This window comes from Athene noctua, chromosome 15 (genome assembly GCF_965140245.1).
Source record: "Athene noctua chromosome 15, bAthNoc1.hap1.1, whole genome shotgun sequence".
NCBI classification, from domain to species: domain Eukaryota; kingdom Metazoa; phylum Chordata; class Aves; order Strigiformes; family Strigidae; genus Athene; species Athene noctua.
The window spans coordinates 14,430,670-14,574,848 of record NC_134051.1 but is presented as its reverse complement, the minus strand read 5'-3'; the positions used below and the strand labels follow the sequence as shown (position 1 = coordinate 14,574,848).

The 144,179-nt window shown below is 37.9% G+C and overlaps 2 protein-coding genes and 1 non-coding gene across 4 annotated transcripts in view; all 3 read right to left on the bottom strand.

The window, feature by feature from the left end:
* Positions 1-31,233: 31,233 nt before the first annotated feature.
* TRNAT-CGU (transfer RNA threonine (anticodon CGU)) lies at positions 31,234-31,305 on the bottom strand. Its single transcript has one exon. It is a non-coding gene; the product is annotated as a tRNA-Thr (tRNA).
* Positions 31,306-36,977: 5,672 nt separating this feature from the next.
* On the bottom strand, positions 36,978-124,677 carry MRTFB (myocardin related transcription factor B). Of its 2 annotated transcripts, XM_074919736.1 has the most exons (17): positions 124,581-124,677; positions 121,353-121,397; positions 102,516-102,682; positions 71,876-71,941; positions 69,438-69,493; positions 68,795-68,870; positions 67,566-67,727; positions 66,844-67,028; positions 59,607-59,747; positions 57,345-57,592; positions 55,642-55,795; positions 52,451-53,476; positions 50,904-51,059; positions 47,813-47,971; positions 47,374-47,511; positions 45,479-45,539; positions 36,978-42,418 (listed from the first exon to the last, which is right to left on the bottom strand). In XM_074919736.1, the coding sequence occupies exons 3-17, from the start codon at positions 102,667-102,669 to the stop codon at positions 41,880-41,882; spliced, it is 3,321 nt and encodes a 1,106-aa protein (XP_074775837.1). In that variant the 5' UTR covers positions 102,670-102,682; positions 121,353-121,397; positions 124,581-124,677; the 3' UTR covers positions 36,978-41,879. The 2 variants fall into 2 exon arrangements, with proteins under 2 accessions (XP_074775837.1, XP_074775838.1); XM_074919737.1 differs by lacking the exons at positions 121,353-121,397; positions 124,581-124,677 and adding an exon at positions 86,885-87,015 and having other exon boundaries at positions 102,516-102,565.
* Positions 124,678-144,158: 19,481 nt separating this feature from the next.
* ERCC4 (ERCC excision repair 4, endonuclease catalytic subunit) overlaps positions 144,159-144,179 on the bottom strand; it is a 16,800-nt gene continuing 16,779 nt past the window's right edge. The window contains 1 exon segment of the mRNA XM_074919559.1: positions 144,159-144,179. This exon segment is cut by the window's right edge and continues 3,165 nt beyond it. The gene's annotated coding sequence lies outside the window, so the exon portion shown is untranslated.

Here is a 144,179-nt window from a genome sequence, read left to right as displayed (position 1 = left end):
AGCTGAACTTGTAATTCTGACTTCCCTGATTCTCATTCTGAATTAACATTTAACATCAACTACTCTATAATTGTGCCTAAGCTGCTAGCTTTAAGTCCATATTTTATGATTTGCTGTTGTGATATTATATATGAAAATGCATTTAAAGCGTTACGCTAAAAAGACTTCTTTATTTGAAATTTCACTTCTAATTACTTTTACTTTGTTCTTGCGTATAACTCACTATTGTGTGTGGAATAGATGTAGTTTTCTCACATACTGAAATGAGAGCTGACATTCAAACATGTCTGAGAACATGAAGAGTTTAACTAAGTGCCAGCAGGAGCTGGGTAACTCCCTTGCCCAGCCCTGCCAGGGTTTGATGGTTCTGACTTGCAGAACCAGTCATGGAGACTCATTTAAGTAGGGAAGAAAAAGGACTCCTAAAGTGTTTGCAAGTGGGGACCGGTATCTTCAATTAGTAACCGTATTTTCTTTCTTTATACCATCCATTGTAAAAGATTTGACACCATACCCCAGCATCTATCAACTCACCTACCCCTTGAGAGTCTATTCTTTCTACTATTTTTTTGAAAAGCCTATGATGTGCTAGCAGAGTGAAATTGTGGTGAAAAAACCATAAAGAAAATGCATCTCTGCCAATATCTAACTCTCTTACAGTTTTCTGGAGGAAGTGAGAATTTAGCTACTGATCAGAAATATCTGTTGTAGGAAGAATGTATAAATGTAATATATTTTAAAGCTACAGTTGTAAGAAAACTAAAAGCATTTTTTGTTTCAAATGTATAATTGATGCAAATATTCTTATACTTGTAACTTGTATTTATATTCGGTCCATCTTTGATTTCTTTATGCTAAATGTAAGCAAAGTAGAGGGGTTCTTTTACAAAAAATGCAGTTGTATCTTTGTTATTATTAGCTAAAGGTGCCTCATTTATTAGCTTTTATTCCTGTGACCAGTATAAGTAAGAGAGAACATCTGCCCCAGAGAAAAGTGGGCCCTGTAAGTTTTATGAAGATTAGTCTTTCAGTCTTTTGTATTGGAAAAATATTTGAGACACGTTTTATTCTCATATCAAAGTTATACCCAGTGTGAATATCTAAAATTCATATACATAATCCTGACATTTGTATGGACATAAATTATCTCAGTTTTCAACAGAGCTTTGAATAACAGACTAGAATATTTTATCCATAAGAAAAGCAGTAAGAAAAACAGGGATTATGACAAAATTTAGACATTTTAGTTCCCATAAATATTGTAAAACATTAGCAAAATATATTAATATTTATTTTCTGTGGAGTGAAAAGAATCAAAAAATCCTCAGTTCTACATGTCATTGTATCCAGGTAGTCTGATTCCTGTGTGCAGTCTCATCAATTTAATTATGTTCAGTGCAGGCTACAGATCTACTTGCAAAAGCACAGTTTGCACATGGAAGAATAATACATTTATATACCATAAATAAAAACTACTTCTACAATGTTAGATTCTGGAGAGCAAGCCAAAGCCACCTCTAGACTTACAGCAAGATTTTGACTCTGTGTAGTGAATACTACCCATGGATATGGAAATCATTGAACATAGGATTTCAGATTAGAAATAATGCCAGATAAGATTAAACTGTTTTAAGTATTAGATGTAAAGAACAGAGTTATAAATTTATTCACAAAATTCTATCACCTAAAACAGGAAAACAGTTCACTTGGCTCTATTTAAAGTAAATAAAATTTAAATTTTTGCTGTGACGTTGATTGTCTGCATGCAAAATTTCTCACAGTAAAAGACTGACTGAAAGACACACTCAGGAAGATTGACAAGAAAGAGCTCTATAAAAATGCAATAAAAGCCAATTTTATAACCTTTTTATATCTCTTCAAAGAGAAATTAAGTTTATCAATGGTGAAGTTCCTCAAGCAAGGAAAATTGGTTTTCTTTCCAAAAAGAAAGTAAAATGAAGGCATAATATAATATTTAGAAATAACTACGTACCCACAAATACATAAATGTAATACCTCTCATTTATTTTTTAGCATTCAGGTTCAATACTCAAGATTTAATGTCTAAAGATGTGAGATTCAACACACGTTACTGTGATATATCCATGTGTGTTTTCAATTATCTACATACTGTCAGCACAAAACGTATTTTTAAATAGTTTTTTTACTTCCGATTTTTCATGCCTCCATTTTTGAAATGTATTTTCAAATATTTTGAACATTGACAACTCCCTACTGATGTGAGCTGCAATTGGAAACTGCCCCAGAAGCAGATTCTTTTTACACTTCAGAGCAAAAGAGAGTAAAGACTTCAGAGTGAGTGGGGAAGAGAGTTCAGTGGAAGATGCTTTCAGCCAAAAGATTCTTTTACAAACATAATCTTTTTCAAAATAGTTTGTAAGTAGAATATGAAATCTATTGGTATAAAAACCTAAAAGTTGTCTGTTGGAATAGTTATCTTGAGTCACTTTATTCCCCGCCTCTTTGTGTGTAATGCCATTATCCGTAACATAAAATCATAAAGGATTTCTTCATAATAGGAAATGGGCTGAACAACTCAGTTTTATAAATACCTGGAATATAGAGATTATTTTTAAAACAATGATGCATTTTGATGAGTTTAACTTACAGTGCTTATTTTTACAACCTTTAAAAATTTAATGTAAGTAACTGAAACTCAGTCTTTATCAACATTTGAGGAATGTGGCATATGGACCCTGTAAATTCCACCCATGCCCTTAAATTCCACAGAGTAGGGTTCCAGAGTGCTCTGCAGATATCTAGCAGCTAGCTTGTATCAGAGAATAACAATTTGCTAAATCTTTTCAAAATATAAGTAACTTGGGCAGCATAGGACTAGTTTATTTGAAAAAATCTCATTGTAATGTGTCTACCTTTTTTTCCCAACTATAAGTAATTTTTTAAGTTACTGATCTAATCCAGGTTTACACAACTCTGAAATTAATTTTTTGGAGCAAAATTCATTGCTAACTAAACCAAACCTTGCCACAAACAGAATAGATAGCAGAAACACTACTAACACATCCATAACTCTTTCACTAAAAACTGACATAGATGTAACAATTATACTTAAAATCATATCGTTATTCAAAAGACTATTATTTTCAGAGTATAAATATTTTTTGCAGTTAAATAAATGTCAAGTCTCCCCAGGAAATTCTTATAATGTTGATTTTCTTTAAAAATTGAGAGGTATTTCTGCAGTACTTGTATACTACTATACATGATTAATGATGTCAGTGCTGTCTTTTATTAGCATGTCTTTCCTATGGTATTTATGACATTAGTGGATTAATAGTACTGGCTGCAGTCAAATCTAGTGTAGAGAGGCACCACGCAGGCTTCTCCTACATATTTTAACTAGAGCATTGCATTTTTAGGACTGATTCTTAGCCTAAGGACAGAATTTGCTCAGATTAACACATATGAAGTGGCTAAGCAGGTTAAAAGTCTAATGCCAAATGGAGTGAAAACCTCATTTGACACTCATCTGCATTTTCTTCAGGCAAAAGCCTCTGTAAATGTCCATGGTTGCTAAATGACCGTATTTTGTCTGTTGTTGTTTATGGTGGTGGGGATAGAAAAGGTCCTGCTTCAGGCCTAAGCATGCTGCATTCCACACAGATCTTTGATTACACACAAAGAAGAAAGACTTCTCCAACAAATCCTTCAAAGATTTCATACTGTAAGTTCTTCATGCTGGTAAAGACTTGAGGAACTCTGATAGAATGGTGTACGTGTGTTTGTTTTGGTGAGTAAGTGGTTATCACCATTTAATCAAGCCAGTGAAGGTTTTGCCAGGTAACTTCAACCCAAGTATGAAATGACCTTTTTAATGCCAGTGGCAAACTGTAACCAAGTAGTTTTCTGTCACTATCCATTAGTGATTCATTTAGGTCATTATTTAAGGTAGCTGGACTGAAAAATACGCATTTACATTAGTCACTATAGTCAAGCAGTCACTTTAAGGATAAACCTTATGCTAGAGAGATAAATCAATGCTTGGGTTGGGGGTAAGAGTTACATTTTTAATGGGCATGTATGAAGAGTGTAAATATTAAGTAATAATATGTTTGTATAACAGAAACATAGTATTTATCATGCACAGTGTGAAAAAATGCCTACAAATAATACTCCTGAATGTAAGTATAGTTGTCCTAGATGATTTGGGGATTATGCTAGCCATTCCATCATGTGCTGCAGCTCAAAGCAAGTACGTGAAATGTGTGTCCTGGATAACAAGTCACAATATTTCTTTATTCGGTGCAGTTATCAGGCAATGTGCTATTTTATAACAAAGAAAGTTCCTAATTCCACATTAACAGTCTAATTTTTGCATAATGTCCCAGCGCCCGCCCCAGACAGTGATCAGTATGAAGGGATACACAGCTGTGCTACACTTTGCCCTCACACAAAACACATTCTGATTAGAGCAGCAACTCCTGATGCAGTAAAGAAACGTATTCAAGGTGCTGAATTAAATATACGACTTACAGTCAATTTGTTGTGCCCTCTCCTAAACCAACAGGAGTAGTCCAGAAGAATGAGTACAAAGAAACTGCCAATATCTAGGTCACTGTCTTCATTTACTCAGTGTGTTAATCCAGCTATCATAGTCTAACTAAAGTTCCAGAGAGAACCTCCTCTACAACAGGCACCAACCATTTTTATCCAACAGCATTTAGTCACCAATGTTTAATCACTGTGCGTTTAATGAGAGGGAAATTACTTGTTCAGCAGAGTTTTACGATTTGGGATTTTTATGAATATAGCAAAAACTTTTTGTTTTGGTAAATAATTTGGCATGAGAAGGTTAGCATGGATATTTCCTTCATTTCCATACTAGTTTCTTACACTTTAGAGTTACTGATACTCCAGATTCCACATGAATCTTGGCCAAAATGTCTAGAGTTCCACGTTATTTCCTGTCATTAGTACTAACTTTTTGCTGCGTTGGAATGAAAGCCTAAATCAGCTCAGGTATACTAAATGCGTTAAAGGGAATTTGGTCTGGGTTTCCAGTGGATTTAAAACCAAAACCTATTGAAATCAAGACTCTTTTTCATAGATTGAGGGGTTTTTTTTGGAGTATTTCATACCTGTCTATGTGACACTGATGATTTACCTAAGTGATTTTTAGGGTCAAATACAGAAATAGAGACTCAGAACAAAATTTTCCGTCAAAATAACATTTTGCTGTGTTCCATTATAAACAAAATGGTCTCTTATAAATGTAGTTGTTTGAAGATATGCTGAATTTATGGTTGTACATATCAGTTTCAGATTTCAAAACGGATCTATGCCTAGTCTTGATGTCAGGTTTTAGAGATACCTATTTCTGCATTCTTTGATTTTCAGTAGGGCTTCTCTAAATAAAGAAATTCAGTTTCATTATAACTTTATACTACAAGGGATTTTACAACACAATGTTTAATGCACACTCTTTTACTCTAGAAAGTTTAATCAATATGACTATAATGACATAAAAATATTACTGTCAGTAATTTTAAGCAGACAATTACTAAGTAATGCTGAGTTTGCCATTTAGACTTTATCTTCGATTGTGTTAGTTCTTTGTGAGTCAAACATCTAGTTGCTTTATTTTTTATGTGATATTAGCCTTTTCTAGTGCAATTTAGGATTTATAGGCTGAAATGATCTATGTATGATAAATGCATGATTTTTTTCTATATTCATGCTTCATTTTATTTTGTCATTTAGAGTATCTGTAGATTGCACAAATAGATTTGGGTGGTTTATAAAGTGGTGTCATAAATATAATAGGGAGCCACAAGACAGTATTAGAATAGCCCCTTTTTCAGTATTTCTTCTGATCTTGTAAGTAAGAAAAATAATGTGCTGGCTTTTAATTTCTTAATCCTCTAAGGAACATCGTGACTTTAAGGAGAATTAATCCCTCCTTACTTTGGGTATCTAAAATGTAGGCATCAGAATGAACAAGATTACTGAGGAGTACTCTGTTATCAGGGAAAAGAAATGGCTACTGCCAAAGAGTTATTCATCCTCTCATATGATAAACATCTAAGATAGGTAGGACTCAAAGAATTTGCTGAGTTTTGAAAGACTCTACCATGAATCTGGACATATTCTACAAAACCAGACTGCCATCTTTAGGGGGGTTATGCTGTTAAGCTACACTGTAATCATCAAAAGGTGGATTTTCTAGAAAGGGGTATTTCCTTTACATCAACTAAAGCCAACCTTATGTGTGTATATATAGTTTTTAATATATATATATACACATCTCGATTAGGTCTTGCTCCTTAAATAATCCTTCATTACAGTGAGGCAGAACCGGGCACATTACCTGTATTCTGTAATGTTTGTTCATTATTTTAATCACTTTTTAATTTGGTCCTTTGCTAAGATCAATCAGTATGGCTGTAAATCTGAAAATCAAGTAGAAACAGATATTGCAGCTCTAAGAGTACAGACAAGGTACTTCCCATATTATCAACAATTGTTTAATAAGGGTTTGTTAAATTTGTAAAATTTGTTACTTGAGTAAGGACTAAATTAGTCATGCTCTCTAGGAATCCTTTCTAATGTTCTTCTTAGTTTAGACTTTTCTGTAGAGAATTTATCATTCAGCACTATAGTACTTTTTTTTCCACAGAGGAGGAGGACTACATTATTTTAATTCCGTTCATCTTTACATTCCATTTGCTGCTTGGCTAGGATTAACAAAGCGTTCCAAGTATTTTAACAGGAAAGTAATACATTCACAAAAATTCTCATTAAAGTCTTTATCTTCAAGTTATAAAAGACTACACTTTTTAATGATTAAAACCTGCATACTGAAGCAGCCCATACTTAAAGAATGATTCTGACAGTACTTTTGTTGCATTGATTTGGGAAGGTCCCTTTCTTTACTACCACATTCTTATGTCTCATAGCTTTATTACTACAGTAATAAATACTGAATTCTAATTCCAGGATATAATATGTGGCTGTCAGTGCCTGACTGACTAACACAGATCTCTTTTATTATTAAAACAATCCCAATATGGAAAAGCTCAGTTTTAAATCTAGAGGATCAAATTATATTTGGGTTTGTACAAAGTACATAAGACTACAAGCACAACTAAACTAAATCCAACAAAGGTTTATTGCCTTGCAAGATTTATGTCTCTCAATTTCATGAAAATTTAGGATGATTCTTAATTCATACAATTTCTTTTTTTTTTTAAATTCAGAAGGGAACTCTATGTAATTACTATGGAAGACATTATGTAAAGAGTAGACTAGGTAATTACCTGTTTAAGCAGAGATAAACACTAGAGCTCATTAAGATGAATTCCTGGTGCAGTACTCCTGGTGCACTACCTCTGAGCCATCGGAACAGTTGCACTTGGCAACAGAAATCCAAATAAACAGAATTCCCTACAAAACATTCTGAAATGAGGCATTTCAGAATCAGGATGTGTTCCCCAGATGGGTCCTCCCAGAGAAATACTGCTGGCCCGTTGTTAAATGAAGGGCTCCACGAAGTGCCTCTGTAGATTACTTCTGCAGTAATGTGTGAGTAGAAGAGAGATGATTTCTCAAAGGTGGTATCTCCAGTGATATGTCACACACTCTCAGATCTTAATTTTGAGCTATTTTCAATTCTGAAACAAAGCTCTTAATAAATTAACAGTGCAGTTAGGCCTATGATGTTGCAGTTTCTAATAAATGTCAAGTTATTGTATTGACAAAATACAAATATGGCTGATTGCTTTGGGAGATACACACTGCAAATTAAATGAACTGTTAGAACAACATGAATATTCTTCATGCCTGAAAAACACTGGATATTCTCAGAGAACTTAGAAACGAAGAAATGCAGTTATTCTCCATGCACTGTAATTCTCTGTGAATTTGTGATGATTTATGAATGTACAACATTGTTTGCTTCTATATGCATATGCTTTCTTTTGCTTGCCTCCCTGACAAGTTGCCAAAGCTTTGTTTCTCAAAAACTAAGTTTTCAGAAAGTTTTGTAAAGTACTAGGATGGCAAGTGTGTGAAAATTGGCAAGAATTTGAAAATGGAATTTGAAATGTTTGTCCATTGTAGAAAAAATAATTTTAATGGTAATTTGTGCATACACATATATGGGTAATTAGGAATGTTTTGGACACTAAACACATCTTGCAATATTCAATACAATACCCTGTATTAAGAAATCTCACAAATTCTATTGTACATTCAGATGAGATGCAACTTGGCATTATGCAAATCCCTCCTGATATTTTGCTATTGTTTTATGTCTTTTATGCTAGTGTGAAAGAATCCAAAAAAACAAAAGAAGGAGCTGACTATAGAAGAATTATGCAGTTGATAAAATAAAATAAAGAATAAATAAAATAAATTGTGAAAGCAAATTTTTACATGTATTTATACATTTAAAGATAAAATAGTTCTGATTTTTCTTCATTCATGTATTTAAGTTTAGAAGATGCAGATAAAGTAGGAACAGTTACAGAATTTCCATTTTGCCAACAGGTTTCTTGTGCAAGAATGTTTTCCTGCAAAACATAGAGTCATTTCAGCCAATTAAGTCATTCTTCTTCCTTTCCCCGGGTTTCTGTGGTCCCTGTCACCAGTGGAAATCACAAACTCATTATTACTACTTGAACTGGTAGGTATTTAAAAAATACTACATCCAATGACAAAATTAAAAGGAGCCAACAGTGTGTTGTCTACAGTGCATTAAAATAATTGCTTATATAACTTTTCAGAATTATACCAAATATTAAAGGGGGGCAAATACAAGACTGCTTTGGCTTTTTTAAAAAAGTCCTATTTCTGAATATTTTGCTATTCATTCTGTATTAGTAGTGAATTCACATTCTTGTGTAAAAAGACTTGGATGTAACAGCACGTTTTAGATTTGGTAAGATCAGTGAACCTGTCTATAATATGCCTCAAATATTTTAAAAGACTGAACTTTGTTTTAAAATAAACAAGAATAACTACAAACCTTGTCAGCATTGGGAACAGGGTATATAAATTCTTAGGTAAAGATTTCAACAAACATTCACTAAGTATATTATTTTCAGAAAAAGTCAACTTAGTTTTAAATAAATCCTGCAGTCAAACATTACATATTTGGCTAAATCCAAGTATCTCTTAGTGAAAAACAATAAGATATAATCTAGTTACATTCCCTCTGCCTTATATTTCAATGTAAAGCTAATGTGCAGATATAACTCTGTGTGTCCATTTCTGGAAAAGGTCCTAACAGGTTTAGATTTATCTATTTTTCTACATCAGGTATTTCAGAATTGTCTTGATACATTTCTTTGGAAGAGGGATTTGTCTCTAAATTGTGCTAAGGTGTTTTCTACGTTCCAAGACAATCTGAGCAAAAATTTCTGTTGATATGAACTGGCATAATGCTACTTGACTCAATGCTGAACATATACCAGCTACCACGTGATTCTTGTTTTTTCTCTAGACTTAATAAATCAAGGTAACAAGTAAAAAGTTCCCTGTTAAGGTCTCATTTTATTACTCTAAAATTGAACAAGACATTTAAGATCATTCAGGTCAAATTTTGTGTCTAAATCAGTCTTCCTTCTTGAAAGATGATACTTGCTTTGGGAAACCTAACCTAACCTAATATAACCTGATGACAAAAAATAAAATTGAAATCTCCTTTAGGCAGGATAATGAGTCTAAAGTGCTAGATCAGCTGTCTTTTTTGATATATGAACTTTATTCTACCCTAAACATTAAATCCATCAGATCCAATACAAGACAAATGTTATCAAACAATATTCTCTTCCATTTTAACTTAGATTTATTAGCTCCTTATGGCCATTTGAGCTTTTGCACAAACTAAGGCAAAATATTCTTAGACCTCAGAAGAGAAGTGCTGTCTGTGTCTGGTGTGTCTGTGCTTGCCATGTATGATCTCTTTATCCTCTGAAATACTAGCAGCAAAATTGTTGGTGCAGAGTTGAAAGAGAATTTATTCGTTAAGCAGCATGTTGCTCCTATAGACATGTAGTTGGCTAAACTGGCACATTTTTTCTTTGCATTCTTGCAGGTTGTTATTATTTATGTTACAGGCCTACATGAGTTCCCTTGATCCAGAACTAAAAAGCGTGTGGAACGATGATTCATTAGTATCCTGCTTGCTTCATGCCACAGTCAAGGTAGAGTAGTTTCACAATGTGGGCTATCTGCTGATTATCACAATATAGATTATCACAAAACCGATTATCTGCTGATTATCACAGTATAGAGGTCTGCTGCCATGAAATACTAGACACTCTGGAGGAATTTCATTGCACTGCAAGAAGCTCTTGACCTCACAGAAGGCTTAAATTGAAATTTACACCTTATGGGCCATCTTACTAGACTGCTCCCATTCTGAATCTTTTAGAGCTACTTTCAGCTGCAGTTGCTTAATAGTGGAACTATCTCCTGTGTCAAGAGACATCTAATTTCAGTGTTCTGTTTTATGAAGGCCATATCCAGTACCTGAATTTACACATACATGTCAGTGTCTGGTCTTGCTTGAGTTTTAATATTCTAGATCTGAGAATCAGAAGAAACCAGGATAAGCAATTAAGTAAATGAACTTAAATAACTAATTTTAAATTACTAATTTATTAAATTATTGAACTTATTTACTTAATTAATTGAACATATCTAGCATGCCAATAGCAATAATTCTGTGCTAGTAGCCAGAGAGTAGTTCAATTTAAAAAATAATAACCCCTAGTTGACTAATATTAATATGTGAATAAATATGCTACCAAGAAAACTGTTTATGTTTTCAAGGAAGCCAAGCATCTGCACACAAACAATTTCTGTCTTGCAGCAGAATGTTAACCAGTGTCTGAGAATACAGAGGAAAAAAGCATTTGCTCTTTGTCCTTCAAGACAGGAGCGTGTTTACTTTCACCAGATACCCATATATGTGTGACTCTCTCTTAAGCATTCAGTTGCTGGAAAACGGTTTTATTCCTTTCAGTAAACATCCTGCACATGCATCTCCTGTGTGTGAGCACTAAATAAAGAAGGAAGGAAGTCCTGAAAGACTATGTATTCAGTTGTGAGCTCCCAGTGGGAAACCAAGGCAAAGGACACAATTCTCATACAAATGGGCAAAGGTATCTACATTCCACAGTGCCAAGCAACCATCAAATCCAGAAGAAATTCCTAGTCCTCATCCTTGCCCTACTTCAGGCATCTGGGAATCATTGAAGTCTTGCGAATAACTGAAAATATTAGCCCTCCGGTTACTGATCACATCTTGCTAAAGTATCCATTTCATCTACCCATCCTAATTTTCTTGTCCCTTTTACCCCATATTGTGAGACAGGATATTAAAATAAGTTCTTCATATTTCTTTGACAGAGTGTAACAACATTTTCCAGGCAAAATGTGTCACAGTTTCTCCACAGTGTATTATTGTTATTTCTCTAGAGCCATAAAAATTGACATACCACAAATGTCAGTGGTGCTTAAAAGCCTGTCTTGGTGGGGAAAGTGACTAAAAATAGTATGGATACGTTTGTAAGAAAAAAAAATAGAAAACTTTTCTAAAATAGATGTTGAACAAAATAAATGATACAGAAAAGTCATTAGAGTGTAGGATAAAAGTTTCTTACTGCAAACTAGGAAGAAGTCCTTTTTCTTTATGTTTTTATCATCTGTGATTAATACACACACCTACAGTTTTTGCCAGTAAACCCTGATACTACATCACTGTGCACTATCTCTTTGTTTCTCCTTCTTTATATTATGCTGCATACCATTACAAAAAGATAACAAAAAGAGACATTTAGGATATACAGCAGGATTTTTAATATTTACTTTGGCAGATCTTAGTTCAAATACAGATTTGGTGACAATACCAAGAGTCAAACACTATCAGTTTGTTCTAAGGCATATAGGCCTACATCAGAAAAACAATCAGGCAAGAATTTAAGTAGTACTACAATAGAGGTATACAGCAAAACCCTTCATAGCACCTATTTTGTACCATACCTAAATACACAATATTTAATTTTCAATAACTACAAAAGGCAAAAATATGGGAATAAGATCCCAATATCCACAGTTAATGTGAAAAGATACAGAGCAGAAAAATGCGTATTTTTAATCTAATGAAGTCACTAAGCCAAATTCTGCCTATTGTGCCATGACTTAAGTTTAGTTGCTTAAGTTTATCAGTGTAGAATTTAGACTCCTATATTTGTACCACCTGAAAATACAGAACCAGAATACCGTGGTGTAAGGGGGCAGATACACTGAGGAATTTACCACAAACAGAAAGAAAAGTTCTCTATAGCAGTGAAAGCTCCAGTTACTTAGAAAACATTTTTTCAGCAGAACAGTTTGGGCATTGACCAATTATTTTTCATTTTTCAGCTGCACATCAAAACTTTCCAGCACATTTCTATCTTTCAAATGAACTAATAAACTTCTGATACAACTCTTGATACTGCTTATCAACTTGTCACGCATGGTAGTGTTTGTTAACTTGCAACAAGAAAATGTTTATCTTTTTGCTACACTCAAAGCAAGCAGCAGAACTGAAAGTTCCTGTAAGAAGCTGCTGGCATGTGGCCGGCAGTCTAAAGACTTTGGTTTGTTCTGTTTTATTTTTCATTCCCATGCCTTTTCTCAGCACAACGTTTTCTATATTCCTTATGCTAAAGATTGGTAGTAATTACCTACAGCCTGAAGTACAAAAAACGTTCCAAAATAAGGTACAGAACCTTAGAATTATTATTTGTTCTTGCCAATCTTTTGACACCTGAATGTTAAACACATAGATCAGGACTGGGGGATGCAGAATTACAGAACAGAAAGTCCCTATCTCCCAAATATGTTTAAAACTCCATGTTACTGCTGTAACACTGCAGTATTCTGGTGTGTTAGTATAAAATACTGCAGTGGTTTTAAGTGTTCCAGAGGTAGAATGGGAAAATACATTTTCCTGTACTCTGTGATATATATAAAAGGTGAGAATATGTCCTTGGAATATATAATGTATATAACGTTAATGCCATGCAATATTATGCTTCATTAGAAACGTTAACTTTTTTTGTGCAGTAAGATAAACTTGCTATTGCAGGTATTGTTATAGACTCTGCAGAATTTGGTGTTCAAGTATACTGCTCTGCTCATATTAATTCCTAGTGAAATCAGTTCAAACTGTGGAGCTAAACAGTTTGTCTGTTATGCAGGATCAGGGCTGTAAGCTGGTTTTCAATCCTGTTATTAATATTAACAATGATAAAGGATGTTTTCTCAGGAGGTTAGGCGAGATGAAACTCAATGCAGCAGTTCACCATTTCTTGCTATCTTGAGGGTGACGTCTGAGAAAAAGTCAAGAAAACAAGACACATAAAATAGCAATAATAAGGTCAAGTGTGATCTGCTGGCTGACCAGTCCCAAGTAGAGTGTGCAGCACAAAGGATGGAGCCAGCGCTGCCCTGCTGGCAGAGGACTGGTGCCCTCCAGCCTCCCACCATGCTCACAGGGTCCTGCCAGAAGGCACTTCCCCCCAGGTCCAGCTTTGCACTGCAGTCTCCTCCTCTCGCGTGCACCAATGTGTTCTACAATGCCCTTTCTTTTATTATACAACCCGCCACACTAGATGCATGTCTGTGACAGGACATGATGCATGGGTGTCCTGCTTTATGAGAAAATCAAGAGGCTTGAATTGACTCATTGGTGTAGTTCTCCACTCACACACACCATATTGGGATGTTAGAAAGAGGTACGTTATCAGGAAATTGCAGCTGTGGCTCAGTCTTTACTTTCTGGCAGGAGTGTCTTGAAAAGGAGTTACCTCTGGTTCTGGGGGGTTTTTGACTTCTTGGAATTTTCTGTTTATTAACTGGATAATCTGCAAAGAACGAGATAGGAGTAGAGCTGGTACAGAAAGATACCATGGTTAAGGCCAGAGCTGACTTGCCCTGGCCTACTACTGCAGATTAAAATGCATTCTGAAAATAGCTGGTAGCTGTACTGCTCCCTCTGACAGGTGAAGTGCATGGAGTGCCTCACCTTGCTTACGTTCTAGTGAAGGCGTTTTACACCTTCCTGTGACTGGCAAGAGGGCAAATCAGGGCCCAGACCTTGAAGCCAGAACCTCTTGAATTTGCAACATTCACTTCCTAATACTCAGATGGGAACCAAAATGCCACAAATTTAATTTCAGATGCATTCCAAGAAGAGGGTTATTTTTCTTTTTTGTTTTAGATATACCCAGAGTTTTAAAAGAATGTTACTGTGAAATTCTGGTACAGGTTAGAATACATTTATAAGAAGATGATTTTCTATGGACACTGAATCTAGATCATTTGAATATGAGTCCAGATTATATCACAGAGTCTATGTTTGATTCAGACTACAATCTGAAGATCTTCTGGACACACTCAGTTCTCCTTACTGCCAACTCCAGTCATGGGAAAATTTTGTTATGGATTAGTTCAGAACTCCAGAAATGACTAGCACAGATTCCCTGGCTTTATATATGAATATCTTAGTGCCTCCTCTGATACAAAATTAACCTGCTGAAATCTAGTTAGATATTTATGCTGTTCTCACCACTGAGATCTCAGAAAGCCTCAGACAGCAGTCATAGCAAGGCTGGTAGATTTCTTCTTTTAAAATAATATAGAAAACATAATTTCTCATTGGAAAGATAAAGAAAAATTTTAAGTTGCGTTTTCTATTTAAAAAAAGTCAACAAAAAAGAATTTTAGTTAAGAATTCCAGTCACTCAGTAGATTATTTATCGGGTAATATCACCTGTCAAGTCTAACTACTGGATAAGTTAATTATCTCCAAATATTTCAGCTTCTATTTTAATAGCTTAAGTGTAAAATAGGTCATATTATCTTGATGAAAGCATGATTATGAAATGTGTGATTTCTTTTAATCATCTTTATTAACTTACGGTGATGCCTTGTATTTCTACTCTGTATACACAGTGGCAAATCTTCTTCCAGCTATAATTATGTCAGCGCTGTATTTCATAACTTACATTTGCACTTGTTTATAGTACAACCATAAAGATCCACTTCAGTCAGAATCTTGGCACTGGTTGATTTAAATTTGGGAATAAAAAATGCTTACACACATCTAAAATTTAAGGAAAATTAAAACAAAACCATTTACACATATTTAGTCAGCCATCAGTGGCAACAAATTAACAAAGTCTGAAACAGTTTAGTAAAACTGAGAAATGTAGGAGTGACCGTTTATTAATGGAGTTTATTTTTGTATGCATTTCTGCTCCCACAACTAACCATTTAAGGAGAAGATACGTCGTAGGCTCATCATGAACACCGGTCTGCTTCCTTTACCCTTACTTCTGGCCACATTCTGGTCCCCTGTTCAGAAAACTAGGTAGGTCTTCATTCTGTAGATTTACAGCATCTGAGTAGTGATTTATCTCTTACAGGTGACTTGCTACTCTGTTTGCTATAGCCCTTCCCTTCCCCGTGTCTTTCTCTAACACAGTGCAAAACCAGATGGCTTATCTGAGCTGTCTGAGCAGCTCCACTGTGGCACAGGTACAGTACTGCTTCCTGCATTCAGACTCTGATTCTGTTATTTCTGTAGCCACATGCCCTGCAGGTAACGGTACAGGGAGCTGCACTGGTATCCATCCCCTCAGGACTGACTGAAGCAGAACTGATACCGTCTTAATTCAGTAAGAAACTGGATCTAACATATCGGAAGTCAAAGAACATAGTAAATAAATAAATATTATTAAAATGGATGTGTCAAATTCTGTATTCTAAATAACATTTTAAATAGTCACTGTACATACAGTTGAGGTAATGTTCAAAACTGAAGATGAGCAGGGGCTTATTCAATACATAAACGAGAATGGTTTATTTTATTCAGCCTATTTAATAACGACATGCCGGTTTTGCTTTTTTTGTTTTTAAGACTGTTAGTAATCACAAAAAAATTTGTATATCGTAAAAACCTAAAATGCTGTTAATGCTCTTCTATTTTATAAAAGAATGAAATTATTTTTGTATTATTCGTTTCTTGGCACATAACAAACAATTGACATCTTTTCAACTGTGGAAATTCTGTTTGAAAAATATTACCTAGTCGCTGCTGTTCTAACTTTTAGAACAACACCATGAAATTTGTTGGTTCATGTTAATGACTCTTGGTCCTATAATTAAATCAAAATCCCTAAGAAGAGGTTAATAGAAATCTTTGCTTTCCTCGTATTTAAAAAACAACCAGACAGCAAAATAATCTTTAACAAAATATTTAATATTGAAACCTACTCACAGCCTGTTCACAAAGTGCTGTTAGTTTCAGTGGACAGTTTTACTGATGAATTTTGCAGTCCTTGCTTTGGAGCTGTATCAGATCCAGAGGTTTTTGTGACATAATATTTCAAAGCAGAATAATTTAAATACTTAAACAATTAGAAGCAAGTATTAGAATTCAAAGGTTTAAGTACACATCTCAAACCACATGCTTGGCTCTCATTTTCTAATGCTTATTATTCAGCTATAAAAATGTGTAAAAAATAACAATTGTATGTCAGGTGATTTCTATTAGATAGAAAAGGGACTGTAATATAGTGTTGCTGATTTTGATTCCCTTCATTGAATTTAATCTTGGGATTGCTAGGTCTAAGCAAATGTTTTTCTTGATAGCAGTGTCATATGATAAATGTATTTTTACATATTTACAGAGCACATGTTCAGAGGGTATCTGACTTTTGTTACAGCCTGTATGTATATAAGTAGGTATGTATGCAAGAATCAGCTGTTGAGATCTGTAAGTTACACCTGCAAGAAATTTTATGGAAGATTGCTTATGTTAGGGAAAAAAAATTTCTCATAGCCTTGAAAGATTCATATGTAAGATAAGATTGTAAGATGGGACAAACACAACATCAGATCAGTTTTAATGTTGAAATCTATCTCAGTATTCTTTATGTAGTATTGTGACTAGCATAGCCCCTAAAAGACTTTTTAAAAGTAATTAAAAATCCAGTCTGTTCATAATAGCAGTGTCTTCTATATAAAGGTGATATAATTTATGGCTCTGGGAGTACTCCCTTTGCTTATCCTTAATATTACAGAACTCCATAGAATATATGAAGTCTCACACCTTTTTTTTTTTTTAACATTTTCAATTAGATGCAGCATCTTTAGCTAGGAGTGTTACTTGGACATAAAAAGTTTGCTAAACATGCACACATGGCAAAAATCTTTACTAATAACATTAATAATTCAGTGAATCTAATACCTTGTAAGTAACTTTTTTAATTTTACAGGCTGGATAAGTGTTGAGCCAGTCTGTGTTACACCACCTTTCATTTATGTCAGAAGGGGCTAGGAATCATCTTGCGATCAGTAGTCCAAACAGAATATAGAATTAATATAATTCTTACGCTTTTCTCCTGCTTTCTGTCTATATATATACATTTGAAATGCTGTTGCATCTTGAAATGTTGTATGTTGAAATGCATATGCCAGCGTGTTTTGACCTGTGACTATTGTGCAACACAGCTCATTCTGTCCTTCTAGAAAGTAATTTTCTTGTTCTTGTGGTATTTATCTGGGCATCAAAAGTTCTGGGTTCCAGTCATAACAGCAAGCTTGCTTTGTGACCTATAGGATGTGACTTAACCTGTAAGATTTTCCTGCCTGAAAAATGAGAAACACTCCTTTTGCAGAATGAAGAAGAGCATTTCCTTGGGGATTAAACTTTAATATTAAAAGGGACAGGGAGAATATACCCAGCTAGTTTCTTTCCTGTGTCACCAAATATTTTGAAGGCTATTTAGAGATATTGGACACTGTCAGAGGGATGATGTGATGCCATATATCTATTATTTCTTTTAAGCTAGTCAGTGAAGTCAAGAGTACATTTAACACAAACCAGCCATAGTACTGTCACAAACACAGCTACTGAAATAAATGTTATTAGCACCGCACATGTCAAACTGATGATGTATTGCACTGCAATACCCAGACAAAACCAAACCATGTTTACATTTGTATGTTCTGCATTTTCCTTCAAGAACTGTGGAAATGTGCAGCCTTCAGGGGAACCTGCCACCTAGCAGGAATAAACTGCACCTGAGAGACTAAGTGTGGGCACTCCCGTCCTGGAGATCTCTCTCACTCAGCCGGAGGAGTAGAGAGAGGAGCCATACAGCACAACTGCATTCCCAGTGGACTATGCCATCCCTCCTTCCTCAAAAGCCCCAGCAAGAGGTATGCCCACACAAAGACCTTTCAAACTGAATAAACACAGAATAGCTGAGAACCCACGATGTCTTTTTTAGGTTTAATCGTAAATTTATTTTGGAACTGCATGAAAATTTGATTTGAATATTTTTGTGCATTTAATTTAAGTAGAAGTACTGGGCAGACCTATTAATTTGATAAATGTCCTGATGTATGTTCTTAAAAGCAGTTAATAGAAATTCTAAGTGAGGTCCACTGTAGCAGTCATTCAGATTAGCTTGCAAAATCTGTGTCAAGTTCTTGGAGACATACACACTAAATTCTTATATTAAAATCAAGTTAATCATACCAAAAGACTGAAGCTCTCACTCTTAAGCCAAAATATATTCTTCTTCATAATACCATGCAGTTATCAGCATGTCCCCTGGATTTATGACTTATGACATTTGTTTACCAACAGGTGGTTGCATATCTTGCCATTTATATTTTAAGCAACAGTAAACACAACTAAAAATAATGTAAGATAAACAAAATAAAACTCAGTGGGTTTTTTTAAAGTGTTTTTAGAGAAAAGCTGTACTTATAAGCTAGGTCTTCAAGTAGTTCACACCAGGCCCAGCAACACAGAAGAATACTGCAAGAGCAATAAGGATTTTTAGGGGCATTATGATAGTGTAATGGAAACACATCTGCCCCCAAAAGTCCCTCATTTTCCCTGCGGTAAAGAGCCATGCAGGAAGTGGTGAATGCTGTGGAACATCAAGAATGAAACTATAAAGAAAAATTTTTTAAGTTAGAACAATTGTCCAACAATACTTCAGGATTTCATAATTTCCTGTTAGTCCACTGCACAGGAAAATCGTCGTTTTTCAAATAGCCTCTAACTCATTTACGTTGGATATATAAAACGGTTCTGTCCATTCACCAAAGTGAATTCTGAAGCAGCTATCTTAGAAATACTATGGGGAAACTGAAAACTTTATGTGTAAAGCAGAGACAATGCAGGACAATTTTTGTTGTGTCAGCTCCCAAAAAGCAAAAACTAAAACAGAATAATCATCATTAACAGTTGACCTGCATCTCTCATCTTTAAGGATTTTCACTTCAGTGACAGAGCAAATGTTAGTTTATAGAAAAAAAATTATACATAATAACATCATGACACATTTTTCATTTTAAAGAATTTCAAACTATTTTCCAGCCAACCACATGGGCAGTTTTCCATACATACAGAAAGACCACTCAGTAAAAATGCCGAGAAATCCTAATTTAATAGAGCCCGAATACTCCATATTTATAAATCTCCTTAGTAAAACAGGTAGCACATTTGAACTTTTAGTTATGCCTATTCAATCGACATGCTTAATGAAAAGTTACTCTTTTAATATAATCCACACTAAATGGCATCTAACAGGCACATTCTTCAATGGATTCTTGTGGCATGACATAAAATAATAATATGGCTGAAAAAAACCAATGCTCATTTCATCATATATTATTCAATATGGTGTTCTGTGTAATACATTTGCTTTTTGTTTGTGTTATAACATAAAAAAATGAAGCCAGTTCTTTCCTCAGGTTCCAAAAATTTCACTGTGTGATCTCACTTGTATTTTTTGTTGATGTAGGTCCAATGATTTCAGTGAGATACTGCTGACTTACACCAGCATCCAGGCACCTACTGACAGAGGTATGTGCATTTTGTGTGATTTGAAATAGGCCTTTTATTACAAAAGAAAGCTTTTCTACAAACAGCAGCAGCACCAAAGCAAAAACCTAGATTATGCTAGGTCTATTTAACAGACATTTTTCAACAGGAGCAATATATAAAAAATAGACATATCCCTTCAGTAAAATTACTGCACTCAGTTATTTTTACTGACCCTTGCGGGCCAGTCCTGAAACATCTGAAATTATTTTTCTCACTCCTTCCTAAAACCATTTATACATGCCTTGTTGTAGATGACATTTTATCTTTTTTGTATGTGTGTGTGTTGTTTTAATTATTATCCTGACCTACAAAACCAAAGAAAAGCTCTTGCTTTAAAAAACTGGTGTCTAGCTACTATTTTATATACCAGTTCATATGGAAAGGCCATGATTCCAGTAAAAGGATTTGGACTGCCTGATTGAAGCCGGGATACTTAAAATAGCAAAAATACATCGATACTACATCACACTGATGAATTGTAGCCTCCCCCATTAACAGCTAAATTAAAATACTACAGCAGTGTTAACTGAAAAGATCAAAATAGTTTTGTTTAAAGTTATTAATGTGTATCAACTATGTAAGCATTCAGTATATTAGAAAATCAGACAGGACTGATGCATCATTTTTAAGACTTCTTCTGAGCTCAGCTAGGAGCAGGTATGCTCCAAACAGAAAAAGAAAAAAAAGTATTTTAAAACTCTAGAGTCTGTCTGCAGAGAATTATGATTCCAGTGTGGAAAATAAGATGTTGATAATTGAAGAGCCTTATACCCAACAGGGAGTCAGAAATTAGTGGTAGCCTTCTGAAGCCAACCGCTAACGTAGTCATATTTGGCTAGCTCACGAAGCAAGTTACCTCGGTAATAAATGTGGTTTTATTTCTATTCCTACTATCTTTATTTATTCTGTATGTGTTGTAGAAATGTCCTGAAAAAAATCCACAAGCTGAATAACACCTATCCATTCAAACATCCCCTATGTAAACACTGACCTTGCACTGAAACCTTGTAAACAGAAACTATTTGTGCATTTTGACAGGCAAAAAAGCTGATTCTTTGTTTCTTTTTTCCATGTTTGTACCTCTACCGAATTCCCTACACATTTCCATTGTTTGAGAAAAGTGTATGATGCTGCAACAAGAGATTTGCGTATTTATTAACTGATGTGTGCTGTGAACAGGGCAAATGATGCTTTAAATTCATTCGTTTCACCAGAAGCTTCATAGTCTCAAGCTGCATGGTCTGAAGTGGATTCAGCAGTTCATGTAATACAACCACTTTTCTAACACTTCTTCCACTACAGGTGCAGCTTCCAGGTGATAGCAATGTTTTTCCCCTACCATTTTTAAAGCCATCAAAAATCCAATTTCTTTTGCTTCATAACCTGCTAAATATGATTTTTAAGGCAAATAAAAAAGGATTTTTGAGCGATACTTTTGAAAAATGTGTTCTGAACATACTGGTGTATGTTCGCATAGATTTTCTTTGTGGCAAGAGGTCCAGGTCATACGCAGGCAAACAGTGCTGTTGTGTAACATTAAAACAGAGAGCAAAGAACAAAACACAATTTAAAAATCATACCTTGAGTGTCTGTGTTCTTGCCCTGGAAGAATTCTGGATAGCTTCATATGAAGGGACAACTGATTTTGTAGCCTTTACTAAGGCAAAATTTTTTGTTGTTCCAGGTCATGAGCTTCCAAACTCGGGGTCACTACCTCCCTCTCTTTTTTTCAATGGCTAGATCAGAGGGGAGTCACAAAACTTTTCTGTTGCAATATGAGGTCAGGAGATGTCAAAGGTTAAGGCCCTGCTTCAGAAAATGCAGGCTACAGACCAATCCCCAAACCATGCCACTGGATTCTGGTGGGGATCCTGATCTTTTCACTCCTTTCAATAAAATTTCAAAAGTAAACAGATTAGTCCATTTGATAATCCTCTGCTGATTCAGTGTTTGTAAGCTGGTTTTTTTTAAAGGTTTGCTTAAAAATGTAGAAAAGTAATTCTAAAATTGTAGTTTCAGATTTATTTTAAATAGAAACATAGCTAGTAGGGCTTTCAATTTTATAAATTATAAATGCAATAAATAATTGGAGTTGATTTTCCTAAATATTATTTTTTCAATAATTCATGACAGTTTTTATCTCAAGGAAAATTAATTTTGATTCCAAATATATAATCTACTTTTTATATTCTGTAAATCTCTTTTTTTCATTTCAAACAGCAAGATAGGCTGATCTCAGGTATTTAATTATTAATGCTCTGGATACACAGTACAGTACTTCAGGAGCCTCAGCTCTGAGGCCACCACCTCACGCTGCACGCAAACCTTGTGGGAGAACCAGCGTGAGAGAGAGAGATCAAATTTTTATAACATAGATGTTTAGGGAATCTATCATGTTTTGTCTAATCATCATTAATTTGGGTGACATATAAAATGAACATACATTTAAAGTTTAATATATATGCATGAAATCTATAGTAGTAGAAAATGGTCTGGTTTACTGCACACTAGGGACAACGAGGAGCTCTTTCTGTAAGCTTAATAATGGGAAAAAGTGTGAATAAAAATTTTGTATGAGGAAGGCCTACAGAAGTGTAACTGTGTTCTTTAACAATGCTCATTAATCATTTAAATAGTTTATTAATTCTATAGCTAGGTTACTGGTGCTAGAGAGAATGCATGTGAATTTTATGTATCTTCAATAGAAAATCAAATAGAACCTACTTGAAAAAAAAAATCTAAAAATGGTTAACAAAGTATGCTGCATAAAGCACATCTTACTGAAAGCAGCTATACAAAATGGCATGTTTTAATTTAAGAGCTTTAAAGTAATAGTTGGTGAGAAGCAACTGCTGTATTTCAGCAGAGCAGAGTTGATCTTTGCTGCTGTTTAGATATATAAGTTTGTTTTTCTTTTCCCTTAAAGCAAGATCCTCACATTGATCCACTTTCTGATCTCTGATTCTCTGCTCTTACGTCCTCAGAATGCTACTGAAGAGACCATAGGCATTAAACCAATCCAAATCTGACAACTTGTATTATTGGACAGGTCCAGAATGCATTCACGAGCTAAGTACTAGAATTCAAAGATAAAGATTTTTCTTCAGTTAAAGTTGTAGCTTAATTGGCTCATGAAAATTTAACCTTCTCATAAATGCTGCTTTTGAACAGCATTATTTAATGCAAAATAGTAGCTAAAAGGCATATTAGCAGCAGAATTCTGACTTAAGCTCTTCCACATCAGATTTCAGTCTTAAACAAGTGAGGAATTTGTTGCACTGAGGGTTGATTATGTCCTTATTTCACATGTGTAGCATTTATATTGCAATAAAATGTAAAATACCAGAATTCCATATCAAAATCTAGATAAATCAGCATGAATATACAGATAGTCATGCAATGTATCACATATCAACAACTTCACTTTAACAGTGCATCACTGTGTAACTTCGGCTGAATTTCCAGGCCCTTTTGAAATACTCAAATTGATTCAGTCTGGGTGGGTCAGCACTTAAAATTAATCTGACTGCAATGATAATGTGACCACAATGTGAATGTCTAGATGTTTATGTGTAACTTAAGCAGGTGATTAGCTGGCATAAAATGTCAAAACTATGACAGACACGTTTACACCAACTGAGAGGATGCTGCTGTATGTATTCTGTGTGTGTATGCCGTATACATGGGCCATTGTATAAATTATATGAGCGTAGTAACGTGTTTCATTCTGTCTTAAGACATATATGTACAGTATGTTCAGATACACAGGAAAGTCCATCTTACCTACTAACAAATTTTCAACACTTACTAGAATCCCATGAGGAAAGTACAACTACGTGATTTTTAAGTAAAAAATACGGTCGGATTCTTTAGGATATCGATCCAAAAATGTAAACAGTAACATGAATTTAAACAGCTCTACCAAGCTCAGGTTTACAGTGCCTTACTCATAAAAATATATTCTACAACTTTTATCTTTACAAAAATTAGTTATCTTTAAATTGATTCATCGATCAGACCGTACACAAGTAGACACACAAACACACATGCACGTTAAAAACCAGCTAGTTAAAGAGATACATTAAAACTGAACACTTGGTGAGCAAAAATAAAAGAGGGGATTGACACGTTACCGGCACTTACATGATGTTTTCAAGATTTAAGCTGCCTCTCTTTTCTAGGGACTTACTTCCTTTTCTCCCAGTTCACCTATACTGAATGACCACTCTTTGAAACTTTATTGTCAGCTTTCACTGGCTTTCTAAGAGACCACCAACCAACAATTAGAAACCTTCTCTTTTTATGTTCAGCTTCCAGAATGATAGTATTTTCTAGCCACTTTTTATTGCTGAAGACAATATTAACATTAGAATATTATGTAAAGTGTATAGTAGCCTTTTACTAAGTGCAGCGGTAGTTTACTACTAAGTTTAATGTCCACTGTAAGAGCCATAATGCACTGGTTTCTTTTGCAGAACAAAGTGACCACCAAAAGCGGGACTTTGTGGGCCAGTTGGATAAAACATAAGCTCATCTCGCCCCCAAAACCCCGACTCTGGAACCACAACCTTCAGAGATTCAATTTGTAAGTAAAATATCTTTGCAAGAAATGCCCAATCAGCTGAGAGAATCACTGCTTGTCAAGAGGGTATCTCTTAGACTAATAAAGGAGAATATTGTAGCCAAGTCACAATACACAGTCCTTCTCTTTCTGGACAGCAGGAATCGCTAACGGATGCTATTTTGTTTTACTCACATTTTATGATTTACTTATTAAGTAGGTAAGTAGCACCTTCTTTAAGCGTCTAGAAAATGACATGGAACGCCCCCAGAACAACACTTATTTATTAGACCCAGCACTCAAAATTTATCTATCTATTTAGATTTCTTCTCAAAGCGAGAAACAACTTATCTGTTCCACTGTATTTCAAGACTAGAGTTGCCACTTGACAGAGAGATGTCTGTCGTCGTTCTAACTTTGGTGTTTGTAGACTAGAAAATATTTTTGCTTTACTTGAAACAGTTAGGTCTCTTCCCACTAACAGGGGGAGTTTCAAGTATTCAGCTGTGTGCCTGACTCTTACTACCCTCACTCAGCATTATGTTTCTTAAGAACTTTCCAAAGGTGAGAGGAAAAGTAGGGATGTGTAGACAAAAGGAGCGTATTTTCTAAATCCTCGGTTGATAATTCCAACGGAACTTCTAAATAAGTCCAAGTTTAAAAGCATTATAGTTTACACTTGGATGACCGAAGTAGGCAAATGCTGTAAATTACTTTAAGAGGGACTAATTACTGCGCTTGAAGAGGCGCTGTCACATCTACTCTGCTTCCGACAGGCAGGGCGCAGAGCCGGGCAGGCTGCGCTGGCTCAGCCGCTCCGGAGCCACCAGCTGCATCTGGACAGGCAAACGCCGAGAAGTTGCGGGAGCTGCCGGCCGGGCGGCGAGGCCGAGGCAGAGCGACGGCCGGGGGCAGCGGGCTCAGGCGCCTCGCCGGTGGCCCTGCCGCTCCGGGCGGCTTCTCCCGCTGTTCCTTCCCGGGAGCTGCCAGCCCGGAGCTGCCGCGCCCCGCCGCGCCCCGCCAGCTCCGCTCGGCCGCCGAACGCCGCCCCGGCAGCCCCGCTCGGCCCCGGGACGGGGCCGCCGCTCGCCCGCCCGGGGGGGTGTGTGTGTGTGTGTGTGTGGCGGGGGGGGCGGACACCTGTCGCGCCCGGGGGCGCGCGCGGCGCGAGGCGGGCCCCGGCCTCCCCGCCCGCACGCGCCCCCGCCGCGGCCTGCGGCAGGTGGGCGCGGGGCCGCCGGCACGTGCCGCCGCGCCGCGCCGGGAGGCGCCCGGGGATGCGCGGCCTCGCGCCGGCCCCGCGCCCCCGCCCCACCGCCGGCCCCGGGAGCCCCTTCCGCGGCCGCGCCGGCTCCGCCGGTCCGCCTCGCCTCGCCCGCCTGGCGCGGAGCGGTGCGCGGAGCCGCCCCATCCCCGCGGCAGGGCGCGGCCCCGGCTGCCCGCGGCGGCGGAGCGGGGGGCGCGGGGCGGCGGCCCCACCTGCGGGCCTGGGAAGGCAGCGGGGACGTGCGCGGGGCCACGCTTCTCCCCGCGGGCGGGCAGCGCGGTGGCGGGGGGGCGCGGAGGGAGAGCGCAACTTACCACTTGTCAGCCCCCGCCGGCGGTGCCCCCGCCAGCCGCGAGCAGATACGCGGGCGACGCGAGCGGGGATCCCGGGGAGAGGGAGGGTGCCGCTCGCCCGGCAGGTTCCCGTGCTTGGAAGGAGGCAGCCTCTCCGTCCTCGCTCCGAGCCGGCTCCTTCCGTTGGCAAAATCCTGACTCATTACATAAAAAGATCACCCTGCCAGGCGCCCAGAAACATTTCTTCATCACGGTCACGCCACAAGCTAAACAAGAGGCCACATCAAGGGGAGGGGGAGAGGGGGAAGCGGAGGGATAAAAAAAAAAATCCAGAAGGTTTTTTTTCCTGAAGATCCTCTTCCTTTTAAAAAGAAGAAGAAGAAAAAAAAAAAAGTGCAGGAAAAAAAAAAAAATAAAAGAGCAGCCACCGGGAAGAAACTAGAGAAGATTCACTCATTGTTGCCACAAAGACACCTCTCCCCTTCCCACTCCCTCTCCATGCTCATTCCTCCAACAGTGCTACAAAGACGTGCAGTCTGCGCCGGGAGTTGCTGAGCCCGAGCCGTGGGCTCCGCAACTCCGCGGGGGCCGTGCCAGGAGACCCGGGGCTCGGAGCCCTCCGGCAGTAGGTGTGGTGAGTCCAAGACCGTCCGAAAATTATTTTTTTTCCTAGAAACTACCTCCAAATATAGTAACAGGGAAGGGGCATTCCTAGAAATTCGGGAGACGTCAGAAAGGGAAGATTTGTGAAATTCAGCTTCACTTCCTGCAGAGGGCTCCTAGCACAGGGAGGAAAAAAAAAAAAAAAAAAAATCAAGTGAGCAATAAAGTGCTTTTCATGCTTCTCTGATCAGATAATGGTTAAAAAAAGAAGAATGGTAAAACACTTAACTCACATTTCTCCGATACGATCTAGGAGTTTCATCTGGGAAGAAAGCTAATCAGTAACCCCCTCTCCTCATTTTCTACTAATGTTTATAGATGCCTATCTCCTGTATTTACTTTCCCCCATGTCCTCGTATCAGACCTACACACACAACAAATAACAGGAATACGCATATGACTGAAAAACGGGCCCAACGATAACCCTCCCGTGGATCGCAGGAACACTCATTAATGTTCGTGTGTTATTTTAAACAGGCTTTGCGGGCTGCATCTTCCATGCGCCACCGATGTGAATAATTCATGTTATTATTGTAGATGTGTGCAATATCATTACTTGTGTGGACGGGGATTTGTAGGTTGGTTTTTATTTAAGGGCCCCATTACTGAGAACTGCTGAACACTCTCAGTCCCCATCGACTTGATGGTATCTCAGGCTGTTAATTAATTCTGCTCAGCAATTCACAGGATCAGGCCCCGACTGACAAATGGAAATGGGGACTTGCAGCAGACCCGCACACTGTCATGAGCTGCAGTTACTCCTCATGTGTCTCCTAAATCTATTTGCTTTGTGCTTGCGTCTAACACCCTATCATTCTTTAGTCATATCTTTTTTTAAAAAAACCACTCTGATACATTTCATAGGAAGCAGAAATGAGTGTTTGCATTAAGATTAAGATGTTCTATACGCTATTAATTACATAAAGACACCAGAACATTTGTAATAAAGCATTATTTATTCAGGAATAGGAAAGATTGCTATAAAAAACACAATAGCCAGCTTTTGGGGAAAGACAATAGATTTCAATGTGTTCAACTCTTGCAGGTTAATTGAATTTCCCTAATGAAATTCCCCTCAGCCACATGAAATCCTTGGGTTTGTTCTTTGAATTTCATTATGACTTGCAGAGTCTTCTCTGCCCCCAAATCAAATGCAATAAAAGCACTGAAGTCTGGCTTCACTTCAGTGTTTTATAAATGCTCACATTTAATCAAAACTTAGTTACAGACACCTTCTTTGTCTGCAGTTTCAAAGGGGACTTAGCAGAATCCACCTGACAATCCTAAGTGTGCTTTGATTCCTAAGTGTGTTTTAACTATTACCGCAGTGCTCAATAAACAATTGCTTCGAAATACAGACCCAGCTTTCAGGGAGGTGCACCCGCAGTGCTTCGTTAGCAATAATGCCTGGTTAGAAGTAGATTTATTTTAAGTAATCTCTTGGAATTCAAACCAGCTCTAGTTAATTGCAAAAAGGCCTTTTTAAGCTTGCTCGTTTATATATGGCACACGGCTCTACTCTGCCTGTCACTCTCATTTCCTGAGTGAAAAAGTGAATGGCAGCTTCAAGTTCAGGATCTTCTGATCGTTAAAAGAAATGGATGTGCTGTCCTCTGTTGGTCATACTGGTTGTCACATGTAAAATTCAATTAACTCAGAAAGACAGCAAGAGGCTCTGTTAAAACGACAAAACCGACTAAATTAAATCTGCTCCACCTTCCACTTTCACCAGTAAGCCTGTACGTTGTGAGGGAGTTCTAAATCATTTCTATAAAATGATGCAAGGATGGAGACTAGAAGCTGGATTAAGGGCCGGACTCATTTCACATGACTCCCTACTACAGATTTGGCCCTGGCATTCAGCCCCATCAGACTCCAGGTGCTGTTTCAGCCCCTTGCTGTGGGCCACCCGCCCTGCTGTGCCCGGCACGCTGGGTGACACCGGGTGCTCCAGCCTCCCTCCGGCTCCAGGGCTGGTCCCCACTGGGGCCGGGGTGGCAGGGGGGCCGCAGTGCTGCCAAGCACGTGGGGAGAGAGGAAGTTTCGAGCTTAAATTTCACATCACACGGTTCAGTCTGTGGACGGGGCCACGTGTGCCAGTTTGGATAGTTTGCGCTCACGTGTCATGTCTCGCGTCGTGTGGTGTGATGGCAGCTGTGCAGCTTCTCGGAGCGCTCGAACTATGGCAACTCAGGCTTTGCTGGGTACGAGTAGTGCAAATTCCCATTTGCTGCTCGTGGTGTCCTTCTGTCAGTGGGGAAGTTTAGAAACGCTCTGCTCTGCTCAGCGTTGGTAAGCATCAGAGGTGTGTCCACTTCGGGTCCTCATTTCAAGGAGAACATGCAGCAGCTGGAGAGGATCTGGGGGACTGTAGCAAGGATGAGCAGAGGTGTGATTAGAGGCGTAGAAACCCTGACCTAGGAGGAGAGATTTTAAAATTTGGAGATTGTGTTGTCTAGAAAGGAGAAAGCTGAGGGCAAATACAGTAACAAAAACATGTGATGTGATGTAAATGAACCTATGTCGTGGCAGTAAACCGGTGCGGTATGTTAATTATTGCTGCATCTTATCTGTTGGAGTTACCAATTTCTGGTCTGCACTAGCTTCTCTTCTGCTGTGATTTCATAGATAGTTTTCTAATTACAAAATTAATTTCTAGTAAATAACCATGAGACATGTTTTAAAATGTTATTTAGCAAAATCATTATCATGCTCATCATTTAGCAATGTTATTAGCAAAATGTAAGTTCTGTCTGCAAACTGTGGAAAAACAGGCTCTGTACTATCTAATTTCTCTGAGTGTCATGTAACAGACTCACAGGCCTCAAACTGTTGTTACGTGGGTGAGACACCGCTGTAGCCCTCGTGCATACCTGGCTTGGGTCTTACAAACATTTCTACAAAACAAGGAAGAATTTATGAAAGCGTTACTCATCACAGGCAGGGTGGCTCCTCTCCAGGTTTATCCCTGAGGTTGTAGTAACAGAAAGCAGTTATTTACCAGATACGTGTTTCGTCCTTGAGTTTGATTTTCGTTTTTGAAAACTCTTAGGAAAGCAGCTTCAGGGACATGGCTGTTCCTCACTGTCCTTCGTATCCATCAGTAAAAATATCTAAGGAGACAGAAACCGGTTTAGAAAATTTTGGGTTGTAGTTTTGCGTGTGCTCTGTGTTGAAGCTGTCACTGCTCAAAATCAGTAATTTACAATTCTCTCTAGGGATTTACACTTTTCTTCTCTCTAGGGAGACTGGGCAGTGTTGTCATGGATTTCATACGAGGAAGTTCAAGTTCAAAAATGAGCTGCAAGGTGTGCAGTATGATTTCCTCTCTGCTGACACTTCATCAGAGTTATGCCAGATTTGCTAAAGAGCAGGTTCTGTATATTGTGAATATTGACAGTAAACTAAATGCAAAAATTATACATTTTAATTACTTGTAATTAATACAGACAGATAGGAAGCTTTATATAAATGGTTGGTTATCGCCCTTCTTTAAATCAAAATACAGTTTGAATCGTTTTGACCTACCAACAGAATTTACATATTTTTAATAGTTAACGACAGTTATTTCTGTTCGTACAACAACTGTACGATCTCGATTCCAGACAGAAGTTCTGCAGAACACGAGAGGAAGATTTGTCAGGAAGAAAACCAAACTGACTGCGTGGACTAATCAAAGGCCAGTGGAATTTCAAATGGTCAGCAGTATCGAACTAATCACTGACCATTTCCTTCCATTTGTAGTGCTGTTACTGTTTCCATCGTTAGGATGGTTTTAAGCGCTGTCAGACCTTAACTGCGTGCGCGGGTTTGGTGGCTGGTGCCACCAGCATCCCGGCGGCTCCCCATCCCGCTGGCCCGGCTGTGTCTGACCCGCCCGGGGTCTGCTCGCGTGTGCGAGCAGCGAACGTCTGCCGGTAACGGAGCCCACCCGCCCTTTCCTCACCCCCTTTCAATGTCCCAGGGAGTTTTTCTATTAAAAAAAAAAAAAAATAGCAAATGTAAAGTGAACGCTAACCAGGTTGCAAATAACCCTTCTAAGTGGTTAGTGATAGGGGTGAAGGAGCCTCATGCTTCACTAACGAGCAGACAGAACTAAATTACTAATTAAACGAACGGTGCGGGGGGGAACAATGGAAAGAACCCGGAGTTACGGGGTTCTCCGGGTAGCTGCGGCGAACAGCCCGTCCTGCGGGACCGGCGGGGCTCCACCGGTTCCCCCAGGCCGCTCCGTGGGGAGCGCGTGTGGCGGCCGCGCTCAGCCCCCGCGCGGGGAGCGGTGCGGGCTCAGGCCGCGGGGCAAAACGCTTCAGCTCCTGCGGGGAGAGGCTCCGGCGTCGGCGGAGCCGCTTGGTTCAGGCCGGGGGCTGAGACCTCGCTCTCCGCCGTGACACCCGGGCCCCGCGCCCTCCGTGCGGCCGCCCCGGGCGATTCCGCGGCCCCGCCCTCGCCGCCTTCCCCTAAAAATGAGGGGGAAGCTCCCGCCGGCGCGGAGCCGCCGAGGCACGGACGGGGTTCGAACCCGTGATCTTCGGTTTACGAGACCGACGCCTTACCACTTGGCCACCGCGCCTGCGTTACCGCGCCCTCCCGACGCCCTGGTAGCGCTGGCGCCTCTCCCGCGCGGCCCCGCCCCCCGCGTGGCCCCGCCCCCCGCGCGCGCCTGCGGGAGGGGGCGCGGGAGGGGGCGCGGGAGCCGCTCCCTCAGGCGCGGGCCGGCGCGGGGTGGGGGGGCGGCAGGGGTCTGCCGGGGCGGCACCGGCGGGAGGGCGCGGGCAGGGCCGGGCAGGGCCGGGCAGGGCAGGGCAGGGCAGGGCAGGACCGGGCCGAGCAGGGCAGGGCAGGGCAGGGCAGGGCAGGACCGGGCAGGGCAGGGCAGGGCAGGACCGGGCCGAGCAGGGCAGGGCAGGACCGGGCAGGGCAGGGCAGGACCGGGCAGGGCAGGGCAGGGCAGGGCAGGGCAGGGCAGGGCAGGGCAGGACCGGGCCGAGCAGGGCAGGGCAGGACCGGGCAGGGCAGGGCAGGACCGGGCAGGGCAGGGCAGGGCAGGGCAGGGCAGGGCAGGGCAGGACCGGGCAGGGCAGGGCAGGGCAGGGCAGGACCGGGCAGGGCAGGGCAGGGCAGGGCAGGGCAGGGCAGGGCAGGGCCCCGCCGGGCACCGCTCACCCTGGGAGCGGCGAGGACCTGCCCCGCCCGGCCGTGGGGGCGCCCGCCCCGGCAGCGCCCTCTCCCCGCGGCGGCAGGGCCTGTGTTCCCGGGGGAAGGGGGTTTGTGGCGCCGCGAGTGACGGGGGCACCCGGCGGTGCTGCCGCGGGGTTCCCCTCACCGAAGGGTGGCACTCGTGGATCGGTGAACGTGCGGGAAGGAACGTAGGCTGCCTCAGAAGGAGCAGCTGGAGGGGGGGAGCGGGAATAAAACTTTCTTCCTCCGAGAAAAGAAGCGGAGATGCTAAACGTTGGGATAATTAAACGGTAAATGTTAAATTAAATTCACCAAGTGGGTGGTGTCAGTTCCCCGTGAAAGCTTAGTGTTGTGGAATGCAAAAAAAGATACTGAAATACATATTTTTCTAGGTTTGGTCTCCTAAATATTTACAGCTGTGACCTGGAAACAAAGCTTGTAGTTTTCGTTTGATGTGCATTGTGGAAATCTCTTTGAATCCCCTGTGAAACTATTGGTGGGCACCCAAGTTATATTCCGTCTTCCTGGAGGAATGGAATTTTGTTTATTGACCTGTTGGGAACACTGATCCCTGTTTTTTTGTCAAAGCAGCACGTTAACAGAGGTATCTTTGTAAAGGTTGAGATCAGAGTTATCGGTTTGGGGGTGCTGTAATGCAAGTGTGTCAAAAGGTTAATACATCCGTATCCTTTTGGGATGTTCTTTGAACTGTCATCGGGAAAACTCATGACTGATGGCTTGACCATAAGAACAAATTTCAGTTCTTTAAAAGCTGCCATTGGTCAGCTTCTCTGTGATAACTCTGTGCGTGCCCATGTTTCAGCAAACACAGAGCAATTTGAGTTAGCTTCACCTGCAGTGAAAGGTGTCTCGATTACCTTATGGGATAGTCAGCCTGTGTTAGGAGTGTCTGCTCCTACCCTGGCATAGCTGCCCCAAAGGGGATTTGTTCTGGTTTTCCAGTCCTTACGGGCATAACTGATGGCCTGGCCAGCCCGACCACTTGCTGTAGTTGTCTGCTAGACTTGCTCATCACCAGCTTCTAAGGACAGAGCCTGTGGAGAGCTGGGAAGCCAGCATAGTACTGTTGTATTCTGCTTTTGTCTTAATCATTGTGATCACTGCAGCACTTCAAAAGTGTGATGATGCGTAGGAGTGGAAACTGCTGCACCCGGCTCTCGCACCTGTAACTTTTATGATAAGGAGTGACCCCAGAGGGCTGGTCATCTGAGCTGACTGACTCAGTATTACCAAGCTGGCAGCAGGAAGGAGCTGGATTTTAATAAATCATGGTTGGCTAATATCCCTCCATTTTTGGCCTACTAGTATATTAAAACCCATCCTCTTTTATGTGCCGTACTTGCCAGCTGTAACTTGTCCTAGCAGTTCCTGTGCAGCTTGTGTCTGTGTTTGTTTTATTCATGCTTTTGGATCTTTGTGATCTGAGAAGTAATTTTGTGGTGGGAAGAAGCAGAGGGGACTATAGGAATTATACATGGAATTATGTGAGGTGTATCTCTTCAGATATGCTACATTTTTAATAAATATATTTAGTTGCCATCAGAGATAGTATTTAATGGTAAATCCACCTCTAATGCTAAAGTTCTTCCTTAACTGTGTGGGGAGATTGAAAGTTCAATTTGAAATTGTAAAGATACTCTTGAGTAGATTAAGAGGAAACACTTGATTAGGTTTAAGAAAGATAATGTCAGGGATTTTGTTGGAAGGAGAAAATAATCAGGTTTTTTTCTTCCTTCCCTAAGCCTCACTCTTACAAGATGGAGGTGTTGCATTAGGAGAGGGCTTTGATGTCTATCTTAATGCACAAAACTAGGTCTTTCTACAAATCTCCCTGACTCTTTTGAGGAGATATAGGGGAACAATCACATTTATGTAGAATTTGTACATAGCTGAGTTTATGAAGACTCGTTATGGGGTAGCTGGAATGCTCCTCACTCACCAATTACTTGAGCTTAGACTTTGTCCTAGATTTATGAAGGAATGTTTTTGTTCACTATTTTAACTTTTAATCAACAGCAGTTGTCTTGGAGGGATTCAAGAGTGATGCAGTGTTACAGCAGTCCTTGTTCTGCAGAGAAGACTGGAGACTCATCTTCAGGTAATTTTTTATGTGAAGGAAAATATTTCTTACTCTATAAATTTATGGATAAATTTAAAGGAAAAAAAAGCTGTTGCATCTCAGATGCTCCTCTGATTGTGGAAGGTCTCGGTGGGGTTTACACTATAGTATGAGGTGTGAGGAGATCTGTGGAAGTTCTTTGTTATCAAAGAAACATCTCTGACTTGAGATGGTACAAATTAATAAATAAGTCACTAGCAACATCTGTATAATACACAACAAGCTAGTAGGCAGGCGTATATAGCATTTAATGTACAGAGTAAAGACAAATACCATGATGGCCATTTGTAGAACATGGTTTAATATATTCAGGTTTTATTGAAAACCAGGGTTTAGCTTGTGGAAGAAATTCACTGAGCATAATCTCAAGCTTCATCAGTCTTTGTCTTGGTGTTTATATCATCATACTAACATGAACACAGTTTGGGAGGGAGGGCTATGTGTTTATATTTCTTGGTCTTTGTAAAACAATCAAAAACCCAGATTGCCGGTTGGCACCAAAACAAGTGCTTTATCGCTGATACAGTCTAAATTCTGTAACGCACATAGTCAAAAAGTGCTCTACTTGTTTTGCAATGTTTGTGTTTGGTGTGTGATATCCGAAGGTATGTTTGTGGCATGTATAGCCTACAAACTTTTAGAATGGTTAAAGTTCATAAAGAAAAGTATTTTATGAAATTTACAGGGCATATTAGTAAATTTTTTGATCACCTTTGTGGGTACTATGTACTACTTTATGGGTTTTGCAGTATTTGGCCGAGTTCTGAGGTCATCAGCGTAGAGCAGACTTTAATAAGGAAGGGGTGGGTGATTTAGTGTGGGGACTGCCTCCGCAAGAGGACGTATAGCAGTAAATATTTAACTGAAGCAGCTTCATCATGACAAGAAGCTTGTGCATATCGAACAACTCGGAGTTTATTGTCCTGAAGAAATATGTAGGGAAGTTACAGAACACAAGCTGAGCAGAATACAAAATGCAAATATGAAATCCCACAATCCAGCACATCTTGAAACCTTGAAAAAATTTGGAAAGTCATGAATGAAACTGGCTGCAATCTTTTCTACATCAGAAAGAATCTTCTAATCCTTTCTTTGCCTTATTATAGATCTGAGATATCCCTTAATTTCTCCCAGAATAGCCTTATTCTTTGTGCTTAGTTGGTTTTTGGTTTTTATCATTAGAGAATTACAGGTAGCTCCTTTTCAGAAAATTGTGATATAAACATTTCCTTTCTTGTTAAATTCAAGACTAGTACTGTAAAGTATAAAAAAGAATTGCAGTATTTTGTAGCTGATAAGAATATCCCTGTAAACTTACTTGGGGATTATTTGTGTGTGTGACAAGGTAACCCAATTAGGAGCGGGAGTCTGTACTGCAAGGTGAAATGCATCCAGTAATCTGCAATGGTATTTTAATAGTTTTTTACTTCACTTGGAGAGGCTTTAAAGGTTCATTCACAGAAGAGAACAAAACGTTGCATTTGACTCACAAATGAAGTTAAACTGTCTGGGGAGTATTCAGAAGCTTGCCTGGTCGCACAGGCGCCACCGAGAGCTGCATCTCTGTGGCCTGACCTGAGCAGCCCCATGGAACCAGGCCACTAGTCTGCTCCCGGGCAGGGTCTGAGAGGAACATGCACCTCTCTGGAATGCCTTGTTTATTCTGTATTTTGAGTTGCCCTTTTTCCCCTCCCTGAAAAAATCTCACTTGAAGTGAGGAAGAAACTCTCGGTTTTTCCTTCCTCCTTTTTCACCCTGGCACTGGGAGTCAGAATACAATTAGAGCCCCCTCTCTCCCTTGCTCTTGCTTTTATACATTACTTCAGTGGTGGGCCTTGTTCCCCCATCCACCAGCAAATGGTGGTGTGGACTAATCCTAGAGATTATCCTTAAAGAATTTTGCTAGAGACCTGACTCTCTGTGGTTGACAAAAATACGTATTAGAACCTTACTATATTTTCCCAAGTCTTACCACAGCATCTTGAGTTTTGATCAGTTTTTCTTTTTGATGGGGATGGGTTTAAACTAGTGCTTGTTCAGTGATCTCTCTAGCACCCCTGTGCAGTCAGTCACACATGGTCAATGCATGCTTTATGGAACATTAAAGTCCCCTTCTGTGCTAACTTGAGACTCTTTAAATAAGGTGTTTTGCTCTTGTGAAAAAGAACGGGGAATGTCCAGAATTATTTAAGATGTCTCTGCAGTTGCTAGTACACTGTCAGAGCTGCTTAGGTTTGTGCAGTTAACACATGCCTACTCTCTGGGTAAAAGCACTCCCTTCCAAACTGTTGATGCCTTCTAAAAGGCTTGTGTTTTTAACACTGGGCTGAGCCAAAGAAAAAGTCATTTTCCAATGACCTAGTTAGTTAATAGATGAGGTGTGGGGTGGTGCACCCCGGCTGTACATCATGAAAATACGGTGACAGATTACAAAATACAGACTGTGTGGCTTATGAACTATATAAAAAGGTCATTAACTGCAAATGTCTTATTTTTTATGAAGCCACTTCATTTAAAATGTATTGAAGAGTATCACAGGTATATTTTACCTGTGTGTTATGTCAGATAGTGACACTTGTACATACATTAGGATTTAATTTTCTTCTTTAATGACAAAAGTATTGAAAAGTCTGGGTTCTTATCCCACCATTTCTTGAGAAAAGAATAAAAAACAGGAAAGGAATTAATATAGTAGTACTGCTTCCAAACCTAAACTTTGAGAGTTCAGGAAATCTCTGTTCTTGCAGATTTTGGCTCTGATTTTGAAGACAAACCATCATTCTTTTGGAGTTTGTCTAAGTGGAGATTTCATTCTTATTCCTTTTTGTGAGAAACTTACTTAGAGCATATAAAAGTCAGAATTTTTGTTGAATATTATGAATGGTATTTTTCACTTGTAAGTACTAAGCATGGACAAATGAACACACAGTTTTCCTTTTTTATTTGAGACACTTAGCAAAAATGCTGAAATATCAAACATTTCCTCAGTAGCTACAATATTGCCACTATGTACAAAATATTTGATAAATGTAGTACACATATAAAAATACAGTATGCATTACATATATACAGTACAATGTGCAAAACATATGGCATTCAAACGTATGGAATTGATTTTAGGGGTGCAAACAGCAAATACAAAGGCATCATGGTTTCTTATAGAAAGGCAATACATAAACTGACGCCCTGATTGCCATAATTTGCATTTAGTAAAGTAGTGCTTAAATGAAGAGGGCCCTAGAGACAGGTGTCTATCTTCTTCTTTTCACAAAATGAGATGCTAAGACATAATTATGACTGTGAAAATAAGAAGAGAAACACCTACTAGGGTTAGCGTTATTTCTACTGCAAGCAGTACTGTGAAGAAAAATCCTATCTGGAAAAAAGCCTGTGCTATTACTTAATACAAATTTCTCAAACAACAAAAACAAATATGTACTGTTAAACATCAAAAACAGCTTTGAAAATATCTACATCCTTAATTTTAAAAAAGTATGGATAATACTTTTCGGGATTTCATTTCCTATGCTTCAAAATACAAAGTGCCTCCTTTGGCAATATAAATGGCAATGCTTTGGTTCCTATTTAAATTTTTATATTATTATAATTTATTTTAGGCTGTCTTTTTACTATCTGAGCTGTATTTTTTTTTTTATAAAAATAGTGTGATTATATAGTTATTAACCATTCCCTGCTTTTTATTGAGAATTTGCTCTCATAGCTAGAATGGCTTTTTTGGCTAGATTTCTACAAATACATTTATGCACTTTTAACTTAAAAAGTCTTTATACTCAGTACTGGACACTACAGAATGATGTAGGTGTCTCTTTTTTGCACTTTATTCCTAGCAAACTGGTATAAAAGGAGTATTGGAGATTACTTCAGGTTTTAACATGCTCTTTATTGGCCACGTATATAATATACTCAACTCCATTCCACATATCTCACATAAAAAAACATCTGAAGTATGGTCTAGAAGTCATCAAAAGGCAATTTAATAGACCACAATATAAAGAGTTTCAACAGAACATTTTGTAGAGATAAGTGGAAGAAATTTTCCAGTTTTAGTAAAATTTGTTTTAAGTTTATAATACACTGAAGATGCCATCCAAATAATAGTTGTTTACACTGGCGAACTTTATTGTGTTTTGATTACATAATGCCCTTCCAGTTAAATGTATTCTGTGATTGCATTTTCTCAGCCTTGAAAACAGTTCAGCAGCTTGTGCTTGGTTTCCAATTATGGTGCCTACACTTTTCAGGCATCTGAATGTTTGAGACTATGCAACGTAAAATTTTAACATTGAAACTTATATTTTGATCACCTGCTTGCTTGAACATAACTCCTGTTGGTGAATTCAAAAGTGCCTTGGAAAGAAATTTCAGTATTAAGTAGAGATTATTTCTAAAAGCTGTGGCCTCAATTTAAAGGTCTGATTCTGCAAGCCCACATTGCTGGATTAGACTCTGATTTCTATAGAGAACAACTGCCATAAATTAATTTTATTCTCAAAGAGAACTGTAAAATTTATGACAATGATTTCTTAACTATTTATGATGTTAAAGTTTTGCCTGTAAACTTACTTGCCTTAACTAATGCTGAATGGCACTAAAAGTGCGTAACAAATACCATTTCTGTATTAAACACAGGGTGTGACTCCTCTTGATTAACACTAGCCTTGTAAAACATGTCTGAGCTCTCTCCATGTCTAGAAGTGTAAACACTAACTTTTCATTTTTCACACTGATAAAATGGTATTCTTTGAAGGATCTGCAAACACCACATTTGATAGGATGTGTTCTGTTAGTATACTGCAGCCATTAAATGGCAAATTTAGTGCCAGTGCATTCCTTTGCAACTATTCTCTTAATGAGAAATGTTCAGTTCTGTACAGTCAAACTGCACAGTAATGATTAAACTTCTAAGATGTAATGTATCTGTGTTACAAATATTGTCATGTAAAACATGCACACACAAAAGTCTAAGCAAAACCTATTTCTGCCATAACAGGCATATATAACTATGGCAAATATATCACATTTCAGAACAAAGTCTAAAGCAAACCATTATATATAAGGTTTAATACACAATTCTGAAATGTACAAAAAAGTAATCACACATTCCCTACACTAGAATATTTGTACTTCAAAAACTAAAATGATCCCTTAACTTTTTAATTTTTTTTTTTTTTTTTTTTTTTTTTTTTTTTGCAAATAGACTTTAGAGTAGAAAGCTATACTGTACTGGTAACAACACATCTCAACTGTTTGGGTTTATTTCTGCACATAGAATCCTATGGATTAGTTAACATTCTACACTGCCAATAAAGATAGTTTTGTAGCAAGATGACTCTGCCAGTTTTAAGCTCTATTTACATGCACATCAAAAATGACAGTACAGTTGCTCTAGGTTAATTTGTCCTCGAAAAATTAATTTACTTGCCTCATTTAATCAGAAGGCAGGGTCAAAAAAGGGGTAACTCTGACCACACATAGGTGGTATGTCTGGTGTATCACACACAATAAATTGACAGTACTGCAGAACACTAAATTTCATTCAAAGTTGTTCCTATCAGACCAAGAGTCCTTAATTCTTAACCTTGTAACAGCTGAGGGCACTCAGTATCTCAAGAGTATTAGCTCCCAAGATAATATGATGAAAAGGAATGCAAAAAGTTGAATGTCTTCATTCAATGTTACTGAAGCATCCTATACCATCAAAATTTAAGGCAGACAGTCCACGTGTAACACCATACTCAAGTATTGTAGGCACAGCAAGAAGGAATAAGGATATATGTTTTTCAGCTTCATCTTTTGTTGTGAAAATCTCCATAGATTGTCTTTCTGTACTTAGTTTCAGATTAAAGTGAATTCTGGCCTATAACACTATTGACAATATATAATGATTTAAAGTGCTGGTAACTGATATGATACAAACATATGATGCCAGTTTAAACCCTGAATCAATGATATAATCTACTGTTTGATCTCAAGGCAATGGAATTCTGTAATAGGAGTAAACCAGATTGCATTGTGTATCTGGAGACATAAATTTGCAGTTAATTCCACAACATTTTCTAACAAAAGTATTTTGGTTTGATGTTAACATGATTGTGTTCTTTTTTAAATATGTGATACAGGTTGCTAAATAGTTAACAGCTACCTTATGTTTTCATTATTTCTTTGATACTTTCTGATACATACCGTTACTCTAAGAAGTAAGCAAAAGCTCTGGGGTATTTTTTTCATTAGCTCCTACAAAACTTTTATTTTTGAAGCTTGGTGGTGAGGAAGGAATTCTGCAATGAGATCAGTTTTCAGAGTAGAAAACGTACCACATTTCCATTGTTCGGGAAATAAGACTGTTTACTTTTATCTTAATTTAGGAATTCCCTAATAGGAAATAATTCCAATTTTATCTTTGATCATCAGCCTACATTATCTATGGCAACATTTAACAGCTATTACCTGAGACACAACCATAGAATTTCAAAGTATTTCACTTCTATATACATTTTTTTTCTTTTTCCAACTGCTTTTATAACAGACTCCCAAAAAAACCAACTAAGGGCTTTAAAAAAATAGTATTTTCAAGCTGTGCTGTGAGGTAAGAGCTTAATTTTTGCTGTTAGCCATTTCAGGTATGAAATATGCCTTCTTATCACAAAACAGTACATCCTGATGCTATTTAGAATTCTCACTGAGCAGCTTCTCTGTTTAGCTTCCCTGATGTTATGTAGTGGTAGATGAAGCTGTTCCACAGATAAAGGATTGATTGTGGTGGTTGTCCTGTCAGTACTGTCCCCTGCAACTCTGATCCTACAAACATCTTTTATTGAGGGCACTGGGACTATTCTTGCATAGATGCTTGCAGGATCATAGTGCTCAGGAGCATTAATTAAACTTTGCTACTTCCTCAAACTGTTCTAATACGCTGAGATACTTGATTCACTGATTAACAACTATCCTCAAACAAAGTAAATTAGGGTATTTATTATTTCTATTATAGTAATCTCTAGTTTGAAGACCACTGTTCCCCTCTGTTCACAAAAATAAGGTATGCAAAGAGTAGACAAGTAACTGTCTGATATACACATGAAAACTTAGCTATTAAATCCAGAGCATTGCTATAGAAAATTCAGTGTTCTCAATATTACCTTGCGTAGCTACAGTGGATTTCTTGCAGTTACACTTAATATCCCTTTGGATGCAGTTAAATTCTTCCCTCATGATTAAAGAATAGGGGAAGAGTTTTAAAAACCACAAAACCAAAATATAAAAACAACTTGAACAAATTAAGAGACTAGATATATGAAATTTCACTGAACCAGCCAGTGCTTGTACTTGCCTTTGCCCTCACAATTCAGTTTGAACCTGGCTCAGGCTATCCACAGGAACAATGAAGTGCAGTGATACCTCACCCTCCCCCAAACATTTGCTCACTGTGTTAATACAGACAGTTGTAATCTGACTTTTTTTTCTCTAAATTAAGCCACGTTGTGTTGCTCATTTAAGCATTACAAAGTCAGAGACATAACTTTCTTAAATATTTGTGATGCATTTACCTTGGGGTACTTTTAATCAGTGAGTACAATCATCCTTTCTTGGCTTGTGAAATACAGCTTTCAGAGGGCCCTGATCTGCATTACTGATAGGAGCATAAAGTAATTCACTGTTGTAAACTTGAAAATCAATAAGGAATTAGCTTCAAGCATTTGTTTTTCCAAACATTACTGTCTTAATTTATCTTAACTGCAATCAGAATGGTATAATAATGGACCTCTGCTGTAAAGAGACTTGCAGGTCATGTTCTCATTGGCTACAGCTTAATCCCAGTGCAACTGTAGATCTTGTGGATCTAGAAAGTCAGTGGAAAACACGCTGGGGGCAGTCGAACTGAGAGGAGTGAGTCCAGATGAGGAGCTGGGCATCGTAATGTCTAGCCATTCCATATTGTCCAAATTGGTATCAGGAAGGTCAAGAGACAGACAAGAATTATTAGTTGTAAACTGTGGGTCGGATGTTTCCATGGGTGAATGAGTGTGATCTAAAATGCTGGAGTGATTAAGCAGATCATTCTGGAGGTCTTCAATTAAAGAAAATGACTCTCTGTCCTCATTATTGCTTGTCAGTTGAGGAATTTCATTACCTGATGGTAAAGTTCCATCCAAGAGGGCTTCAAGTTGGTTTTCCAAACTTATAGACAAGCTGGTGGTTGGTTCTAAGGACACAGGAGGAGGGGCCATTTGGATCTGTGGTGGTGGGCGGGATATCACTGTATTCACTGGCATGGTAGTGATGTTGGCTGTTACTGGTCTCATTTTAGAAATGGGAGATGGTTCCTCCTTTATTGGAAGGGAAATCTCTGTAATAAAAAACCAAAACAAAACTCACTGTTGAGTTCAGAAAAGATAGTGACATATATCCTTGGGCTTATAACTTCCACCCCTTTTTTCCCCACTGTGGGATGCATGCACAGTGGACTCAAGGGAGAAGAGTCATTTTGCTGTTCTGATAATAGTAACACTACATACATCAGACTGTCAGGTACTCTATGAACAACAAAGTATTTTAAAGCAAATTCCAGAGTTCTGCTTTCAGTAATACTTCAGCCAATTAGAATATTTATACTCATTAAAAAAGGAACAATTTTCTAGATGTTAGCTTTACCTCCTTCATGTTTATAGTTCTTCTGACTAATTAGAATGATTATGGAACCGACACATTTCCCCATTTAGATAAGGGTGCCTAAACCAAATACCAAATTTTTGGTATCATCCCTCTTTAGTACTGTGTCCACCTTGATGAATTAGAGTCTAAAAGATCAGTTGATGTGATTAGGATGCATTTATTCTTGATTCTAGAATCTGGAACTACTCTTCTGTCAAGAAGTTCCATGTAAGACAGTGGCAGTAACAATAAAAGGGAATAAAGCAAAGTAAGTTCCAATTAATTCTTATCATAGACTGGTTTGGGTTGGAAGGGACCTTAAAGACCATCCAGTTCCACCCCCCTGCCATGGGCAGGGACACTTTCCACTAGCCCAGGTTGCCCAAAGCCCCATCCAACCTGGCCTTGAACACTGCCAGGGAGGGGGCAGCCACAGCTTCTCTGGGCAACCTGTGCCAGGGCCTCATCCCCCTCACAGGGAAGAATTTCTTCCTTAGATCTAATCTAAATCTTCTCTCCTTCAGTTTAAAACTGGTACCCCTCATCCTATCCCTCCACCCCTGATCAAGAGTCCCTCCCCCCTTTCCTGTAGCCCCTTTAAGCACTGGGAGGCTGCTCTAAGGTCTCCCCGGAGCCTTCTCTTCTCCAGCTGAACCCCCCAACTCTCTCAGCCTGTCCTCACAGGGGGGTGCTCCAGCCCCTTGATCATCTCTGTGGCCTCCTCTGGCCCTGCTCGAGCAGGTCTGTGTCCTTCTGATGTCGGTGCCCCAGAGCTGGACACAGCACTGCAGGGGGATTCTCACCAGAGCAGAGCAGAGGGGGAGAATCCCCCCCCTCACCCTGCTGCCCACACTGCTCTGGGTGCAGCCCAGGACAGGGTTGGCTTTCTGGGCTGTGAGCACACATTGCTGGCTCACAGTCAGTTTTCCATCCACTGACACCCCCAAGTCCTTCTCCTTGGGGCTGCTCTCAATCCACCCCTCGCCCAGCCTGTGTCTGTGCTTGGGATTGCCCTGACCCACGGGCAGGACCTTGCCCTTGGCCTTGCTGAAATCCCTGAGGTTTGCACAGGCCACCTCTGCAGCCTGTCCAGTCCCTCTGGATGGCACATCCCTTCCCTCCAGCGTGTCCCCGCACCACACAGCTCGGTGTCGTTGGTGAACTTGCTGAGGGTGCCTCCATCCCACTGTCCACGGCACCGACAAAGATGTTAAACAGCGCCGGTGCCAACCCCGCCCCTGGGGAACGGCACTCGTCACTGCTCTGCACTTGGACATGGAGCCACTGACCGCAACTCTCTGAGTGCGACCACCCAGCCCATTCCTTACCCATGAGTGGTCCATCCATCACATACATGTCTCTGTAATTTAGAGACGAGGATGTCATGAATGCACATGACATGAATGGAGTCCATAAATAAGATTAGACAGACCAGAACAACCAAATAAATCCTCTAGCACAGGTGATGTTTCTGCCAGAAAAATTATACCTGAGAATATATTTTCCATCAGTTTTCCAAGCGAAACCACAGCCTTAAAACCTGTAACAGCATCTATTAAAATGATTGCTAAGCAAAATGTTACTAAATGGACCCTCTCACTCTCCTGAAGTACATGAGTAAACAGCATTTTCCAGTGAGAACTTGCTTATGTAAGTGCAAGAGCCCTGAATTCTTTACTTTGTTTTTCATAAAGATGATCACGAAAGGTTTGTTTTTTTACTGCAACTTCGCAAATATGGAGCAGTTATTACTTTTACAATCAAACAGGTTTAGTAAGTTAACACTCGAAGCGAATATTTAAGTAAGCACACCAATGTTTCCTACATGCTCTGCTCCAGAGGTAGAACTACTTCGAACTACCCATGCAATATCTTATAAAAGCACTGAAAGCATTTTTTTATTTAGCTTGAGTTGTTCACTGCACAGGTCACTTATCTCAGTTTGTCACTGTCTACTCCATTTTCTTCAGCTGACTTTGCAATTTGCTTCAAAAAAGAAAAAATACTTTGATGTTTAGAATATGGCTAAAATTTTCTAATAGCCCACAATCCATCACTTCCGTCCTGGCCTTCACTGCTGTTAAGAGCCTTATATGACAGTAGTACAAAACATTAAGTTAATTGAATTGCTTGGCACCAGAACATTTCTGAATGTTGCAATGGCTTCTTAGTCTACAGAGCCTCATTATGCCTGAAAGCCTCCTCCTCTTACTGCAAAGCTACTCCGTATATTACTTTACTTATTTTAGTTCCTTTCTAATAGCTCCTGTATAGAAAGCTGTTATTTGTTAATGCCTCTATGTAGTTCATACATACTTTTTTCAGTAATCTTTGGTTATATTTAATGAAATTCTAGTATCAACATACTTTAACTCTTGCCCTATTCTACTTTTTGTATAATTTCAATATACATTATATGGGCTTGCTCAACTTTTCCAATTCTGATAAAGTGTGTCTGTGCTAACCTAAGGTGCTATTTTAGTTGTTTGAATGCCATGTGGATTACTGCAAAGGTTTACCTGAGCTAATTCACAAGCAGAGGAGTTCCACAGCAGGTTGACTGTATGTGTTTTGGTAAATGTTTTCTTTAATAGATAATTATTGCAAACTTTCAGAAATACTCCTTTCATCGAGGCTGGATAGCTTCTACCTCTTCTCCCAGAATAATTCTTTCTTTTCATTCCTTTCATTATAGCACTGAGTTTTTATTATCGGGTTTTAAATCTCTGCAGCACACAGATGTCAATTAGCTTACCTCCGCTCTTGATGAGAATATCAAAAAGATCATCCATCTGCTGACTGTGTGCACTGGAAATCTGTAATGCAGGAGAAAAGGGTTATTCTTTTCCATATAGTATTTTTTCCTAAGCTGATTGATCCTAGCTTCTCTCAATAGTACATAAGTACTAACCTATGATCAAGACTAAAATTCTTCATATGAAACTGTCAATCTAAAAAAGAGAGATATTTTGGAGAGACACTTATAATCCCTGTGGTCAGTTTCAGTACAAACGAATAGGGAAAAAATCTGAAAAGCAAGACAAAGATTTCATGAAGGCAACCTAGAAGAGGGGTGCAGAAAACCAGGGGTGAGGAGGAGAATTGCTAACCCTGTTTCGTACCAGGGTAAGTATCTGGAATAACTGCAGGACTTCAGGGGGCACATGCTGAACTGCTTTCTCTCAGAGATATCCTGCAAATAGCCATCATGTAAGATACATTTTGTTAGATATGGGTTGTTCTTTTTCAATTTGTAGATTCATGTTATTTTCATTTTTGAAGTGAGGAAAGCTTTCATCAACTGTGTCCTGGTTTAGTCAAGATAGAGTCAAGTTTTTTTTCCTCCAGCAGAGAGAGAGGGGGAAGGGATCTCCAGCTGGGTTATCCATACCATGCTGACGTCAGGTCCAGGGGCGGAGCCTTTTACTTTCGCTTCTGGTTTTTGGGATTGCTTACACGCGGCGGGTTTGCTCCTTGACCATCTAGCGGTATTTCTCTGTATATCTTTTGTCTTGTTCACTGTTATTGCTGTTCATTGTTATTATCATTGTTACTGTTGTTGTTCAGATTGTTCTATCACTCTGTTGTATTAAATTCCTTGTTACTTCAGCCCGGGTCTGTGCCTAACTTCCAGCCCGACCGGCCGCGGGTGGGGGAGGGGCAACGGCAATGTGCTCTCCGATTCCGGCAGGAGCTAAACTTGCACAAACTGTTTATGTGTTTGTTTTAAACAGCCATCTCCTGCATATCTGCACCTTAAGCAAAAGGTCACAAAACGCCCTCAAGCCCATTCTTTCAAAAATGGTCTAGAAAAAGTGGAGACTTTTTCTCAAAACTAAGATAGTGCTTTAGAACACTGGTTGTACTCTGGAGATGGGAAGTTATTTGGTATCAAGAGATCTAGCTCCTGAAGAGAGGCCAGTGGGGAGGCACTTCACTAACTGGTAGTGATGGAGTCATGTAAGAAGACCTGTGTGCCTTCACTGTTAGGATGACTCTCACATGCCAAAAACATGTGAAATGGCATTAGATACCCATGCTTCTGCCTGAATGTCTGCCACCACAAAACCAGCCACTAATACTAAGTCACTACAGGGTTTATCTTTTGGGGTAGTTCTGAAATGCATGAGGTTAGGGATGTTCATTATTATTGTTTGCAACTTTCCTCCAATGTGAAGGGTGTCATGGTGGACTGACAAAACACTCTGTAGGATTATTCATCAAGCTCATGAAATATAGACTCTTTTCAAGCAAGCACCTTTCAAGTGTATAAACCACACATACACTCTCCTCAAGTTTACTCACTTTGGAAAACAGGAATATATTTTCTCTTTTAAGTCTTAAGTTTGGGCATCATACATCCTTGAAAGAAGTCAGTTGAAGGCTAGTTATTGTTAAGTAGCACTACCAGCATTATCCCAGTTATATATATGTATCACCAACTGGATACTGTAAGACTTATTTACATGTCTGTTGCTTTAATAAAAAGAATCATGAAACAGAAGTCCTCTAGTTAGACATAGTTATGGAAATATTAACAGGGTATGTTAGAAAATCTTGACACCAAACAAAAAACTAAAATAAGCAATGGCTTTGATAATTCTAAAAAAAAAAATGTTTTTAATGGACTAAACAGGAGAAAATACCTACCTCACGTTGTGATGGCTGAATATTGCGGGTCTGTTTTATGGCCTCTTCATAACGAGGAGGATCTTTTGTCTTGGATACTGTGTTGTTGAAGAGGGATTGTTGAACAATGTAAGGCTGGGCTTGAGATGGAGAGCCAGGCTGCATGAAATAACAAAACAGTGACGAAACAGTGTGTTTCAGTGAATTCAAGATGTATCGAGTTTTACAGATTACCCTCTTTTGTTGTACCAATCTACATATCGACAAATAGCAATAGCATAGGTAATCAGAGGGAGAAAATAACAGTGTCTCTCTTGCTCACACATACATACATATATGCATTATTAAAATCTACAAAACACTCTTCCTCGAGTGAGCTGCCGTATGTACACAGTTGCATGTTACTTAAGAATAATAATATAAAACTGAACTTCATGGAACATTGTTGGTCTAACCTTACCTTATTAGGAGTAGCAGGTCCATTCTGCACAGAGGGGACCTGGTTACCACCAGTGTGAATGTTGGAGTTTGATGTTTTATTAATAAAAGATTGTGAAGGTGTTGTAACTGGTGCAGTCTGATAGGAAAATACTGTATTTGAAGTGGTAGGTGGAAAAACCTGAAAAGGATTAATACATCAGTCTTAGGTTGTGGGTTTCTTAAAAGGTTAATAACATTGGATAAATTACATTAATGAAGTTTAAGGCTTTTTTTTTTAATACTTGCTTGCTTAAATTCCCTATTCAGGGAATGTTTTTTGTACTGATTTTTCCCACCAATAGAATAATTTCTAAATCTAGAATAATTACTCTTTGAAAGAAACTCTGTGCTGTGACATGCTTTCATTCATCGCTGATAACTAAAAATACTTTTCTGTGATTTTCCAGGAAGCATGAGGACAGTGTAATGTAATTTTTCCAAAATACAGTGAGAAGCGTGTGGAATGTTTAATACAGTATGCATGATTTCTCCACCTAGTGGACAGTCAAGAAAATGAACTTATTTCTGGTCTGATACAGTGTACATATCCATACTTGTCCTATGCTGCCTCTTTTAAGACAGAATGGTTTGGTTTGTGCCATGTAGTTCTCATTTCTTTGAACTACAGATATCTCTGAGTAGTGAGGGAGAAGCAAAATATACAACTGTTGAACTTGGGTATCAACTGTAAATTGGTTACTGGCATATAAACTTATTATTTCTTCAACTCATAGTCTGTACACTCACTGCAAATTATTCCAAGCAGTATTGTACTTTTCATATTTTTAAGGTGAGGGGAGAGGAAGATGGGCTATGTATGTATGACTGCTTGAGATTATTCTTCTAAATTCAATATCACTCCCAGATACCTTTATGACAAAAGGTGTGACAAATCTTAGATCAGGGATGGAGATAAAGCTAGAATAAACTTCGTGGGGTACAGTCTGAATACTAAATGAAGTCTGCTGTGAGAGGGTTTAATATAGTTTTTGTTAGCCACCTGGATCATCTGTGTGAAACCCGCTGTACTCTCCAGCTGTCTGCCACTGAGGTGAATGGCTGTGGAGATGTCTCCTTATTACTGAATGAAGGACAAGGGCTATGGGGTAGCTAGAATGGGAAGAGACACCTCAACTGTGTAGGAGAAAATAAATGGAACAATCAGCTGGTTTGCATAAAAATCTGAGCTACCAGAGAAAGTCTAGATGGATTCATGGGAAACTGGCTCTGGAAAGTAACTACTCATGGAGATGATCACTATTAGGAAGACCAGCTTCACTAAAAAGTGTTACATTAGTAAGTAGCATTACTCCCTCGCAGTTCATTAGCTTAGTCTGCCTGCTGAAATATCCAAGCCTCATGACATGCAAACAGCAGGCAGGTAGATCTAATGCTGAATGCATGAAGACTATCTTGATCTATTGTATCATGTCAGTATTTTACATTCTGATGTAAAAAACAGTGCAATTACGCTGCCTGGTTTCTTATGTAAAAGACGGCAATAGGTGCGTGAGAAAAACAACCAGGATAGGCAGGCTGCTCAGCTCCAGGATAGCCAGATGCAGCCTAAAGTCTGCTGGGAACTAGCAGGTCTCCATGACAACCGATCTGAACAGGGAAAAGACCAGAGGGTACAATTCTTGGTTATCTCCTGCAATCACTTCAGGAAACTTCTGAACAGCAAAGGAAGCAAACTGCTAGTCTCTGGCACAAGTACATGCCACAGGATGACTGGGAAGTTTCCATATGGGATTTGTTAACCTTGTTAATTCAACAATCAAGGATTAACCCCTCACCAGATCTCAGAGAACCTGAATGAAATCTGTTTTTTGGATATATGTCAGCTTTGACTTCTGTAGGATAACCTCAATGTCCATGAAATTAAACAGATTGAACAAGCACTCTGAAGAGTGATGATGCTCCTTTAGTTGTGTTCCCCTCTATTAGCCAGCTGTCTAGAGAACGGCAGGGCATAACCATACATCTTCTAAGATAAATTCCTATCTGGAACAAGAGCCTTAACAGAGGCAGGTTAGAGGACATTGCACAGGTAGAAGCCCCAGATTGTATCAGAATGTTTGTTTTATGATGCAGTTTTGTAAACTGAAATATATTGTCACAGTTACATAACACTGTAAAAATTACCCTCTTCATCGTGAAATTTCAGTTGTTTCTGAATTATCCTTTCCTTGGGGCAGGCTGAAAAACCTTGTTGTCCTAAGTGATAGGAGCCTTAGAGTCGATGGCACTGATAAGAAAGCAGTAAAGGTCCAGAACCAATCTCTGAGTTGCTAATATTAGAGGTGAGCCTGGAAGAGGCTCAAGGAGGCAAAAGCCTTTTCTTTTGTGATGACTGATGCTGATGGTTTGATACCAGTTACCATATGAACATGACCAGATTGGCACTCACAGCTCTGCATCCAGTGCTGATGAACATCTGTTCTGGAATGGGACATTTCAGAGCTGAGTGTTTTGGGTAGAGGAGAAGAGAAGAATCTCTCTGAATCATTCCCTGCATTCCTCAGGAAGAGATGTATTGTAGCTATGGTGGGGTTTCGACTCACTGAAATTGCTGTCCTCAGCATCCAAGTCCATAGCCGCCTTCGTAAGTAAGGAAGAAATCAACAAGGGAAGTAAGAAAACTAAAAGGAACTCCTTTTAAAGAATAAACCTGTGAAGCCATAGGTAAAAGCTTTCTCCTAAGACCTGCCTCCAAGAATCTTCCATTTTGAGCCAGTGGCAAATAGGAGAAACTGACTGGAATACCTGATATACCACCTGTGCCGAGCATGAAGAAGAACATAGTAACAGTGGTGCTGTAAGAATACCATTAAGATAAAAAGTCTTTAGCCTTATGTATTTATTTGCAACTGAAAAATAAAGTCCTGCACAGACTAAAATTCTGGCAAGAGATGAAGTTCCAAGCCCATTTATCACACCGAAAAACATAGTAGAGATGTTAGGTGACTGGATTTATATATAACGCAGATGACACATAAAAGATTCTAAAAGCACTGCCTGTAATTAGATTACACAGCTATTTATCTTGATGCTTATTTCTATCCACAAACCTTTCTGATTTGTTGGGTCTGACCAAGTGTATGCTGCGTGATGGTGTTTTGTTTTGATTGTGGAGTATGCATCTGAGGTGCTGCCTGGACCAGGCCAGAGGAAGAAATAGCAGCAGGTATTTGTGATGGGGTCTGTATTCCAGCTTGTGATTGAGCCTAAAGGATGAAGATAAAATATTTGCATTATTTGTATCTCACAGTAAATTACATCATGTAAAAATCTATTGCATAGATTATGCAGAATAGCAATAGCACTTATTCTGGGAAGGAGGAGCGTGAACTATGTGTAGGAGACAGAATTTTTGCTCTGGTACTGACAAGTTCCCAGCTAAAAGGTGGTTATTTTGCCAAAAGTTTAAGAAAGATAAAGACAAACTGGAGAAGGTCCAGTGGAGAGCAATGAAAATAAAAAGAGAGAGCATAACCAGGAAGGACTATAACAACTGGGTTTGAGTAACCAGAAAGGCAAAACTAATGATGCAAGAAAAAGGTTGGTTTTAAGAAGGTAACAGCAGTTTTTAATGGCCACTGACAGGCAAGAAGCATGTCTAACCTCAGGAAAGATAATTTTAGCCAGTAGTTAGGAAAACTTCCTGCAGTATGAGTGAAGTACCAGAACAAGCTGCTTACGGTTGTGACAGAATTCTAGCAGGATTTTAGAACAATTTAGATAAAGATCTGTCTGGGTGTGTGGCTACTAAGAATAGTTCTTGCACTGCAGACTGTGGGGCCCGTTCCCATCAGAATTCTACAGCCCTCATAAGTATTGCTAAACGTGATGGTGCACATGCTGGCATCAAAGCCTAGGCCCCACAACCTGCCACAACCCCCAAGTACACACCGGAGCTGAAGGAGTACTTCACTGGCACAAAAACCATGTGGGTGGCAGGGGATTTCATCTAGCTATGCCCAGCAACGCCACTGGGAAGTGTATGCTTATTCTACCTTAGACCAACAGGTCAAACTGTTTCAGCTTGGTGAGATTACTCTTACACCTCTTCATTTATTTATAACCTATCTTGGTTTATGCTATATTTATTCATTGTGATACTACCTATAATCAGCCTAGAAATACTATTTGTGTAACCATGGTTTCTTTTTATAACTCCACGGGAGTTCTACAACCTAGCATTGACATTCTTAAATACAACGAGCCATCACCACACAAGGAAGTTCAAACACACATTTTGCAAACAGATAGACCTCAAAATAAGTACTGGGTTTGTAGCTCTCTACTACAATTTGGAATTAACAAAATAGTGGTATATGCTGATATAAATCAAAACCAACTGTGTATGGAGGCAGTACATGGTAAGACAATTACTTTTCAGAAAAGAGTATCTGGGAACAAAAGTCATAAAGAAAGCAAGTACTAGAAAAAGTTATAAAGATATCGGCTCTGCTTTTTTCTACTCTTTTCCCTAAAGCAGAAACAGGCTAAGCCTGATTTTTAAGTTAATCTTACAAGCAGCACATTCACCTGTTTATACTAAATCATGCAAATAGTGCCATGCAGTTTACATGATGAAAAATAAAAACACCCTTACCTGCAACTTTATGTTTCCAACTGGTAGCTGCACTGCAGTGGCAGAGTTCGGTCCTTGGATAGATAGTGGAAGGAGCAGTTGTGCAGTTCCTTGGGTAGTTAATAAAGCTTGAGGTTGGGCAACAACTGCAGTTTGCGGCTGCCTCTGTGGATTAACATAAAATTGAGAAATGGCATTCTGAGGTTCAGCTTTGGCCACAGGTATCTCCTGCTTGATAACAACTGCCTTTTTGGCAACTGGATTCTGGCCACTGGTATATACCGGTTGTCCTAAGGAATGACTAGCCACAGCTACAGATTGACTTGTACTGGAGCAGTCAGTAAGAGCATTTTCATCTTTGACAGCAGCACTGAATTGCTTCTGTTCCAAAGCAGCTGAGTTACCAGAAGTCTGAGACTGCTGTTGTTGTCCCCGTTTTTCAACCTCAAGTTGCATCTTCAGTACTTCCACAAGTTTTTGCTCTTGTTCCAGTTTCCTTTTGAGCTCTTCAATCTGCTTTTCTTTTTCTTGAAGCTTGCGGTCCTTTTCTGCTACATCAAACTCCATGGTTGAGATGCTTCCACTACTGCGATTCTGATTATCATCACTCATATTTGCTCTTAGTGGTGAAGTACTTAAGAACTGGGATGGTGACATCATGGTCATCATTTCTGTGAAAGTATCTGCCATACTAGTGTCATCTGTGCTTAGACTAGATTGTTCTGAAGGAGAGGGAGATATAGGCAAAGGAGAGCTAATGTTTTCGGTATTTACTACTTTGCAGCCAGGTCCAGTAGATGTTTTTTCTGGAGGAAAGCTGGATATCGTACTAGCCACTGGTTTATTTAGTGTTGCAACAGGAAATGCCACAGTCACTTCCCCAGTGTTACCTGTGGCCCCAGTAGAAGTGGTTACTGTAACAGAGCTACTAGTAGCAACCCCATTGTTATTAAGATCTTGATAGGGTTTCAGACGCTCAATAAGATCTGTTTTTGTTCCAGACACTGGTAATCCCCTCAATTTCAACTCCATTTTAAGCTCCGCTACCTGAAATAAAGCACAATAGTAAAAAATAAAAGATTAAAACTTATTTATATACATTCTCCCTTACTAAATCTTAATAAGAAAAAATGTTTTTCAGCATATTTGCTAGTTATTACACCTCCAGGTTCTGACAGTGTGCATGATCCATGAGCACATTTCCATGACCTGCTACTTACTTTCACCATTTAAGTGGCCAAAACCTTAGCAGTGTTTGGTGGTTGTACAAGCAATAGTAGCAAAGTTATGCTGATTTTTCATAAACACTCAAAATGGGAAAATGAACGTACAGCTCCAATTCTGGGCTAAAAACTTCTGAAGTAAACCTGTAGATGACGGCAGCAGTGCAGATAAAAGCACTGAACGCTAGCACACTGAACCCTTTGTTACGCCGTGAAGGCAGATAGGTACCTTCCTGAGAAGTTTTATCAGGTCAGCTGGATGATTCAATAGACCCATCAAACACAAATGGCTCACTCTCTAATTAGCAACTGAACAGTTACAGCTATGTGCCATCTGGGCTTCTTTACAATCATAAATATAAGAAGTTGAAATTAATCTAATTTCTGATAGAAAAATGTTCTCAATTTTCCAGTAAATGTACCGACAAAGTGAAGTGCAAATGTGTTGACTGTACATTAATTCTGTGATTCAAAACACCAATTAAAAAACAACAGTCACAGGGAATGGCTTCTGTTTATGATATACATACACCACATCTAACTATTGAGTGTTTGGGCTGTATATATATTAGAAACACCTCTAAAAGAATAAAAGGTATTGACCTTAGTAATATTTCAGTACTTTGTCAGTCTAGAATTTTCGGTTATAGGTCTTCATGATTTGGAAATGGTGAAACATCATAGCAATCCATTTAACATTTCTAAGAACTACAGAAATTTTATGTTAAATAACTGTCTACCTAACAATGACTATCAGCTGTCTCCCCTAGTCTGGTATCCTCTACACTTGCTTAAAAGTGCATTCCAGTTTTTTCTGTTTTTCAACAATGCATTTCTGAATTATGATTCAGCGTTAAAACCACCACCAGCAGGTCTGCAAGTATGGCATATGTTAGTGTTACCACATTAGCAGGAATACCAATAAATTATGCAGAAATGGGTAAGTGAACAGCTTTAATCACTGCAAAGCACAAATTCAGATATTAAAGTCTGCAAAGCTTATTTCAAGCACTGTTGTTTGAATTGCATTTTTACAGACTTGTTTCATATTAAAAGACTGGCTTTAACTGACAATAGATTACTGTCTTGAGAATCTAATCTTTGGAAGCCTCATTTTTTATCCCTTCAAGTCTACAGCAATACTCCCATCCCTCAGAAAGCCAACACCTTGGTGAAGGGAGGGAGACACAAATAAACTGCCCACTAGATGTCCCCGCGCCTCTGCTCGGGTTTGGCACATTCCGGTAGTCGCTTTTGAAAGGATCTGCATCTAAACCCCCACAAGCTTCTTCAGATTCATTTTCATTACATCCCTCACAGTATTAATTCCTGTTGATGTATTTCTGAAGGAAGAAAGTCCTATGCAGTGCCTTCATATTACAGGTTAATCTGAATTTACACAGATATTTTTAACTTCAAAAAGCCTTTATGAAAATTTAAGTGTTCATTTTCAGATGATGTGTTGAACTCTGGTAAGAAGATCTCTTATTTTTCTGTTCTCTTTTACTAGTGTTATGTCTGTGTTGGCTTTACAGCAGTGACCTCTCTGAATATGTTATTATTAGAGTGTCTTTTAATTTACATTGCTTAACTAAACCTCTTCATTGATATACTAAAATTGTTATGAGGAAATTACTGTTCCAGTGTTAAATCTGCCTGGGCTAAAACTTCACATGAAGTGTGCCCCACAGTTTACCCAAGGTATCAAATTATGTACCTACACAATCTGTCTGAAATTCTTCTTCCTCTTCTAATTCTTTGACAAAGAAATGTCATTTCTAGAAGATAAGCATATGAGGAGGCTAAATCAAAACAAATATTTAAGTCCAGAAGAGTTGTGTCTGAAAACTTCAAAAACCTCATTCTAAACAGTGAAAAGTACAGTTTTAACTGGTAAACAATATCCAGGCTTATTCTTGACAGTAACAGTCAACAAGTTATGACCTATAGTGATGCACAGGAATGGACAAATCCCTCTTATTTTTTTACCTTCAAGTCATCCAAGCTTGAAGGCAGAGGTCCTGGTTTTCGGCTAGGAATATTGCTGTTCTGTCTTGGTGAGCTGGCAGCTGATGTCGGTGTACTGTTGTTCAAAGTATTCAGTGGCGTATTCCCGTTGTTACTCTGCTTGTCATTCAGTGGCCTTCAAGTGATAAAAAAAAGGGAGACAGTAATGTCAATGCTAAATATATTTACATTTTCAATCAAGAAGCTGTCATTCTGAATCTAGTGTCTATCAAGTTAATGAACAAATTTAATTTTTTTACTAATACGTATTTAACGTAAGACATTACCATTAAATATTTTTCGTAAAACAGCACATAGAAGTAAATATAACAGAGTAGTACGTTGATACTTTATTTTCTTTTAAGAGTATTAATTTATGCTTCATAGCTTTTAATATTGTCACAGTATCCCTGAAGAATACTACGGACTGCAGAACCAGTTTATACAAATTAATCATCAGCTAGGGCAACTAGTTAAGTTTTTTGACATGAGTAAAAAAACTCCACAATATTGACCTCTATGTATCAACCCTACATACATGTCCAATGTTCATATGTAATAAGGACTGACGTGAAGGCACTTTACTCTGAAGATGATGCATTTTTATCAGCTGTACTCATAAGAATATCATATAAGGATCTCAAAATAATTGTACAAAATTTTAAAATGCCATCATTTATACTAGGTACCATAAGTCAGCTCTTTTATTTCGTCTGATTTATGAAAAAATGTTTCTGAAATGTCAGTAAATGGAACATAAGAAGCGTGGGTAAGCAGGCAGAAACATCTCTAGTCCAAATGTTAGGATACATGGTAATTATAAATATAACCACAGATGGTATCTTTAACTTTTCTAGCCTCACTTGCTGAGGAAAAATAACTCAGTGAAAACTCATTTAAAAAAAAACCAGTTGAAAGCAATTTGAATTTAGGGTTGTGTGACTATGGCATGTTACAGTATAAGCACTTCTAGGAAAAGATTGGTCTTGGATGGTGAGAATGAAACTGCAGATAGTCAGCTTCTCATTCTGCTATAAGGTGCTGGCAACTCTTTGAAGATTTAAGTTTCTAACTGCTTCTACCTATAAATCATAAACCTATAGTTCTCACTGTTAACAGTGCTGAAGATGAACACTGATGAGGAACTCATATAAGCACTGGAGATGAGGCTATAAACAATATACAAATTTTACCTAATTTAAAATGACTGTTTCTTCTTATTTGTAAACTGCAAAAATGTGGTCTGTGAAACTGATGTAAGAAGACAATAAAAACACAACAACAGTATGTGTCTTTGTAAAAGTCATCATCTGTAAGTTTCTCTTCTGCTTGTATTTGAGTCATGTTTGTCATATCTGAGTGAAAATGGCATCAAACCTTTCTTGCTTTTGCATAAATGTTTTTGAGTTTCAAATATGCATCTGGTCAGAAAAAATGCATCTGACAGGTAGGAGGTTCTGCTTCCACCTCATGCAAAAATAACTAGAACCATTTAAAGGCTTATCAGACTTCAGGAGTATTTTCACAAGAGAATCACCTTGTTAAATGAGGCAAATAACACCCACAGTGATGCACACTGCCATTTAGGGTTCCAATTGTCTTGTAATGCTTACTTCTAAAGCTCTAAAGTCTATAACTGATGTATATATCTTTTCTTTAAAGGACACAAACAATGCTTCACATACTTCAGTGGTGCAGGTAGAATTGTCTGGTAGTTGTAGTGTTGTTGCTGTTGGCTCAGGATCTGCAGCTGCAAAAACAGTTGCTGCTGTTGTAGCAGACGAGCATAGTTGGAGTCCATCTGTGGCTCATTTTTCTCACCTTTCTGGTCAGGTGGAATATACTGATGATACTTCAATTTTTTCACCCTTGGCTTAGGTTCTTTACATTTCTTGCTCCGATGCTTATCATTGGGGTTCTTTGGATGGCTTTGCTGTTTATGGATGGAAAAGATTCAAACAACTGTAACAGATACCTCATTTACAAGCAGTTATGCAAGGTACAAAATAAAGCATACAGGAGCACATTTACTGCAAAGAGTTGCTGAATACCATTATCCCTGCAAACCTGCCCAAAAGAATTGCTTACCATCCTTGAAAAGTTAACATATTCCAGCTGGCTCATACCAAATCACAGTTTATAAATGTTTTTTTTCATAGATGGCACAAATGGAGCTAAGGGATTCTGCTAGTCATGACCTGTCATTGCAAAGAGGGATTCTTCTTAAAACAGTGCCCTGGTTTCGTCTGGAATAAAGTTAGTTTTCTTCCTAGTAGCTGGTACAGTGCTCTGTTTTAGATTTAGGATGAGAATAATGTTGGTAACACACTGATGTTTTAGTTGTTGCTAAGCAGTGTTTATACTAAGGCAAGGACTTTGCAGCTTCTCATACAGCCCTGCCAGCGGCCGCTGGGGGTGCACAAGAAGCTGTGAGGGGGCACGGCCGGGAGAGCTGACCCAAAGGAGCCACAGGGGTAACTCCATACCACAGGGCATCATGCCCAGTGTAGAAACTGGGGGGAGTTGGCCAGGGGACACCACGGCTCAGGGACTGGGTCAGTGGGTGGTGAGCAGCTGTATCGTGTATCCCTTGTTTTGTACATTCTAATATTAATTTCCCTTCCTTTTCTGTCCTATTAAACTGCCTTTATCTCAACCCATGAGTTTTACTCCTTTTTTTTTTTTTTTTTTTCCTGATTCTCCCCCCATCCCACTGCAGTGGGGGAGTGAGTGAGTGCCTCACTTACTGCTTAATTGCTGGCCGGGGTTAAACCATGACAAACAGGTAGGTTCAAAGCCACTTAGCACTTTGTACTAGTAAAAGCTAGTATCTTAAAGTCCATCTGCAAACACCTGCAGGTCAGAAGCACTTCCAGGTCAAGATTAAAAGCATGGACAGACAATACTATTAAATTACATGTTTACTCTTGCAAAACTTTCAGCAGTATCCTTATTAGCAATACCTGAACATGTGGTAAAACTCTCTTCCTTTAGAAGCTCTATGAATTTATTTTCAGTGAAAAGTTGAAGGCAGTTACCTAGTCATACAGAAGGTATCAAAGCAGAAATCCTGTGTTGATCCATGCACATTTATTACACAGGTAGCCTGTTTTGGGGGATATCTGAATTTATCATTAAGGTCCTGCATTAAGTAAGCTGGTACAAGTCCAGTTATTTCACTGGAAAAAGCCAAATTTATACTAGAAATTGACTATTAGAGGTCATCCTTGTAAACTGAGCCAAGAATTAATTTCACGTAGTTAGGTATAAGTCTACATATATATATTCATTACACAGCTGAAGACCTTTGGCAAAGTTGCTGAAACGAAGTATTACAGAAATCTTCTAACACAACCCCCTCTCTAATTGCATTCAGAAAAGTTCTCCAGGCTGCTGGTTAGGTCAGTGCAGAAAGAGAACTGAGTATGTTCTTCTGATACTCAAATACAAGGATACAGTAACTTCTCTCACACAGTGCGTGCTGCGTATATGGTAAATGAACTAAGAAAATAGTTGTGGAAAAGGAGCAATGCTGTTCACCAGTTTAGTTATAGGTAGACTATGAATGTGGTTGTCTCTGTTCCTATTAAATTATTCTCCATACAAAATAGATTAGAAAAGATTATTTGCACCAATAGAAACTCAATACTGCAAATATCTGTTGTCCTTGTTTCTTAAAAACTTCCATAGCAATGCAATGCATTAATTCTGCTTGAAAACTTGTCAGCTGTACTGTAAGGACCTCCTGAAATAATGAGCCACTCCCTACAAGTGTTAATGGTGGATCTTAGCACACAAAAGCTTTCAGTCAACAACTGAGTGTGTTCTCCTGAACACAAATGAAAATTGTTAGAAACACTATAACGTGTATTTTGTCATTAAATACTGCATCGAAAAAGGACAAAGATTAAGAACATAGTCCTCATGGCAAAATTACAGACACCTACCTTTACTAACGTTGGCCCAGGCTTTGCTGCAGTTACAGTACTTGTGGTCAGGGTGGTTGTGGCAGTAGAACGTGTAACATGCTGTTCGATTGTAGAGGGAGTTTTGAGAAATTCAGGAACTGGAGAGGTTAAAGGTGGATACTAGTATTAAAAAAATATAAGGAAAAAGAAAAACATTAAAAACATCCACCATCTGAATAATTGAAAATATGTGAAAAGGTTAAGACAATTTACTATCATGTCAAATTTGCAAAATATTTTTAGGAGGAATTGTGAAAACAGGACTCTCTCATGTGCATGTCTATATTCTATAAAGGCACATTTTGGCACTCTTCAAATATAGCAGGTAAGATAAACTGGTTTACTACCTTGACTCCACAGTTTTCATTTTAGCTACTGCATGTGAATGTATCCAAAATCTGTTTTTACTAATACTGGATTCACTTCTAGTTTCACCAAAGCAAAACAGTAATTGATTTTAATATCATTTTTTGTCGTGTATCATAATAAATATTTTTCCAACATTAACATTTTTCTTAATTACTATTGTTGGGTTTCTGCAGATAAAAAGAATGATAACCAGAAAGGATTTGTAACAACATACAAAAAAAGCCCTCAGCAAGGTCTTTTGTTTTCATAACCTTTACACTGTTGTTTTAATTTGCAGAATTCTTTTCTCCTTTTAACATACATGAAAGCAAAAAGACATAAATGATAAAGATATAACGAAAACATCTCTCTGTCTTTATTACAAAATCGTAAAAGGGAGCTGGAAGGATTCAGAAGTAATCTCACCTATTCAAGTCAGAAATACTTAAACTGCTCCCAATATCTATTTGTCTCCTGTTGGTAGCCCAGAATCAGATTAACTAATGGATACCAGTTCTTAACTTTTGTTTGTAAGTAAAAGGGAAGATAAGGGTTAAAAATAATTCAAGGAAGAATGCAATGCATTGTTAGTAATTGTTAGCACAGACACCACCATTTGTTATTACTCTGCTTGAAGCAACATTAAAATTGGACCCTAGACACACTACACGTATACTGAAGCAGCCTACTGAAGTTACAGAAACACTGCTTTATGACTATGGAATTGAGGCCTTCAGTATTTTCTGTCTTGTGAAGTCAGAATCTCGTGTGCACAAGGACAATAATCTTGCCACCCAAACGAGTACCATCAGAACAACCTCTCTTTTCATGAATGTCAAACATCAACATAGGAAAATGAACTTCTTGTTTCAGAATGATCACGCAGCAGCAGAGCAGATGTTTTTGAAGAGACAGTTTCCTATAGCATTTTCATGGCAACTGCACCTCTGATGGTGCCAGGAGGTGCATTACTTCTGCATCTGACTGCCAGCACAACGATATTACTGTGTACAATCCAATAGCCTGAACTTTAGTGGGTTTGTTCCCTTGCTGTTACAAACATCATGTGTAATTTCTTCAATAAACTTACTAAATTCCATATAAGTTTAGGAATTCTTAAATTGTTCTTCTCCCAGCACGACTACGCCTACCAGAAAATTCCCAAAAGTTTTCCTACATAATTACCCAACTTCACTGAGCCTAACTTTGTCATATCAATTTTTTCTGTGCTGAAATTGTTTTCTGATTTAAAACCTATTTCCTTCTCTAGTGAATATCCCTCTGATGGCATACAGTCTCTGTACATAAACAGATTTCAACCCTTGTTTTTCTAGCTATGCAAATGATTTTTTAATTCTTTTCTCATAAAAGGGATTTTTCATCTCTGATCATCCTTTCCTGTTTGTGTTAAAGTTTTCATTAGTCTTTCTTGGATATAAGTAACTGGAAATGTACAGGATATTCCACATGGTGATTTACTGGATCCTCACAGTGACATTAACACTTTTACTGGAATCACCTCTTCTGACAAACTTGCAGTTTTACAGAGAAGTACACAGTAGCTCAGTCACTTCACTGCTGACCACTGCACCCCAACTGCCTTCCTCCTCAGCTTGCTTTTGTCAGGGCCCCCAGCCTTCCCCATTCCTTTTTCATGGGAAGGAGAGGCGGTGTGTATTTTTCTTTTTAAGAACTATTCCATTCTGTTGGCATTCCGTTTCTCTCCTAAAAGCCAAATCAACCAGTTCTTTCTGCATAATAACAATCCAACTCTGTGCTGCCTACACCTTCCAACTTTTGCTACATGATCCATTCTTATGTCAAGGTTGTTAATGGTAACATGAACCAGAACGTCCCCAAATCAACTCCTGCAGATCACTGTTACCAACTTCCTTTCAACCCAATACTTCCCTCTTTCGGTCTTACCTCTGCTTATCTCCATCTTCTCCAGTTTTGCTAGTGTTTTAATATCATAGAGTATTAAATCCAGACAGATGAGATCTGTTGTATTTCTATTGTTTAAGAAAGCAATTAGATCACCTAGTACAACAGTCCTTTTATAAAAAACCCCATCCATTTCCCTTATATTCCTATCAGTAAATATCCTTTTTCTTCAGAATACATTCTAAAACCTTGCATTCTAATTAAATAAGACAGGTACTTCTCCCTAACAAATTTCTTCCTGTGCTCTACTATTCTTCCACAAGATTGTACCACAAAGGACTTAAATCAGTTTGCTAAAAACACTTGGTACACATTTTGCAACTTTATGTTCTGGTTCTTTTGTATTTCTGGTATTGCAATTATCGTGGCCAGTCTGCATGCACTAAGGTCTCTGACTTTTGCTTACAATAAAATGACAATAATTTTCCCTTCTATCTCTGTATTTCTCTTATACATTTTTCTGTGTCTCCAACTGTCAGCTGCCAACAGGATCGTAGCTTGCCATAACCTATCTAAACTGTATAGTGGTTTTGATCCTTCTGCAGTGCAGATGTCCAGAGGGAAAGCTCCTCATATTGCTTTACTAAATTGCAAAATTTAATACGCCATGCCTAGTCACTGAAACATTGCACACATGCCTGTCTTGGGGTTGTGTCAGTTTATGGTGGCAGGCTAAAGATATAAATGCCTCTATTTTTATATCCAACTTTCAAAGTGCTCTGGAAAGCATCTGATACCTACACAGTATCTGTTATTTGCTGAACTTGCCTAAGAATTGGCAGAGGACTTCACAGGGACTTACCCTTTAAAAAAAGAGTTCTGAATGCTGTATTCCAAGGTATTGCTCTCCAGTTGCTATCAAGTTTAAAAGGCTTAGTTATAGTGGTAACATTTTAAAAAGCACTTAGTTTGTCTTTGATTGAAAGTGTCATGTACCATAAAACACAGGAGAATTCTAATGATCTCATGTTTTTCAATGGTTCTTAAATTTTCTTTTCCTGAAGTTCCATTTCAAAAGCATTTTAAATGTTTGATAGTTCCATTTATTCGTTACATAATCTTTTACTGTTCATCATTCTGATCCTTCTTGAACCCAAATAAATAAATTGACTTCAAACATAGTATTTAGCAAGCCTCTAGAAAACAACTCCATGACAGAACAACAAAACTCATTAAAATGGAAAAGTTAGAGTTTCAAAAAAACTCAAACAAAACCAAAAAACCCCCACCTTTTAAATTCATATTGCCTGAAAATCATGGTGTTAAACATTCTCCTCTTGCCATAAACTACTTTTTCCTTACATTACTTGTTATCCTAAGCTACAAAGAATTAATGGCTCCATGAAATACAAAGCTTTTTACAGACTTCCCAATTCTACCTGCAAGTGTAGATGAGGCAAAGAACTGTGCATATCATTTACTTGATAGTTTTTTAAATTAAAAAAAATAAACATGTCTCAGCTCCTTGATTACTTCATAAAGTAATGTAAAGATTATCTCCTTTGAACAATCTTCTATTTCCATTTACAGATATGATTTCTGAACCTTTTCTTCTAGCTGTGAACAAGCATCTAAGCAGATCAATGAGCTACAGTGAATATATTAAGAAAACAGTCTCATTAAGCCAAATACTTTGGATGTTTTGAAGATGACTGTTTAATGTCTTCAGAATTGTGAACACGACAATTTGATCTGTTTATAGTGGTGTGGTTAAAATGCCTAATCCTTAGCAGACACAAATACATCAGGTTAAAGCAAGTTTTAGGCCATCAGTCAATGAGGGTTGAAGGTTCTCAAAGTTATGTTACATCCTGTGAGGCCTGGAAATGTGTGGAGGAGGAAGCCTTGAAAAGAACTCTGGCTGCACTCTACTATTTTCAAAACATTCTTTGTATTTTATGTTGTAATAAAATGTAAAATTTGTCAGAGGAAATTAAAAGAATGAAGGAGCAATTTCCCAGACACATCTCCTGTAGAGACATGCTGTGCTGTTATTCTTTATTTCAAAAGGAACAACAAGGTAAGCATCTGTTTTATTCTGTGGAAGAGCAACTTTGCATTTTAGATTTGTGCACAGAAACGGCTGTAACATGTTATGAAATCCATAAGCAAAGGACTGAAGTGCTATCTGAAGTGCTTTTTCAATCAAGTTCAGTGCTCTGTTATTCTGTTGCTGCAATCACGTATCCATCTTGTGCTTCCTACTCGAAAAGCTTTTGGCATATATTGCTTTGAGTATTTTTATTTAACTCTCCATTAGGAACCTAAGTCTTTACTTAGGAATCTAATTTCATGTGGTTTGTTTTCAATTTATTCAACACAAATTACATTCTCTTGACATGAAACCCAATTCACATCTTAATCTGTACGCTGGGGAACAATGAAATAAAATGGATGTGCCCTACTTTGTGTCCAGCATTGTTTTTGAATATAAACTTTGCAATACTTTTTCTATCTACTATAGTAGTAAGAAAACCAAGGAGTGTAATTCCAGATCATGGAGCTACTCAGTTGTCAGGTATCTGTGGTCATTAGGACAGTAACATCTTTGGAGCATCACAATATTTATCTCATATTTAACTGTTTAATTTTACATTACTTTATAGAGTAAGAACCCAATTCTCAGTTCTGTCATATCTTTTGTTTGTGTCTTAATTTATGGATTGCAGCATAGTTCCCTGTGTAGAGCCCTGCCTTTGCTACAAATCCTCTCAGAGTTTAAATATATAAATAAATGCATTTTCTAAAAGAATGCTTAATAAAGACAAGCATGAATATAATTTGAACTGCAGAGTTACACATCTTTTTCTCCTTTCTGTAGTGGAGAAAGTGATGACTGAACACTCTTAGGAAATCCTCCTGAAAAAGATCCGTTCGTTACAGATTACAGTTGATCAACATTAACCTGAAGAATATTACACATCTACAGTAATACCATTTGCGTATTGGTCAAATTTTGATACACTCTTAAATTCTTTCAGAATAAAGTATTTTCATGTTTGTGTTATACAGGCTAAACCAACTTGTTGTTTACCAGGTACAGACTTGCATGAAATCCAACAAGTTGAAGTCCTAAAGCTTTTGAATTTCCATCAAATTCACACTTTCTGCTTAAGGAATACTGCTCAAATTAATACAAAACATTTCAGCTAATTAAACAGAAATGACAACTACCAAAATTTCTGTGTTTGCTTATACACGTGTGGTATAATCGATACCAAGTACACAAAGCCGAGTGCATTATTAAACTGATGTAATTTGTAAGTCACTTCATATATATAATACTGTGATGAAAATCCATGTCTTTCCACTAAATAATTTATTTCAGTGTGAATGTGGATAGCATGGTAAAATGCAATCTGAACATAAATTATTTTTCTGCAGTAATACAGCTGCTTTCATTTACGTACAAGAGGAAAATGGGCTTACTGGGAGAAATGGTAGTTCAGGATCACGGACTTTTTCCTATCATACAGAACTGCTCAGCAGGCATGTGTAACTGATTCAGCAACTAATTCAGCATTGATACAAGGCAAAATTATTGTTACACTTGATTTCAACATGTAACCACAAACTAATGGTTCCTGTAGGCAAGTCTAACGCAGAATATAAGCACAATTTGCCATTTACTTAGCTATGTCAGTCTCAAATGAACAAGCTGAGTGGAGATCAGTACTGTTAAACCTGGCTAGTCTGGAATTTGCTGGCCATTCAAGCTGGTTGCCATCAGACAACATATAATGACTTTGCTTGCCTTTCCCTCCACTGGAGCCTTAATTTGGGTCTCCATCCAAAGAAAAAGTTCTCCGAAAGCTGCAGAAATCTAGTTAAAAGCAAAGCCTTCTCCTCTTAACTGGGCTTAAGTTAGTGAGTTTAAATTTACTAGCTGAGGTATGACAGAAAACATCATAAACAATCTATTTAAGTTAGACATAGTAACCTTTAAATAAATACATGTATCTCATTAATGAATAAACTTACTGATTAATTCAAAAGACCTGTGAAGAAAGCACTGTACAAGATACTCTAGAAAGAACCAGCTAGCAGTATGATTATGCATATAACTGGTTTTAGTAGCTAATAGAAGATAAAAGAAATTGATTTGTAGCACCTTTGTTTCGTTACTGTTTTGGCAAATTATTTTATGCCAGTACTTTTATAATGTGCTTAAAGATAGGGTAGGCAATGTTACTGTCCATTTGAAATCACAGAATTTTTGTAAGAGGAGTTCTCTTTCAAAACTCCTTTTTACAACTTTCATGGAAACAGTCAAGGATTTTCATTCAAATACACTGTTCTTTAAAACCTCACATGTTCAAATGCTCTACTATAAGGACAACTTTTTATCTGCCATGGCAGACTTTCTTTTCTTGGTTAATAACTTGAGAAGATACTAAAAACCTCACAGAAAAATCAACATACAGGTTATTTTTACATCTTACATAGTAAATTCTTTAGGCAGTCTTTTAAAACTATAGGAGAGGACATTTAAATTATGTGGGAAACCTTATTTTTTATGGACTTCTCTGGAGATAATGGAACTGACGTCAACTGTTGTTGTTTCAGCTAAGTTTAATTCTAAGCGAGTTCAAGACCTTGCCCAGAATGAAGACAGACATTAAGTAATCAATAACAGCTGCAGTAAACCATGGATATGACCTTTTAAACAACTTCTGGGAAAGCTGTAAATCTTCTACAGGCTATAATGAATTTCAGTGAACTTATGGCTTTACTACAGTCCATGGGAATTTCATCACTGCCAACACCTAAGCCAGGGTTCCAGTCCCAAACAGAAAATGGGAGTCCCAGACACTCCTTTGCAACAGCAAGTGTATTCATTCCATGTGAAACTATGCCCCATTTCTATAGTGCCAGACCAAAAATCATACTGTGAAGATTTTGTTCCAACATTTAAAAATCGTACCTGTGTTGATGTAGTAGCATTTGGTGTTACTGGTGATGGTGAGTCACTTGTTTTTGGCTCACCAGGGGAAGCTGCTGAACCCTGGGATTCTTGGCTGGCTGGCTGATCTGGTGATAAAGCATCACTGCTGTCTTCATCAAATGAATAATCATCCAAAGCCTGAGGATAATTCTCTTGTCCAACTGCTAGAATGTTTACAAAGAACAGATTTTTTTTTTTTTTTAGTTACACAACTTAAATTTAGACATTGGTTGCTGGAAAATGATTGGTTTTCAGCACAGTCTAAACATAAATATTGTGTTTTTAATATAATGACAGCCATATTAAATCATATTCAAGGAACCAATAAAACTAAGCGCATAGTGGAAGTTGTTTTAGTAAGAAATTAAAAGGTATGTTCAACATGTGGGTGCACACAGACACCTAGGACAGACTGAGTAACGGCCACATATGTTTGATTACTTTGTCATAATTTTTCTTAAAAGAATTCTTTTCAAATACAGTATTACACTCCAACTATATAATTCCAACTTAGTTTTGAATATAAATAGGGTAACTTTAATTAAATGATCACAGAGTTTAGGACTTGGAAGCTGAAAGAATTGGTAGTAATAAACTTTGAGTATGTTATCTTCCAGTGAACTTTACCCTCAAGAATTAAATTATTATTATCCACAGTGCCATACAGATAACAAGATAGAAGCTGTGGGACTCTGACTTGCCTATGATAGCTTCTTTAACACTGGAGTCTACAGGAAGAATATTTTTTTCTACCAGTTCCATAGGACCAGGCCTCTGCGCAATCTTCTCATTCAGATCATCTGCCAACCGAGCTCTCTTCAGTTTCATCTGAGTGGCTTGCAGCGAAGGCTCTGCAAAGGTCTCTAAAAAGATATATTGATTTAAATGTTCTGTTCCATCTTTTCTCCAATTTCATGACAACACTGTCTTGTCTTTGCAATAACCATTCCACTTTTATCAAAAGCAGGCAAGTATTCTCCTGAAAATTCTCAAATTAATAAACAAAACCAAGATTATATGAGTAGATGTTGTTCATACCCATGATCATGTTTTTCTGTAAGTATAACCTTTTTTAACAGCAGTAATACTTTTGGTAAACATCTGTCTAATGTCCAAAAATAATGCAGGGAATATAAAATAGCAAACACTAATTATAATCTGAAGACAGTATTTGCTGCCCTAACACTTTGCCAGTGTGAGCTATGGTAAAGGTTTAATCAATCCACTGGTTTTTAGATTCTCTTTTGACAAACTTCTTTAAAAGTTTACCTTTAAAAATAGCTTCTAGCGCAAATTTGAGTCTTCAAAATTGTACTTCAATAAAAATATGGGATAGTCTGTCAATATGGATGTAATCTATCACTATGGAGAACTATCTGGGTTTAGTATCCAAATGCATGTTTTAAAAACTAGTGCTTATTAAACTGACTTGAATTATGGTTATATGGTAATTTATGTCTTTGGTCAGATTATGGAGAAGCACAGTAATAATACCAGCCCCACTCATAAGATGACTATTGTTTCAAATGACCTGAGCAACAAGGAAAATAAGAAGGCAGGGTGAAAGTCAAATTTATTAAAGATTGTTTGGGGCAATGGGGGGGTGGGTGGGGAAGTACAAGGCTGTCAGGTTATTTAGGGTATGTGTAGAAACTGAAGCAATATATACGCTGTGTGTACACCATGGTAGACATCATTATAGAATAAAAGCAGTATGCAACTGCAGAGGAATCACAGTTGAGAATACTTTCACTGCCACAGATGTATCTGTTATTATACACATTTAGAATACAGATTACAACAGACACTGTAAAAGTAGAGAAACAGAGAATACAAACCTTTAGAAATAATTCATATCAAAGACTAATTCAGTTAAAAAACTGAGTGCATAACAGAAGTTCCTTCTAGTAGCAGCTCAAAAGGTACGTACCTTCGAGGATGTGCATTCTGACCAGCTCAGACCGGTCCGGCCTGCTGCGAATCTTGTGCTTCAAAAAATTTTCAGTCTTTAAAGAAATGAGGAAGTAGCATTAACTACTGTATGCTAGAAAAATCAAAGTAGTTTGATAAATCACTGATGACCAATCAATGAATATTTGCGGTTGCATTCAGATAGTTGGACATCACTGTTAGAACATGGGCAGCAGAGGGGTTTGTTTTGTTTTGTGTTTTTCTATCAGTTAGGCAGTGCTAATGAATTTCTGTCTTCCCCAAACAAGTTGGGAATGTTTCTGGATTTGATCCCCTACCACCACACAAATTCACAATAGTGTAGATTTGCTACAGAAATACTGCACAAGCATAATTTACCAAAGCATCCTATCCTAACTGGAGGTAGCTATGTATTACATTATCACTGTTAAGTTTATCCCCCCTCCTTGATCTGTGAAGGATTATGAAAACTGTTGTCAGATTTGACACCAGTATTTTATTTTAATGAATTCTTCCAAGATAAAACCAGATGTTATTACTGTAATGGTAATCATTTTTTTCATGTACTCAGAGTTTAGTATCACCTACAACTGATTATCCATTTTCGGATGTTAATAACAAGTTCACACAAAGCGCCTTACCCTGGCTCTTTCCAGGCTCTTTATCTGCTCATGGAATGCAGCTGGACTTTTCAAAGCTGTGAAGGGAGAGTAAGAGTTAAATTGACAGGAAGTGATTTCCAGAAGAAATATCCTAATCAGTATGTGTGTATCTCACAGTGGTGGTTGCATCTGACCAGGCTTACATTTGAGTCATGCTAGTTGTATTCACTTATATTTAACAGAGATGAGCAACGCTCCTATACAGAATACTTAGAATACTTGATTTTAACAGACATTACCATGTAACAATTAACTTTTCCACTCTGTACACTGAGGTCTATTTACCAAAACTGTTCCACAGGAGAAATTTTATGAGGTAAGGTTCAGAATGCCAAAATATCGTTTCATTGATTCCACTGTATTTTACTATCTGTGTGTATTTCATAATTGCTGGTACTGGAGAGAACTGGACCATCCATTAGGAACTATTTGTGCTGATTTTTTAAAAAAATTTGAGGAAGCCCCAAATGTTCAGATTAGAAAACAGAAGGATGGTTAGCTGCTAAATAGCCAAAAAGAGTAAAAAACACTACCCAGGTAGAATTAATATGAGTCGTAGAACGCTTCATCTCAATCGGATTGTTGAAAGGAAGTGAAATGGCAGCAGGCATAATCCATTTTATTTGCCACACCTGTGGCAGAGATAAGATACAGCAAAACAAAATCTTTAACACCTTCTGACAGTTTAGAGGTTTTTTTCCCATGTTTCACTCAAAAAGAAACAGATCATTCTGTTCCTGAAGATAAGCGACACTACAGACCTGGGAAGGTGAAGATACTTTAGCAAAGCAATCTGAAGTCTGCTGCATACTCAGAAACCTTCAAGAAGAGATTAGCTTTAAGATACTGTGCTTTCAAGCTAGAATTCACTAGTGCACTCTGGGCTATTTATAATAACTTGACATATTTTTGGTATGTTTTCAATGGCTGTGGTTTTTGTTTGTTTATTTTAAGAAAAATTGCTTCTCACAGTTAACACTCTTGGCAACTTGAACCTATTATCTTAAGCCCACTCTTATCCGCTGTCCACTGAGGGGTTCTCAGTGTTTTCTGTGCACTCCTCCTTCTGAAGCCAGGCTGATCTCCAGAACAAGTCAGAAGATGCTATACTAAACTATTAGCATCGTCATTGGGAGCTCAAAACATCTCTAAGGAAAGAGTTAACTGCAGTTGAATTCCAGGCCCCTAAATATCCATATTCAGGAGGACCCTCTTGTGATTCTTAAATTGATTTTAGGTGTCATAAGAGCTGCTGCTGAAACAACCATCATCTCACAACAAATTGAAATCAATAAAGGAGAAAATGGACTCTGGCAATAAAGTGCAATTGCATAAAGCATGCCAATTACTTTCAGAATACAAGTGCTGTGAGTTCAGACATACAAATGTATGTACAAATTTACAAACATTATTTGCTTGTCAAAGCAGTATGATCTGCAATTAAATTCCAGTGGTAGAACAGAGTTAGAGATAAAAATGGGTTTACTGAAGAACTAATAACTTCTTGCCTAGCTGTCAAGGATGGTAGGTAGCCAGGCCAAAGAGGCAGAAGCTCAGCATTACACAATCCTGAAATCATAAATACATCTCCAGTTATGAACTTGGTGATGTTGCTGCCACAGTGAGACACTTCACACTAAGGGAATCAGCAGCATCTTAACTCTTCCAAAGACTGCATCTAACCACTACATAATCTTTGTTTTGGAAGAGAATACAAAAGTCTTACACCAATTTGGACAGTTTGCCACTTGATCAGGAACTTCTGACAACTGGAAAAAAATGTTCTAAACCCAAACCAATTTTCTAAAAAGCCCCCCAAAATCCCAAGCCTCTCTTTCCATATTCTTGGAAAGGTGTTCATGTGCAGAAAGGCAGGCCTAGGCACAGAAGATTCTGCATTGGGTCATACAATCCCAGAGAACAACGCCCAGCCTGATCCACTGCCTCCTGTCCTGTAACATCACAGCTACCATCATGCAAGATCTGACACAGAAGACATGTCTGTTGGCACATAGGTCACAACTTCTATGTCTATGTGTCCTTTGCTTTTGTTTAGCAACCCTTGCCATCCTACTCTTTAAAGACCGCTGTCTTTATTGATGTCCACTTATATATAATTCAATTTATGTCAGTAAGATGAGGCATAATTTAGAAAGAGAAAATAAAAGGAGAATCCGACTATGTCTGCAAATCCCTGAGTTTTAATCACAATAGCTATTTTAACTGAAACATTAGATAAGCACGATGAATTTACTTCATGCTCATTTACATTACCAAAAAGGATCCCACAAGTCTTTTCAAGTAATAGTTATTTTTAATGATTCTCACAGAAATGCTTATCTTTATTATTTTATCTATTCAGTTCATAATGAATACAGTGTAATAATACAAACGACTAGAAATAACATAATTCTTACGTGGCATGATGCCCTGGTCCACCAGCTGTTCTCGTGTCCGTCTTTGTTGTAGCCTCAGCTGAAGTACTGACAAAAGAAAACAATCATTCATTCATATGTAAGCATCCTATCCCTCTGAAAGTACAAAAAAAAACCCCATTCAAAAGATATCAAGTATTTCAACTTTAAAAATATTTTTTCTATATGTATTTAGACCCGACAGTAACCTCTAAGACATCTATCATTAAGGATCAACTGCTATTAACAAGAGTTTGGAGTGACTGCTTCCAATCCCTAGTTATATAGGAGTTTGCTGCTTTTTGGTCACAGCTGATAAAGGGACTGCATTTCACACACACATTCACTTTTCCTATCAGCTAGGCCTCACAAGAGGTACTAAGTATACATCTAAATCTAGGATATTTTTTCCCCCCTTGTAACACTACTCTTAGATTCAAAAAAATGCGGTGAGGTATAAAGAGTTTATAGCATAAACTGCAGCACAAAATGATTATATTGTCTTCTTACATGTCTTAAACCAATGTTACATGACTGCACTATGCTGAAATAGTTATTGTGTTTGCAGAGCATAGAAGAGCAGAGCAAAAAAACCTGCATGTGTTTGACTGTTTTCCCTTAAGGATTTTTTTTTTTTTTAAGATAAAGGCTTGTTGTACATTTTAATAAATCTTGCTGAAACACAAGAAACTGAAGAGAAGCCAGATTTTACCTGGTTTATTTAAAAACACCAAGAAAGTGATACAATGAGGAACAGATCTCATCCTCTCTCTGAACATCAGGAATGTTGTTTTCCTGATTGAGATAATGTGTTATCATAATTATTTCAAGGACCAAACAAATCCAATACTGTCCAATTTGGAAAAACTCTATTTAGAGTTTCAGAGGTAACATGTTTCATTAGACTTAATAAAACATACAAAGGTTCTCAGCTTATTGTTACTGTCTAAGCAATGTGACGCAGACTAAATACTATTCCCGGAACTGCACAAAACCTGGGGGAGGGCACAGACATAAAGGCTTCGTACTTTCAAAGATTAGGGCTTTTTTGTAAATTTTCCCAGAAAAAAAGAAGAAAAAAGTAGTTGTTTCTTCCACTGTTCCCTTCCCCTTGAGTCTGTCAATTTATCATGGTGCTTCATTATGTCTTAGATATATGGAGCCATTACCCTAATGTGAAATTTCATCTTCTGAACAAGAGATGGTCAAGATGCTTCGTCAAGAAGAAAAAAAAAAAAAAGTAATGTTTACATTCTTAAATTCTGCCTTGATAGCTTATTATAGATGTATGATTCTGACATGCTGTTCCCATTGTATTTCACAAGGAAGCAAAATAAACTAATGCATTGTCCAAAACATCAAAATGAATGTAATTTCTAAAAAATCAGGCTAAGGACAAAGTTCATTGTTTTCAGAAATTAAAAGGAACCAGCTTATTTCCTGTTCTACAGTACAGGAAGGATACTCCTCTGGCTAAAGCATTAAGACCGGGAATAGCAAGTCCTGAAAACAAGAACATTATTTTCTTGTGTCACACAAACACTGAGAATTTAAATACAAACATTTCAGGGCTGTGGCACAGCAGTTCTGTTCAGACTTCAAAATATTGTTACAGGAGAATCACAAAGGACAGAGATGGGAGAATGCAAAAGTAACAACAGTAAAATGTAAATTGATGGAAAGTCATTCAAAATGGATTGAGTTCCCCTGGAAACTTGAAAATACCTGCTTTAAGTAATGAATTGTATTTTCCAAGTAATATTAAATGACTGCAAAAAGTTAACTGAAGAATTATTTTACAAGAGGTTGAATGATTTATTTTCGGTCTTCCTTAATTTCATGTAGCTCCATAGAAGCTGTGACCTCTTATGACAGTATCTTTTACTAGTGGATACAAACTTGTGCTGCCTGAAGTCCTGAACCAACTCAAAGGGTGCTGTTACACACTCCTTTCAGCAGCACTTCCTCGGTTGGGTTTGGCATATGGTGTAGCATAGATAGCTACATACTCCCACCAAGTTGAGAGCATGGGCAGAGAAAGTTCAAATCTTTCTGCAGAAAACCATGTGGGTTTCCAAGTCCAATTGGTTTAGTCTGCCCAGAAACATTTATGCAACTGTACATCCAACTTTAAAAACCCACAAGCTTTATACAATTTCAAGAAATACACATTTCAACAGAAATGCATTTTAAGCATGAGATATAATGTTATGATACTAAGCTTCTATTCCTGGTGCTACTTCTACGAATTTCCTACTGCAGTAGCACAAAGCACTGAGAAGTTCATTAACTGGTGTGGTGTTTACAGGAGAGCAGAAAACTGATACGCTCTTGTTCTGGACTCTCTTGCTTCCAACTGTAAAATCAAGAAAGCTCAGAGTCTTAAAACTGAATGGGCAGTCCTTTTAAAAATCTTAAATAAGTTTTACCCATCCAAATGATGAGAGATACAATTTACAAACAGCATGGCAAGACCATATTTCAGACCCAGTATTTCTGGTCTTGAGTAGATTAAAACTTGACTTCTGTTCTTCACTCAGACTATGCTTCCTTTTACACAACTAGGAAGCTGTGGGAAGGGTTGAAAAGCATGTCCTGCTGTGGGCAGGAGTCTCATCCATGTTATACAGCTCTATTAGGTCCAAATTTATACCATACTAAAAACTGGCTTCCTTGGAACACTAAACACACTACAAATGCATCTGTCAAATCTTTTACCTGGTTACAAGTCAGTTTTAAACATATGCCTCTTAATTTCAGGCTCAAGGTCTTTGAGAAAATGACCTGCTCCAACATCAATTATGTCCAGGGTAGAGCTGATATATGTCATCAGACACAGTAAGTAAATCAGAATTAGTTATTTTTTCAGTTCCATCACCTGGAATGCAGTGGATCAACAACTGAATACTGGTAATACTACAACAGGCACAGGAATGTTATCACTGATGTGAGTCATCTACCAACATACGATAGGCATTTGTAGCACATAACACTTCTGATTTCTAATATGCTTTTTACTCAGACTTTCTTTTTTAATACGCTTTATCATAAAACCCATTTTGTAGGTGTAGCTGGTTCAGCTGTGGCTACCTAAGCCTTGCTAGTATGGTGATTTCAAACATCAGTAAACAGAAGTGGGAAAGTTAAACAACTTTCAAACTGAGCTGGTCACTAGAGAGTGATCACACTGTTTTGCAGAGTTGGTAACAGTTTGAACACCCTCACTAATTCACCAACCTGGACAGCTAACTGATTTTGTAGAAGTGCATACACAATCTACTCTATGAAACCTACTACAGACAACAGATGCTTGTTCAACTTATCAGACTTTAGAATTCCAAAGTACCATCACTGCAATCTCAAATGCGAAAAAACAGCTTGACAGTGGGTTTTTAAGGCATTAGTTTACCTGTTAAAATTACAGGTAAAGGCGCAGAGTTTTATCAGAAATTTATTATTTATTAATTAGAGATCTGGCTTTCCCAGATCTAGATACTGACATGACTCTCAGACCAAGGCTTTTCATCTTTCATATGCAAAGGAACGGACTTCTGTTTGTCATTTCATTACACCAAGACAGACAACTCTCACTGTTAGGTCATACAGTTGGACTGGACAGTCTAAACACATCCCACCAGTTCAGCATTTAGCAATTATTGCATTTTAAATTTTCACTGGTAAGTCTGAGGGAAGAAAAATCAGAAAGGCCTCACGCTGCACTTTGTCAATGCAAGTGAGCTCAGTAACTACTCCAACACTTCTAATACGCATTCCTCTGTACTCTCCTAAAGTGTATTTTAGAAAGAGTCTGCCGGAGGTACACTCAGCTGCTGAAATTTGTCCTGAAAACAAGCAAACAAACCACCCCACTAACAAAAAACTCCCTCAAAACTCAGCATGCCGAAGTTTCTGTGTCAAGGTCCTGTTCAAACCCTCTTTCAACAAACAGTGCTAGTGACACAAAAGTGTCAGCAACATCCGTGTGTCTCCAAAGACAAGGACACTCTGAACACTGTGAACTCGCTGATACAGACCCGCTGAGTGCGATGCAGTTCCAGCAGCTCCCTGTTAGTGCTATCCAGTGTGACCTCTGTCAGGAGGGGGGAAAGGCTGTGCCTCCCTCTGACATCACTCGCACACAGCCCTGCATCATGGAAGCATCAACACTGTCAAAACATACCCCAGTGGATGTTACACTTATGTTTGTGGCTGATGTGATTTCTCTCAGTTCCTGAAAATTAATGCTGCTTGGCCGTGGCCATGATAGACGGTATTCACCCAGGAAATAGGGGAGGGAGACTAAAATAAATCTGTTCAGCAAAAAATAGTGTTGAGAATGTAGGTAACTTGACTCTTATTTTCCATCTGGTTTCAGCTAATTCTTTAATGAACACTAATTCCAAATATAGACAATGGGAATCCCTGCTACATAATTTATGAACGTATTATATCTATGATTTGTGGCTTTAATTATGATCAGATATTTGGCTTAAGCTTTGCAGAATGAATAAAAACTGACCCATGTCCTACGATGTGTAGTCTTGCAAGCGAATATACAGGACTACAGCAGAAGGATGAGGATAACTGTAAGAATGTACCTTCACCAAAACCACATGCACTCAGGTGTGAAGATTTAGCATTTTTTAGCAAATACATATATATAACAAATAGCTACTGTCTCTTATAACACTACTTGCCTACCCATCATCTGTTAACCTACATTGGGCATCACAAAGCAAGTAAGAGATGATTTTGAAGTTCTCCCATGTATTTCTGGACAAGTCATAAAAACTGGGGGAGGACTGAAAGAATGAGAGGTACAGAAGATACAGAACATGCAGTTATTCACTTATTAAGTAAATATCAGGAACTTACATATTACATAGTAAAGAAAGGACAGCTTGTAGCATGACTAATAGGGAAGCACTGCAGGGGGAATACTAAAGAAGAGATGACTCATAGTTAGAAAGATGGTATAAGAATATAATCATTGAAGATTTTTACTTGAGCAAGGAGGTTCAACAGAAACAAAACTGGATGAAAACCAGATCATTCGCTTTTGCAAACAACTCCAAAATTAAGAAGGTTAAAAAAAACCAGTTTGATGTCTGATTTTTTACAAAAAATAAATATTGAGCAGTTGAATACATTATTAAAGAAAAGAAAGTTTCTAAATAGAAAGTAGTTGTGAATAAAAAACAATGTATTATTTTAAAAAGTTGAGAAGCTGAAAAAAACTTCTGCTTTGCCAAAGCAAATAGATCAGGAAAACACTAGTATTTATATGTCAATAAAAGACATAAGGACCTAAACCACTTTGAGCCCCAACAGTGACAAAAAGTAAAAAGGAGAGATGTTTCTAAGGAAGAAATGGTAAGGCCTGTACATGAGTTGCATAGCTACATCTAGTCAAAGAGGATACTTGGCGTACAGGTCTGCGTGTCAGAGCAGATGGTCACACTAGTAATGACCTTTATATTGTCACTGCAGTTAGACAGTCTGAGCCCTACAACTGAGCAGAAACAAGTTACAGACAGATTTGTATCTTTATACTGGAAATGAATCCGAAGTGGATATAAAGGAAGGGAATTGGAATGAGGCTCGTGAAAAGCTCACAAGGAAATGGGGACCCACAAAAAGCAGCTCAAAGAACAGCCAGGAAGGTATGGAAGATGGGAGTCATGGAAACTAAATCACAAGTTTTCAATAAAGAAAATGTGATTAAATTATCTTCAAAGACAAGAATGAACGATATGAGAATGGAGCACAGCTCTGCACTTTTGGCAAAGAAATGCTGATTTATTTCAGTGAGAAACTCTCTACAGAATAGAATGAAGGTTGGTTTAAATCTGACGTAACTGAATCTAATACAGACCTTACTTATCATATATATAGAAATCCACATATCAAGAGATTTCTAGAACAGTCAGTAACACACAAAGAGGTAAATCTATTAAGGATGGATGAGACAGAAGGATGCAGCTCCCCCCCAAAAAATCTAAAAACCACCGAGGCATTAGCCAAAGTTATTGTACTGTACTATTTGTTCTAGTTTTGGGGGATTTGTTTGGTGGTCCCCCCTGCCCCTTTATTACAAAGAACCATTTACAGACAAACCAGTGTGAAATCTGGGGAAGGGAAAATTCAAAAGACACGAGGTACTACAAAACAAAGTCCTCCATGGGATGGTACTTACTCAAACACTATGTTTAACAGATTGGTCTTATCAGGATGAATCCGTTCAGCTTGTTGCCCAATAGTTTACCTCTCACTTTCACACTTTTTAAATCAGGCAGTTACCTGCATAACATTTAAAATCGTAGAAGATGATCTCCAAAACAAAGGCTCAGAATTGACAAAGGTTTGGATATGTTAATACACTATTAACATCAGTAATACTGTCCCTCATATTTGAAGTGTATGTGCAAAAGAAGGGCTATGTTAACACCACTGAGCAAATCTAGTTGCTAAAAGACAGCACAAATATTTTGCACTTCACATTATCTGGCAGGAATTCCCCTTCACACCACTGCAACTCTAAGAAATTGTCTTTGAACTGCTGCTGAGTAAAAGCCATGCACAGAGAGGTCAGTCAAACTCCTGTTTTGACTGAGGACGGGAGGGAGCGTATTCTTTTTTATTTTCAAGTCAGTGTACGATTTTAAGATTAACACTTTAACACCAGGTGAAGAGATTCCAAAATTTCCATGTGTTTTCTTCAGTCAACAAGAGACCATTAAATCTTAGATAGTTTAGTGAATACTTAATGACAAAACTAAAAAGCATAACCCCGCCTCACAGTAAGAACATCTGGCTATCTGACTCTCAAAGTCAGCAGAAGTCTTCTAACATCACTGGAGATACAGATTTTTCACCACCTAAAAAACTGAGAGCCAGAGGCCCCTATAAAGTTTCTTCCAGTGCTGGCATACCAGAGAATCAAGGGGAATGGAGATGATGGTACAAAAAGGAGAGGGTTTCTGTTAACCAATGCACTTTATTATTTTGGAACTTATTTCTCCATAGCAGTAAATTTTATAAAGCTAATGGCCTCTGTTTTCAACCAGTGTGTGCTGTTCAGGTTCAAGTACACTGTACCCTAAAGGACCATAAAGATCAAGAATAACCGAAACGAGCAGGTCTTCAAATAGCTTGCTGAAGTGCTATACTGGTTTGAATGCAAGAAAGCTGGCAAAAATAGGCACTTGGGCAAGTACACATCACGTTCTGGTTAAGACCCTTTGAAAGGTAAGAATCAGAGAGCATTCTAGTCAGGTCTTACTACATCTGGATGGTGGAATAAGTGAAAATAAAGTGTTTTATTAAATCACTTAGAGCAAACAGCTATTATCAAAGTCGAGCAAGTGATTTCTGTTACAGATCTGTAATTTGCATCCTATGGAAAAGATTTCTTAAAGCAGCACTATATAATCACAAGGACTGGAATGTAAAGAGGCCAAAAATAAATTGATAGTTGTCCTGCAGGAACAATGCTATCTACACTGATTGACAAGCTTTCACCACTGCTTCTTGTCTTGAAAAAAACCAGAACTCATACCGTGCACAGGTCCAGCACTAGTAATTCCAGACCTAACACAGTTGATTACGTATCCTATTAATTTAAAATAAAATTTTAATTCTATCTTTTTATAGAAGGTACTATGAAACAGCAAATAGTTGTTGCCATTTAAGAATTACACAGAGGAAACAGACCATCGAGAAGGGGTTCATCAGACAGAACACAGTTCTTTCAGATGACCGCAAGAAGAAAAATAATGCATCAAGATTTTTTTAATGTTGTGTATGTAATCATCTGTTTCTTCCAAAGTTAAAATCCAGTGGATTTAAGCCCTTTAAACTGCAAGTGAAAATGTAACGTCCAACATTCCTGCATACTCCCTTGGAAATTTCCAAGAGCGATAGAAACTCCAGCGCAGGCTGCTAGGGCTGGCTGCCATGGAAACAGACAGTGCTGGAAACAGGGCCGTTTCCTTTAAATTAAAAGCTGTTATACAGAAAGCCTTCATCTCTTTCTGCCATCTTAAAACAGCTTTTGTGCAGCCAATGTCTCCAACATGTTGTGGTTGAAACACAGAGCAATTGATGTTAAAACAGCAGTTCTGGGTGCAGTGAAGCACTGCTGCAGATGGAGAACTACTGCATCCTCAATCTAAAGCAGTTTATTACTAGCTGTTTGGCATCGGGACTATAACATTAATACAAGTATGCGAACAGCAGGGTGGCAGTAAAGTAGAAGAGAGTATTTTATCAGATGGTACGTGGACCATACAAGTGATCAGGGATCGGCTTTGTATTAGAGTTCTGGCCCAACCACGCAGCACAGGGTGACAGTTACAGAATTGCAGAAATCGAGTATCAAGTCCTTAACTCTGTGCCTCTTTCAGCTCTTGCCCCTGCACCCTCAAACTCCACCTGCTTGGACTTAAAAGTTTATATGGCATTTTCTAAACAGCATAGTTACACTGTTAGTTTTCCAGAGACTGATGTTTTGCTTTGTCCTGAGCTGTGACTGTTTCTCCCTCAACTCTATATGGGGTGTTGTAGTCTATTTAGAATTCATTAAATGCTTCACTGACACAAAACCAGTTAATCTTTTCAATTAATATTTGTTCTGCGAATAAAACTAAAAATTTAATAAACTGAATGTTCTCTATAATAAGTTAAAGAAAGAGCAGGTGATACACAAGGTACACATTTCAGGAAGGTTATGGAATATGGTAGCTGGTTTGCACCTGGCATTACTCATTCCACATGTGTCCAGAGTCAGAAATTTGGTAACACAGCGTTCTCTTCATTTATATGGCATGTCAAAGAAGGAAGGAAGGAAAGGGAAAAGCCATGAAAATACCTGCAATTTGTTGGAAGTGATTCTAAATAAGTTGTACAGCATTTTAAGGATAAAATGCATTTAAAATTGTGGTACTCACCTCCCATCAGCCTGAAGATGGTGATACAGAATGTTAAATACTCTCAATTTTAAAACAAAAGTAATTCATACTTAAAGAAATCAGACATCATCTAAACATGAGTATGTTATATTGGGTTCAGTCTTCAAAAGTTTCATGGATGCCAGGGTATCATTTAAAAAAGAAAACATTTTACTTATTTTTACCAAATAAATCCTTATTTTAATATATTTTAAATGTTATTTTTTCCATTATTGTATATGCGATTTTTCTGCTAAGACTATATCCAAAATAATTAAGAAAAGTGAAGCAGCCTCTGAGGCATACTCATTTTAAGCAATTATTCAGTCATACTTTCATTTCAGCTTAGAAATATTCTGGATAAATGTGAGTGGAGACTACTGAGGGCCATTTCAGACAATCTTTTCAGAATTCTGAAAGGAAACCCTGCAGGACCTCCAAAGCTTTTAAATTATACCACTGTGATTCCAAGCTTTTGTCTGTAAGCCAGTAATGATGTACACATAACTGCTTCCAGAAGTAACATCATCGTACTCAAAGTAGAAAACGAAATGCTAGATGGGAAAGATAGCTAAATGTAAAATTCTCATTTAAAACAAAAATATAAAGCATAACAATATCATCAGTTGAGAAGCTTAAATGACTAGGATATAGGACAATATGTATTGTACCCTATTGCTATGGAACATGTTGCTTAGAAACAAGCCAGAATATACACGAGTCTCCAAACAAATTACCAGAATGTCTGCTGGGATGAATATATATATACACGTGTACATGGAAAAAGCAAAATCTATACTTTTCACAAATCTGTTTACATCTTTAAAATGAGAAGAATCACTACCATCTTGGGTAGAAAGTCTGAATAAACTAAAGCTTACATTTCAAGCATTCTGTAAAATTGCATACCTTAAGTATATTAACAATACTTACATTTTCTAAATCTGCAAGTATTCCTCAGCTTAGTACAGTCTGCTGATTTTTTAAAAAATAATTTGCATTTCCTCATCTACTATCAGCCAAGAAGCATTCTGTCAAGGGAGTTGTGAAACTTGGGTTTGAATTCCACATCTACAACAGACTTGCTTTGTGATAATTTGGAGCATATTACACTGAATGATGACAGACGATTTCCAGCCAAGCCTTCTCGAGAAGGTATTACCTCCATTTTCCATGCTTTTCCTAGGCACAGTAAAGCCAGCAAACAAAATGCATACCCAAGCAGATCCTCCAACTCATGAGATTACACATTAATTCAAAACACTGAGGAAGGTGGATTTACACTAAGATGCCTGATTGCAAACTGGGATGTAAGCAGTGGCATTGTGTCAGCTCTGCTATGTAGACAACAACATCACATTTCTGCAGATGCTTGCTCGGTGGGTGAGTCAGATTGCTTACAGTGACAGCAAAGTTGCTGCATTAAGAAGGACTTTGAATTAAAAAGGCTAAGGTACATGCATGTTTTGTTGGATCCTTTGTGAAAGAACAAACCTCCAGTATAGCAACAAAACAGACCGTGGTGTCAGTGTAGTTTCATAACTTAATTTGATCTAAGGCACGATTACTGATGAAAAGACAATGGTCTCTTCCTCCTTCCAACCCCAGCTGCTTCTGTTGCATCAGCACTGGCAAAGATGCAGCCTGTCAGGTCAGTGCTCTGATCTGGCTGAAAACTACTGAAATAAACAGTCTTCATTAATACCTGTTCACCAATCCTACTCACTTCAGGGTTGCATCATTACTAATGCTAACACAAGAAAGAGGCTGGCAGTAAGCAGGGTAGAGCTGGATGAGACTACACCTACTTCTGGCAACATCAGTCTTAATCCTAACTTTTTAAAAAACCTTAACAAAATCTTGTAGTTGCCATAGCAAGTTTCCTTAGAACTCTTGGTTAGCCACTGTATCCTCTATTTGTATACAGATTACATACAAAATCAAATTAATTATTGTAGCCTTGGTTTATCAAAGTATTTAAGCATGTATTTATTATAATGGGATTACCATGTATTATTCACTTAAGTGCTACACTGAAGAAGAACATTTTGCAGAATAAGTGCTGACTTACTTGTAAAACATACAATTATCCCACTGTCGCTTAAGTTACATAAAGTTAAGAATTTTAACACAGCCTCACTAATTTCTAGTGCTTCCTTTATTAGCTAAAAGCACCCTCTAAACACTATATAACAGAACTTAAAGCTTTCTTTAAAAAAAAACCCCAAAAACACAAACATAACCAAAACCACCAAGCCAACAGTAGAATAAGTCCAAACTGCCGCTGCAGGAGAGCAGTAGAGGTCAAGAGTATCACCAATGCTCAACATGCCCGCAATAGCAGGAAATCTGATAAATAAACAATTCTCATGCAATATTGATTTAATTGCAAAGGAGGAAGGGAAGATTTCCTGACTAAATCCGGTAGTCCATTAACCAGACAGCATGAAGGCATTTCCAGTGAGCACCTGAGAAATCCTTGTGCTTCACTCATTCCACCCCATATCCTGTTTCACGCACTTGCCAGTTTCTAGTTCCTTACAAAACAGCAAAGTTAAAAAGCAATACAAACTCAGGAAGTAAATTATGTTTCAAGGTGAGTATTTCCTTCCTGGTTAGGTTTTTTCCTTACAGTAACCTGCAGGCAAGTGGTAACTTAGAAGCTCAGATTAATATAAGAAAAATATGGTGCAAACAAACTGGGATCCAATCTCCTTTTAAATTCCACCTGAGATAGCACCACACTGATTTGTTTCACCGATTTAGTACTGGGTCTTCAAGAGTTCTGCATGGTCACACACTCTTGCAGCAGCTCAGCAGTCTTTATATTAAAACAACGAAGGGTACAAGGCAAGACTTCCTAAATTCACTTCACTCCTCAGTTAGAAACCTTCTAATCTGCAGCCTAAATATATTGCTAATATACGCATAGTTGATGATACTCTTTCTTACTAACTGTATACACAATGATATCCTGATTTGATTTAAGGCTTTTCACTTGGATTTCCTAAATGTTTTGGCCACTTACTCGACATTAGAAGTCAATGCTACAGAAATTTCTGAGAAAGCTCTTCAGTTGGCACTGTATGGTTAGCTTCAGAGCCAAAAAGTACTTTTATTCTTTGCTCATGCAAAAGGTAATTTTGATAAAACAGATAAAATTAAGAACTGTTTTCACAGAACAGACAATATATAACAATAACTTACAAGCTGTTTACAAGAAAGTAGGGTAATTAAGAGGATATCCTCCCGTGCTACAGGATGCTATAATGTGTATCTTTTAAGAGTATTCATTAGCCTAAGCAAAGAAAAAAAATCATCCTTGTAATCTAACCTTCCAATGCCCTTAATATTAATTTGCTGAAGACAGTGTTGGGTTTTGTGCTTCCATCAAAAGTCTCCTTTCTTATAAAGAAATATTAAGTAAAAAACAAACCACACCTAACAATTCTCATAAGGTACGCACTGCTGAAATAAGCACACCGTACTATCTCAGGAATTTTAGATTTATCAAACCTGTGCAAAACAGATTATGAAGCAAAGGCTGTAGCACCTGCTGAATTACCTGACCTCTATGTACTTCATCCGGGTTTGCCAATAGGATTGCATTTTTAATTTTTGCAATTTTAACCGTTCACAGATGGTATTTCTAAGTATTTCTGTGTCCTAACAAAAAAGGGTTGATGATTCATGTGGCAAAAGCAACTGCATCATTATTTGAATTAAAGGGGGGAAAAAAAGAAAAAAAAGAGAGGCAGAATGCCACAAGCTAATTTAAAATATACTATTCTGTAAAATAAGATGTGTTTTAGTGTTATTTACAGTGTTATTTAACTAGGATGAAATTAACAACAGCAATAGATTTTTTAAAAAAATCTACAAAATACCTGAACTATATATTTTGTAACATTATAAATTGAAAAGGTAAAGCTCTGCTTTAGTCTAAGATGCAAATCAAGCAGATTTGCAACGTTTTCAATGATTCATTCTCCATACTACAAGAAAGAAAATGCTTAGTTTTTCTAAGCTTTAGAAAGATGAAATGCTGGAAGAGGAGATCCAGTAGTCATTCATACTCCTAAATTAAAAGAGGTTCATTATTTTAATTATTAGGTTGCCCGACTTAGGAGAGATAAAAGGATAAGCAATATTCACTGGAGAAAAGTGAAAATGGAGGTACTAAAACAGAGAAAAGGAAGCAAAGATAGTGATTGTGGAAAACAATTATAACTTCTATTAGGTGCTGAATAATTTAAACTCTAAAATATTCATGAATTTAGACTGGAAGAGTGTCCCATAATTGCAGGGGTTTTGCTACTCTGACAGACCATCATTATTGTAAAGTACATTCTTTCATCTACTTTCTACACAACTGACACATTCAAAGAAGACTGAAGATAATGATTACCATGGTTACTTATTAGCCCACCTACACTACCCACCTCTCTCTCCCCTTTATTTCTTGGTAGCTTAGATTAGTTATGGGTTTTTTCCCTACAGTATTTCCCACAACAGTATGCTTACTCCTCTGTCCCTCTCAACTTCCTTGCCTTCTTTCTTTGTTCCTGTGGCCCCACAGAGCTTCAGAGGTAGCGGCTGCAGGTTTAACTGAGCCTGTTTGGAGTTGCAAGGTAAACACCATGAAAAAGGAGCCACTGTTGGCCACTTCTCTTCAATCACTGTCTTTCAATCAGTATTTTCCTGCTGTAAAGGAAGCAGAACTGTTACTCTCTCCACCACAGCCACATGCATCAACCCTCAACTTCTTACTGTCTGTCTTCCCAATCAATCAGAAACCTTTGGTATCACTACATTATATAAAAGCCAGTGTTTTCTCTACCTCTAACTTAGAGCTAAGTAGAGGGGGTTCTACTGAATTCAGTTACTGAATTCAATACTGAATATGGGCTATCTTTTTGCTATTTTAAACATTTAATAATGTTTAAATGATCCAAATTTAAAAACAAACAATACCCCAAACCAAACATTTAAACTCTGAGAAAGGCATGATCTCATGTAGAAAGGGGAAAACCTTCAGTCTTGCCACACCACCAAGGAAGAAGTTTCTGAATCACCAGACAATGCAAAGATATCTGAAGTAAAAGCCAATGCAGAGTGCTGCAAAAGGAAAGAAGGAATTTCGTCTACTACAAATACAGTTTGTTTCTGAATGATGAAGAAGTTGGAGTTTGAGTCCTGAACTGTAAAGAGACTGGTATGTTAACACACACCAGTCCATACACTGTTCTGTGCAGGGCTGGCTGCTGACCTCGAGAGGTCTCTTCCTTCTCCTCCTTAACACAGGCCAGCTAGAAAAATACCTCCAGCTAGAAGGAGTAAGGCAACTTCCGTGTCTCAGAAGTGTTACTGCCACAGCCTAACAAATACTACTGTAAATGAACCTGGTATAGTACCATTTGTCAGCTTTAAATAACACTCCAAATATCCTCAGACTATTGCTGTTTTACAAACTAATGCTTGTGCGTTGTATCAATTTAACGCAGTCTAAACCCAGTAATTTAAGGAGACGTAATTTGAAAAGCATACATACATCTGGAAAGCAGAGTCAACTCTAATCTTAAGTATGAGGGGAGAAGGGAATTCTAGAGAAAGACAGCTGAGAAAAGCACTGCTGAAAATGAGGTAGTAACACATGTGTAAAACTAAAGGTTTGTGGGGGTTTATTTTTAATAGTGTCATATTTAATGGCATTTGTTTAATCATATTTATTTCAATAGTGACATTCTGAAGCATGTTGTGCAAAATTTACAGGACAATTTCAGAGTACTCATGAATTCAGCACTAAATGCTCCTCTGAAAAGGGTACTTAATCACTCATTTTTCTTCATACTACAATTTCTATCAAGCTATTATCATTATTTTGATAGTCTCTAGTGAATTCTAAATTTAGCTATTGGATTTATTTTTTGTAAGAGGGAAAACAACACGTCATTTAATGTACAGAAATTCTTCCTGACATACATCATTACATCACAAATTCTGGTGAACTGAGATCTGCCCAGTACTTCTGCATTTTCTGTCCCCCAACCAGCCAGTGACTGACCTTCCTTGAGACTTTTCTGGCTGTTCACCTCAAGGCATTCCTTCTCCTTCAGTGGCTTAACATCTCCTGCAGGTAAAATCTCGGAAAAGCCCTGCTGCTGCTTCTTGGAGCTATCGATCATGATGAGAATCCTTTAGATTGGCAACATCCAGCATAGGAAAAAAAAATATTAATTTGTCACCAAGCAGTACACTGCTGTCCCGAACGCTGCTTCCAGGTCCTTTCTCCTAACAAATGAGCAATTGCGCCTCTGTGCAGCCGAAAGCAGCCATCATCCTTCACTTTCCAGGTTGACCCGCAGCACGCTCAGCCTGCTCCGGAGCCTGTAACTCACTCCGACAGCAGGCACAGAGCATGTGAAGCACAACTCCCAAACCCCACCTCTTTCCCCGGACAACCACTCCCCCTTTTCCTTTCGTTATGCTCGCTTCCTCTGCACATTCGTTTTCCAGTATGCAGCTTGATGGTCAATCATCTGACAAAGAATGAGTCAGGCAGTTAAAAATAAATCCAGCAGTTGCTGAAGGAGCAGCATTCGCTGATAGCTAAGGCAAACTACTGCCGAGGACTCCCTCCCTCCCTCCCTCCCTCCCTCTTCCCCCTTCCTTCTCCCTTCCCCCACTCCTCCCAGCACTGCTGCAGGCAGCAGCAGTACTTTATCTTTGCCCGACGGGCACATTCATTACTCATTAAGTGTCATCAGTAAACAAAGCTGCACACTGGCATTTGAAGAAGTTATGTTGAGGAACCTTCCCAACCACCCTGGCCCCAGGTCTTGTTTTAGAGACACTCATCTAGCAGAAGTAAGCAGGAAAACCAGGGATTATTTCCACATCTTTCCTCGCTCCTTGTTTTAAATATCTAAACCCCAAGTATTTTGATAGGGTCCTTTTTGCATTACAGTTACACATCTCATTCCTCCCAGCAGCTTTAGGGGTATTTTCTCCCACAGCTTCTGATTTGCCATTCTCTCCAGCATATCCCATTTATCTACGTGAGTCACCAACTTCAGTGTCAACCTGGAAGATTCTGGGGAAATGGATCCCCTCTAATTATCTGGCATTGGCCACGAGGGAACAGCAGGCTAGTCTGCATTTCATGTACTTAAATAAACTATACATAAATTTAAGTAGTTACTACATGTCAACAAGTAACTCTAGCAGGTGCATTTTCCCTTCCCTTTGGCCTAAAAATGCTATCATTATACATATTTTCCACACCCCTACTTCTTATTTTAAATCCTTCAGCCTGAAGAACATCTACTCATAAAAACTGTTTCACTTTTATGGCATCAGATTTGAAAAGATATCTGTGAAATAACAAACACCTGATGCAGAATTTTTAAAAGCAGAAACTAGCAAAAAATCATCTTGGCTCTTCAAATCTTTCTACAAGACAATCATTCAACACTGACTTTTCACCTTAACGGTGCACTCCCAGGGCAAGCAAGTGATACCGTGGGGTGTGGGGCTGCCTGACACAGCCAGAAGGATTTGAAAACTCCGCCCTGTGTTCCTACTGCTGGGAGAGGGGAGATCAACACAGCGCTGCAGATTCAAAGGAGGCGTGAGCTTACTAGGCCACATCAACTTGGCATCCGAGGAGCTGAAAATACAGACAAAAAAACCCCTCTTGCAGCATAAATGATTTGAGGCAGCTCTTGCAAACTAAAGATTTGTTGTTTGCACATCATTTGTATAAAAATTATCAACTTAAATTAAATTTTGCTTAAATACAAATTACAGATGATTCCAATACACCTGCTTTTGCAGCGATTTTTACCGAACACACACACAGAGAATGACTGTGGAAGAACTCCTTCATAAATCGAATTAACTTCCTCACTGCCTGCACCTGAACACTTACTTTGCATAAGAAACAAAATCGCTGTTGAGAAACTCCACACATTCAGGGGGAAAGAAAAAAATATCCAGATAAACAGAACACAAAACACATAATGCTAAAAAAAACCTATATGAAAATCTGACACAGTCAATAAATAGAATCTTACACGGTTATGGATATACCAGATTGTAACTCCTCATTTTTCCTGTACCAGCAGAGAAGTTAATAGTTTGGATTGATTTAATTATATTCTAACAGTGTAACAATATGTAGCAGCAGAAATTGTTTTATGGGAACGGTACAGTGCACTTCACACATTTCCTGAAAAATCAGTGCTTTGGTCTGTAGCAATTTCAACATGATTCAGAGAACAGAGTATTCTGAAATTTAAAAAAATCAACATACTAATAAGGAAGTGTGTAATTAAATAACCCAAGGAGTAATGCATTTTCCTTCAAATGTCCTAGTTCTGTAGGTAGTTCTATCCATTCCTATCTGTTTATAGTGCTTTATATAAATTAAGAGTGTCCAGTGCTCAAGTGAATGCTGGATCACAGTAATATTATAGTAATTGGGTAACAGCAGTTCAAGCCTTCTTGAACATTTCTCACCTGTTCAGAAAGATCAGCTTTAGTAGCATGGAGTTCCTGCTATCCATTTCTCCCCTTTGTCATGGGTACCCACCCCACAGCAGAATTTACAGAAATAAATATGCTTATGCTTCAGCTACTTGGAGTTAAGCATGATATTTTGCTTCAAATTTACCTACCAGCTCAATACAAGCTAACATACAGATTAATATTTCAAAACAGAAGTCTGATCAAAATCTCTACAGTAATTTCATGTGGAAAAGCAAGAATCACCAAATTTATGGAAAATAAGAATGATGAAATTCTTGTGCAGACTAGGGGATATGAATGATCAAAAAGATAGCACATATTTTCCATGTAACCAAATATTGTAGTTGCCAATAAATGCTATACAATATTGAATAGTTGGGGCGGAGACAGACATAATGACTGCAGAGAAAGAAAAGATACCCTGGAAGAAGAAAGTGTTTTTTGTTCAGATTCAGTTATATCATGACTATTAAGAATGCTTGAACATTCTGCCCAGGAACAGTTTCTCTTAAATCCCTGCACGAAGAATGACACTCATCCCTCATGTCGTGAAAAAAAGACTCATACTCCAACAACATCTTGTTTTTCCAGCAGTCCTGAATATACATTAACCCAAGCTCAACTGATAATTTGAATATACTGGTTACTTGAGTGATCAACTAGAATATAGTTCTATTTTTAGTGATAAGTCTTCAAAGAATAAATAATCAGCATGTCTCAACTTGTCTATTAGAAAAGTCTAAAATTCTGAGACAGTTTTACGGGCACCTGGGGGTATCTCACAACTGCCAGCTCAATATCTGTAGTTGCAGCACTGTAGGATGAGAAAACCACGTTTTAAGAAGTGACTTTCTCACATTCCTAAGAATTGTACTAGAAGAAAGAGACACTGTTAGCTGGTTAGAACATTCAAGTAATAAATTCACCTGCCAACAAACAATACTCAGTTGTTCAATGGTGTTTTCCAGTCACAAGCAGGTCCCTCATGAATCAAGGCAGAGTGCCTCCTCATGATCCCCAGACAGCCAATCCACCTGCCATTTAAGAGCTCCCTTTTCCCTAGTAAATTAAATAATTTTGTAATTCTCCTAGAACAGTTCACACATGCTCTTACCTTTGACTGCTAAAGCACCATACCTACTTCTCAGATTTACTTATGCACTTTCAAATCCAAAGCAATTTTTTAAGCTCTTGCAAAATAGCAGAAGCCCCATCATCAGCCATCAACACCATCTTAATACTTTAAACATACTTCCTATGTTTGGACAGTATTTGTCTTGGAGGTCATTGTTCTGACAGATAAAAACTGCTTTGTACAGCAGTTACTGTTGTTGGTTTTAAAGGATGCTAATTCCATATTTATCTTAAAAGAACTGGTGAAAGACTTCAAGGGTGGGAACTTAACACTTTCCCATTCAAATTATCCATTTTGTCCTGTAACAAAAAATCCTTTATAGTAAGTATTAGTGAAACAATAGTGACTGGTTTGTTCTTTGTCTACTATTTAAAGCCTTCTCTTTACTTTAGCAGTTATACAGTAAATAGAATAAAACCCATGAAATATAAGATATAAACAAAGCAAGCTTGGGGTCTTTCAGCTCCACTCACAGTTCATGATCCCCAGACAGCCAATCCACCTGCCATTTAAGAGCTCCCTTTTCCCTAGTAAATGAAATAATTTTGTAATTCTCCTAGAACAGTTCACACATGCTTTTCTGTTCAGTTTCTAAAAGGGAGTTGGAATTTGGATTGTCGTTTGAAATTGATGGCATTATTAAAAAACAGGTCAAAACCCTTCTTCAAAATGTTAAATTTTTTTGTCTTTCTGCTGCTGAGTGTGTACTTAAAGAAGGTTTTGTAATGAAAGAAAGAGAACTATTCATTTCCAAAGTAAGCACTGGATGTAGAACCTCTCGGATTTGATCATGTACCTGTTTCCAAAGAGCTATTTTTAACAGTACAAATAGCTACATGACGCTGAAGATCATACAGAAACCTCTAATGAGCTAGAAACAAAGTCTGAAACACTAGTTTCTATGGAACAACAAAACATAAGTATCTCTTTCAGCTAAAAGAAAATCTTCAGTGGTGCATGTTGTATCTTTCAATTACAGGTTTAAAGCCAATTACAAACAGCATCAGTGTATCAAAACCAGAAGTTACACAAGCAGCTGTTTGTTTCAATAAAAATTAAAACTGTTGAAATTCACATCATCTTCAGAGAGGGTAGAAGTACCTCTCATTTGAATTTTAATTTAAGTTGCATATATTGTATACAAGTGGATGAAATGAAGAAAAAAGGCTTCAGAATGGAACATCCCTGTCAGATCCATAAACCAGAATCCAGTAACATCTCACGTAACAGAAATGTACTGCACAAGTTTCAAGTTTCTCATAAATCAGTGTTTTTTCTTTCCATCCTCCCGCAACATGTAGACTTACAAGTGTTCTGCCAACCTTCAGACTACAGAAAAAGCATTATTTAAAAAGAGAAAGTGCCTAATAGATATTCACCAAAATCACAATGTACAGGAGGAAACAATGCACCAACACTGTACCCTCCACAGGGCAAGGCCTGCTTGTCAGCCACTCAGAATAGAGCCATTATCTGCTGAGTGAGATCAACTTCACAACCTCATTAAACGTGAAGTAACTAAGCAACAATTGCTTTAACAGTACATTCCAACTCATCACATCATATGGAGTTCATTCCTCTGCAATCCCATAAAACCCCCCCAAAGCCTACAGATGAACCCAAAACCCTACAGCCTTAGGTATTTAACTTAAGGTATTTCACTACCACAAGATTTTGAACTGGAGGAAAAAAAGCTTACTTACTCAAACATGTATTTCATCTTGGCTTTATACACATCTTGATGAATTTCTTGTCCTTTATATTGTGTTAGGATAATCCGGTTCTTCATCATGATGTAATAATTTCTTCACATAGGAAAACAGTGCTCTGACTATACAAACTAAATCATTCATTGAAATAATCCCTATTATAATTTATTCTATTACTTCTTTAAACAGTAAGAATATTACCTCAAACTGTTAATTTAAGGGGTTTTTGTTTCAGGACTTTTTGTTTGTCCCCCTTCTGCCCTCCACTCCCAATTGCCACTTACAATAGATTTCTATTCTGTCTTCTTGGGTTTTTTTAAAAAAAACAATTAAACTTCTATACCAGTATGCAAGTTCTCTGCTTTGAACACTTAAGACATTTTTCAAACAACTCAGCAGTAAAACTCATATAAAGAGTCTTATGCTTGTATTTAAGATAAATATACAAACCCCCAAACATTCAAGTCTCTCATCTTCATATTCTTTTGGTAGTAAAATATCAAGTATATCTTTCTATTTGTTTTTTCAAAAAGTCAAATGAAAAATTTGAGTAATTTTTGAAATAGCATTGTGTACTATGCTGTAACTAAGGAATTACCTCAAGACTGGAGACTTCTGCCTATATTTCCATCATTGTGGTCACAAAGACCCAAACAACCCAAATTACGGTCACCATCTATCTCAGTTACTCTTTCCAGAAAAATCCCAAACATTTACAGCGATACCAAATTTATAAGTCTGCATGTTCTACTTCTCTTCTTCCACTAAAACCCTCACAAATTCTTTTTTAAAGGGAGGACACCCATTGGCAGTCTTCACTGATTAAATGAAAATTCCCTACCATTCAGCCTTGCCCATATATAGATCTAAATAAGTAAATATTTGAAGTGTATATAAAAAATTACATTAAAAATTGTTATTTATATATATACACATACAGTTTTTCAGATGACAATATTGGTCATTCACCATGCTATCTATGATTTGCAAAAGGCACATATAATAAGTACTGTGCATAATTACCATTCTGTTTGCACTACATTACCTTCTTGTAGTGGCCGTATCACAAGCTAACATTTCAACCATAACATATGCGGCTAGGATTTAGTTCTAATAATTTAAAACAATTATACATTGGAATATAAAATTAACTCAACATTCTTTTTTAGCTATGCATTTAGTTATCCACAAGGAATTTCAGGGAGAAAAAAGTCAGAATAAAACAGTTTGATCAAGAGATTTCTTTAAAGGAAAACATACTTTCCGTATCTCCTGTAATCACTCAAATGCTAAGCCCTCTAACAGGATCTTTTCATATATACCAGATGCCTTAAATTGAGTCAGTCACAGGTCATGTCTCCTATGTTAATCTCTTCACAATAAGCAGATAATTTAAAAAAAAATATTTTAAAAAAATCTATAAATCAAACTAAAATGATGGAATGTTTGTTTAGAAGTTTACCAAATGGAATGACCCTGCTGGAATTCTTTCATGTAGCCTGTGAAAATGTCAGAATATATTGCATTTAAGAGGTCACAGTCCCTAGAGAGTTCTGAGTTTTGGCCTGTATGTCTTTTCACATGCTTTAATATTTGAAAATTGTTCCTTGTAGACACTGACTGATGCCCTGGGAATGCTAGGATTGTGGGAACTGGCAGTACCAATGACAAAGACAGACGTACTGGGAAATCAGTACCTACTCAGTGTGCTCTCTCATCTCATAACAGATAAAACAAAATAGAAATATTTACAGGGAGACCATAATAATCCACACATTAAGAGACATTTGTTTTTTCTACTGACACTGTTTGTTAAAAAACAACAACAAACACACACCCTCAACTCCTCAAAAAACCTCAGCCCCACAGAAAACAGACAAACACAGAGACAAAGATATATTAATTACAATATACTGAGTGTTCTTACAAAGGATTATTTAGTAGATTATTTGTACTGGATGTTCCATGGACTATTAAAACCTTAAAGGAAAGACGAATCACAGAATCACTGAGATTGGCAGTAACCTCTTGAGGTCACCTAGCCCAAGCCCCTGCTCAAGCAGGGTCAGCTGGAACAGGCTGCCCAGGACTGTGCTTAGTCAGATTTTTAATATCTCCATGAAAGGAGATTCCACAAACCCTCTGGGCAACCATTCTTCTACACACATACACATTTTATATACACTATACTACATATATACACACATTTGTTTTGTAAACTTAAATAAATTGTGTACGTCTATATCTAGACAGGTCTTTTTAGAATCTGCTTACTTTGAGGTTTTTGGGGTTTTTTTGGGGGTGTTTTTTTGTTTTTGTTGTTGTGGGGGGTGTTGTTGTTAATCAGAATCTCTGTATGCTGTTTTCCTGATCTTGTTGCTTTCAGCTTACTGACTGAAACTATGAAATTTAGGTTGACATTTCCAATTATTTTCTGTGCCAATCTATTACTTTAATTAGAACTAAGTTTTCCATTTCTTGTTCTCTAGTCCTCCCACTATCCATCTATTCTTCACTTTACCTCTCCCAACTCTCTCAAGAAAATAACTTCTAAGCATAGTAACCTACCTGTGTACCATAAGAGAGAAAAAATTGCCTAATTGCATTATCTTAAGAGTGGAAAAAAACTGTTGTTCACAGATACGAGGAGAATATCCCAAATTTCACCTGATTCCCTAGTATCAAATTCGCAGCTTTAAATCTATTAACTGCACAGAGGATTAAGAATTTGTTCAGAAGCCATAAAGCTATGCCAAGAATGCATGTTACCAGTGCTACATAATGAGGGAGTGGAAGATAAGAGATAACAGGCAAACTAATATACCCACAACTCTTTTCAATGCCAGAAAAATTCCCTTGGTTCATCAAATTTATTTAAGTGATATCATTAGGTTAAATGTGATGTAGATTTCATTCAGTTATTTTGAGAACTGTCTCCCAGCTGGCCCGACTGGTCCCTTAGGAGGACTCAATACACACCATTTAGAGTACTTGGTTTTGTTTTGGTTTGGTTTTCTGGGTTTTGGTTGGGAGGGGAGGGAGAGGGTGTTGTATCTTCACCTTAATTCACTACAGTTGCCCACAAGCTCTAGTGGCCCATAGGAAGCCGTCATTCTCATCTGACCTTCAGCAACTCAAGGTCTTTGCTCCTGAGCATCATTGTTCTTCTATAGTCAGAGGCACTAATTTCTTTGGGCTAATTTCTTCTAATAGAGATTTTACCAGTCATGCTTTTACTTTAAGGTGTTCACTGTCCCAAGGCTTTTTTCCTGACAAAACATCAAATACTTTTAGCTCAATTAGCTCAATTATGCTGTAGAATACTAGCTGCTAGCCATCAAAGAGTGAGATCTAGCTGACAGCCATAGCGGGCACACCACAACCTTCTCTACCCTCCTCCAGTACAAGATACACAACCCCAAACAGAACCAGAAGGCAAACCCGTATCTACTCTAGTTCTGAGCTTGGAGAAGCAGACACCCATTGGCTTCTATTAGCTGGAACAAAACTGTTTCTCCACACAATGCAGAGGATAGGGAAGGGGATTATTATCGCCAAGAAATTATTTATAGCCAAGACAAAGAGCTGAAGCAGGCCTACACAGTGCTAAAGGACAGTCAACAGGCCATATAAGAGCCAACCAGTTATCTTCCCGTTTTACAAGAATATAACCAGGCTCTCATCTGTGGATGACAGCTGCACAAGAATAACTTACATGCCTCTTTTTCAGAAACTAGTAGCCACTGTCACAAGGAGATTCTGGCACAGTGGGATAGTCAAGGAAGCCACTGCAAAGCCAAGAGAGATTGCTGTAAAACACAGAAGCTAAGACCTTTTCATTTTACACGTACCTTAAAACAACTATGATTGCACGGTTCCTGACACCCAGACCTCCACACCTATCTCTACCAGCCAAAGTGGCACGCTCACCGATTCTGGGAAAGCACTAATTCAGCATGCAAAAAGCTTTGTTCATGCAGTGCTTCCTTTTGTTGATGGTATCTGCATGTGCAATCCCTTCCCACCCTTTGGCTTTGAAACAGCAGGTTGGAAGACTGCAAGCAGCATCATTCTCATCCACCCTCCTGCTGTCAGCAGCAGGCAGCCTATCCTTCCCTCCCTTGCCACCTCCTGGCTCTCAGACAGAAGCTTGTGAAACTGTGGTACAGTGTGTGGGTAGCATATTGTTCTGACTGGTACTTCAGCTGTGCCATACTGCCTGCTACTCAGTCGTTCTTCCTCCACTGCAGTCCAACTAAACAACACCTAGTCATCAATCTTCTCCCTCCTGCTCATCAAGAGCCTCATCTGCGTCACTCTTCTCCTTCCCCACTGTCCTCCCTAAGGACACAGCATCCTGACTAAAAAAGCAAATACAGGGTACACAACGTAGCATCCTTCGGGTAGGGACCCAAACCAAAAGCCTCTTCAGGCCACAGCATTCTGTTTCCCAACATCCATTTAGACGACCTTAGAGCAGCCTTCCAGGAGGGATTCCTGATCAGGGAGTGTAGGGATAGGACATGGGGTAATGGGCTTAAATGGAAAGAGGGTGAATTTAGATTAGATATAAGGAAGAAATTCTTCCCTGTGAGGGTGGTGAGACACTGGCACAGGTTGCCCAGAGAAGCTGTGGCTGCCCCCTCCCTGGAAGGGTTCAAGGCCAGGTTGGACGGGGCTTTGGGCAACTTGGGCTAGTGGAACGTGTCCCTGCCTGTGGCAGGGGGGTGGAACTGGATGGTCTTTAATGTCCCTTCCAACCCAAACCAGTCTATGATGAAGAGGCAGACAAAATATTCCATAAGCAGCTGTGCAGAGTCTCACTACTGCTAGCCCTTATTTTCATGGGGGACTTGTCTGCTAGAAATACAATACAGCAGAGTGGAAACAGTCCAGGATGTTCCTGGAAGGTAACTTCCTGACACAGCCGGGGAGTGAGCCAACTAAGGAAGGCACCCCACTGGAGCTGTTGTTCATGAACAGAGAAGGACTTGTGGGTGATGGGATGGCTGGAGGCCATCTTGGGCATAGCGGTCACAAAATGAGAGTTTTTGACTTTCAGAGAAGTAAGGAGCTGGTGTTAGCAGAACTTCTACCTTGGGCTTTCAGGAGGAAGACTTTGGCCTGTTTAGGAAACTGGTTGTTAAGAGTCCCTTGAGAGGCAATCCAGAAAGGCAAAGGAGTCCAGGAAGGCTGGACATTCTTCAAGAAGGAAATCTTAAAGGCACAGGAGGAAGCCATCCCTATGTGCCAAAAGACAAGCCAGTGGAGAAGCCCACCAGCCTGGCTGAACAGCAGCTTTGGCTGGAACTCAGGAAAAAAAAAAGGAGAATTTATGACCTTTGGAAGAAGGGCCACGCAACTCAGGAGGACTACAAGGATGTTGTAAGGTTATGTGGGGAGGAAATTAGAAGGGCCAAAGCCCAGCCAGAACTTAATCTGGCTACTGCTGTAAAAGACAATAAAAAATGTTTCTATAAATACATTAGCAACAAAAGAAGTGCTAAAGACAATCTCCATCCTTTATTGGATGCCAGGGGAAACACAGCGACAAAGGGTGAGGAAAAAGCTGAGATACTTAATGCCTTCTTTGCCTCAGTCTTTAATAGTAAGACCAGTTGTTCTCCAGGTACCCAGCCCCCTGAGCTGGAAGACAAGGGACAGGGAGCAGAACGAAGCCCCCATAATACAAGTGGAAATGGTTAGCAACCTGCTACACCACTTAGACACACAAAGTCTATAAGGCTGGATGGGGCCTTCCCGAGGGAGCTGGTGGAAGTGCTCATCAAGCTACTTGCAATCATTTATCAGCAGTTCTGACTCACGGGGGAGGTCCCAGTTGACTGGAAGTTAGCAAATGCGGCACCCATTTACAAGAAGGGCTGGAAGAAGGATCCAGGGAACTACAGGCCTGTCAATCTGACCTCAGTGCCAGGGAAGGTTATGGAGCAGACTGTCTTGAGTATCATCATGCAGCATGTACAGGACAGCCAGGTGATCAGGCCCGTTCAGCATAGGTTTATGAATGGCAGGTCCTGCTCAACTAACCTAATCTCCTTCTATGACAAGGGACCCGCTTCTTGGGTGAGGGAAAAGGCTGTGGATGTTGTCTACCTAGACTTTAGTAAAGCCTTTGACCCCATTTCCCACAGCATTCTCCTGAAGAAACTGGCTGCTCATGGCTTAGATGGGCACACGCTTCACTGGGCAGAAAGCTGGATGGCTGACTGGGCCCAAAGAGTTGTGGTGAATGGAGTTAAATCCAGTTGGTGGCTGGTCACAAGTGATGTTCCCCAGGGCTCAGTATCTTTAGCTTAATATTTTTATCAACGATCTGGACAAGGGCATCGAGAGCACCCTCAGTAAGTTTGCAGATGACACCAAGTTGGGCAGGAGTGTTGATCTGCTTGAAGGTAGGCAGGCTCTACAGAGGGATCTGGACATGATGGATCCATGGACTGAGGCCAACTGTATGAGGTTCAACAAGGCTCAGTGCCAGGTCCTGCACCTGGGTCACAACAACCTCGTGCAAGGCTACAGGCTTGGCAAGGAGGGGCTGGGAAACTACCTGGTGGAAAAGGACCTGGGAATATATTGGTCAACAGTCAGCTGAACACGAGCCAGCAGTGTGCCCAGGTTGCCAGGAAGGCCAACAGCATCCTGGCTTGTATGAGAAATAGTGTGGCCAGCAGGACTCGGGAAGTGACAGTCCCCCTGTACTGGTGAGGCCGCACCTCAATTACTGTGTTCAGTTTTGGGCCCCTCACTACAAGGAAGACATTGAGGTGCCAGAGTGTCTCCAAAGAAAGACAATGAAGCTGGTGAAGGGTCTGGAGCACAAATCTTCTGAGGAACAGCTGAGGGACCTGGGATTGTTTAGTTTGGAGAAAAAGAGATTCAGGAGAGACCTTATCGCTCTTGTACAACTGCTTGTAAGGAGGTTGTAGCAAGGTGGGAGTCGATCTTTTCTTACAAATAACAAGCAACAGAACAAGAGGAAATGGCCTCAAGTTGTGCCAGGGGAGGTTTAGATTGTATATTAGGAAAAATTTCTTCACTGAAAGGGTTGTCAAGCATTGGAGCAGGCTGCCCAGGGAAGTGGTGGAGTCACCATCCCTGGAGGTATTTAAAAGACTGCAGATGTGGTGCTTAGGGACACGGTTTAGTGGTGGGCTTGGCAGTGCCAGGTTAACAATTGGACTCAATGATCTTAAAGGTCTTTTCCAACCTAAATGACTTTGTGATTCCAGATGCCTCCCACACCTCTAGTGTCATTGGAAAAGCTTGAAACACAGTTTCTGTACTGACTTGTGCAAGCCAGCTTAACAACACTACGCAGAACAATACTAGAATAATTCAGCCTTCTACTGGACTACTGCCAAAAGACTCATTCAAGTAAACAAAGGTTTAAAGGATCACTAGTAAAGCTCACAGTAAGCATAACGCTTCCTGCATAAAAATATTCAACAAAACATCCTTAAACATTTCAGATTTTTTTTATTAAGTGCCACTCTATTTCTGAAAATCTCTTATGCTTACAGACTTTACAAAATACTGACATGTTAAAATAAACCAGAAGAAATTCAGTTTTGGTAAAAAGTAAAAACCAAGAGTAAGTATTAAAGCTACTTTTAATATGAATCCATCAAGTTCTAATATTACATTCACAAATTTTCTTCTGACTTCCATCATTTCTACAAAAAAAATATATTTTTAACCAAATTAACCAAAATTACTAAATCTGAAATTATGGGTGAGCAATAGTCTGGAGAATGACAGTGCCTAAACTTCCATTCAAGCAATTTGAACACGTCTATTTCTTCCAGGAACAAAAGCAGCCAGCCAGTATAAAGTCTCATATTGTCAGATCTTTTGCATAAAACCAGGAAAAGAACTAGGATGCTCCTCTTAAATTCATTTAGGAGTTATTTAGCTACTACTCAAACAGCATTCCCTCAGTGGCAGGATGCTTAAACAACATTAGAGGACAATGTTGTGCAATACAACTATTCATACAATCTCTTCCTCAAAGAAAACATTAAAATCTTTGTGGGAGGCCTGATACTTGCTATGGAGAGATGCTCAAAAGTATCCTAAGTCATAAGACGAATTACGATAAATAACAAAGAGAAGTCTAACAGGGTAATAGCTCTTAAATCAACTGGCACAGAGGAGTGAGAGAGCTTCTCAAATTATTCATTTCCTCCCCACCACTTTATTTATTAAAATCTCCTCTGTTATTTCAACAATCCAGAACCCTTAAGCATTAAAATCTCTTGCTGCTGCCTTTTCTTTGGAAAATAAACAAGAAGCAGGTTATATATGGAGAGAATAAGAAACCTACCTATAAATTATTTAATTTGTGAAAGCACAAAAATGTCTTCAAGTTACGGGAAGAATGCCCAAGAAAAGAAACAACTGTCCAATACAGAAGAACTAAAAATTAAAGACTAAAGAGCAAACATGAGTAAGTTTAGCACCTGAAGCTGCATACCTTGTTCTATTGTTTGAACAATTTATCTTAATTAGTAAAAGCAGGAAGTTACCAAAACAATGAAATTAAGTGAAGGGGATAAATATGTACTTAACATGGTCATAGCAAGGTTTGTCAGAAAAGAAATTGCCAAGCTTGCCATCTTATATGGGATTTTTCCTGTTCAATTTAGTGCATTCTTGCATTAGTAGCCTTCAGAAATGAAAAGTTTGACTTAGACTCAACGTCGATACCCGTGTCATCCATTTCAGTTTTACAGGCACTTAAAAAAATCCCCAAATTTTCCAGAGGTATAGTTACACACAGAATGCAAAAAACCCCACTACATTCTCTTTTTGATTAGGTTTATGAGATAAACGTTGGCATTTTTAGCCTCATTATGAAATAGCTTTAAATATGTATTTCTATCGCTTCCTTGATAAAAAGGTAAAATGTTGTACACAATCTTAAAACAAGCTTCTGGTATGGACATACCTATTACCAATTTAACATCAAATATTTTTTTTCTACCTTACAAAAATTAATTATTAAGGATGTACAGCCAAAATATTAATAAATTCGCCGTCTCTTAGTTTAAAATACTTTGAATATATTATATCAGTTAACATAACTAGTGTGTTTTTCAAGATCTTCATACATGAGAAGAAATAAGGAAGTTATTGTAAAAGACAAGCTCAAGTATTCATAGAGGTTGTCATTCCACATTTATATAAGCTAAGCCTAAATCTCTCCTCTACCATGCTTTCCCTTTACTAAATTTTTCTTTCTCGGAGTACTGTATAATACGGATGGTATGTACCCAGGGCACCACGGGGTTAACCCCTTATTGTGTAAACAGGAGCATCTTGGTTATATATAATATTCCATGTCTTTCTGAAACACATGATACCATGACTTAGACCTGTCCCCAGGTATCTGATGTATGTACAGCCTAGTAATATATTTCCCCCTTTTTCCTGCTTTAAGGCCAGGATATTAAGATATTTTTCTTCTTATTTAATAATGCTTATACTATTACAACTGAACTAATAGCTAACTGTAGCTAAACTGATTTTTAAAAATGCATCAAAAATCAAGTACTTAGTTTACATAATTTCAGTGTTTCCATATTTACTACAAATATTGGAAAACAAATCTTCATTATTAGAAGATATTAGTGTGAAGCAAAAAACAAACACCACATTAAAAAAAAGTTCATGCCTTCTCCCCAATAAAAATGAGCCTACATTTGGATTCAGACCTAATTCTTCCTGATGCTTACAGTAACAGTGGAAACACTTTTTTCCTAAGTTGTCATGCCAACATCAACAACGGGGAAAGATACTGGAAAGATTCCCAAAATGTAAATCTTATTTTTCTTTCGCTGTTCAACCTTCAAACTATGTCATGAATTAAACTTTCTGAGATACAATGTGAAACTTCAATTCTCTATTAATTTTTGCAGAAAAAACCCTGTTCTTGACAATTATCCCTTTTTGTCTGGGAATAATACAACTCTTAAAAATACTGAATGAATACTTCTTTTATACACTAGCTAGTGGTTTTAAAACTATTTAAAAATATAAACAACTCCATTTTATATGCCTCAGAGTATTCCAGTTGGTGTTTTAAAGTCAGACTTACAAGCTGCCAAGACCGGTGAAGCTGATCAAGACAGATTTCGTAACAAACAGTGTAGCGCTTTAACTCTACATTCCCAAACGATGTTTGGGAAGAGAAAGTGAAGAGTCAGTTCATGTTATCTGAAGAAATCCAACAAACATCATTATTCCCATAGAAAACATTTAAGCAATCTAGAGAAGTAGAGAACAGCCACTTTTGCACTCACCATTCTTCCGTTCATTGAGAGGAGGTAAGTACTGATTGGGCTGCAATGAGAGTTCCTTAAACTCGTGGGCAACTGCTTCGCTGTGAGGACTAGGAGCGAGCCGTGTCAGTGATCCAGAGTCGTCCTCAGCATCCGCGGTCCCCAGGTGATCCATCGTGTTAAATTCTCTGGAGACAGGGAGAGCAAGTGGTCTCTTAATCACACTACAGATGATAAAACTAATAAAAAATATCATGTAGGCATATTACTTTTTTGTTTTTTGGTTTTGATCAGTTCCTTTGCACACAAAATTCAACTTTAAAATTATATACATACTATCTACTAATTTTCCACAAATATTACAGGTTCACAAAAATATAGTTAACCAATGTATTTGCAAGCAATTTAATAGCCATTTGGTTTTGAGAAGCAGAACAGTTTCTCTGCTCACTCTGACAGAGAAATTACACAGTGTTAACTCTAAATATGGATGTCCAGAAGCTCCTGTGCCCTACCTTCTACCAAGTGATACAGCCCACTTATCAGCAAAATTCTTTTTTTCCCAGTAACTTTTATTAGAGAATGCTGCATACAAAAGGCTTTCAGTATTTTGAAGCACTGCACAACTTTCCTTTGGATCAAAAATCAACTTTGTTATTAATACAGGACTTTATACCACCAAAGAACTATCTTACAACTACTTAAGTTCAATCTCTCCAGCAAGTAAGGCTTTTTGCCATGATTTTTTTCCAAATTAATTTTATTGCACACTAGCTACTTCTTGAAAAATACTCTACAGAGTGGAATAAGAGTCCCAATTTATTACTTCTTCCCTTTCTATTGTTAATGTGGTAATTAATCTACAGTGAAGGGAGACCGAAGTACGAATTACTGGCACAGGCTTTCTGTATTTCACAGAACTCTATCAAGTCATTAAAACGTCAATAAATCGATATGGTCTCCAATGAAGTCCATCCCTGGATTCTTGGAAACTTGAGCAATATGAAATACTAACAATCCATAAAGATCCACAAAACTGAAGTAGTGTCCTATTACTGTTAAATTGTTTACTTCTGGCTATTTTTCTTAAGAAACACTACTGCTTGCCCATACTCAAATTTCATACTTCAGGCAAATACATGTGTTGGGGTGTGTATTTACCATACATAAAATATTTCAAGTGTTACCTGATATTTAAAAAAATATCAAGATGACAAAAAATTGTCATGACCACCAAAGAATGGCCTACGCTACAAAAAGGGATAAAGAATCATGTTTCTGAAAGTGCCAATTTAAAAATAAGAAATATAAGCAAGTACTGTTTGATAAATACCTTAGTAGAAAACTGTGATGGTAAAGTGCCTATTTTTCATTATTTTCCATAGTTACCAATTGATGCTTTCACATTATACGAAGACACATTAACTTACTGTTATGCAAGATTTTTTTCTTTGTTCTTAGCTTTTAGAAGCATAATTTACTCAGCTCTCGTTTGATTTCCTGACATTACACTCTCCTCAAAACTCCCACTCACCCATACAAATTAAGTACATTATTAACAAAGTGAGTCTCTTCAGAAGAGTATTTAAGTGAAAATTTAGCTGCTTATCTGCTCATATTCACCGCATTTCATCCACAATTTGTTAGCTATAAGTTACATCTTGGAGTAATTTTTCAAAGAGATTAAACCACATTAGCTATACTCATGCCATTAAATCCATATGAAATTAATAGAAACACCTTCTTGTACTAAAGGTTTAACATCTATTATGCTGCATGTGATTAACTCTTTTCCCCATGACAAATAACTTAAATACCTTGCTTCAAATTAAACCAGTTTAACTTTCATCACTCTAACACACTGCTAAATTAGTTACATGTTCACTTCTTAATTTTCATTTCAGGAATGTATGTAAATGTGATTTTATTGTCCAGATTTAACTAAGAATAAGGCATGCTAGCGTTATATGCAGCATATTAAATGATACTGATTGCAGCACTGCAGTGCGACTCAGAACAAGTTGACTTCTCACACAAAATGTGCTTACTCTGAACCTGACTAAATGAAGTTAGAAGGAATCTAAATGGATTAGTCCATCCATTAAAAATAAAGTTGTTAAATAAAAAAATAAATTGCAGCACGCCCAAACATCCACTACTTATCAGTTTACCATCCTTTCCCATTAACGAATTTCACAGGAACAGGCCTCTAGGAAGCAAAACCAAAACAGGTTGTAGCACACACACTGAAGTACCACAGCTGATGCTTGCTTTGTTTCCTCAAGCAGTTGTCTATTCTGATTGACAGAGCGGGATTAAATCACCACAAAGGCCCTCTTCCAATTTTTTGCTGCAAGGGTGCTGCAAGTCCCTTTCCCTATAGGCTGCTAAAAATCCAGGTATTTTCCCAAATGACCCTTTATCACTAAACAACCATGTTGCTATGCTGCTACATCATCTTTGGATGAAAGACACTCTAGAATTCCCAGAAAGTCTAAATTCCTCAAATTCCTCAGTTATATCAAAATCACATTTTGATCTCGTTTCTTTTCATTTTTACTTATGAACTGCTACCATATCAGACTGCAGAAATACTTTTGAGCTTAGAACAACAAATTCTTTTGATCTTCCCCCAAAAATGAACACACACACTTCCACCCAATGTTTATAAGATACTTTTGTAGGGGGGAAAAAAAAAGTCTGTGACCTACATCATCACAATCTGGCTCAGATACACTATGATCAATGACAGCTCCTTACCAAATCAATGAATGGAATATCTAAACAATACTGTAGAGATGACAAATTGAAGATTCGTAATAATAAAATATACACAATTCACTTGATTCTTCTCTCTTGTCCCATTAGAATCTAAAGAATTCAGCTGTTCAACTTCCTAAAGAGAACTTCTAAACTTAGCATCCATGAAATTGCTAAGTTTGTCTAGGGCATAAAGTTTTCCTTATTGATTGACAAAATAATTCTGAAACATAAATAAAAATTATTTTGATAAATACCTTTCCAAACAAACAAAATAAGAAAAAGACGTTTCTATGTATAGGAGACAATAAACCACTACTGTTTTTTAGCATGCTCATTTTAACTGCTACAGAAGATGCGTACAATTGCTTTACCATCAGCTGGAGGTTACAACCAGCAGCATTTACTTCACATGAAACTAGACTTAAAATATACAGAACATCTCCCATCTATCTTCAGTCTTCAAAAGCTATACTGCATTCTGACATTTCTGATATATCAGCAATTCAAACACAAAACACAGCGGAAGAAAACTAGTTCACCTTGATTAAAATAAAACTCTGTATAATAAATACTTTATCTAGTCATCATGTGCAAAAGTGAGAAATGTATCTCATTTAAAACTTAATGTACCATCTTATTTATAATCTTACAAGATAGTATCTTATTTTATATTAAAGATAACACATTTGCCTCCCCTCATTTATTTGAAGTCTCCTCAGTCTTGAAGAATTATTTCATATTTGCCATCTGCATTTACAGATGGTAACCATTATCTATGTAACCCCTGGCTTTATGCAGACCTATACACAAAAGTATTAATAACGTAACTGAAACTCAATAGTTAAAAACATGTACAGGAAAAGCAAAATTTAAAGAAAATCCGTACTATTGAAGTCTCAACATTCTACTCCGCATAATCCAAGAAAGCACCATTTTATACAAAGCTAATCTGACAGACAGACATTAGTTGTCACTTCAGGGGTTTCCACCCTTTCCTTGAAACATCTAAAGGTTTATTAAATTGTATGAACAAAATTATTTGCCCACCTAACCTTCAGAACAGATTATCAAAACAGAACATGAACCAGCACTGCAAGCAAGGCTTTGGTTCACATTTATCTGACAACTACATAGAAACCGTGTTCCAGTACTGGCAAAGGAGAACTCCTGTACAGCGTAAGAGTCTTATGTAAGTGTTCTCACAGATTGTAGGTGGTTGCTATCTTTCTTAACTGCTGAAGACAAACGCTTCTTTTATTTTTAAACATTTTATCTTCAAAACACAAAGTATATCTCCTTAGAAAAATCTTAGAAGGGAGGAAAATACATACTTCCCTGCCACTTGAGACACTAGGACTGGTATTTTATTTGGCAGAAACTGTGAAATTTGGATGACACTTAGGTAGTAAATCAGCTTTTATTTTAGAAATCTGCTGGAAAAAACAGTTCAAGAATCACAGTGCGTTCAGACTCCGGCCAAGTCAAATGGCTGACCTTAACACCGTTCACTCATACCTGCAAGGAACTTAGGTCACTATACACAGTACAGAATCAAATTATTAAGTCACATCAGATTAGACATTAGCAATACCAGGCTCCAGCACAGAATTTATTATGGAAACATGGTGTGAACATAAGCAGTCAAATCACCTAGGTGTAAGTTTCTCCAGTTATAAAACTCAGTAAAATTTTAACTGATACAGCTAGCAGTTTGTAATACACCACTCTTCAGTGGGAAGAATACTAGAATCACAAAATGTTGGGTTTTGTTGTTTGTTGGGGGGTGGGGTGGGGGTGTGTTTGTTGGGTTTGGGGGGTGGTGGTGGTGGGGTGTTTCCCCAATATGTCAGAAAACACTAAAAAAGGCACTTCAAAAAAATTTAAGAACTGCACCCAGCAGGTTAGATGGCAGCTACCAGTATAACTGTTAATTTTTAACAGTTGCCAGTGAAGGTCATCTGCGTTAAGCTCTTTGATCTACTTTGTCAATGCCTAGAAAGACTTGAAAATATGTAGAGTGGGGACGATGACCTCTTAACACCAGAGCGGTAACAAGGTTTCACATAGCCTTACAGTTCCAAATATTACTTCAATTTGAACAATAAGCATTAATGATTTGTATCTGAAATAATGTGCTAAATCACACTGTGAGACTTAACTTGTCAATTCCTCTTTCCATCTCATAAAAGAAGGGCAAGAACTTTGCTTTCAGAATGCAGCTGGCCCTATCAAGTGCATAGATATGCCTACAGTAAACCTCCTTTCTGATCTTCAAATTAGCCCAGTCCTAGTGGTCAGACTCTCAGAATGCTCAGGACCTCCTTTTTTCCACAGCATCAATACAGGTAGAACTTGGACATAAACATTCAAAATACACAGGAACATTTAGCTCACTGAACAATACGGTAACTGTAAGCCAAGAGAGTCATTTCCCAGAGAGAAGAACTGGGGATATACCTGCTTCAAAAAAAAGGAAAAAAATGTAAGGTGTTTATAGGATGACTCCTCTTGACATGCTGCCTATCAACAAGGGGTAAAAAGATAATTAAGATTAACAGACAGTGGGGTTGGCTGCAGGAAATCCATCTAAAGTCAGTTCCTAGAGCAATACCAAATCCAGGTGTCTGCTACAAAGACAATAATGCTCCTCAGTCTAGTACATAATGGTTTCTCTGTGACCTCTGGAGTGCAAGGTGTTCTATTTGGTAGACATTAGCACATATCATATATGCACAATTTCATTTCAGCTGTGCTTACATCCTATTATACGTCTGAGATCTTATTAAATTCCTACATGAAAAGCTGTTGGGGCTCCCTTTGTAATTGTTCTGAATAGCTTTTTCAGCATGTCTATACACAATTTTCCCCCAACTCTAAATACTACTTATACTTCATTACAAAACTGAAAGATAAATAATAATAATTTAAAAAATAAAAGCTTTGGAAATACTTACCTGCCTGTCTTTTACACTGTCTAGTATATCAGTGTATTTAAAATAGTAAAGGTGTAAAACCCAAAAATAACCTTTTGCATTTAGCACTGCAATTGTAACAATAAAATGTTACAGAAAAGTTGGGGGTGGTGGTGGTGTGTGTTTGGTTGTTTTTTTTTTTTCTCAATAGGTTTCAAATCCACTTACTGAAATAGCATTTAGAACCAGTAAAGATTAATATATGACTGAGAACAAAATGAACATAGACATGGAAAGTACTTGATATTAATCATCTAGATTATCAGTAAATTAACTGAATATGTTCATATAATTCATTTTTGGCATCCATAATTTCACTGATTGGAGAAAACATCTCAAATTAATTTTGCCTCTGTTCCAAGAATAGTGCTTATTCTGTTGAGATTTAGGCCCCTCATTTCATGTATTCCACAGTGTATTAAAAGACAAATTTCATTAACAAGAGTCTTGAAAATATTCAACCATTTCAGTATTCCACTTCATACAGTATAATGCTGTTCCTCTTCCCAAAGAGACGCAGCGTCAGCACTGCTGACAACTTGGTGTTGCTTGCAACTTCTGCAGTTAGTTTCTTACACAGCCTCTCTCATTAAACATGTTTTGGATACAGTATGTGACCTTTGAAATTTAAACTGACATTAAATTATTATATTGAAAGAGAAATTCCAATCCTACAGCTAAAATACAGTGCTGCTACATTAACTAATTAAGATAAATTTTGTGGTAAAGTACAGAGCAACAAATATTTAAATCATAGAGCTATTTTTACAAAGGTAATCAGACAATAGCAGAAAAAGATGAGAAATATCAACGGCTGACTAACTATGAGTAATCATCTTGGATTATGCATTATCAAAACCTGACTGTTACTATTCATGTCTTTAAAAAACAGTGTGCAGAGGTATATGACAGAACTGAGGTCCTGTCACGCTTCTCACCATACCAGTAGTTGGAATTATATGCTTCTTAAAGGAGCGTAGAGTCAAGACTGGACTGATAAATATTTCAAATTTCCTCTTTTATTTAATAAATTATTGAGAATAAATTTTTGTATCTGTCTCCTCTAGCTAAGTTAATACCCCTGAGCAGACACTAAACCTCCGGAAATTGATTTAACACTTTTGCGTATTTTGATGACAACGCTACACTGAGATTCTCTTTTCTAATTTTTAGAAGGAAATCTTTAAATTGTAAGGCTTTGGACAGATTCAAGTCCAAAAAGAAATAAGCTACACTAACAAATGCACACCATAAACTAGGAAAATTACAGAAAATTACTTACATGGACAGAGGCAGGGGATGAATCAACAGAATACGAGATGATACATTCTTTCCTGTACTAGCTCTAAGAAAAAAAAAAAAAGAGCACCTCATTTGTAAAGGGAGATGTGGCCTGCTAAATACAAATGAATTATCAGGCCGAGAGTGTGGGTCTGTGATGAACAAAAGCAGCCTCCCATAGGTCTCAAAGTGTGAGGAAGCTAAAGCTTATGCTGTTGCTGTGTAGGGCCATACAGATGCTTTACCTATTTTTTTTTCACGTTACTGCCTTCTCAGAACTAACCTATCCAAATAACATGGGGTAAAATCTTCTGGGCTTCAGTGGAAAGGATGTAACTCACAGGAATGTTGTGAAGCTTAGTGTTTAAATACTTTAAGGTCTCAAAAATGCTTTAAGCAGGCATATTACAATTATCTTCTGCGTTCACACTTCATGGGCTTTAAAATGGTAATTAATAAAGTTTATCCAAGATGCTCAACTTTTTACAAGTATTTTAAGTAAAGCAAGCCAGGGTTCAATACACATAATATTCAAGTCACTAAACCAAACCTAATTCCTTCAGATGGAAGTATTGTTTATATTGATTACTGATTATAAAAAACTTTTCAAATCTAACATCTTCCTTTAAGAAACAGTGATGAAAATAACTTTGCAGCATGCACCAAAATAAAAAAAATGGTCTGATGGACCAAACAAAAAAGCAGAGTCTAGGATTAGCTGCCTCAAAGACAATACACAGTCAACCACTTTTTCGTTAAAGAAGAGTATGAACTGCTCTGCTAGTCTATCATGTGAAAGAGATCTGGTCCCCCAGGTCACTGTGGAAGCTATTTAAAACCAAGCATCGAAGTTAGGATCTACTAATCCATCTGGAAAACCCAGAACACCTTTTAATGTACCTTCTACTGACACAATGCTTTATAAGTAGAAGCTACATTATGCTTAACTTACAGTACAGTAGTTAGTAGCAGAAAGTTCAGAAAGACTTAACTCGCGTTGAAAACTGTGAATGATGGTGTGTTATTTCATCTACGACTAGTAAGTCCTTCCTTCCTAACAGCTGCTACCTGAGCACTCAGCCACAACAAGAATTATGGCACCACTTGGAAGTATAATCTCATCTTTTTTTGTGGATATTCTTAGTTAACAGTGCTCATACTGAAGCAACACTGTCATTCAGCTGGATTAACTTGATTAAATAAACACAAAGCTGTTACAGCACATATCCTCACTAGTTCTATTAAAATAATGAGCTTCATAAAAATACTTCAAACCAGAAAGGTAAAACATGAAGTTGTATCTGGTTTGTGTGTTACACACATGCACACACTGTGCATGGAAATATGCCATCTGCAAACGCTCAGAAAAATCTAAACATGACATTCCTATTTTTCAGTCTATGAAGATGATGTTGATTGTTCCTGTTTTACATTTGCTTTAATACTCTACTAAAATTTTAAATGCCTGTATTAACATTGGCAGCAAATAAATTTAGACTCAGCTTAGAAAACAACACAAGGTCAGTTTTCTAATACTTAAATTTAGCAAGACAAAGAAACAAACAAAAAAAAGAAACCATGCGCATTATTGATACGCAAACAAATGATGCTTCTAGTTTCTCATCCTAACGGATCTCTACAAATTCGTTAGATCCCTTTTTTCCCAATAATACATAAGTGACATATTTCAGAAGCAATTTACTGGAATTCCAATTAAAAAAAATTAAAAAGCTCTTAATACCAGTTTTAATATGAAGCGCACAGTAGTGTTCCAATAACTGCAAGATCAACTCAGATTTACCTGCTAAAAAAGTAAGTTCAGATCTTCTGGTCTATGACAGAACTTTGTGGAAGGCATTAATAAGATAACATGTGCTCCATGATTTTCTGTGGCCAGCAAACATAAACAGTGTAGCCAGAAGAATCTATTTATGTAACTGAAGTGGACAACATATTAAAAAGAAGATCAAAACACAAGTGTTCATTTTGTTATTATAAAAGCGCTTGATAGCTCAAATCTGAAGCAAAGGTCAAATATTTACATGGACACATCATAGGACTGCTAAACATTTTAGCATCATGTCCTGTAAGTGGGCATTTGTTAAAAAAAGTAAAAAGCTCTGTAGATTTTCTCAAGAGATTTTCTGACATTTCAGAAAATAATTAGTAACTTTTATCAATAAATTAGATCATAATCTTTAATAATTCCTTTAGGTGTTCAGAGTCCTTTGATAGCCAAAATGCTGATGTATCTTAAAAATGAATGTTGGTAGAGCATCTAAGGCATTTCAGAAAAGGTTAAGTTACTCCATGATTTCATTTGTTTGCTTAGTTACTTCAAGATGTTCCCATTTATGACTAAGCTGCAGGTGCTATTCTGTTTATTTTAGGGCCTGTAAACCAGGCCCTTGAATTGAACAAAGCAAGGAAAGCATTAGGATTCAAATCAGAGGAAGTAACTGCAAGACTGTTTCCCGTTGGACATGCTACTTTCTACCTTCCTACATAAGCATGACCGAACATTACACAATCATTTCCATAAAATTAACTTTCTTGAAAAAGATATACTTTTTATTTCTATATACTATTACAGAGATTAGCAGGATTTTACTGGCATTATTAGCAAATAGTAATTAGCAAATAATATTTGGTGTACCAAAGACAGATATTTGACCTCTTAAAAAAATACAATCAACTCCTATAGGACAGAATTTAACTTATTATTCACATTCAGCAATAAACAAAATACTAATTAGACATGAACTCAAAATAATTAGGGATTACTAGAAACTTCAGTTTAGGGGATCCTGCAAAATATCAAAATGATTATGTCTGAACTGCAACTCAGTGCACATACGCAAATAATACTCAGTTACTCAGTTAAGTAGTAACTCATAGCCTTAGGACAACTTAGAAAATCTTTCACAAACCTTTTGCTGCATATTGACTTGTACCAACACAGCTACTTTCAGATATTAACAATGCAAACAATGACTTGGATTAGCTCCCATGGAAACCAGTCGATTTGTTGTTCTTAACTTCTGAAACTAAAACTTGTAAAGTTTAACCCACTAATGGACAAAAACTTAGAAGATGACAGATCAATGTTTAAATAAAAAAAGATTTTAAAACTTTCTGTATATCTTAAGCAGCAGCTATTCACCACACCTTATTTGATTTATGCTAAGTGCTTAGAGTTCATCTAAAATATTTTCTGTTCTTATTTATGATCATGTAACCACCCTGTAAAAAGCATAGCAGAGCATTATGATGTGTTTAACTCTCCCAAATGAGTACTTCTACTTTGCAAGTTATTAGAAGTATTTAATCTTCTCCTCTATTCTATTTCCTTTAACTAGAAAGAAAACAGAGGCCTAGTACCAAATGATTAACGTGTCTGGTTTACAAGTTCATGGGACCATCTCTTCAACAATTCAGTTTACAGTGGATGATGTGACACATTTTGAAAGCAACAAAAGTACAACTAAGAGCTAAAGGTGGTGATGGAAGTTCTAAGATGATTTTTTTTTTATAGTGCCACTGTCCTGCTTCAACAAAGCATTGGGTGAACTACCTCCTTAAGATTTTGAAGACTCTCCTAGTGCTCCCAAAGATAACTCAGCTACATACATTAAATACATATATTCATCACATGCATGCTGTGTGGGTATGAATGCCATCTTTCTCAACTAAACAGAGGCAGCGACACAAAATTTTGGCAGTCCCATAATACGACTTCATGCTATTGCCAACTCTTCTACTGAGTACATGCAAATTATTCTCCACCGTATTTGTCATTATCCTAGAGTCAGGATGAGGTCAATATAATTCTAATTTCTTATATCCAAAGCTGCTACTGGAACTGGGAAAACATATTTATTTGCTTGGCTTAAAAGTATTACTTTCTGTTACAGACTTTAAAAAGCACTAAAGGGGAAAAAAATATAGTTGTTCCATCACTTATGTACCAGCTTTCATTTAGATTCATGGTTTCAGAAGGACAACCTCTTCCCTCCTCAGTCTTCAACTGATGCTTTCTCCAGGTTACACCTACTGATATAGCAGGGTTAAAGGGAAGTTATTACACCTTACCTCAAAGCAAACACCATCACATTACATTTGGCTACAGTCAACCACTGCTCAACTGATCATAGCCCACATCATAGTGAGTGACCTAATTTTTATACAACAGTGACAAAAGGTCAGAATGTGAAGGCAATTAGATCAGCTTTAATAGATTTACACCTTGCAGTATCATCCCAAGAATTAAAGTGAGGTTTTTTATAGATACAGTAAGGATGCATACTAAAAGAACACTAAATCCCAGGCATTTAAGCAGAGACTTTCAGGTAGGAAAAAACCCAAACCACAAAACTCTAACCCCCAGCTTCCTAAACACTGATAATTAAGCATAAAGATATACTACAAACATAATATTACTTTAACAGAATAAATAAATTTTGTTAAAGACAATATAACACTTTAATAAGCAAAAGCCAAACTTCTACTTCTCAAATCAGTAACATCTCTTGTAACAAGGCCAAGAATACTTTCTGTGAACAGGGTAAGACCACAGGAAGGAATATCACTAATTGTTTCTTTATAAATACAGAACCGAGATTATAAGTGATCAAGCTTAATTCCCAGATCAACACCCATATTCTAAAATAACCAGAAAAAGTATGTTATTAGTATGGTGCCTGAAAACTCTAATGTTCTAAACAGTTTAATGCTATAATCCACAGTCCATGCCCTCAGTGCCTTAAGAACCAATTTCTCACGATCTCCAAAGCTAAAATGAACTTGAATTCCATTTTCCATACTGAAATTAGCTAAAGACTAATAGGGCAGAAACTCTGGGTCAGGAGAGTTTATGTTGCCTAAGGCCACTTTCAAAGAAGTCTTATCTGGTAAACTATTGTGTGTTCCAGTATTTCATTCCCTACAAAGCTGCTTGTTTAAAAATAAATAAATAAATGTAGATGGTAACCATAAAATTGTTTACAATAGATTGCTGCAGAAACTGCTACACTTAACAGCTGTAGCACATCTATATTCTGTATTTCTTGGGATTTTCTTGCAATATAACTTGAAGTGAAAAAAGCCATTAAACCTTCCCCTTATAAAACAATTGTTATTCTCATCTCCGTAAGTTATAATGGAGAGAAAAAAAGTCTTGTTTATGCAGAAATGGCAGCACCCAAGAATAAGCTGATCAAGAAAGAAATGTAATGGCCTTGAGAAATACTTAAAATCTCAAGAACCACTCAACAGAAAGTTAAACATAGGAAAAAAAGGCCTCTTGTATTCAAAAATATAAATTTCACATGTGTAGATGTAAAAATGAGGAAGCCTCACAGCAACAAATTATTTTCTTCACTCAGCTGAGGCTAATTATTTCCAAAGATCATCTTTAAGGAAAATAATATTTAGACATTTGCAGTAAAAATAATAATACAAAGCATCAATTTAACATTGATATGATCAGTGTAAAAAACCTCAGATTGTCTGTACTCACCCTCCCCATTCCCCCCAATTTAAAGAACAGGGTATTTCTGAAATAAAAAGGAAGAGACACTATTACTGAAATCTTTTAAACTGATACAGAGAGCTCCTGTGCAACACTGCATTATTATTACAAAACTTAAACAGCTCTTACTAAAGGTTTTTCCTTAGTTCAACACAGAGCATCTGCCACCACTGGAGTATCTAATTCAAATATTTAAAACACCTAAACTATAGTTACTGAGTAATTAGGTCCATACCAGTCTCTCGGATGATTTTCACCACCTGACTTCTGGTTATGATGATCTTGTCCACACTGCTGGGTCAGCTGTTCCATGGGTGCTCCTTATCCACAGAGAGCTCAATCAGCTTAACAAGTTGGAACCATTACCTTTGCTAACTTGACTAACCTGAACTGAAATGGTTTAGGAGAACAAACCTGAACAGACAAAAATCTCTAGGAGGTGTGGAATGAGAGGCTCCACCAAAAGACAACGTGTATCACCTTAACCATGTTTCAGTAAGTTACGTGGCTGAATCTCTCCTCAGCTGAGAATGTACTTCAAATGTGGAGTAAGCTTCATGAGCTTCGCTAAGCCAAAAAAAATCCTTAAAACACAGGCTGAAATATTTTAAAATTTATTTTCCTAATATCCTTCTGCATAATGCTAATGAAAAAGCTCTTAGTGAACATTTCTTTTCATGAACACATCAAAACTAGAGCAACAGTCAATTTAAAACCTCATGAGCCTAAAAATACTTCAAGCCATGATTTCTCTCCTACATAATAATTTTATTTGTATACGAGATATTTTTGGTCTTCAGCATCATAACAGAAAATATATTTGCTTTAGTATTCCTTCTGATATGTAAGACACCGCCATCATTTAATAGTCATCAAATGTAATTTATTAGGGTAAGTATGTTTCAAAACACTTTAGTTAATCTGTTTACTAACACTAAAACACACAATGTATTATTTAATCATGAACATACGTAAAAAAAGCTGACAAATCTAAGCAATGTGCCCGTTTCCTCAAAGATACATTTTCTGAACAGCATTACAAATATTTGTGCAAAAAAATATACCACAAAGTTTTGTTAGAAACCCTACTGGAAAACTATTGATAATCTGATGACAACAAGATACTCATTAAATATCTGGTCAGAGATAATGAAAGCACAGTTTTCTCTTTTTCCTCTTGGTTTATTTTCATTATTTCTTGTCTGGCATCAGATCATAGCTCATTTCTTCCCCAGATCACTTCAGTACCTGCTGCTTTCCTTCTCGATTCCTCCTCTTGAATTTTTCTCTGTCCTCCATGTATCACTAAATCACTTCTCATCTCAGCTTCCACTTCACCTGTCAAAAATGCTCTCTATAACATCCTTCCTTAATAGATCTTTTCTCCTCTTGAACGTGTTCCTCAGCCAGCCGGCATTAGGCTTTCAGAAGCTTACCTACAAATGCCAAGAACCCACAGACAGATCAAAGAGATGCTATAGAATTCTATCTTTTGAACTACCTTCTGGCCCCATCACTGGCTCAAATATTTGAGAAACAGTAGATTTAGAACTGTGCCTATGTTCAAGAGGCTCCTGTCAACTATCAATCTGGTTTAGGCTGCAGGAAAGGAAAGTACGTTTAGTGTTCTACCCATCTTCCATTTCAGATTTTTAGTTTGTCTCTGTATTGCCCACCCTTGCTCCTGCTCAGAGCTTTCTCAGGGCAGAGATAGATGAACTACTGACATAAGTAGGTTGTTACCATCTGCATTTCACCCTTTACCAGAGATTCCACCTTCTGTTTTCTCAGTTCTGTGTGACAAGTTGTTAAAATCAGGCATATTTTACAGGACCTGGGAAAACAGCAGTCAAATGGTTAAACTGGCAAAACAGAGGAAGGGTGGAACATCTGGCAGAGGAAAGAGGGAGTCATTAACCACTCAGCTTGGATCTACCTAAGCCAGAACAGTTTGCCTCACCATGCTGATCCAATTCCAGAAGAAATCACCAATTACACTATGTTATTCATAGCAGCAAGAAAATTGGTTGAAACCGTCTACAGATGTAGAGCGAATTATTTAAAGCCTGATTCACGCTGGAAGACTTATAATTCCTGTAACCATAAAGATGGCTTACATTTTGCAGAAACTAATAGCATTTGCTCAGTAAGCCCTTTATCTTATACCAAGTGAAAGTATGAGTACTGCTGTATTATTTGACACTAATGTAAAGAAGCATTACTGTAAATAACCCAAAATCAGAAAGAATAAATGCTATCAAGTAGCAACTTAAGTATTTACTAGAAACACAGTAAGCACTGCCCTCATAAACCGCATATTAAAACCCTTCTGCTGAACAGCAACTCAAAATGAAATTACAGTGTTGACTACATTAACTAGAAAATGGTGAGGTTTTCAGTCATTCCTGTAACTCCACCCACAGTTGTGCTGATGCTGTGATTGTTCTCAGCCTTCACCTAAACTATATAAGCCAAACTACAGAAACATTGGAAGTTTTTCAAGAAATAACATCAAGTCCCAAACAAACGACCTGTTAATTATCAACTTTGCTTTTGGAGCAATTCCTCAGTGTTCAGCGATAGCAAGTATTATTAGCACTTTCATTACTTGCAAATTGTATTTAAATTTTGGATTTCTTACTGGAAAAAACGTCAAGGTTTGCAAAAATACATTAATCAGTACAAGTTCATCTACTCCTCTGGAGTATAAGCATTAAATCTGCAATTTTACTAAAAAAATCCACCGCACTTTGTAATAGTGCAAAAAAACCCAAACAGAAGTGACATGCAAACACTCAACTGCATTGTCAAGTTTCCACTGAATTTCATAGCAAATGTGGCTGCTGTTGGATGCAAAGCAAGAACAAGTATAACTATTAGGAAAATGCCATCCAAAAAATTGTTTTATTGGTTTGAATTAATAGAAAATCTGACACATCACTACTAAATGGTGTCAAGAGACGATTCAAAAAGATTTTTTAAATTATCTCCTAATTTACACAGTTTACAAGTCTTTAAAAAAACCCTTATAAATATATTAAGTATATTTATAAAGAGTACAGCTGTGCAAAGAGTACAACAACTTAAATGTTGAAAATCATTAGCAAAACATTAAGCCATTTCTTTTGGTTACCTGTCTTGTGTTTTCCATGGAAAGATACTTTTAAGACAGTATTTTTTAAAGAGAAAATCCTAAAAAAACCCTACCGAGTAACATGATACCATAATGAAAAAACGCTCCAAATAGTTGTGAGAAATTTATTAGACCATTCAAAAACTCCTAAAATAATACAAAAATGGTACAATTCAGACCAACCACAACGAACATAAAGATCCCATTAATTTCTGTATAGTAATCTCAGCATATTCAGCAAGAATCATTTTCTAATTACACACATTCCAAGGCCTTCCTCTGCCTGACTACCACCAAAGAAAGATTATAAAAGCACAAAGACACTCCTTTGCTTTCACACTTCCAAAGCCACTTACATACAAGGATGAAACAGGCTGAGATGGCTAATTCACAACATACAAAAATATTGATAACAGATACAGCTTCTGCAGCATTTTAAAACACAAAAGGAGATTAATGGTGATATGACATGTTCTCTCAGATAACATTTAAGTATGAACGCCTACTGAGACTGTAATTCACAATTTACACTGTACACCTATCAATGCAAAAGAGATTACTTAGACACAAACTTGCATCTGTAACACTGCGGTGCAAGGGGGAGTACATCCACCACAATGACATTCATAAACAGATTTATTTGCTTATGTTAAGTCACAACTATTACTTTCCTAAGGCTTTACTAACATGTGGTTCTAAATCCTGAAAAGCTTTAAGCATGTGTTCAACTTTGTGCAACTCATTTAGTCTCATAAACACATGCTTAAAGCTTTGCTGGATTACAACTTTACCAAACAATACATTTTCATTTCTGAAAAAGAGAAACAAAATTAAGGATTGTGCCAGCAACGTAAAACAGAATGTCAGCAGCTGGAATTCTATGTCTCTTCTATTTGTTTTCATAGGATATACTGAGAAACTTACCACTTCATGACATATAATAACCATTTATGAGTATTAACTGGATTTTACTGAAATACAATAACAACTTGAACTCTATTTTAATGAGTTTCTCTGCTGAATTTTTACAAGCTACTTCTTCTACATTTATAATAAAGAATGACTGGCAAACTAATTTTAATGTCACTAGAATTTTTAATCGACTTTTCAACAACTGTTCCTTAGCTTTCCAGCAGACTTCTAACATTAGAAACAAAATGTGAAAATAAAAATACAATTGTCCACCGCTTTCAGTGATATGAATTAGGGCTGATTATCTCATAAATTCAGTTACAAGGGTAGAAAACCAGTGGGTTTTGTCTTTTTGTCTTTGTTTTTAGTGTTTTGTTCATTTGTGTTTCAAACATCAGTGTGAAGATCAAAAATGAGCTCAACCATGACTTCTGCCTCACTTTGTTGCTTTTGGCACCATGCCCAGGTTTAAGCCAGTTTTCAAACATTTAATTAATGGCTTTAGCCAAGTACCCAAATACGAAATCTTAAAATACTGTCTACTGAGTCAACGATCATACAGATTCAGTTTATTGCACAAGTGCAAAACTGTTATATTAACATCTGGATTTAATAACAGTAATCTGAACACTTTAATAAATTCTGTAATGTGCATTTGCTTTGGAGTTTCAGGATATGGAAGATTTTTGTGGCTGTGGCTTCAACAGAGCCTCAACAACCCGTAAGAGTAGTTTTACAGCAGCTGTCAATTTTTACCACAGAAGAAAAGTTTGAAAAAGTTTTATTCCATAATTAGTATTATGCAATTTAGGCTCATGAACTTCAGGTGATAAAAATGCTTAAGAAACAATGCCAGGAACACCGGTTCACTGTGCTCAACGCAGCACAGAATAATTTCATTTAAAGAAGCAGACAACCATGAATGTTTCAGGTTAAGTGCAAATAGGCTTAATTTCAGGTGTTGACCTCTTTTTTTAGGCATGCTGATAAAAAAGTAGCAGATGCATTCGCAGTAAGAAACAAAAGTTGCAGATTTTCTAAACCAGGACATGGAGTGAACTGGTTTGCCAAGTCTAATCAAACCTTCATGTAGCCTGAATGCAATGCAACCCTGAAACACACCTTACCTTCAGGCTAAAGGAAGCTCCTCCATCTTTCTAAGTGTTTCCAGTTGCTAATTTTTTGCATAACACTCTTACAGTTCTGGGGCTTGTTGGAATACATCAATGCTCCAGATACAGACACCTTCTGCGCATATCCAGGAAGTTTTGTATGTCTTGCTGTTCTTCCATCCTCTGGAGCAGTTCTTAGCCATGAAAGTTGTGCGCAGTGTCTGGCTTTTTCTGTAGAGGTGGAGCCAATGCTCTGTTTCATCTTAGAGGGGCCTCAGTAGAAATTATCAAGGAGGCTTTAAGCTTGATGCCCTGTCTCAGTTATTCTGAAAATAAAGCAACCCCCTCCCACCTCCCCAGCAAAGCCCTTTTTCCCATATAAAAGATGAGGGGGGGGAAAAGGGGCAGGATCAGAACTTTCACCATTTCGGTACCAGCTGAACATCAGAGGCACAGAGTTCCAAAACTGAGAATGTTTCAGTTGACATAACCTAAGTTCCTTATTTTACGAAGCTGCTCGAGACTCTTCCCAATACCTACTGAAACAGAACTCCATCAGCAGCCATTAAATATTCTCAGTTACTCCCTTTGAGAAACAAGTTTCCTCTCCTCATCTATAACTGGATTTATTTAATCAAAACACACCAGGTCTGGTGGTACCCTGGAAGTGCTGTGCTGTTTAGTGGCACTATGCTGGTACTAGCCCAAGTCACTGTGAAATAATTGTTAGAAATAAACAAAATGCTATATAGGCCAAAGTTTTACCTACCAATATCAAAACTACTAATACTTAGAAAAAGTCTACCATAATCTGTGAAGGCTTGCAAGCATGACAGTACTTTAAAAAAGAGAAAATATTATTTAATCAAAATAAGCATATTTAAGTGAAAATTCTAAGAGGTGATTAAAAAGCACTCATAACAAATTGCAAAGCAAAACCATCACAGTCACTTGCTCTTAGCTTATGTAACACAGGTACTACATTTTCATATATTCCTGTTTGCATGAGAACATATCTCTTGGAAAACCTTCCATTTTAACAGGATTATAAAACCAGCACAATTTAAAGTGATACACTGCTCGCTAAAAAATGGCAACTTTATAAAAAACCCCTGTATTTAGAAAGTTTTAATTGTTTTAAGATATAGCACTTACCTTGTATCTCTAGCCTCCTCCTACAGCATCTGTTTCAGCACATTTCTGGTTAATTGGAAAGTAAAGATAGGAAAAACGAAAATCACAAAAATGTCACAAGGATTCTTTATTTTTAAAGTTACTTAGATTAAAAATCCTTAGCATAAACTAATTTCAATATGCTCTAAGATCATTTTTTAGCATCTTTCATATTACTACTCAAATTCTAACACATTATTTGTCTTTTCAGTTACCTCTGGCAAGCCTATAGTGCCAGAGGTGCGTTACCCATTCCTTTTAGCTCAACTACAGTACATAAGACCAGTCCTAGCTCCTTCAGTCCATCTTGCGTAACTCCTTAGAGCTGGAATGTCTTCACACTTGGAATTTTATGTGCCAGTTATATCTATGCACTATAACTTCATTTAATTACAAAAATATAGTTTTGTACAGATTCCTGGAATTGTATCCTTGGAATATCCTGGTTCCTGATAAAGAAACACAGATTTCTTTATCAGGAACCCTGATAAAGAAAACTGTTCACAACCACATTTTGGCTTTTTGCTATGACACCAACTCAAACATACTAGTTCTGTCATCAACTTTTCATTTATTAGTATATTTTAGAGTATGCGTGTACATATATACACATACAGACACATGATTATGTCAATGGAAATCTACTGCATACTAAATTTAGAAAAGTTTTTTTAAAATCATTTATCTTTAAGGCTGGCCTTTATTAATACCACTTCATACAACATGAATGATGTTTACCAGTTTTGGCTTTGAACCCATAGGTATCGGTCTAAAAGGTCTCATACATTGCTTAGCCAAACAATGTTGCTTTTGTTCTGAGAGGAACCCTAGCAGATAGGGTTTTTCTTCTTTTAAAGGTTTCCATGCCCAAAGGCTGAAGCTGATGTTATTATGGTTTCTATACATAGCAGTGAAAGATGTTAAAAACTAGGGACATAAAAAAACAAACGAAAACACACAAGAGGAAGAGGTTACAAGACAAGACAGAAAGGACAAAAGGCCTAAAAAAATAAACACCCTACAGTAAAAGGTATTCTCTCTTCCTGCCAGTAATTAATCAGTAATCTAAATGCTCTTTAAAAGAAACCCAAAACCCCAAAACCACAATTAAGTGTACTCCCCATCCAATATCATATTAATCCATGATTTCATCAATTAATTATCTAATTTGATTTCCAGGACAACAAGCAAGGGCTCCAATTTACTGAACATTTTACGCATACAAACACTAAATTTGCTGAATATGTGTATTAACCTCCACCTTTAAAGCTTTTTTATAATAACTCATTCCCACAAATTAGAAAAGGTAAATATTAAGGTGATTTCCATGTGACTGTATGAGTGCTCCTAAAAATTCACCTGTATCATTAAGTTCAGTTTTCTACATTTCTCCAAATACAGCCAAATCATGAAAGTTGTTCTGCACTTCCAATAATGTACTAAAGATTTTCAGCTCCCAGATGTTTTTATTTTCTTAATAACTGACATGATTACCAGACAGCACTCTGTCAAGTTTTAAATGCAAGTTATACCACAAAAATCATAATTTGCCCTAACTAATTACACAGGAAAGAAATCTTCAGGAAGGAACTAGATAAAATGTCAAACATTAGGAAAATAATCACAAAATGCCAGCTGTGCTTTTGTTGAGAGCTATAAAACATCAATTAACTCAAAACCTGAGCATTTTTCCATCATAAAGGGAAAAATGTAGCGTGAGGAAAAAGTGTAATCACCTTCCCATAAACAAGAACTTCAGAACATGCTGTATCCACAATGCAGTGTAAGCGTTTTCTTTTTCTTAAAAGGTGACTGATTTCATCTAAATCTTTTAGACACATTGACAGCAAAGTTATGAGATTTCACAGTGCTGTTTGTGAAATACGCGTGAAAGGATAATTTTCTGATATTTACTTCATGGTTAAACAAATTATGCACTTCATTTTAAATCCTGTAGTTTTTATTCCAGCTATATTGCCTTCTGCAGCCATGAAGTCCTGGTATTTTATCTCTCTTGGCTGCACGGAGATAGAACAGCAGTTTGCTGCACTGCACACTTAGCAACCAATACAAAAAAACATACAAATGGAATAAAGGCAAACGTATCTGCTGGCCCTAGAGAAAGGCACTGCAGCATAGATCTTTACCTTGCTCCCTCCATTCCGAATTAATGCCACTCTCACAAGCGTTAACCGATTTATGTGCATCCGAGACAGATCTGTGCATGCAACCGCTGCAGATACACTTGCTATTTTCTGCACAAAGCTGATTAACCGAGTGGCATTTAAAAAAAAAAAAAACCACCAATAAATCTGTGTATTTCACAAGTAACAAACCAAACCCCGTAACAGTCCCTGGTGTGCGGGCGGCCGCTCTTTCCACAGGTGAGTGACCCTGCCCTGGAGTTGTATGATTCGGGCCATCAAGGCCAGAGGCCTCAACTTCATGGCTGAGAACAGGGAGAGCTTTCACTTCACTGCACGGATTTGTGAGGCCAGGCCCTGCAGTTATGCCTTTCTACCCACAGGCCCCTACCTCTCCCAGGAGCTTGTGTGCCTTACTAAAAAAGCAATAACAATAACAAATAAGTAAATCCGGGAGCGCAGCGCAACAGCAGGGAAATCTATGAGCGGAAGCACGCCAGGGGAAGAGCTGGGCCGCGCTCCAGGGGAGACACAGCCCGGGGCGAGGGGTGCCGGCACCAGCCCCCCGCGCCGGGCTGACTCCACCTGCGCGGCCCCGCGGGGCGGGGGAGCCCGGGCGGAGGGGCACGGCGGGCTGAGGGGACGCCGCCGCCGCCGCCACCACGTCGCCAGGAGCCGGCCCTGCGGGGACCCTGCCCTCCCCCGGCAGGGCGCGGGGATGCCGCCGCTCCCGGCGCCGGGCCAGGGCGGCGAGGCGCACTCCCGCGCGCCGCAGCCTCCTTAAGATGGCTCTGGCTGGCGCGGGCGGAGCCGGGCCGGGCCGCAACCGGCCCGTGAGCCAGAGGGGCAGGGGCTGGCCGGCGGCTGCCTCCCTCCGGCCCCTCCGCGGCGACCGCCGGCCCGACCGCCACGGGCGCGACCCCGCGGGCACCGCCACCATCCCGCCACCGCCCCGCCCGTCACGTGGGGCGCCGACCCCGCGCGGAGGAGCCCGGCCGAGCGACGGCACCGTGCGCGGCGGCACCTCCCGCCCCCCGCTCGCCCGCCCGCCCGCCCGCTCGCTCACCCCGGCCGGCCGCCGCCGCGGACATGTCCTCTCGCGAGCTCTGCGGCCGGGACCGCCCCCGGGCGCGCGCCCCGGCGGTTGGCCCGCGGGCGGGGGCGGGGAGGCCGCGCGCGGGCGCTCTGCGGCCGCCTCACACGTGTGGGAGGCGGGGGAGGGGGCGGGGCCGCCGCATCCGGGGACCGGCGGCCCGGGGGGGGGCGCGGGCGCCCTCCGCCCGAAAGCGTCCCCGGGGGCCGCTCCCCAGGGCCCGGGGAGAGCAGTTACCCCCCCCGTCCCCCGCGGGGGGCTGCGGCCGCCGCCCGGCTCCGGGCACCTCCTCCTGCGGACGCACCTGGCTGGCGGCGGGGGGGTCGCGCCGGACTAACCCGGTGGCTCGGTCGGGGCGGCAGGGCCCGGCCCGGGGCGGAGGGCTTAGGCGGGGCTTGTGCCGCGCCGGGCCGAGGCCGCGGTGAGCGGAGGGCACCGCCTGCCTCCCCGGGGCGGCTCCCACAGAGCTTTTCTCCAGGTGCTGCAGTCGCGCGTATCGGAAATTCGAGGCAAAACCCCGGGTATGGCTTCAGAGCCCGGCGGTGCGAGCACACGTAAACAAGACTCGTAACGCCTGCGTTTTCCCCTCAGGCTTAGCGATAAGTGTGCGAGGTGCCTGAACTTGGTCAAACATCAACGGGGAGGAAAAAAATCCCATTTCTTACAAGAGGTTTTGGAAACCTGATGATGTCGCTTGAGAATGTGCCATAGAAAAAATACGCGTTTATTCTGCGAGCAGAATGAGCGTGCATGCACATAATAATTAGTTTTTTACCTGTGCTGTGCAACATCGTGCTATAAATGGACTTTTACTAATACCAAACTAGTCCTATTCCGTAAGGATGCTGCATCAGGCCCATTATTACGGAAGTCTGCTTTTATTTTGTTGCTGGTTTTGCGGGGTTTTTTACCTCACAGATTAAGAATTGAGCTGCACTTGGTGCAACGGTCTAACATATATTTATTATTATTTGCAATCCGCTAGTGTCCGGGAGCTTGCTAGGAGACTACATGGTGCTTATCCTACACGGTAACAAAGCAAAACACGGTTCCTTGCTCCGAAGAGCTTTTCAGTGCATTTGTTCAGCACTGATACCACAGACAAATGAAATGCGTACATGTGTTAAAAAAAAAGGTCAGTTTTTAATTTCTTATGGTTTTAAGATGCTAAACAACATTCTGATATGCTTCATTATAGACTAATGCTATGACATTTAAAGAATTACTTGTTCAAATTAGATTAATTGGAAGGGTTATGCCTTGTTTTGCTTTTTAAAACAGTGTACATATGTCTTACATTCCTCTAGATTACCGTTACCTAATCAGATTTTATCCAATTTCAGAAGCAAACTAAAACCAGCAATGACCCAGAAATTTAGCAATAAACTGTGCAAAGATCTCACTAAACCTGGAATTTACTCCAGATTTACTTGTCATCCTTCAAATAAAATAGTTCAGATATGAGTGCTCTTAAAACCAGAAACACAAACAACTACAAGTAAGTACTCAGTTTAATGTGTAGTAATTTATTAATCAGATTGGGATTACAAAGCGGTGAAGATGAAATTTAATAAAACCAATTTATATCTGAAATGTCAGATTTCTAAGAAAATGGAAAAAAGCTGTACGGCACAGAGATTTCTTAGTTCTGCTTTGCCATTACATTATTTGGAGATGGTCCTAGAACTTTTGAAGCAAAAGCAGAGAAATTATAAACATGAATTCAGTGGATGTCTACTGTGTCCAAACATTTTCTCAAACTGAGAGAAATGATACTGTAAATTCAGGACAAATTGTTCCATGAGACCAAAGAGCTATTGCTGTTAACAAAACCAGCAGAAAAAAGTAACGGAGGTGTATGTAACAGGGAAGTAGGTGAGACTGATATAAAGAGAACTGTGCAGTGGAGCAACTACAGGAATACCTTTAGTTCAAGGCCTTTTTGCACGGACCGATGCTGTTACCATGGTCAGAAGCTTGTAGAGATTAATTAAAGATGTTTACAAACTGATTCATATTCAGCAATATTTGTGTTTTAACACAAACCAGGGATTCAAATGAACGTAGTTACATCTGTATTTTTTACATTTAGTCTCTAAGGGTGAATCAAGGAGGCTTCATGAAGTCACCAATGACCATGTCTAGAATATGTATATTATCCTTCAAAATCACTAAATATTTGGTGCTGCCATCTCCTATAAAATCTTCTAATTTTTTTAATATTTTCAAGTAAAAAATTGGTCTAGAGAGTTGTAGGAAAACTAATTAACAACAGAAAAATCCTCACCTGGAAATTCAGTAGTGCATACAAAACCAAAAGTCACTGGGAGATAACAGATTTATGATGTAAATTCCAGCAAACAGTTTTGGATGTGAATGGTACTGAAGGTGAGATGTCAGATAATTTTGCCAAAGAAATTATGTTATGATTTTTTTTTTCTCCTTCAAATGCACTGAATAACAGGGGTATTTGCTGTATTGATCTTTTTGGAATGGTTTCCATTCACAAAGATTTCTTTATTTTCTGTTTTCCTGAAAATGCAAGACATCCCTTTGCTACTGAGAGATTATGTTGATGAAATTCAGTCTGCCTCTTCACATTTTTTCTTTAAGTTAGCCAACACATTTAAAAAACAGAAACATAAAAAGATTAGCTGTGATGTCAGGTGATGGTAAGATACAAATCATATTTCCATTTTGTATGTAAGAATGGAAATTACATAATTACTGCAGAAATGCAGATTACCTCTTTACAGCTGCTACAGAATATGTAAGCATGTACAAGAACATTGTGCAAGAGGTGTAAAATCTCTTTAATGTCACAATGCAGTCTAGATTGTTCTAGTTATTTCAACTGCTGCAGGTATTAAAGCGTTGCCAGTTAATTGACTAGAAGGGTATAGTTGTGGTTCAGATTATGAAATACCTTGAGTATTTCATAGTAAGGAATACTATAGAGTACTAAAAACCTGGGGAAAAAAAGGTATCAGAGGAAAAGGTGTCTTAAAAGGTTGACATTAATCACAGTTGATATTCATTTCTTGGAGATATTTGTGCCTTTTAAAGCAACATGGTGATACTAGCCAGTGGAAAGGAAGACTCAATGAAAGCAGTAAATAACTACTTGAAAACAGTTTCTCCCATAAAATCAGTCTATGGAAATTGTCCAGCTCCACACAATAGCTCTTCTCTTTTGAGCACCACCTTTCCTGTCTTGGGCATGAACATGGACAACACTTCCTTCTTACTACAGAAACGTTTAACTAAAGCACTTGGCATTTGCCTCCAAGAATAACAATGACTCTATATTCCCTTTCTTACATTAGAAGTAAGTGTAAGAAACAGAGTTCCAGTGATTTTAACTGCCAGAGTAGTGCTGCTGTCTGAAAAGATAGACCTAACTCTCCCTCTGTTGCTTTCAAACTAGTGTCCTGCTGTTAGAAACTGCTAAACATGAAAAGCAAATGACACGATATCAGTAATTTAATATCCAAATTAATGCACAATAAAAATATTTGTTGTGATTTATAAGGAATATGTATTTCATCATGCACTTGTAAGTTGTACATTTTAGGGAAGGATTGTTTATATCATGAAACAATGCAAAAATTTTGTTAGAAATTATTTGGAAACTACAGACGCTTTTCAGTTCTAGTACAGCCTTCATATAAATAATTTGATCTAGTGATGTAAACACTCAGATTTGTTAATAAAGACAATTCATTATGTAAAACATACAATTAAAAATATTCTGTAAATAATTAGCACAAGTATTATGAAATTCACCATTAGAGTTTTGTGTGGTTTTGTATGTCAAAGTCATATCAAATACAAGCAGTAGTAGTAAAATCATCAGTGTACTTGTCTGAGATGCATCTGTAAAAATCTTACACGACACCTCGAAGTTATTTGAATTTTTTTCCAGAAGCTTTCCATCAGCTCTTTTCTCAAGCATATTAGAAAAGAGAGGGTTTATTATATGTCTTCTAGACTGTGTCCATATATAGATTGATAAAGAGAAGACACTGTTGTCCATAAATATTAAGAATATTTTGCTGTCAGTCTTCCTGTATATATAGCTTCATATGAACGCGGAATGCATGACCAGTGCATCCAATTGACTAATTATCAATAATAACTTGCTACTGTTGTTTATAGAAATATTGTCTTACAGTGCCTGTACTCTGCAGGTCTTCTGGTCTATTTTTCTTTTGTATAAATATTTGGTAACTATATACAAGAATCACACTAGCTTTCTGGGGAGGAAATTAATATATACCACTCAGCAAAAGCACATTCTGTGTAAACACTAGCAAAGAATTTTAAAAATGTTAGTGTACATTTTCAAGTAGTGGGGTTTTTAGTTATCCTAATCTTCAGGCATTGTGACGTTCATTTGTAACATCCTTCTTAAGAAAGCACTTGAAGCCTGTATCTGCTAACACAAATAACTGAAGTACTTTGCTTAAAATGTAGCCAAAGTTATGCTATTTCAGAGACAAGCTTTTATTTATAGGTTACCTTGCCAACCACAATTAGCACCCACTCAGATGAAGTGTATCATACAGTTACACCTCTCTACAAAGATAGATGCCATATAAATGATTTCTATTAAACATAAGAATTTTTATTTACTTTTTGTTATTTATAGGTATAAGAATGTCTTGAAACTGTTAAGAATTTTAAAATGCTGCCTTAGAACATGTTGGAAATACCTTCACTGAAGCACTGAAAATAATATATTCATATGCCTAAAATAAATTTTTGTGTGACATTAAAAATTAAGCATTTCAGAGAATTTCTATAAATCTGGCTTTACCCAGGAGCACCAGTGAACCACTTTGTTTTTCTCTTGTTCAGGCTGCAGTTAATACATAGGGTATGAGGGGTTTTGCTCAACATGAATGTTTATCAAATGATTAACCTTTTAAGAGTTTTAATGACATGTTTTTAGAATTTAAATGCTGAGAAATGCTTTTTGTAATACTTGTTCACTGCTCCAGGTATTTTTGTCAGAAGGTAGTTCCAGTTTTTCCAGCATATCTTTGAAGCACCCACAGTCCACAAAGGAACAATGAACATTGAAGCTCAAGAGATATTCAAATACAGGAGATGACTGCAGAAATTGCTTGTAGTTTGGAAATTTTGATCACGTCCAAGCTAGAGGGAAAAGGAAGATCTAGAGTAAACTTTCTAGTAACACTGCAGATGTGGTTACCTTATTTTCACTTTGCAAAGAGATAAATCCCTATTTCTCTGAGTAGGTCCTAAAGTAGGGGATATCTTAGCGTTTGCAAATACCCATCATCTGTGCTCTTTCATCATTTTGGGCAGGTTGTGTCTGCAAAGATTTGGACTACCTGCAGAAAAATAAATGCAATTATTAGTCTTGGCTGCCAAAGCCAAGTGTCAACTACCTATTTGATGGGGAATGTTTCATTTTTTGGTAGAATTCATTGAGTAAATTGAGTAAATATCACAATTTTGCCATTTGCAGGATTACAGAATAGTAGTGCAGTTACCTTAGAACTGAGCAAGCTATTTTGAAACTAGAATGAGAACTATGGCTTCTGTCATATAAATAGTAATTATTATATTCCAATATGTTCCTTAAAGGCCTGAGATCAAAACAAGATTGACAGAGCATGCTATGCAATGTAAAAATGACTCCTTTCTCCAAAGGTCTTTTTGAGTTACTTCAAATAACTGAGGGGGGAGTGGATACGATGACTTCTTCATACAGTGTTACTTGGATTTGAATAAACTTTTAACACGCCTGTTACAAAGGCTCTTACAAAATGTCAGCAGAGTTAAAAAGGGCTGGTTCTCTCACAAACTCCTTAAGTCCAATAGGACACAAAGGATGGGGATGTTCATGTGAAATGTCCCGTTGTGGATACTCTTAGAGGGAGGATGCTGATCTAGATGGACTTTGAGTGTAAACCACAGTACCAGTTCTTATTTCTGTATGACAAGGAAATTGAAAAAGAGCGCACTGATCAACAAAAATCAAAACCAAAAATATACAAAAATCTCCCACCAGATAACTAGTTAAATTGGTAGGTTAAGTAAATATATAAACCATTGTTAATTTGAAACAGCCATGTTACAAAAACAGCAGGCTGGCCTTATCTCTGCCATAATTTTTTTGTATTCTCTAGAGAAACTCACAATGATTTTAGCCCAGTGATTATACAGAGGGGACTCCATGTCTGGAAGCAGCGATTCTGAAAACAGTTTTAGTTTCCATTGCCAGCTGTAGTCGTGCTGACCTTACTGAATGGAGCTCACTGGAGGCCATCAGTGGCTTCTCGTAAAGAAAACAATATTACACTTACGGTTACATCTGAGAAAATAATTATAATGCATGAACATTGACTGTTACCACATTAGGTTGTAGCACTAACAAACAGCAGTTATTAATTAGAAATTCAGTCTTGCACTGAAGCTTGATTAGTCTGTCACAAGAAATAGATATTTATTAGTGGCATTTAAATTCTGTTTTTTCATTTGTGTTTGATAGTTGTGGATGTTAATGATGCTGAGATTAAAAGCCAAAGCCTATGTTTTTACTTCTTCCAGTTTAAAGAGCAAACAGACCAGTGACAAACATTAAAGGCAAACCTTCATTAAATATCGTTTCTGAAAAATTGAAAATATTTATAATCTTCTGAAATGCAAAGTTAAGAGTAGAAATACATACAACTAGAATAATATTCTTGAACCTTTTCTTAATTTATGAAAAATACTGAGGTCTGAGCTTGATCTGCCTTCAACAGCAATAGTACTGCACACGTTGTTGTAATAGTATTTTGTTTAAGAAGCAGTCATTGTCATTAATTATAACTAAATTATCTAAACTTTTTTCTGTAGTACCTGAATGGAGGGTGTATCTGTAGCGTTTGAAATATTACCATGCACAGCTATTTCTTATATTTTCTGAACTGTGTGATTTGCCTCATAAATATTACATATTGTCTCCTAAAACCCAGAGACCAGGAGTCAAGCATGGCTCAACAGAAATGTTCATTACGATCTGCCAGCTGTGCACATAGTCTGGGTATATTGTTTATCCAGATCTTCCCATTCTTTTCTTTCCTCTAATCCTCCTAATAGCTTCCCTTTCTTTGGTTATTTCTTCCCTATGGGGTGCCTGTATCCCCTGTTGCAGCCCATTCTGCCTGTTTTTCCTCTCGTGTAGATGCAGCCCCATCTTCGAGCACATGTGTATTCCATCTCTGCTGCCTCCTCCTGCCACTTCTCCTCACCTGTCGGTTCCTTTAAGCCACGGGAAGCATGCCAGAGACTGCTGTTCTTTCACATCTCAGCCATAGTCCTGCAGCTTGCAGAAACTGGAGGCTTGTGGGGATGACATTGAGTTGGCAACAGGAGTCCACCATCCTGTAGGCTGCAGGTTTTGTTGCCTGCTTCCTGTCCTTTTGCTCGGCAGCTGGTGCAGGAAAAAAGAGGTGAACGAAGATAAAAAAAGGTCTCTGCTTCTCTTTTCTCCAGGTATACAGAAAGGCAACGTTGACTCTTGCTATTGCAAAAAATGTGGCTTGGGACATATCCTCATGTAGATGTAAAGGTGTAGGTTCACAGCTATTCCCGGGCAGTAGGTGAATATGAATGCCCCGGTTGTAAAAGCTGTTTTGCTGATACAGTAGGCAATACTCCCTGCCAAAACAGCGGTGGCCTCAACAGTTGCAGAACACTGCAGCTGCTCAAAGTTTGGGGGTATAGCTAGAGGATGGGGCCAGGTAGAATTGTTGCTTCTGTGAGTGCTGAGGCATCCAGAAGGACATGAAAAGATGTAGGCTTATGTGTGTGGATTTGGGCCGGTGGCTCTATGAGAAGCAGTTGTTAGGTGTGTGGCTCTAAAGGCCGCTGCAGCCAGCCAAGGAAACTTGGGAAGCTTTCAGGACATGCCTTTAGGAAATGTTTTTCTAGAGAGCTGAAGATATATTCTGTGGTTCAACAGAAGACTCCAGAATCTCTAGTCAGTCACTTGCCAGTGGGGAAAAAAACCCAAAGCAAACCAAAAAAGAAGCCCTAATGATGGTAGCTGTAGTCTTATACCAGTAGAGAGACTAGCGAGGAAAGAGTACAATTTATCACCTTGGTGCCAGTTTAGCAGATGTTGCAAAAACCTTCTGCCTTTTCTGTAGAAATGTAGGAAAAGACCTGCTGTAACTATTGAATATATCTTTTCTCTCCTTGGAAGGCATCTTCTGCTCCAGGCCACATCCTCCGCAGGATCGCTAATGTTATTCTACTTTATGATTTGTTCGTTTCATGAATAGCAAAGAAGATGGAGCTGATAGTCAATTCACACTTTAAAATGAATACTCATTTTGTTTAACCGAGTTACCAGTGTCTTGTGTTTAAATCACAGACACATGGGAGCTAAGTGTGGGTTATTAGTAGCCCACAGTTTGTGAAAGATCCTGAACTCTTTGTCAATTGTTTCTCTTGGTCTTCAAGAACAAGGATTTCTGAAATTTCTGGTTGTGCATCAAAACCTTTGAGGAGAGGGTGTTTTCAGCAGGGATGTTTGGTATTAATTTTGGAACATTGGCAGCCAGCCCTTTACTTCTAATTAAATGAGAGACATAATTTCTCACACAGAGAGGTAGTTGATTTAATTTCAATGTTTATCAGAATGCCCAGAGCATCAAATGGGTGTCTGATCATTGTAATAACATCCTTAGTACAGATTGAAAGAATTAATACAATTAATTCACCACCACCATGGGAAAAATTTTGGGATTTGTTATGCAGATTGAAAGATGAATATACAAAACCAAATGTATGATACTCTTGCCTTTTCCATGAGGCAGGTTCAATTTCTTATGTAAAGCTCAGACCTGAGAGGGAAAAAGCAGTTGCCTGGGTACATGGGAGATGGAGGCGCTCCTCATTCCTTACAGGAGAGTCCACGGGCTCCTTGTCCCAGGTAGTAACCGAGACCTTTTCCCAAGGGATGCAGATATCTCAGTGCTCATCTTATTTTGTTCTAGAGCATTTTGAAATATAGCTATAATGAAAGCTTGGCAAAAGAACAGTTTAAAATGTAAAAATAGCAAAATGTGCGGAGGCTGCTGTTCATTTTGTAAATCAAAGCTTGTGACTAAAGAATGCTGCTTAGCAACAGATGGGGAAAATCTGAAGGTGATCACAGCATTTTGCACTCCCTGAAAATTAATTATTCATGTTCATCCTACCTTTTAAGCACCATCCTTTTCATGTCCCTGTTTTACTTGTTCCTTGGGATTAGGACTGTGTGACTGGCTCGGTCGTGTAACCCAGTTTTATTATCACTCATGATGATGCAGCTGTGATTCAGCTGCAGAGCTCTAGCTCAGACTTCTTCGGTTCTCTGTTCCACTGTGCTGCACATAATGTGTACTGATCCGTATGGAATAGGACACAGAGGTGTCCTGGGAAGGAGAGAAGGGCACCACAGACTATGCAGGTTCTGTAGATGGTCGCTTTATTAAGCACACACTTGTGTCTCAACTAGCACCATTCACCACCAACCCTTGCTCTAACTCCTTTGCAACTTCTTCTCACACCTGATTCACCAACCGTTTGACTTTATGTCTTTTTTTTTTTAATGCTTTCAAAGAGCACAGGGTTGCTTTTGTTTCTAAGTTTGATTTTCCTTATGAAATTAATCAGATCTCAGATCGAAAAAATTATTTTATAAATATTGCTAATGAAATATTCTCAGATTGTGGCATTTGGGAAGCTGTAAAGTTCCTGTTTGATTCACTTGCCACTGCTATCATTCAGCATGCACAGGGTGGAAGCATAAATACAATATTATAAATCGGCAAGTAGTGTTTGATTTATTTATCTGCGGATGCTTTCCATGTGAACCAAGACTTACGTTGACCAAGTCATTAATCAATTTGATAGGCTTAAAATATAAGCACCTCATACCCAACTGAAAAAAGAATTTGCACAAATAGTTAAGGAAGCAGTGATACACGTTCATATTTAACTGTTATGTGCCACCAGATGAAATCTTGCCTGACAGGTGGTAAAAAGTCTTTGATGGGGTGTTTGTGCTCTTCGCTGGGTGAATTTCAACTTTTAAAATGTGATTTTGACACAATGTAGTGTGGGAGTTATTTAGAAAAGTTTTTTTTTTTTCCTAGCCCTAAAGTAAGGCACCTTCAAATTTTCTTGGTTTCTTTCTAGCCATAAACCAAGGCACCTCCAAGTAAGAATACTGGTTTTCTCTACCTACAGAGGCGAGAAAAATTCAGGGTGAATTATTCAATATATTGATTAGGGATAAACCAGCAGATTATAAGAAGATTTTTTGTAAAGACTGTCATCATATAATGATTATGCTTATTACTTAATAAAAGCATAGTAAAGACTTGACTTTTCAAAGCCTTGAAGTTACTGCCTCCCTCATTGTATGCCTCAGTGGCACATGAATCCTTTTAAACAAACAGAAAGGATAGTCCTTTTTATAAGAAAGTAGGACAGCATTTACCAATATGTAAACAGGCACTGGTAAATGTAAATAATATTTAACATTTCTGAAAGAATGCACTGTAAAATAGATCATCTTGCTGTCTGATTTGTAAGATATACTTCACATTACATGCCATAATTTAAAACAGTGCAGACAGCGGTCCTCAGGTTGGGTTGTTTTGTTTTGTTTTGTTTTGTTTTTTGCCAGCTAGAATAATAATAATAGCATAGAATAATAGCAGCGGTAGGTGATTGTATGTGTTACAGAGTTAGAAAGAAGTGCTGAAGAAGTTGCTGCATGATCCTATTTTAAGAGATGCAGGATGAAAAGTAGAGTTATGAAAGTGCTGATTGTGACTTTCTAATGGGTGTGTACATATGAATAGCCGTGCCGCAGAGGCTGACTCGCCTGATACTATTTCTCTGACACTGAACAAAAAAGTGGATGTGTAGAGAAGGCTAGAGGATGTATTCTCAGGCTCCACCAGTTTGCACCTTAAAGACTTCCTGAACAGTGTACAGTGTTGTGAGCTATTCATGATCAAATACTGGTTCCAGTGAGGAAAAGAACTAAAGAACTATTGGGAACTAAAGTGGATTTGTAATTATAAAAATTGGGGTAGTCTTGATGAGCAAGTAGTCTGATATATGAGTAACTGTGGAGTGATATTACTTATTACATATAATGGGTACAGTGAGTCCCAGCTATGTGTACTTAGTTTGGAAACTATTTAGATATTTTAATGCTATTTTAATATAAATGTATTTATTTTTGGTATCTCTGGAAAATTCTTCAGTGTTAGCAACAATTTTGTGCTCTCCCTATATTAACAGATAGCTTGAAAGGCAGAGCAGTTGTTAACAGCACAGTCACAGAAGTAAGTTTAACCTTTATAAGGAATAAAAAAGCCCTGGGAAATACTAATTCTTAGGTCGATGACACTTATAATGCACTCTCATAAAATGAAATAGAACTAGAATCTAACCTGCTGATTTGTAAATAATTGAACTCGAATATCTCATTTAGTAATTTAGTGTTTATTTGCCCCCCCCCCCTTTTTTTTTTTTACAGTTAGAATAAAATAGTCTGGTGTATGGAATATTTGCCTGTGTTTAAAGAAGGACTTTTGACTCCTGAAAAGGTACATTATCAGAACTGTAAAATAGTTAAGTAATAGATAGCTAGTGCAGTAAGTGTAGGTTTTTACAGATACTCAAATGCAAAGAGGTAAAGCAAAAGTGTTCATGTCAGAAGAGGGGATAGGACACGGGTCTCCTCTGCTGAAAAGACTCTGCTCTCTCCTCCTCTTTCCTGGGTTGCATAATCATTCATTCCACACAATTTCACCTCTTCCTTGGCTAAAGTTGATTAAAGAGCTCTCATTTCTATTTCAACCTACTTTATACGACATTTAGATCCTCCAGTTGATATCTACACACATTTGAAAAAAACCATCACATAGATGCTAATTCGAGTTTCCCAGTTGAAGGTTTGAATGTTCAGTTATGACACAATTAGTTGAAAATGAAGCATTATATAGCAAAATCCCCATGTTAGCTTTGAAATTTAAGTTTATGATGAAATAAGACATTTCAAAATTGAAGCTATGACTGCGTTCTCTGTTCTTCTTTAGGCCAAACATGTGTTCATAATCCTTTCTATTTATTCGTTATTTCTTAACACAAACCAGCAAATTAAGTCCACATGAGCCTTTTAGATAAATAAAACCAGATCATAACATGATTTGGCCCTGGATCCTATTCTGGGATCTGTTGGTTTAAGCAGTGTAGTCTGAACAATAAGGGTCAAGCTAATTACAGTTGCTTAGAAATCTGGATTTTCTAAGTCTGAGCTGGGTCCTGCCTGCCAGCCTGAAGTTCTCTGTACTATGTTGAAACTCACTCTTTGAAGCCTAGCAGCAAAGCAGTAACTTCTTGGTTCTTGACTCCATGCTACCATTTAATCCCCAGCTTTCCTCTCTACAGAGTAGTTAGAGACAACCCAGAAGGTGAGATAAAACTGGTTTCTAGGAAGGTTTTTATTGGTGAGTTAGTGCCATATTGGGTCTCAAAGCTATACTGGAGGTGACAGAATGTTTCTGCATGTGGCAGAGACTGGCTTAGTGAATCAGTGCATCGGTCCTTGGAATCAAGAGAAAATTCAGTGTATGCTAGTCAGAGTATCACTAGACACTTACTGAAATGAAGACTCTTACCTTAAACTGGTAATAAATAACAGCATATCAGAAGTGAAAAAGCATATGGAGGGTTATGAAAGATAAGACTCTTAAGGTATAAACTGATCTTTGAGTTAGTGGCTAGTTTCAATTTCACACTTTATCATAGAATTGCTTTGTCAGCTTTGGCATATCCCTTTGCCTTTAGTTTTTCTGGCTCCCTATTTGTGAGATAAAGTAAATATATCACAAAGTCCATGACAGAATTAAGCTCTTAATTTTATAATCTATCAGGCAGGCACAACTTTCCTCATAGGGTCTGTTTGGTATTTGACTAGAGGTTGTATTCTTTCAACCACAACAGGTCAAGTTACATGAGTTCCACTTAATGTCCATAATCATTAAAAAAGACAATTATTGTATTAATGTAAGTAATCACCAGCAAGCCTGTGAACAAGCTTACCCTATTACCATACAGTAATTTTACTTAACTCAGAACTTTGTATGCTACTTTTTACTTTATCTATTTGTTAGTGCACAGACCAAGACATGGAGGAGCCATGTGTACTTCTGACACATTAGAAGAAACAAAGCAGACTATAGTAAGAGCAAAAACAGAAGAGATTTTTATTATTATTATTATTATTATTATTATCATTATCAAGCTTTTATAACCTGTTACAGCTAAAGAATTTTTTAAAAGTGAAAAAGGAATTAATATACATGTTTAAGGCTTTAAAAAAGTTTTTTTTCCCAGATAAAATTTGTAGTTAATTTCCTAGTAAAAACTGTTGTTACTCAAGGTAAATAACGTCTGTACAATACCTTGAAAAAAATCTGATGGCAGTCTTCCCTAATTGACTGAGAGTACTTGAAAGGCTTCTTTTCTTTCTTTTCTTTCTTTTTTTTTTTTTTTTAAATTTTTTCTTATTTTGCGTGGAAGGACTTTCATCTCCAATCAGGTTAGAATCCTTGATCCAGTTTTAGGATCTGAATTTTTAAACAAGTTTTGCATTCAGTAAACAAGCACTCCAAAACCTCACTTATGAGCAGAACACTTCATTCTTGAAATATTGTACTGTTCCTAAAATTGCATTTAGAGAAAAGCTGTTCACCTTCAGACAATAAAACCTTTTGAAAAAAAAACCACAACAAAATGACAAAGGAGAGGAGATAGCTCTGACTTGCAGAAACAATCCTAGCTGACTGTTCTGGGAATGATCTTCAGAATTACCTCATTATTTATTCTTGGTGCAGTCCACCAATTAAACAAACAGTTTTATATATAGAAACGGGGATGGGCTTAGCTTACTTTTTCAGGGTCATTTTCAGAGACGTGGACACTGAAGATGTGCAGGCTCATGTTACCCAACACAGCAGATACTCTGTGTCTGTGTGTGTACATGCATGTGCAAATGCGTAAAGTTGATAATGAGTGAAGGAAAGTCAGAGATTCCTGGTGGAGATCAGTTGAAATTCCTCTATTTGGGTAATAGTGCCTGTGTTATTCAAGCTGCTAGAAATATGTCAGGGATCTCTAAGAAGCTGATGGGTCTGAGAAAGGAAAAAACCCACTGCATTTTAGTATCAGTAACACTTTGTGAAAAAATTCAGATTACTTAATATGTGATCATTCAAACCTTCCATCAAGTAATATTAAAGTGAAAAAGAGAATCTTGATTATGACTTCTGTCAGCTGGTGATATGCAGTATAATGCTAATATTTTAAAAAAATAATTTAATAGTTATATGAACTATAATACATCAGATTTACTGCTGCAATTCAAGGCTTGGTTGAGACATCTTCACCATCTTAAAGACTGCCTGTATAGATAGTACCTTATGCACCAAGATTTGTACGGGACATGCCTCAAAAGTTTGTAGGTATTTTTTCATATTTGGTATGGGCAGGACTCCTTTCTTGAAGGATCTCTAGATTTTGTCCGTTGTATAGCTGAAGGTGATCTGAACACGTACATACTGGCCATCTCCGTGTTAGGAGTGTCTCTTCCTTCCAACTAGTGGTCATAACATAATGCTTTCAGACTGCAAGCATTATAAATGTAGTACAGCATTCTAAGTTACAGAATAAGTGGGTTTCACTTCAGAATGCATCTGTAACAAATGAAACAAGTGGGTTACATAGACTTAAGCAGTTAGAATCATGCAATAGTTTAACACAAATGTATGTTGATTTTTAAAGACCATAGCTCTTTCCAACACTTAGCAGATTTTAAAGATGAAGCAGGAACAAAGCATATCCAGACAGTGGGAGGAGGTAGATAGGGGGATTTCATTAAAGAAAATTTAGATAACAGTAAGAGACGTGGCATTATTTTTTGCTGTTGCACATCTCCTGTGTCTTGATATAAATGATTATGCATGGAATACGAGTTTTTGCAGGCTCTGAAAACTTGCCAGTTGTATCACCGCAATGTGTTAAAAGGGCCATGAGATACAAATGCCACAAGAGAATTTGCAGCTTCTGCTATCTGTGTGTAAGATTCCAAGAATTTTCTTACATGTAAAAAATGCTTTGAAAGTTTTCCAGGGCTGGGAATAATTTATAAAATAATCAGATTATAATTTTATTGTATGCATATTTGGCCTGGTTTTAATCTGTTAAAAAAAATATTCCAAGACAAAAATGAGAATTACATGTTGCAAGAACTGCCAATCTGCTGCTCTGTGTCTTCTCTCCATGTCAGTTCTCCAAGTGTGACATGCCTCAAGTCTGAGTCCAAAAGGAAAATGAAGTACAGTACATTTTTTATATAAGCCCCTGGATATTAAGTGCTGGACAAGGCTCCAGTGCAGCCAGTCTTGCGAAGAACTCAATCTTAGTTGTGTTCAACAGACATCACAGATTGCAGCAATATTTAAGCAGTGTTCCTGAAGGCAAACAAATAGACAAGAATACAGACAGACATCATTAGGGTTAGAGAAGCAAAAAAGAAATGAATTAGAAAATTCTAGAGAAAAAATAAAGATAATAGTTGAATGGAGAATCTGAGAATAATGCAAACACAGCATCATGAGAACAAAAGTTATAAATAAACTGTAAGATGTTACTTAATTCAGTGTTAAATGATGCTGTGGGTATGTGACACACAGACCTCCACTGCAGCTGCACATTCCTGGTGTCCCTGGGCCCCGTGACATTCAGTTCACCCAAGAGGATGGTCAGAAAATGGATGATAATGGGATCTGAGTAGCTCTACACAAATAACTCAGAATGATGCTGCCTATTTTTAGGGGGACTGAAATGCAGCAATGTCAATTTTAGGCATTTTGTGCCAATTTTGCTGGGGAAACTCCTGGGCTTCGACTGGCTTGGGAAATGGTTCTGTGTATGTTAGAAATTTGAATGTTAGTATGTTTCTGTGGATAATAAGTAATAGTCACTAAAGAGAGATAAACTAGAGCTATTTCACTGAATCTACAGGTGGAAATTTGTTTATCTTCTTGCTAAACCAATTATGTAAAATTCCAGCTTAGACTTGCGAGTTTTCTGAATTAGAATTGATGGAATTTGAATTCCATTGAACTATAGTTATCAAAGACAAGCTGGAACAGTGGCGAATGGTGATATAAAAATAAAACTTTTATAAATTTATAGTACATATGTGATAGATTTAGTAGTGATTTTAAAAATTCTACCCTTAAAAATTTACTTTGGCATTCTTGAAAATCCTCCTGTAAGGCTCCTGCCTAAAATCTTTTAATCAGTAATCCCAGCTGTGGTTGCTAGATTAATAGTTTCTGAAATGGTATTTAGTCTTCTTTGGATCTAACTCATGGTAAACCTTACCATCCCATAAACAGAGACTTACGTGTGCTTTTACTCTGAGTCTCCATAAAAAGGCTATTCATTGTGATCTGCTCAGCAAACTTACAGGAGAAAAATAACCATTAAAAAAGGCAAGTCAGTTGCAAAACTTTTTTTGCCATCTGACTACTGTCTGTTCATAAACAAAGGGAAAGAATAAAAATGAGAAAGGTCGAAGTGGCTTTCTGACAATTGAAGAAGCAGCTGGGAGCTCAAGAACAAGACTGCGTTGCTGAATAACAATTCCAGTTTGGAACCAACATCAGTTGTTTAATAGCTACAGTCTATTGCTCTTTGACAGTAGATGATAAAATTGAAGGAAAAAAGAAGTAATGCTGAGTGACAGAGGACCCTAGAGATGAAATCTATGTTTTTATTTATAGAGGGCAGCTCTTCAGACAGAACTATTGTAAAATGCAAGCTAAGAAACCAGTATCTATTTACCCCAATTTAATATTTCTAGGAAGACGGCTTTATAGCAGTAGTGGATGAAGATAATTTTGCCACACTTTAAAAAATCACTCTAAAATTAGTATGTATGCAAGCCCGTTTTGATATATTGCAGCAACATCTTCTGTTTAGACAACAAATCACGACAGCAGTGTAGTAGCCCTGGTTACCCTAAGTTCAGTAAGACTAAAGAATTAATCTCAGCTAAGTATTGGCTAGCAAATCTACTGAACATTTCTTCCCTGTTTTCAAGACTGTGTGGCTCAGAATATTTCTTCCTTTTAATTACTGTGGAGCAACTTGTAAAATACAGATCAAAACTCAAGTGGAAAACCAGCCAGCCTATATGTACTGAAAAATCTGGGAGATGAACTCTTAACATTTTGTACTCAAAATGAAAAATGGCACTGAAGCTTCAGAACATTTTAATATTTCCTTGTACAACCTTATCAAAACATTTAGTCAGTCATGTACATTCTCTCTGTCTCTGGCCTTTTACAATAGAGGTTTTTTTTTTTTTTTTTTTTTTTTTTTTTTCCCCCCCCAGAACCTACTTGCTGATTCCAAGAATAAAAGACAAGGGAAGATAATGGTTCTAAAGTGTTAGCTTTCTACAGGCTCCTCTTAATTCCCCTTTATTTAGTACCAGTTTTTCTGAGCCTTCTTATATGTATGAAATACGTATATGTTAGCTGCATCAAGTTAGTGGGGGAAAAAAGGTGAGGGTTTTTATTCAGTCATTATGATAATGATTCCCTTAAAGTATTGAGAGAAGCTAAAGCTAAGAAATGAACAAATTCCAATGTCACTGTTTCATCAATTGAAGCCACAGGAGAGTAGCTCTGAACTACCTCTCAACTATATTCTGGGTCAAATTTCAGTGACTCTGATCCCACTTTTAGTGGCTGGATGGGAAAGTCTAAAGGTATTCTTTCTATTACCGAATACTTCAGAGTTTGCCATCATTCTGTACCACATCAATCATGCAACCTTTGAAATTCATACACATTAGAACTTGAATCTTGATTTAAAAATAAACAGACAAATGTAACTCCGGATTACAGTAAATGTACCCAACATTTGCACGTTACTAGCCTCACCAAACTCGCTGCTATCACAGTTATTTTAAACTGATAAACAACAGGAAGGATTCATGGTTTGAAGAATAATCTGAAAATAAAAAAAAAGACTAGAAGTGAGAAATATTATTGACAAATATATGTATCAGTTATGTCTTATTTTTGAGTGGGTTGCTAGCCAGCCATGGAATATTAGGAATATTATTTGAGAGAGGAAGATATGGAAAGAACGACTATAGAAAAAAAAAATCGAAACTTTGGGGAAAAAAGTGTGTGCAACTGCAAATTAAGAAAAGTTAGTGCATATATTGCCTGTGTGTCTATTTTCAATGCAAGAACATAACTCATAGTTAAGTAGACATTAAGGACTTCATATGAAAAACATAAAAGGGATTATGCTTAGTTTGAGTGGATTCTACAAATATCCAACATTCTTGCTATTATGTCAAGAAAAGAGTAAACCCATGAAATAAGTTATAATTACAAAGTATTACAAAATCCTGGAGCAATAGTTTCTGAACTCTTTTGTTTATGACTCTACTTGCATTTCTTAAAACCACATATTGTAGAAAACAGATCAACCGAATATTAATTTAATTTAGGCTGTCTTTGAGTAAGAGCTAAGTAGAACTTTATCCTAATACAGTCCTTGTAAAAGGATTGTAAACCTTGGTAGCACCCAGCTTATAGAGACTTAAATAAAAATTGTCAGTTAGTAAGCCCACACGACAAATTTCTTTAACAAACCTCAGTTACATTTCTTTATATGTCATATAAATAATGTATTTATTAAATAACTATTTTTTGGCAGATTTAGAATCAGAATTCTGGATAATTAAGGAACTTGAGACAAATGTTTTTATTTTTAAAAATTAAGTTATTTGTCGTTGTACTGTCTGTAGATGAGAGCCTCACACTCACAAAAATCCTCACATTTAACTTCTGTACTTTTTAAAAGTCAGGTTTTTTACAGTATAGCTGCGTATTTTATAAGCAGTGTGGATTTCTGGTCAACTGGTTTACGTTTAAGTTTTGCAAGGATAAATTTGAAAGTGATGAATACAGCTGGTACTGAAAAAGTCCTACTATGAATGTTCATGCAGAAAAAGTAATTTTGAAGGTAAAGTTTGTTTTGGTTGGAGATTGCACATAGCCAGCATGGCAAGCAAAATGATTCCTTTGCAACTGTAGCTAGAAACTGCCAAGTGTCACCGCTAGGAGGATTAGTATCCAGGTAACTTAAACACAGGAACTATACCATAATCTATCCCGTGCAAAATATATTCACTAATGTAAGCTGCATTTGCTCCTAAGAGATTTTGGTTTTATTGTTAATCTAGAAGAAACCTTGTGCAATCAAAGCCTAGGACAAACTGCAGAAACAAGCAACTTGTTAACTTCCCAATAGCATATAAACCCCGCTGGTTTCATGTATCCAGTGACCTTCAAACGTGTAGTCTTGGTTTGGGTGCAAGAAAAGAATCTGAGACACTCCCAAATTGAAAGCAGTATCTTTTTTATTCAAAAAAAAAAAAAAAAAGCAGAA

Bases quoted from the DNA above. Each gene is read 5' to 3' on its own strand.
- MRTFB (XM_074919736.1), bottom strand. From the start codon at position 102,669: ATGGATCACCTGGGGACCGCGGATGCTGAGGACGACTCTGGATCACTG. The intron at 47,512-47,812 runs GTAAGGTTAGAC...TATTTCATGCAG, and splicing joins GACCTGCTACTCCTAATAAG to CCTGGCTCTCCATCTCAAGC. The intron at 42,419-45,478 runs GTAAGCTAATTG...TTTTTATTACAG, and splicing joins TATTCTCATCAAGAGCGGAG to AGATTTCCCTTCCAATAAAG.